Source organism: Pagrus major, chromosome 5 (assembly GCF_040436345.1).
Source record: "Pagrus major chromosome 5, Pma_NU_1.0".
In the NCBI taxonomy this organism is placed as follows: domain Eukaryota; kingdom Metazoa; phylum Chordata; class Actinopteri; order Spariformes; family Sparidae; genus Pagrus; species Pagrus major.
Window position 1 is genome coordinate 4,352,887 of NC_133219.1, and position 121,896 is coordinate 4,474,782.

At 40.6% G+C, this 121,896-nt stretch overlaps 3 protein-coding genes across 5 annotated transcripts; all 3 read left to right on the forward strand.

Moving 5' to 3' along the window:
* Positions 1 to 15,679: 15,679 nt before the first annotated feature.
* tncb (tenascin Cb) lies at positions 15,680 to 54,466 on the forward strand. Of its 2 annotated transcripts, XM_073466593.1 has the most exons (22): positions 15,680 to 16,166; positions 17,609 to 18,829; positions 20,014 to 20,277; positions 20,365 to 20,480; positions 21,008 to 21,161; positions 26,534 to 26,803; positions 27,202 to 27,387; positions 29,854 to 29,943; positions 32,255 to 32,518; positions 38,025 to 38,300; positions 42,419 to 42,691; positions 44,258 to 44,380; positions 46,576 to 46,719; positions 47,153 to 47,272; positions 47,847 to 47,990; positions 48,727 to 48,857; positions 48,965 to 49,097; positions 49,811 to 49,962; positions 50,164 to 50,260; positions 50,994 to 51,155; positions 52,102 to 52,265; positions 54,356 to 54,466. In XM_073466593.1, the coding sequence occupies exons 1-22, from the start codon at positions 15,680 to 15,682 to the stop codon at positions 54,464 to 54,466; spliced, it is 5,082 nt and encodes a 1,693-aa protein (XP_073322694.1). The 2 variants fall into 2 exon arrangements, with proteins under 2 accessions (XP_073322694.1, XP_073322695.1); XM_073466594.1 differs by lacking the exon at positions 42,419 to 42,691.
* A 3,703-nt stretch (positions 54,467 to 58,169) lies between these two features.
* On the forward strand, positions 58,170 to 61,701 carry b3galt8 (beta-1,3-galactosyltransferase 8). Its single transcript, XM_073466605.1, has one exon. The coding sequence runs from the start codon at positions 58,261 to 58,263 to the stop codon at positions 59,218 to 59,220; it is 960 nt and encodes a 319-aa protein (XP_073322706.1). The 5' UTR covers positions 58,170 to 58,260; the 3' UTR covers positions 59,221 to 61,701.
* Positions 61,702 to 66,983: 5,282 nt separating this feature from the next.
* On the forward strand, positions 66,984 to 101,445 carry LOC140996248 (dual specificity testis-specific protein kinase 1). 2 transcript variants are annotated; one of them, XM_073466581.1, is made up of 9 exons: positions 66,984 to 67,214; positions 86,676 to 86,869; positions 87,405 to 87,526; positions 89,237 to 89,285; positions 89,628 to 89,777; positions 96,359 to 96,532; positions 96,888 to 96,971; positions 98,162 to 98,248; positions 99,053 to 101,445. In XM_073466581.1, the coding sequence occupies exons 2-9, from the start codon at positions 86,690 to 86,692 to the stop codon at positions 99,155 to 99,157; spliced, it is 951 nt and encodes a 316-aa protein (XP_073322682.1). In that variant the 5' UTR covers positions 66,984 to 67,214; positions 86,676 to 86,689; the 3' UTR covers positions 99,158 to 101,445. The 2 variants fall into 2 exon arrangements, with proteins under 2 accessions (XP_073322682.1, XP_073322681.1); XM_073466580.1 differs by lacking the exon at positions 66,984 to 67,214 and adding an exon at positions 72,280 to 72,346.
* The last annotated feature ends 20,451 nt before the right edge of the window (positions 101,446 to 121,896 follow it).

A 121,896-nucleotide genomic window follows, 5' to 3' on the forward strand; every position in this document is an offset into this window, starting at 1 on the left:
TGGGGATGAAAATGAATTTAGGCCCCCTCAAGTCATTGAATTTGCTTTTTATCACCCGATAGCCGTGCTACATATGTGCCATTGTGCTGTATATAGGATTAGGGAGGATATTTTCTGCCTGACTAGCTACCAGCTCTCAGCAACAAGATGAGGATCATTTCCCCTGCTGAGAAAAGCTTCACTCAGTCTGGACGAAACGCTCAGCACTCACACCCCACTGATGTTCGCTATGGATCTTCACTCACATACCACCAATCTTTATCAACATGAGGGGCAGAGACTGAAAAAAATTTCTTTCACATAAGTTAGAAAGAAATGTCTTGTTTCCCTGGACCTTCCTCATTAGCACTTTCAAAGTTTGCCCCAGAAGTGATACATCATCTAAAAAGAAAACCAGTATTTGTGAAGGTTTTAATCATTCCCCAACATATTCCCATATAGCAAAGCCCTGTATGATCAGTCTAAGGGGTCATATTTGGACTTAATGAGTGTCACACCATCCTCCACACTGACTCTCGTGGAAGATCTTTTGATGTGCATTTCTTTGAAGTCCGTGTTTTTTTCCCTCAGAATGAGGGGTCGATAGAAGCTTTGTGGCACAGGATTCTCCTGAGCTCTTTGTTCCGGTGTTTATTTGAGGTGGTCCTGCCTGTTTACACCTCATTCTTGAGTGCAGAATGGCTGGTAATTGCAGGCAGTGTAGGTTTGGTACCCCGAGCAAACTCTAATCAAGACATTGTTACTGACACGACTGTTTGAGCGTGTCAGGTTTCTACTTGTTGGTCGCTGCCTGAGCGGTTAAATGGACGAGTCAGTGGCTAAGCCAGCCACCGTTCACCAACTCCTTCAGCATAATCATCACAATCAAACAAGGTAATGTTATTTGTCATTATACAAACTGGGTTACAAATCAAAGTTTGTAATTCCTTCATGCTACACAAACACAGAACATGTTTACAGTTATTATATACATATATACATAAACACGCAGTGCATTTTTTTAATCTGCATTGGGGTGAATGTAAACAGCAGCAACAAGACAGTGATGATAATATGGTTGGTATCTTCACATTTTAAGTTCAACATCTGGGAAACCATCGACTGTGACTGTGTGCGAGCAGCAAGCATCAATGTTGTAAACACAAAGTCCACCTCTCATCCCGCCGTAGTCCTGCACCGTCCTCCCTGGGGTGCTTCAGCTGGTCAGGTTAAACTGTTGAAAGATGCCGTCTGCAGTGATCGCCTCAACGTCTGCTGCTCTTAACCCAAAACATGTGCTTCCTTCTCCAGTGCTGATGAATGTATTTAGGCAATATGTGTAAAAAAACAAAAATGTAGCAAGATTTGAAGGAGCTACTGGCGGCTGCATCAGCATGTGTTGTCATAGTAGAAGAGGTGTAAGTGACAGCTTACCTGCCGCATAGGAGGGTTTGTTTCACAAAACCATCTGAGATGGTGCCGCTAAAAACTGGCAGGTGATCAGACGAACCTACTGTCTATCACCTTCAAGGGCTAACTTCAACCAATCACATCAACAGTAGAGGAGCGCTGCCACCAGCAGAGACAGTTGGTAAATTCAACTCTTACCAAAGCCAGTCGAGAAGAGTGAAAACATCTTTTCCATCAAGAAAAGCCTTCAGTGCTGTGCGTTGGTCTTCTTTCAATGAAACTCTTATGTTCTATAACTGATGCTACAGCATCTGTATTAACCTTTTTTGGGAGCTGCCATTGTTGTTTTTAAATGATGTCACGTCTCTCGCTGGTCTTCACATCTCAACCACACTTGTAGCTGGCAGTAGTCGTAGTGGACGCTGATTGGCTATGCACCTGTGTATCAGCCAGAAGATCATATCTTGAAGCCTGGCACGATGGATTTGCGAGCTAACCTGATCATGTTATCTTGAAAATCTAGCTGCCGCACAGGGTAAAGTACAGCCAAACAGGTAATCAATATCTAATATGTAAGTATAAGTTACATAATCCTACATTTAAGATTTTATATTATATCATACCTTATTTTTCATCCTTTTTATGGTCAACATTTTGTCAGCTTTCTTGAACTGCTTTTCCAAATAACAGCTTTCATTGTGACACCCTTCCTCAGCTGCATATTCTCACATTTAAAACAGCACAATTTCCTACCAAATCACTGGCTTTCAATCGACTGGCGTAATCGCCGGATTTGCTCTTACTTTTTACTAATAGTTGTGCCAAATTCAAGTTAGCATTTCTTTACACTGTCAGCTGTGTTGACCATCCACTTTTACCTACATCTTTTGGAATAAACTGAACTTACTGCCCAGTCAGAGAATCATGTTAGCCATTAACTCATCCGCTACACTAGTTCACCAACTAGCCCAGCGAGTATAATAGCTGCAATGACCAACTCTCTCAATTTGTAACATATTTTTGGTTGATGTTGGTCGAGTACATGATTTTATTATATAGTCAGTGTTTGCTGGGATCTGCACTCTCCTCAGTCACACAAATGGGGCAGAGGTGGTTCCTGTTCACTCCCTGCTTTCAAGTTCTTAAATGCTATGTTAATGCAGGCCCTGCATTCACTCATATCTTGCTTTCCATTGGCTTGCTTGCTGTTATTTGCTGCTAATGGTACACCCCTCCACCCCCACCCCGATCCATCAGCCTCCCCACCCCCTCCCACCACTATTTTCCTCTCCTACTCTCTTTCTCTCAGTCTCTCTCTCTCCTTCTAGCCTTGAGGCGTCCCGTTTCTGCTCCTTCGTTTTCATTCACAATGCTGTGGAGAGGGTGAATGGGTGGGGGGCATTTAAGAGAGCAGTAGGTGGGAGTGGAGTCTGACCGCAGAAGGACTACAGTTTAAGAGAAAGGGAATTCTCTCTTTCACTCCCTCTCTCTCTCTTCCTCTCTCTGCTGCTCTTCGTCTCTCTCTCTCTCTCCTCACTGGCTGCACATCAGCTCTCTAGGTAAGGTAGACTTGAGTAAACATTCTCAGAGAACACAGAGAAGGAGGAAGATGACAGAGCTGTCAGCGCTCTGAAAGATACAGACTGGTGAGAACATTTGTCAGGGCTGGCTGATAAGGCTCTCTTCAGCTCTGCTTCTGCTTCAATTTTCTCATCAGTGGAGAGGCTGTGACCATTGTGTGTGAGGTAAGTCACCTTCTTTACCTGCACGGAGTTGGTGTGTTTGAATGAGAGGAGAATGAATGGGATAATTGCTTAGCCTAATTAAGATCATTTAGGAAATTGAGTAGCATAGCTTGACAACTTAATAACTTCAACAACATGCCACTCTATGAGCTGATATCAAAAGTTTCTGGAGGAATTATTTTCTGTTTTAGTAATACTGACGAAATGCACAGGGTGCAACTAAGAATTAGTCCCATTAGCATTTTTTCTGTTGATTATTAATTGTTTCATCAACAAAAAAAAGCGCAAAAAAAGTGAAAAAGATAATCACTAGTGATCTTCACAAAATCATTCTGTTACCTATGAGATGACTGAAAGCAAATACTCCCATTTGAAAAGCTAGGCAATATTTGCCATTTTTGCTTGATGAATGGATTCATATTATTAGCTGATTATTATAATTGCTGTCAATTAATTTTCTGTCAATTAACTAACTGCTTGTGAACAAGCTGAATGCTGTATTCTTATCTCTGGTCACGAATGTGGGAGATGTTAGCAATAAAGAGATTATTTCCATTCATCAAAGCAGCTTCTGTAATTCTTCCTCATGTTTTACAAGTGTAGACTTCAGAGACCGGCTTAATTTGACTCTTTACTGCATGCACCTGGGTGCCAATTATGTTTTACTGTGAAAGTTTTTCCTCTTGCTGGATATTTTTTATTTATTACCAGAGCAGGTAAAAAGAGTAATGTCTTCAGAGATGGAAGTCTGTGATGATCTACTGAATTATTCTGCCTGCATTAGGGCAGATTAGGGCCGAGTTGTGGTCTGATGGGATAGCATAGGAGAGATGGATACTGTGTGTGTGTGTGTGTGTGTGTGTGTGTGTGTGTGTTGCTTGCCGGAGTAGGTCCAGCTGTACACTTTATGGTTGCCAGCAGACAGTAGGCTTGTGTAACCCAGGAGACAGACAGCTGCTCTGTATTAGATGCTGCTGGTTGGTTCCTCTCCCAGATCTCCAGCATACACACTGTCGGCTGTAAACTGGCAGCTTCACCGACACACAAATAAACACACTGACTGACTGACTTGGAGATGAACTGACTGCTCATCTCCATGTGTTTCCCAGTCTCCTATCTCCAGATCAGCTTCATCTCTTTGTCAGTTGTGTCCCACACAGAGACAGCATGATGATGTTTGGTGGATTAGAAAATCCTTTCTAAGTGTTTGACAGTGGATATATAATTCATAGATCACTGTGAATTTCTTGATTTTTTTCTGACCATCAATTTGTTTGATTTTCACATAAAAAAAAGAAGAAAGAAAATCAAATAATTAATGTGAGCCAATGTAAGTTTTTTTCTAAACAGTGCCCTCTGTGGCCAGAAATGTTAATTACAGAGTGATGGTGAAAGCTAAAATATAGTGTAAGTATCAGCAAACTGACACAGGTGTATCAGTTACACAGCTGTGTAAAGTTTGCCATCATTAACGAACATTAGCTAAAATAAGATACTGGTCATAACCAGTACAAGTGAGACTGTAACAACAAAACCCCAGAGTGTATTGACCTTAGAAAGGTTTTGTGATATTGCTTATGATTTCAACTTCTCAGTTGTAAGAGAATGACTTTGTGTTTTTCTGCTTTCAAACTAGTCTTACTTTAAAGTTTGTAGCCTTAAATCTTATTCTTGCCAGTGTGAGCAAGAAGTAAACTGTGCAGTAACTAGACCACAGTGGGATTCTCCACTGAAAGCTAATGAAGCTGTTTTAGGTAAGCTAGCAGCTTTTAAAGGCAGGGTAAGGCTGAAATTGTTGCAGGTTTCACAGATATACATCCATGAAATGATTCAAGGGAAATTATATCCTCATGGTGCCTGGCAACAGAACCCCAATGTATATTTTAGCAAGGAATGGTTGGATGAAGCGAGGGAGGGAAATGGGTTAGTTAGTGGGCTGGTGATGGAGACCCACAGGATACCAAGGCATTGTCTGCTGGATGGTAATTGTGTATGAGGACATGTGAACACGATGAAGGAGTGTAGCTGTGTTTCAGTAGCTGCAACTTCAAGTTTACTGCAGGCTTGTCAATTCATCTAAAATGCGATTTTTAAAATTTTTAAAATTTTTATTTATTTTTCCAGTTTAATCCAAGCATATCGAGTTTCTGTTCACACAATGATTACCTCTGCACTACATCGGTGCTGTCCGATCGTAGGTGGCAGCAGGGCTTGGTGCATTAATATTTCATAATGCTTTGGCTACACATATGAGTAGCCACTAACAGTGACACTGAGCTTAACGATGAGTGGGAAATTTCCTTTATTTGGACAGCTGCTAGCTCCCAACACTCCTTGTCCCCCAAAGCTCTCTGAGAGGGTTACTGTCTTTAACCCCACTTAGCTCCTCCACTGGTGATTGAGAGCAAATAGTAATCATGGGTTTCAGGATGACCCATGCTGGCAAAACTAAGGAGAAATGCAGTTGTGTTTTGGTTTGACTAAATGGAAGTCATCTTTAATTCCGGCTGATCCAGACTCCCTTAACTGTGTCCTCTCCTTCCCTTCCTGTCCTTTGTCTCTCTTCTTCCACATTGTTGCTGGTTTCTGAGAAATGTATGAGTAGCTTACATCTTATAATTTCACTTTGCTGCCAAGTGCATATGCCAACCTGTGCACCAGACAGTTCTCAATACCTTGAATCTGGCTAACCAAAGGGACATTCACCCAATGAAAGTGAAGATTATGTCAAGGGAAGAGAGTGTGGCATTTGTGGTTTTGGTCTGACAGAAAAACTGAAATCATTGCTTGAAGTATAGATATTGAAATATTTATAATGAGAGTCATGGTTCCCAGAGGACAAAAATCCTACTCACTTTGGTGATATCATGACTTTACCTTTGGCGCCACAGGGTCAAAATCTCATGCCAATGGTATGTATGTATGTATGTATGTATGTATTTATTTATGTATTTAAGTTTGTATGTATGTTTGTATGTATAATGAGGAATCCTGTTTTTTCAAATTCTGCATTTTTTGCCTGAAGTTGGAGGATTGCATGAAAGAGTAGTTTTCTCCACTGGCTTTGCTTTCAAATAAATGCAGGACTTGGAATTTACACCAGTAATGGTACAAATGTCACCACAGTATTTTCCTGTGGCCTACTGAGGCCCAGTCTGATTAGTCATCACCACAGAGACAACAAAGACCTTTCCTCAAAGAAATTCAGTTTTTTAAGCATTCCAGATGGTTTATAATGTTCCTCCAATGTTAATGTGTGATGAGAAAGGAGTGAAAGCCTGAGAGCTGTGGGATCCGGGATGCCTTTGTATTACCCTGCACTCCATTGGAGGCATGAAATAGATGAACACATGTGGTAGACACTTCGTTCTGACACTTTGCCTCCACCAGTGACCTCACACATTAGAATGCATGAGCCATAATGTTCTTGAAGCAAGATGGGGGCCCTTTTGAGAGGGGCAGACAATTTAAATTGGGGGAAATGGTAAAAAACGGGAAAGCCAACGAAGAGCCGACCCCGGGGACTGGGGTCATTAGGCTCATACAAGTGTCTGAATGGAAGGCACTCCCAATTTGGACACGCAACACGCTTCAGGCTTTAATCACAGACAAGGACAAACAGATGTCTGGGTATCACAGCCAACATACTTGCTTCCATCCAGTTTGAATGGAAGTACCAAGAATCCTCCAGTGTAAAGGGCTGAAATATGCAGACTATGAAAGGCCTTTCAAAGTCCTCTTACATGTTTACTCAGCATTTCTTGGACTTCATTAAAAAAATCTAGAATCCAGACAGTTCTGGGTCACTTGGCATGCTCATTGGTTGTATCTTTCAGTCTGTAGGTCAACTGATTCATGCTGTCAGTTTTCTAAACTCCTCGATGTTATGCAGGCTGTGCCACCTGCCACTTCTGACAGACATCTTGGTGACAATCATGCAAAATAAGCCAGCCAAAAGCTCTTTTGAGATTGATTACCTGAGAGGGCAGGTATTAGTTACCTGGTAAGCTTAGACGAGTCCCAGAAGTCGACATCAATACCTCTGTGTAGCATTACAAAACAGGCAGCAGCCAGGTACAAGCCAGATTTTTATAGTTCAAAACATACCAGTAAAGAACAGGCCAGTTGCTTGGCCTCTGGTATTGCTGCTTGCAAATTTCTCGTGAACTGTTCATCCAAACTCCTTCACACTGGTGGATGGACACCTATAGAACTTGAGTTCTAGAGGTACTTACTGTAAATTTGTCTGTTCAACGACTGACTGACTTAAGTCCAACACTGAAGCTCCACCCCCGCTTCTGTGCTGAACGCTTTTCGCTTAGTTATTTAAAATTCATTAATAATAAATGTGTCGCGGGTCCATATTGCACCAAATTCAACAGTGCACGTCCTCCAGTCCTCAGCAATAAACCCACTGAGTGTGAAGTAGATTGTATAAATGGTTCTCGAGATATGTGAAGGACAAACATACAGACATATAGACAGACAGACAGAGATTCCTTCCTCTATAGTTAGATTGCAGTGCAGTGTGACATTTGAAGAGAGGAGGTAGGTAGAATGGAGGGCTACACAATTACAAGTGTGTGGAGAAAACAGCAGGTGGATATGCTGTAAAGGCTGCGCATGAGGCCGTCAAGCCTCCACATCATACAGGGGTTAGGCTTATAAATAGTAGGTCACCAGCACCTAGCATGTTAAAAAGCTCATGAACAATGACTAGCATCCAATGTCTCCATCTGGTCCCAGTGAGAACAGCAGCACAAGATGGAGGCACCGCAGGGGAAGAGCCATAAAGAATATTGATGGGCCTCACGGCGAGCTGCGAGTCAAATCACAATGCAGTAAAAACTAAATGGAGAGTTGACTGTCTGCTGTATGACTGACCCAATGAGCACTCTCCTTCGCTCAATATTCGTTCTCTTCATATCATAGTGTCAAAGTCGGAAATTGGTTTTGGTTGAAGAAATAGAGTTTCTGGCGTGCAGTATCAGTCAGACATGTCAGCTCTGGCTCCAAATCACTCTGGTGGTTCTGTGAGCGCGATAGGGCTCAGCCTTTGCAGAGCGCTCTTTCCGAGTCTTTAGATAAGTGTTTCTGCTTGTATCTCAGATTCAGTCTCCCCGTCTGTCTTATCAGCCATGAACACACGAACCCCCACCACTCCCCTGCTATGTGTGTCATCAGATCCAATGGGGTCACAGCAGAGAGCCAATGAGAGCAGCCTTGGTTTGATGAAACCACTCTTCTTTTCATCCATCAAAAACAGCAAATTACTTATTTCATTTCTGTTTAGCAAGTCAAATTTTATTATTATTATCATCTATTATTATTTATTTTTTACCATGTTGGAAATTTTGAAAGAGAGTTTTGTAGTAAAAATATTCAATATTCAAATGATTTATTGATTTCAGGTCAGTGCCTTCAGTCAGATTTGTTTAAAGTTTGAGGTGAAAGAAATATTTAATTCTTAATTCTTAAAATTCTCTAAACACAGAGAACCGCTGAACAGAAACTTTGTCAAGAGTTAAATATCATCATAGACATTGACAAAGTCATCAGTACGACCACATCAGCCCTGCTATCTCAAAGTGTCACTGCGACCTTGGTGAAAACAATCATCTGGGGCATCCCAAGTAATTACATTCACAGCAAAGTGGAAAATCTAGCAGTGCATCACAAACAACAGTTTCCATTTTTTTTCTTCTTCCTCCTGGTTTCAAGAAAATAAGACTTCAGAGCACTAAGAATTTTTAGTTTAGTTTTGGCCACTTAAGTGTGTCTGTGAACACAATGACATGCTGGATCCTCGGGGTTGCAGATGAACTGTTTAGGGCTTCAACTTATGATTATTTTTATTAATTTAATTTAATTGACTTCAGCTGACAATCAATCAATTATTTGATTAAATATTAAACAATAAGGTATGAGATTTTTTTTGATTGGTTTTAGCTCAGATCATTTATAATGGCCATCCTTGTTGGTCTATAAAGTGTGCTCTGACCTGCAGAGAGGTTTTCTGGAGAAGCAGACTGAGAGGAGGTTTCTCACATTATTGCCATATTAGAACTAAATCCTGCACTCAGTCCTGTCTCAACTGCTCAGCCATTTCCCTCACATGAAATGAGTCGAAACTGATTGCCTCTCAATCTTGTTTTCTAATACTGCATCTCCTCAGCTATTAAGCAAGCCGTTTATAACGCCGTTGGGGTTTTGTGTAGTTCAGCACAACAGCTTTAGCCACATTGGTCATAAAAGGCAGAAAGAGAAAGACCACGTGTGTCCTCCAGAGCGTGAGGTGATAAAATTTGAAAAACCTTTTTCTGTGAAGCAGCAACAACTGCACCATCGATCGCAGTTGACTCAAGCTATAGCTTTTCCTGGAAATTCATTTCTGTGTTTGACGATTATAACTCACAGCCGTAGTGCTGCCCTCAGCAAGTCGCTGTCTCTCTGACTGTGACCTTGGTGGAGATACAGGATCCAAATCAATACTACCTGCTCTCGCTCAGGACATATGTGGCAGGTTTCTCTCACCTTGTAGACAAGCTGAATGTGATAAATATGTTTATCAGCAGATTTCAGCTCTAGAGGATTTGTGGTTCATTGGGATATGAGATTGCACTTTAAAGTGGGATTAGAAAAATAAGTTAATTTATGGTTCTTGCCATGGCAGTAAGTGTCCGTGACTGAGGCCCATTTCTTGGTTATTTTCCCCTTTTACAGTGTGACAGTATATATAGGTGAAAAGAGCCCCAAACAATAACCCTTCATTCAATCCTTGTAACAGCGACCCAGATTTGGATTCTGTACCAAAGAAGGCAAGCTGAGTTTTTGTCATGGGTGACCTATAAAACTAGGCAAGCTTGATAAATTCTTCAGAAATGAAAAGAAAGCATGTGCATCCTATCAGACCTGTTTAACATACAGTTGTGGGACTTGATTTGTAGTTGTAGTCATTGAATATTTACAGCTTTTACACACCAAGTGGGGCACGCTGCTTCATTATTCAGTTTGTTTGTTGTCGACTTATCAGACGGATGCCGCGTTGTCTGTTCAGAGCGCTGCAGTTATCCATTGACAGTTAGCAAATCTTTCTTTTTTTTTTTCGTAAAAGGCACTGACTTCACTTCCATGTTGGTCTGCTTTTAAATAACTTGCCACACAATGCTGTTGTATGGACTGATGACACTGGCCTTCCTTTTGTGCCAAACAAATGACATTTTCTCTACAGAATGATTATATAGATAATGTCTCTGCTCGTCGGTGCTTGCAGAGTAATAGTTTTCTGATTTATCTTGGACCTGCCATATGGTAGTCTCAGCAAAGGTGAGCTACAGTGATGATTGAGTTTGTCTGCATGGGCCCTGGCTGTGTTTGAAAGAACTCTCGAATACTGATATCTGCAATCTTCTCCAGATAGGAAGTCTGCTCATCAATCTCAGAACCAACTGAGAGCAAAACTTGTGTCTAAAAGAAAGCAGACAACAGGAGGAAAGAAACACTGGTGAAGCACTAATCCACTGGGGATTTATTTATTTCCATTGAAACAGCCTAAAGTCTAAATGGAAACAAGATCAATGCTAAGTGATAGACCACTGTAATAAGACGGGCGCTCACGAGGATTTGTGCTGCTGCACTGTCCTGGTTTTACTCTTATCTTGATCCCCTCGGTCCTTCTTTGTGTGAAACAAATGCATTCTCTTGATTTACCGAAGGATTAAGGTTACAGAATTTCACAACATGGAAGCAAAACAAGAAGCAACATCTCAGACCATGCTGGAAAACCTTTGCTCTGGCAAGGAAGTCACTGCTTCGTCAGTTGGTTGGAGGTGCAATGTTTTTTACATTACACTGATGGGAAAACCAGGGATGTACAAGAAGACTTATGTAAGAAGGCACTCTGGATTGTAAATTCTGTTTACGACTCTTTTGATGTTACTGTTTCTTCTGGCCAGAATCCTTTTTGACATATGCTCAATTGAAAACAGGGTCACACTTTATTTTAGAGTACACTAATAAGGTGTTATAAGCCGTACTTTTTGTCAAACTGGGCAAAAACAGAAATAATACGGTCTATTTTAGACAGTTAACACACACTGTTATACACTAAGTAATCTAATAAAGACGTAATAAGCCATCATTTTTATTAAATTAGGCAACACCTAGAAATATGTTCTTAATTAGAAAAAAATAGTGTGATATCCTAACTAACTAACTAACTAACTAACTAAAACACAACAAACTGAATTTTATATCAAATAAGGTAAAAACTATTAGTATTATCTATATTTATATCCTCATTATAAACCATACACCTAAATACCTAAATCCCACTGTAATTAGAAACTGCATACAATAAGCTAAAATGTACTATACTTTGACACTACTGTACTGAATTATAATCTAATTCGAAACCAAATAGGAGATCCTCATTCACTATTACAAACTACTTCACAAGATTATGCAACAAGAAATCAAATGCAAGACCATATCAGACCCAAAGTATATTAAGTAGACATTATTTTAGCCTTTCTACCAAATAATACTGTAGACAGCACACCTAATGCTACCAACATGGCTTAATTAGACAACACAGGCTGATCTGACAAATGCAGTGCCATATTAATAATGACATTGGGCTTTATATTTGGGCTTTATTTAACATAGTTTCACTTTATTACAGGGTCATTTGTTGCACACAACACATCAGACCACCTGTTGGTGGTTGTACAATTCTATTTATTCTGACAAACATTTGCAGTAACATGTAAGTTTAAACAACAGGATAAATCATCAGCTATCCTCTCCTCAGTGCGTGACTGCATCTCTCCAGCCTGGTGGGCCGACATCTCATCTGCTTGCAGCGGGCAGTCACTGCAACTGTGGGCCCAGGCTAATATCTGGGTCGGGGTCAGTCTCCATCATCTCATGTGCAGGTTGATTTGCAATGACATAAAATGTTATTGTAGCTAAATCCACGAGGAGAGCAGCAAATAATTATGTCCACTGTGCCAGTCACTCTCACATACTCACACAGGCCTATGTCATCCTTTGTTGTTATCTTGATGATGAAGTCTGTTGTATTCCACCACGACACCTACCGAGTCATTAGCTTAGAGTTAGCTTGTAGCAGGAGCAGCCCACAGCAAAGAGAGAATTAAAACAGGTGCGTTTGTGGCACATACAGTTAGCTTGTTAAGCCACAGCAAAGCTCACGCTTTGCCCAAGTTGAATCTTTAATTAATTAAAATGAATTTGATACAAATTATGGCTTATTACATCTTCATTAGATTACTTAGTGTATAACGGCGTATGTTTAATGTCTAATATAGACCATATTTTTCTAGTTTTTGCCTAATTTCATACAAATTATGGCTTATTAGTGTACTCTAAAATAAAGTGCGACCAAAAACAGTACAAAGACAATATATTTTATGTTTTACCTCATCACCATTGATTTTTGTAAATATATGCTTTTTCTGAATTTGATGGCAGCAACATGTTTCTAACAAGTTGGGACAGGAGCAACAAAAGACAAAAGTTGTGGAATGACACAATATGGTACTTAGCCAATGACACATACAGATTTGTATCAGTGGTTTGCAGAAATGTTAACATTTAATCCTGGAGACTGGGCTGGCATTGGTCGTTTGGTCACACACTTAAAATGCTTTGTTAAAGCTTTCCTCTGTTTATGACGAGCAACTGTATTAGGCTGGAATATGTCACACCAGGCTACTTTAATCCTGAAACAATAATTCTGTCAAATTAATTGAACATTCCTGACAGTGGGAGATGTATTCCCCTTGAAACAGACCCTAACTGGATCTTTAGCTCACCACTGTGGGAGGTATACAACTCAAGTATTTCCTTAGCACTCATTCACAACAGGGTAAATTAGATCAGTTGCACCAAATTTGTGTGTGCCAGCAGGTTTCCACTGGTACCTCACTTTCGGCCACAAGGCGGGCAAAAAGCTTTGCTGCTGTTTGAGAAGCAAGCTATAGAGCAAAACCAAGTGAGGGAATAACAAAGCAGCAGCAGTCAGATTGTATCAAGTCCATGTCTACAGTGCCAGCAGCCAGCTGCATTAGCACAGTGCCAGGGCCACAGGGTGCTCATGAAGGAAGTCCAAATAGAGGGATCAGCACTGTGTTTCTCAGGGTCACACTCAGATTCTCTTATTGTGATTAGTCTGCTTCATATCAAAGAGTAATAGGTGGCAGCTAAGAGGAGAAAAGGCCAAATCAGAAGTTTTCTCTGACTCCGTGGAAGTATCTTCTCTTCATCTATTTCTGAATAAAGCAGAGTTTTGCCAGAGCCACAGATTTTCACACAAAGCCTGCTTTGGACTCTCAGGGTTGCCTCGCTCAGAGATCCATGTGGAGAGCAGCCAGCCTTCAAAGTGAGAAAGCCAACCATCCGCCCAGAACTAAAACCTTAGCAGCAACTCAAAGCAATTTTATGGCTATTTTGTTGATTTAATCCCTAGTTTGTGATGCTTGGGCTCAGCAGTGTGACAGTATTGGTGTGTGTGTGTGTGTGTGTGTGTGTGTGTGTGTGTGTGTGTGTGTGTGTGTGAATGAAGGGGGGTCCAAGTTCCTCAATGCTCCTATCAGCTACATTAGCAGTTTTACACTCTACCTATCATGGAGGCGCTCATCCTTGCCTGTCTAATCAGGGGGCAGGGGGTGGGTGGGTGTCACCAGGGGTGAAGCCGTGGGATCCCTCCAAGCTGAGCTCATCTGTCAGCTTGCCTAATCACATGTGAGGCTGGGATGAGGAGACCAAGCTTCTCTTCCTCTTGGAACATTACCTGCTAACTGTCAGCCTCCTCGTCCCTGCACACATGACAGATGAAAATGGCCAGCAAAGACCTCCTGTGTTTCTGCTGCATCCACGTCAGTGCCATTAAGTCAGGTGTAGCAGAGAAAATGAAACCCCTGCTTACATATTCCACCACTGGGTTGAAATTTGCTGTGTATGCCTGCAGTCACGCATTTTCATGTCTGCTACCCAGACATTTTCATGTTGGCTGCTGAGAGCTGCTATTAACCTTTCGAGCAGCCGAGGCACACACTAGTTTTATTAGAGGCAGGAAATGATTGGTGTCAGTTTCTCTTACAAGGTGTGGTAAAAAAAAAAAAAAAAGTGAAATTGAATAAACTCAGGCTGAGCCAGACACTTTAAAAAGTCTATTGCTGTGCAAAGAATCTATATTCATTATTTTTGCTTCCCCTTTTGGTTCCTGTGCTGGCAGGCCAACAGTTTTACTTTTATCATCATCTTTTAGCAAATAAATACCTAGAAACCTGATTATTAGAGAAACATGCTTTAAGAATGAACCAACCAATAATGCTAAGATCAAAAGGTTCCTTTATGGTTTCCACAACCTCAGCACATTTTTCCAGCAGACCTTTTAAAAGAATCATATCTCAGAAGCGTTTGGTGGAAGCAATAAGATTTGTGTTACAGAAAGAAAAGAAAACCCAGTGGCTGTCAGGAGAGCAGACCAGGAATGCTGACCTGCCAGTTTGCAGGTAGCAGAGAAGTTTGTGCAGACTCTGTGCTTTTCAGGAAGCCCACAGATGGTCTAACCATACACTGGTATTATTCTGTCAGCTTGGATTGTGGTCTGGACTGCAGAGCAAAGAGGAGGCTCTCCACCATGCAGGTGTTGCTGGGCTGTTTGTGGCAACCTGTCTCAACGTGATCAGAAAAAGAAAGCTTCAGGTCTCCAAGGTCACGTGCCACCCTTGCTGTAATTGCTGCTCTTGGTCCTCGGAAGAATTGTGAAAAGAATGCCCCAATGTCATCTACTGAGTGTGTGTCTCCTCCACTGAGAGCAGGGTGGCTTAAATAGGTCAGAGGCAGCAACAGGATTGGAAGTGGTCTTTTGTTAGGGGCAATAGAAGAAGGTTAATTGCTTTTTAGTGGGATACTATAATATTTCAGTCCGGCTATGGTCCCCAGTGTGGATGCTTGTGTCTGTGGTGGGACTATGGTAATGAATATATCCTGTTTGGCAAGGGCAAACCAGAAAAGTGAGTATCCAACAGAATTCTACATGGATCGCTCTGTTGGATGTTTTCCACATTTTTTCTTGATTCTGGCGGCCCCTGTTGACAAAGTGAAATGACGTAAACTTTGTTTTAGTACCGTACCACCAGACTACAGAGCAGCTGTTTTCCTCAGGCTGTGAGACTCAGACTTATTCTCAGCACTACGCCATAAAATTGATAAAATAGTTTTAATTTTATGGCTCTTCCAACTTGGAGAAGTCAGAATCCGATCTTCCTGCTGATGGTCTGATTTGCTCATGAAGGTCAGACATCAGTATTAAACTGAGACTGTTTCATAGCCAGTTAAAAACGCCTTGTAGTACATCTATGAAGAACTATGTGTCAAAGTTGGAAGCCCTGAAAATAAATTCTCAAAATGAACCAATCTTCCTCATTTTCCTTTCTTTTAGGACAAGAACAGCTATTTGATATCTGAATAGACCATATTCTGCACTCAGCAGCTACTTCCACAGAAGCAGCACGATGGGGCTGAAAGGCTTCCTCCTAGGCTGCATGACTGTAGCCCTGCTCCTCGAGCTCTCCACTGCTGGCCTGGTCAAGAAGATAATCCGTCACCGTAGAGAGGCTCTGATGCCCAAGAAAACCCAGGAGAACCTCACTCTACCCCACCCTGACCAGCCAGTAGTGTTCAACCACGTATACAACATCAATGTTCCCACTTCGTCCCTCTGCTCCGTGGACCTCGACTCGCCCGGAGGGACTGAGCTCAAACATAAGAGCCCCCCGATGGACATGCAGAACACCGAGCACATGGAGCACACAGAGGATGGCGACAATCAGATCGTTTTCACACACCGCATCAGTATCCCCAAACAGGCATGCGGCTGTGACAACCAGCTGCCAGACATCAAGGATATCCTCAACAGGCTTGAGATGCTGGAGTCAGAGCTGTCCAGTCTGAGAGAGCAGTGCAACAGTGGGGCAGGCTGCTGTGGAGCTCAGGTTACAGGTAAGTCCATACATTTCACTGTGTATGCTGTTGTACTGTAGTTAATGTGATTCAATGGCAGTGTGTTTATGCTGTAGAATATGTACAGTATATTGGTATATAATATCTTCAGTCAACTCAATTGAAATGTATTTCTGAAGCGCTAATGTTTGATACAAGTTCCTCTCACTGCCAGCGCGTCAGCAGCAGCCTAGTCACAGCAACTCTACAAATGTAATTTTGACGCTGCAGTTACCCCTCCAAAAAAGTAAGTTGGGGGCTGGTTGAATGGTTATACACAGGACTTTCTCCATTAGAATGGGGTACGAGTCCCGTGTGTGATCTAGTGTGAAGACTGATTTGTTTTTTAAGTAAAATATTTATTTTTAACTCAAAGCATGATCTTTTCCCTAAACCTAATCAAGTTCTTTTTCTGCCTGAACCAAACCAAGCCATGAGCATTTGGCAATATTAATAACAGTCCTAAAGTCATAATATGCTTTGTTTGTTTGTTGCTTGGTTGGTTGCTTTGTCAGCAGGATTACACAAAACTACTGAAAATATATCCACGAAACTTTAATGGAGGATGGGTCTCAGCCCAGAATAGATCCCATTAAATTTAGTGCAAAGCTGGATACATTTCTTTAACAAGCACAAACATTTTTTGACATTTTAATTTCTCAGGAAATGAAATGGACGGTGATGAAAAAAAAGATCATGTGTAATTAAGTGGCTGGTATCTATGAGAGTTTTCAAAAGGTGACTGGTGGATTGGGCGGAGGTATGCCCTTTTCTGAGTGTCATTCTAATTTTAAAAGTCTAACCAGATGTTGCATATACTGTATATTATTGCTAACTTGACCGTGGAGCCCTTTACGTGCAAAACTGATGAAAGAGGGGTCGGTAGAGTGTCATAGGTTGAAGCTTAAGACCACTGACCAAGCTGCTGTATTTGGTGAATTGGTCTTTAATATTCAAATAAGGGAACAAATGCAGCATGATGTAAAAGCTGTCACCAACTGTCTGTATTTTACAGTACTGCCATTCTGTTTCCAAAGTATAGATTAAGTTCAAAGATTCTTTCTACTTTTTATGCAGTCATTGTTTTCCATTAATTTTACTACAGTAAGGAGTATCAACATCTATGGACTTGAAAATAGACAGATAGATAATATACTATGAATATTTTGTCATCATCATTTGTTGTCAGTCAAATGTGGATGCAGTTATAGGCATAGACTTTATTGCTGTGTATGCATAAAAAGGACCTTCTCATTATCCTTGTCAAGATGTCTAAATTTCTGAATTTCGACAACATGCAAAGCTTTGAGGCAGCTGTCTGTTAGTAGTGGGTTGTCCGGCCATCTGCCAACTGCAGTGGGCTACCAGATGACGAAAGTGGAACTCTTCTGGTGAGTTGTAAATCTACTACCACTTATATTTTCTTTCTTGCCCTCCTTCAGGTGAAGTATCCACAAAGCCCTACTGTAATGGCCGAGGGAACTGGAGCACTGACACCTGCAGCTGCATATGTGAGTCTGGATGGAAGGGCCCCAACTGCACTGAACCTGAGTGCCCCAATGACTGCCAGGACCAGGGCCGCTGTGTGGATGGCAAATGTGAGTGCTTTGAAGGCTTTGGTGGTGACGACTGCGGTATTGAGCTCTGCCTGCTGGACTGTGGTGACTATGGCCACTGTGTCGAAGGCTCCTGTCTCTGTGAGGAGGGCTTCATCGGTGAGGACTGCGCCCAGACCAACTGCCTCAACAACTGCCTGGGCCGAGGACGCTGTGTGGACGATGAGTGTGTTTGCGACAAGCCATGGACGGGCTTCGACTGCTCTGAACTCATCTGTCCAAACGACTGCTATGACCGCGGACGCTGCATCAACGGCTCCTGCTACTGTGATGCGGGGTTCACTGGAGAAGACTGTGGTGAGCTCACTTGTCCTGGCAACTGTAACAGCCGTGGCATTTGCCTGAATGGCCAGTGTGTGTGTCAGACCGGCTACAGTGGAGAAGATTGCTCAAAGCTCACCTGTCCCAATAACTGCAATGAAAGAGGCCATTGCTTCAATGGGAAGTGCATCTGTGATCCAGGATTTGAGGGTGAAGATTGCTCCATCCTCTCCTGCCCTGACAACTGCAGCGACAGAGGCCAGTGCATTAACGGAGAATGTGTATGCGATGTTGGATACCAAGGTGAAGACTGTAGCGAGCTTTCATGCCCTAACAATTGCCAAGACCGGGGGCGCTGTGTTAACGGACAGTGCATTTGTGACAAAGGCTATGCCGGGGAAGACTGCAGCATCAAGACCTGTCCCAAAAACTGCATGGGACGTGGAGAGTGCGTGGATGGCAAGTGCATGTGCTTTGTCGGCTTTAAGGGAAAAGACTGCGGTGAGCTGACCTGCCCTAATGACTGCCTGGACCGTGGTCACTGTGTAAACGGACAATGTGTTTGTCATAAGGGTTTCTCTGGTGAGGACTGCAGCGAGAAGACGTGTCCCAAGAACTGTCTTGATAGAGGTTACTGCGTCGATGGCAACTGTGTGTGTTATGAAGGTTTCTCTGGGCTGGACTGCTCCATACTGACCTGCCCAGATGACTGCCAGAACCAGGGCCGCTGTGAGAACGGAGTGTGTGTTTGTGACGAAGGCTTCATTGGGGAGGACTGCTCAGAGGGTAAGATAGACCTTGCATACATACTGTGCGGCTTTCCACTGGTTCATTACAGAGTTTTAATAGCATCAGTTCTTAGACGTGTCATTTAGGTCCTACAGGAGACAAGATTTTATTCTATGGGTACCGTGGTGAGTACTGGAAAAGTTAGAGACTCCAGATGGTGGCTTTAGTTTGTGTTCCACAAAAGAATTCGTAAACCAAGTCTCTGAAAGCTCAAAGATCCCAAATTGACTTGAAAAGATGTTATTTACACCCTCAACACGCAGTCGAGCTCGTGCACCCACTTCAGAAGATGCGAAAAACATCTTTTCAAATTAAAAATGATCAAATCCCTGGGGCTTTCAGAGACTTTGATTATGTCACACAAGCTGTTTTAAAACAAGTCCCCATCTACTTCAGTTGTTTAAGAGAATGCTGCAACGCTATTTTTCGGTTAAGCTCCAGAAATGTTTTCTGGACTACAGAATTTCACCAGACTTTCTATTAGCTTGGAGATGAGAAGATGATGACTAAATGTTCACTTTTGGGGGAATTGCTCCTGTAAAACTGACTACAGTAAATTGATGATTTGGTTTGTATTGTAGACTCAGCTTTTTTTGTAAAATCATCATTGTAAAATGATGCAAATCGGAAAGCAGCCCTTAGTAAAGTATGAAGGTTGAATCTACGGCAAAGGAACAGAAAGTTCTGCAGATCTCAGGTTGCATTTCTGCTTAAAACAGTGCAATTTGTGTGCAAAGGCTCCAGAGCAGAGAACAAGCAATGCATGAAAATGTTGATGGTAACAACACGCTTGTCCTGAATTTAATATTAAATCTATTGCATATCACTGAACTTGCTATCCATTGACATGGTTATAGATTCAATTTATGTGGGAAGTTTGTTTGTTAATAAAAACTATAATACTAAAATACTCAATTGCCAATATAATAGCAGCCTTCAGCTGCATTTATTAAATGTTTTTGTACTCAACCTGCAGATTATATTTTCTGCAACATATGTTTAAATAGTCACTTGAAAATCAGTTTCCAAATCTATGATTGATCAACTGTCACTTGCTGTAAAATGTATTTAGTATATACCCATTGGCACATTTCCTACCATACAGTGCTTCGAGAAAACTCCTGTTACTATGTTGCTAACAATTTAAAAATTTGGATACAAATGATTGATATTCTCCACAGTCTCACCACCCAAGGACCTGACTGTGGTAGAGGTCACCCCAGAGACGGTGGACCTGTCCTGGGAGAATGAGATGCGTGTCACCGAGTACCTGATCACATATGTACCCACTGCCCCTGGAGGTCTGGAGCTAGACATGCAGGTTCCTGGGGACGTGAAGATGACCACTATTCGGGAGCTTGAGCCTGGAGTGGAATACCTGATCAGTGTCTACGCCGTGCTCAGCAACAAGAGGAGTGTTCCTGTCAGTGCTCGGGTGGCTACACGTATGTCAGTCCTCTCTGTGGTAGTTTATAAAATGCAGTGCATAATTCTAGACAAAGTGTAGAGTTTTGCTCTCTGCCTGATCCCAGATCTGCCAGAGCCTGAGGGACTCAAGTTCAAGTCAGTGCGGGAGACATCAGTGGAGGTACAGTGGGACCCGCTGGACATTCCCTTCGATGGCTGGAACATCATCTTCAGAAACACAGTGAGTCCTGGCTCCCTTTATGTTAAGAGAACTTCTGTAATCCCGGAGGTGGTTGAACTCTAGAGCTTACCACAGCCTCTAGCATTATACACATTTCCCTCTTAGTCAAAACAACACACAACCCACTACAGACCCCCTACTTCAAATTCAGTATTTGCCTAATGTGCATACATGAGGTTCAGGGTGAGTATCCTGTGGAAAATGGTTATTCAGGCCAGAATGCAAAAATACAGCAGTTAAATCTGTTAGCATGTCCTGACAGCTCCAATGACCATACAGCACAGAGCAAGTGTTTAACGCTTTATTTTCCTTTTTGAGTGCACATAGAAACTTTCCAAACAGTGCTGCTAGGATCTGCACAAAGCCACACACTATTAAACACAGTCCCCTGTCAGCTCTTACTAAGTCCAAACGCCACCCAGACTACCATTATGTATGATTTGGCAGTTTTTTTCCTCCCACTCGACACATTATGCCAGGACTAGTCTTTGTAGTAGTTGATGACTGGTGTTTTTCGGTGCTGGCAGAAAGAGGAGGATGGTGAGATTCTGAACTCGCTCAGCCGTCCAGAGACCACCTTTGAGCAGTCGGGCCTGGGCCCTGGCCAGGAGTACGAGGTCAAACTGGAGGTGGTGAAGAACAACAAGCGTGGTCCGCCTGCCTCCAAGAACGTTGTCACAAGTGAGTGTACACATGCACGCTGCTAACTGGCTTATCATTCTATTATTTTAGACTTACAGGATGGTGTCATTTCAGCAGGGTGTACATAAACTTAATTTGCAATGGTTTCTCTAACTGAACCCTCCACTGCATTAATTAAACCTGGGGACTTTGACATATAAATGCACATCTGTTACATTCAAGCCCTCGCCAAATGAGTTCAGATAATGCTGATTAAGCCCCGCATCACCAAGTAAATCTCTGTATATCAGAGTTTTTCAATCCGATGTCTGTGGCAACATTACTGCACTGGTGCAACAGTAGTGATGCATTTCACATCAACCAGCAAGGACTGGCTTGCCAAAGCTGAAGGGTGGGGGAGCAATGGTGGTGATGGAGTAGGCTACAGTAACCAGGAGTATGGTGGACCCTAGGGTAAAAAACCTACGAAGCACCCAAGTTTCTGATGCTCCTGATAAAAAGGAAAGTCTTTGTTTAGATCAAGATTTGGAGGCAGCTCTCCTGGAGGTGGGGGAGACCTGTAGGCATATGTCATAAGCAGTTTGTGTAATTACTGTAATTACTTTTCTAATGATGGTGCTCCGGGCCTATGCAGTAGAGAGTTTAATTGTGCTATATGAAATAGTTTGCAGTGGAAATCTTCATGCAGAAGAAAAGAGATGGGGGGTGAGATAATGAGACAGATCATAAGCATTGTGAATAAATCGTATGGCCAGGACTGCTGGTCTACCCAAGCTTATCAATCATGACGATTACTTTTCCCACTATGACCCCATTATAAGCACACGATTTTCAGAAACGTATTCATACATTGAAGGAAGGATACACCCCTGATGTATGAATTCTAGAAAAGCAGGACAAGATTAAATACTAATACTAAGCATGAAAGATATATATCAAACTAGAATGGCAAACAGTAGAGTGCATACCTCTGCCAAAGCCCAACTGTCCACTTTTGTACTCACTCAAAGATAACAGCCACCTAATGTAAATAGACCAGATTTTTTTTCATTAGGATTCATGCTTCATTCTCTGAGAAAAAAACCCAAAAATGTCAAAAATGCCCCATCTCACAATGTTAAAGAAAGTGAGAAATAAAATCCTGGATCCGTCCCTTTATCTGGATCTGCACCAAAAGGTAATGGGGTGTATTCTGGCCAGGGACTCATCCATCCAAGTTTCATGGAAATCCGTTCAGTAGTTTTTGTGTAATCCTGCTGACCAGTCCAACCAAACGGACACGGGTTAAAACATGATTTCCTTGGCAGAGGCAATGATTGTAATTTCAACCTCTTAGTATCAATCCTAACCATTGTATTCAAACACAAACACATTTGCGGTAGAAAAAGCCTTCTTCACCATTCTGAGACATTGCTGCTTATTGAGTTTTTGAGAAATAGAGATCATTGTGGAATAAATTGTCACTTAAGCTGTCAGCATTAATGCAAAAACTGTTTGTCACCTTCAAACCTTATAGGTTCATTGGTTTCTAAATCTGGGTTGTTCATGTTGCAGCACCAAACAGAGTATTGAAAACAGCCTGACGTGTCATGTCAGCCTGACTGATTAGCTCATTAGATTTCATTGCTTTGTTGAGATTTAGCACTGGTAGTAAAAAGAGATATGGATTTCCAACCCAATTGGCAAGTTATGAGATATCTCCATAGCTCCGTCAGGCCATAAAACCCAATGGTTCATAATACTCTGATGAATTCAAGGCTGGGGATCAATATAAAAAGAGAAAACACGGTTGAATTCGTGACTTCACCTGCTTGATCAACCACCAGGCTATTTTTAGGTGTCTTTTAGGGTTAAAATATTGCTCCAACTCTTGTTGAGGTTGTTAAATGTGTATTTTCTTTAAAAGTAAGCCTCAGTGGCTGGCTTCCCAGGCTGAAACCTAAATCTGGACTCAAACTGGTCTAGCTGTTACCCCTGGGAGACTTCCGTTTCAGCAAAGGTGCAGCAATGTTCACCACATTCAGCACTAAATTTAATAAATGGCAGCTCTGTCTAGCAGTGAGTCAGGCCAATTCTATGCTTATTTATGGTGTGAAAATGGTCAGCACTTTGCCAGGACAAACAGAAGTATGCATGGAAATGCCATTTGAGGCCTATCATCACCTTTCTTATGCACCCAGCAGAAAGTGCAGGGCTGGTAAATTACAACATGAACTAAGTGTAGAGCACATCAAGGTGCTTTTTGTTGAATTTCTGCAGTGTCATCTGTATACATAACATAATAATAATAAACTTTATTTATAAAGTATAGTATTGTATTTTAGGAAAACTCATTTTTTTAGTCTTTAGTCTGCAGCGCAACAGGTAAATTAGGTTTTCTACCTATTGTTATTCAAAGTGTAGTGATAGGGATGAAATAGAGATGATAATGATTAATGATTAATCAATGAATGGCCGTTAAGAGTTAAACAGATTAAAAATGTGTTAAACGATAATCAGTGATGTGCACAAATACATAAAAACTATCTTGTTACAAATAACAAATACTTGCGTATCAAATATATCAAAATAAAATCCAAAATACTGGTATGAGAAATTGTAATTTTAAAAATAAAAAAAACATTTGATACAAACTGATATTATTACATTTTAACCATTTAGTAGCCTCGGTATGGGTTTGATTTTGTTGGGCCAGTTGTTGAATGGCGACAGACCGGAGCTCTGCAGTTAAAATAAAGTCATTATTTTGTGTTATTTCATTACGTATTGCTCCGCTCCTAATCTAGCCTGCAAACACTTTTGTTATGGTAAAACTTCCAACATATTTCATATATTATTAATGATCGATAATGATGACCATTATTAAGGCAGCCAACTATCAATAAAAGAAATTGCTTAAATTTTGCATCTCTAATATGAAAGCATCAAACATGCATGTAAGATGAAATGTACACTTTTAAAAACATTATTAGAGAAAGTAAATTAAAGTGTACGTATGCTGCGTGGCGCATGGGTTTTCTCCCCGGAAGTTTTGGTAAACAAACATTGTGATTGGTTCCATTCCTTTAGGCACATCATCATTCCTTATGTCCAGCCATCTGGCAGCAGCATGTCTCTATCTCGGATTAAGTGTCTCTCATTAGCTACTGACTGGAAAGTTGAAAAATTGATTCTGTGTAATAACAAGACAGTTTTGTCATATAACAATTTAAAATGAGATGGTGTTATTACAAGAGATGTTTCTTGATTTAATTTCAATTGCGGTAATAACAAAAAAAATTAACTGTGGCTTCTGTTATCAGAAGGTCGCTGGTTCGATTCCCCCTGCCCCTTGGGCAAGATACTGAACCCCAAACTGTTCCTGATGTGCTGGTCGGCACCTTACATGGCAGCCACCGCCATCAGTGTATGAATTACTGTAAGTCGCTTTGGACAAAAGCGGCTGCTAAATGCCTTAAATGTAAATGTATGAATCTCTTGTTATAATTAAATTCTCTTTTGTAACATAAAAAAGAAATCATGAAATCAAAAAGGATTAGCCATTTTACACATTGACATTAAGAAGTGATGGAAAAATTGGGCATCATTAGAAAAAAATGTCTGTACATTTTGACCAAAAATTCATAATGAATGCATTTTGTAAAAAAAACCTTGTAAGATGAGCGTTTTTCATATCCACTGTTAACGCATGCACTCATGCACACATGTATGTATGACCACGTGTCAGCGCTACTTGGATTATGAGGTTCAGAGTTCTCCGTGTCACTCAGACTCTCTTAATGTCTCTCATTACACCGGCTTGCGGGTGCGTACCGTGGGATTTGCATGCTGAGGGGGTTTTGTGTGAAGCGAGCCCTGCCACTCTTCCCCCTCTCCTTCCCTTCCAATCCAACTCACCATGTGTGGGAGGCACCCGTCAGTCAAGCAGCCAGGCTAAGAGGGACGCTGGCCTCCCAGGAGGATGGTATCGTGACACCCGAACGAGACACTCGCAGCCTCCTCAGAAGACAAATCTGTGTTAACCTCAAATGCAGATTATTCATTTTATCAGTGCTGTACAGAGGGTTGACTCTCCTGAAGTTGCTTGCGTGTGACAAATCTGTTTCAGCAGCGGTGGAGAGGAGCCCTTCATGGGGCGGGGAGTTGATCTGTTAATAGTTTCAATAGCCTCGTAAATGCAAGAGGGCTGTCACATTTTTCAGCACCTGCATTGCTGAAATGACTGTATTGTCATGCATATAACAGCCTGACACTCTATGCCTTCACACAAAACCAACCCTCCTGACTCAACCATGTGCTTCCTACCTTCATGGTCTATGGTGAGGGTTCAATTTAATCAACGAGTAGAGCAGGGCACCAACACTGCCAGTCATATAACCAAACCAAACAAATTCTTGCTGGAACGAAATTAAACTTAGACACTAACACAAAGTTTGACAGTAAAACAACTCAGTTTTTTAATCTACTGCCTCCAAGGTTCAAGGTGATTCATTTACCATCATACAACACAGCAGGGCTACCAACTTTTCAGGAAACCTTAGAGTGACAAAGGGGAGAAGTTTTGGGTAGCCGCTGCTATTTTATTACTTCTAACCCAATGATATATATATAACCCAACCATTAAGAAAAATGAACATAGAAATGAAACCGTTTTTGTCGACCAGAGGGATTTGATCATTTCATATGAAGATACAGGAATAGAAAGAGTTACTAATGATTATGTAATTAGTAACTAATGAGTCTATATTGGGTAACTCCTCAGTATGATGTTTCACTTAACTTGACGGTACACAAAAAGAGTGCCTAATGATCAAGTAATTAGTAACTAATGAGCCTATTGATGCCATGGGTAGTGGTTGTCTCGAAGTCCATATAGTCCACTACTACTACTAATCCAAAACTCATGTCTTCTTCTCCAATTAATGTATTGCCAGTCCTCTAAAATAAATCAACGGCAATGTCTGCTATGTGACTGTGTTAACCAGAGCATGACCCTTCTTTTACATTATGTGATGGAACCAGTAGCTATATCCGTTTAAATTTTGGTGGTTATCTTTATACTGCATAAAATCTTTTTTTTTTGAACTGTCTGTCACATGTGTAATGTTAGGTAAAAAATGAGACCTTCCCTGTGTCTCTCTGTTGCCTATACAAGCCTGTGGAAGATTTGTTTAGGCTGAGTGCCTTGTCTCAGTGCCTGTCTCATTTTTGCTAATGGAGAGCAACAGGAGCTAACGTTTGTTAGCACAACACAGAACAGAGCGCCTTTGCTCAAACAAATAAATTTTAACAGCCTTTCATCAAATACCTCCAATCATACGTGTGTGCAAACTGAAAGACATTGGAATTTTGCTAATAAGGTACCTTTAACAGCTTTCACTATGCCCCCCCCCCACTTACTTCTTCTCCAGTGATTGATGCCCCCAGTCAGGTGGATGTACGTGACGTGACGGATACCACAGCGCTGGTGACCTGGCTTCAGTCCGTGGCTGAGGTGGATGGGGTCACCGTCTCCTACGGGCCCAGATCCAACCCTGCTGATCGTACCGTGGTGGAGCTGTCCTCCACTGACACCCAGTACCACCTGGGAGGCCTCACCCCCGACACCCAGTATGAGGTGTCTCTGACAGCTCGGAGGGGAGAATGGACAAGCATTCCTGTCTATGAGTCTTTCCTCACAGGTCAGACAGAATACATTTGATTTGCTGTTCAGTGATTTCTACCTGAATGTTGTACTTCAAATATTACCACCTATTTCCCAGAAGAAAAGCAGGGACAGCCAATAACTGTTTATTACAGCCAAGTTTAATGAGCTGTATGTCAGCTGGGGGCCTGGACCACACATACTTTACTTCTGTCTATATGTTTATGAGGGAGAATGTCCTGCTGATGTGTGTATGTGGACGTGTTTGTTCTTTGAATGACTAAATGTCCTCCTAAGTAAAGACAAATGAGAAAAATCTGCCCATATCAGACGTGGCCTCTACAGTACATAAGATTTGGTCCTAGATTAGAACTGCACTTAAATGTATGTTTAGGATAGGTTTAAATCTATCTAAAGGCCATTTCTGTGTTGTAGACTTGGATGCCCCCAGAGATCTGCAGACAGTGGAGCTGACGGACGAGAGCATCACTCTTGAATGGAAGAACAGTCTAGCTCAGGTGGACAACTACCGCATCAAGTATGGACCTCTGTCTGGAGGCGAGCATGGAGAGCTGCTCTTCCCCCCGGGACCCAAGGACAGCACCCAGGCCAAGATCAGCGGTACTGGATCCCAGTTACACACACAAAAAACATCCAGTCACGTTATGTCACTACTATCAGCGTGAACAGTACAGACACAGACACCGGTGTACAATAACCTAAACTGATGGTGTGCTTTTTAGTTTTCACAATTTTTTTAATATTCGCCCCCTTTCTGTGTTAAAAAATAGAAACCCCTCTAGATTTAATGTACGGATAGTACACCACCTTTAAGGGCTCCCCGAAACAATGTTACACATTAATTGTGTGTACAGGTCTTGTGGAGTATTTCTGCATATGTGAAAAAAATAGTACAAAGCCTTTTGTGGCTCCAGAGGAAGCTGCATGTTATCTGATACTCTGCCTTCAGTGATGTCATTCAGTGGATACGTTGCATTGTGGGTAATGTAGGCGCCAGGCTTTGGAAAGGAAGAGAAGTGTGTGGAATAAAAAATGTCATATCTCTGGTTCTGCTGTATCGATTTTGATCATTTATTTTAAAACTGTCCATAATGAGTCAAGCAGTGTTACAAGAGTGCAACAGACCAGGGGACAGCTTTTCAAAAGCTGACACCTACATTACCCACAATGCAACTTATTGAGATCAGACAATATGCAGCTTCCTCTGGAGTCATAGAAGGCTACTACTTTTTTCACATATGTAGCCGTACTCTTTAAAGAGCTACCCTTTAAATATGACCTCAGTAATTTCTACTAATGCCAACAAAAACTGAACATTATGAGCTTTGTAAAGGAAGATGTAATGGCTGCACTGTTGTATTGGACTACATTAAATTGTACAGGTGTACATACAGTTTACTGTAGCTACTACATAAAATTATTTAGCACTTTCTAATAGGGCATTCTTTATCAAGAGTTTCAAAGTTGTAACCAATTACTTTGTTATTTAAATAAATAAACAAGTAATTTACTTCTAGTCATCTAGTCTAGTCATAGACCATTTATTAGACATGAACAACTTTTGGGTTCACAGGTTCTAAAAAATCTAATATCTACCAATTTTTAATAAGCCACCCAAGGGTTTATGAGTTGTAACTAATGGTAGCATTAAAGTTGTAGTAATGGTTAATAAATCATTTACTAATCCTTTATAGAGTAGTTATAAAGCAACTCCTAATCAGAACAACCTTTGGGTTGCCAGAATCTCAAATCAGACAATGTGATTATCTATCATTAGGACATGACATATGACCAGTGAAGGAGGCAGAAATGTTTGATATCAATGTATCCTAGAGTTTAATAAATGCATTACCCCTCAACCACTCACCATGTCACAGCAATTAAGGCTAAGACTGTAGCGACAGACACAGTAATAAACCTCCTACTCAGCAAACAAAGGAAGTTTGACATCACACATACTCAGTGCTTTTATTCTTTTGTCTGCTTTGAGTTCACATTAAACCATAATCCAAATAACACAGCTGAAAAGCATCTGTGGGGGGAAAAATGATATAGTGTGAAGTGTTTATTTTCCTAATTCTGCAAGTGTTTGTGGTCCCTGCAAAATGGTCAGTGCTATATTCAGCCTGCTCATTTCCAAAATGGGTTGCCTTTGTTTTGTGTCATGAAATGTTTGCCCGCCTACAAAAGGCTCAATTTATTAGAAAACCACCCAAGGGGGTTTGGCATTCAGACTTTAAATGGAATAACACTGCTGTTTGTTTCACTGTGAGATCTTGCTCAAACAAGAAATGCAGTGTGTTTGTCATTTATCTGCACTGCTGACATTATAAAGCCATGCTTTGAGGTGGATGTGTTTGTTTCTTCACTCTGCTGTGGCATGGTAGGATTAGACACCATAAGAAACAAAAACAAAGCTTCCAATAAAACAGGCTAATAGTGTCTTTGTATGGCCCAATTCTTTGTCCTTGGGAGGCCCATCCCTTGGAAATAAAGCACTGAATCCATTCAGCAGACCCCCCCCTCCACTCCACACACACCTCAGCACTTCTTTCACACAGTTATTATCTGTAATTGCCTTCACGCTCATGATTTTATTGATAATGAGTTTCCTGGGCATTAGGTGTAATTTCATGCTGCAAAACTCTGTGTGTGATGACCTCTGTGGGAGTTAATAAAGGAATTAGAGGCGATCAGGCCAAGAGACGGCTTAATTGTAGAGACCAAAGGGCCTCCAGAGCCCGCTGTATCATAGCAAGTAGTGTTTCTGCTCCTCGACAAGGGCCCTATAGATCCATCAATGCAAATACAACACTTATGTTCCACAGTGAGCAAAGGCTTACCATGAAATGCAATTAGGCTGAAATCTATTGTGCGATCAAACCACATGAGAACCTTTTTGTGTTCGCCAAAGGCACTGGAGCCATTAACTGAAACAGCTGGCCACTTGACTACAGAGCCCCCCTATCGTTCATTTGGTGACACCTCAGTGGATTTGTACGAACAAAGCATGACATTGCTTTTTATTTCTGTATCACAGTGTTTTTATTTTGCCCTGTTATGTAGGCCTGAGACCTGGCACAGAGTATGGGATGGGTGTGACTGCGGTGAAAGATGAGCGGGAGAGTCTTCCGACGACCACCAATGCAGTGACAGGTAAGAGGCTTTCACATACACAGTACTGTACCTTTATGATCTCTTCATACTGTGTATAAGCCTTTACTATATCCACACTGTCGTCTTTTCCTCCTCTGACATTAAACAAACATTCTTTATTTAGAAAAGAACAAGTGGGCTGTTAGTTGGAACAGCAGAAGCCAGAGTGACTGCACAGCATAGACTGTAAAAAGAGCTAGCTAGTGAATCTAAAGATGGCGCCTTTCAGTCCGATGAGAATTGCTGACCTGGCACATAGCAAGGTCACTGGTTCGAAATCCTTAGCTCCCCCGGCTGCATGTCGAAGTATCCTTGAGCAAAATACTGAACCCCAAATTGCTCCTGATGAGCAGTTGGCACCTTGTATGGCAGCCCAGTGTATGAATGTGTGTGTGAATGGGTGAATCTGACAAGTGTTGTAAAGCGCTTTGAGTGGTCAGTAGACTGGAAAAGTGCTATAGAAATTCCATTTATAACCTAAAAGGTTTTTCTAGGTTTACTACCTGGTTATGTGGCCCACTGAATATGCACCGTAGTGTTTCTCCTGCTGTTCCTGCCCGTAAGTTCCCACTCAGCCTATAGACTTTACATTGTAATGGCGTCACAGATTTTCAGCTCGGAGAAAGTTTTACAAATATAAAACATCCACAAATCAATAAATGGGAAAGAGGAAAGAATCATAATTGACTTTGTCTGCAGTTGGAGGTGTCCTGTCAACATTTTTACAGACCTCTCTTTTCAAATGGTGCTCTATGGGGAAAATGCTTTTTGGGCTGCAAGGGAATTACTGCGAGTGGTCACTGGGCATAATTAGAAGCAAGGCTTAGCAGTGGCCTAGTATCCTGGGGCCGTACTTACAAACACTCTGAGAATACCCCCAGAGAGCTCGCCTTAAAACCTCAAGCAAGGAGTCCTAGCACTCTGAGCAAGGACAGGACCGACACTTTTATCTTAGTAAGGAGGCGTGGTTGATCACTTGACTTGGCAATGACAGTTCAAGAGGTGAAGTGACAGTTGGTGCTCTCTTATTTATCTTCTTACTGGACTTGCCTTTGCGGCAGATGACTTTAGACCAGGGCCTGGCTGGACTTGGTGCTCTCTGCCTAGCACCCATGCTCTGCCAGTAAGAGGTGTCATTAGGGAAGACTGGTTGCGGACCCTCTGCAGCTGATCCAGTGGTGTTTGGACCGACCCAGGGCAGCGAGTTGGCCAGGTCCTTGATGGGAAGCACTGCATTTGATGTTATCCCAAAGATAAAAGTCTGTCCATTCTTTGCAACATGAATGCTAGCTGCTATAGAGTCGATTAATTGTTAATTCTCACGTATTTTAAGTAGTGTTTCAATCTTGTTTTCAAGTCTTCTTGTTTTCAAGTCTTCCAAGTCCTAGGTCCTCCTCCATTCTTCTAACAGTTTTTCACCTTAGGAGCTCTATTAAGGGCTGAGATGCTTTGTGGACGTTTTCTTTTTTCTTTAGAAGGCTCTAGTCTTAATTTTAAGGAAAGAGTCTCAGAAAATGTCATGATTATAAGAATTCTATCACTAGTGAGCAACTTTTCAGTACTAGGAAGCTTATATAGCCCCAGATCCTCTTCTGCACTCTTAAAGAGAGATTATGTCTCAGAGGTACACTTAGGTAATGTTGTTCAAACTAAAGATTTTGTCCATGTTCACACAAACAGAACTCAAAAACAATATGATTTTATTAACTGTAACACTACTTTTGTTATATACTGTCCTCCTTGTCCACATGGGGATGGCCTTTTTTACATAGGCCATACAAAATATGTTCCATCAGAATAGGGAAACACAACAACCCAATGACTAGACACTTTAGAAGACACTAACGAGGACATAAATCAAATCAAACCTTTGGTCGGGGAAGGGGACCGAATATGGAAACTTAACCAAGGGGAAACTTTGTGGATTCATAGACTGGATGTGTTGAAGTTTGGCTCCGACCTGTTTTCTGTTGTTTTTTCTGTATGGCCCCCCTCTTTTATCGAGGCATTTTGTGGTATTATACAGTTGGGTGTCTATATCCTGTATGTTGTGTGCATTTGAATGTTATGTCATCTCATCTCTTGTTATTTTATTGTTCTGATATTCTGTATTTGTTCCACCTGGTATTTTATTGTCCTATTGGCTGTGGCTACTATAGGGCCACATTGAGCTATTTGTTGTTTGGAGCCCTGATGAAGACGTAATGGTTGAAACATGTTGGCTTTTTCAATGAAAAACCATTTAAAGTTTTAGCCACTATAATAAAGGGAGCAACCGGCCACTTCTTTTTTTCTCTACCTTTCCAATCAGCCCTGGATGCTCCCAAGGACCTGACTGTTGCACAGGTGACAGAAACCACCATGATGCTGGAGTGGAAATGCCCCCTGGCCAAACTGGACTCCTTCAGACTGGTTTATGTATCTGCTGATGGCCACAGGGCCGAGGAGGTGGTCCCAGGCAGCTCTGAGTCTCACACCCTGAGGAGCCTCACGCCTGGCATGCTGTACACCATCAGCATCACTGCCGAGAGGGGCCGCAGGACCAGTGCACCCGCCACCATCTCAGCACCAACAGGTCAGAACTGCAACAAACACACATCCTCAAAAGCAATGTTCCCGACTAAGACACAGTGCCTTGTATAAAATTACAGAGTGCTGGGAGTGAGTTGGAAGACAACAATTATCTGGAGCATTATTGTGTTGATCCCAAACACTGACATTTCAGATACTTTTCTCTATTTTATTATCCAGATAAAATTTCTGGCATTGGCCATTCTTTACCCAATCTCAGCCCATCCCTAATTTTAAATGTTTGAGTCCTCCAAAATACAAAGACCTTATTTTCTCACTTACCTCAAGTGGTAGTCATGCAGATAATTTTGTTTTTCTAGAAATACTTTCCTAGTTATTCTAACCCAAAGACCTTGCCCTGACAGTTTTTATTGGAACTACTTTCTATTACGCACACCTGGGCACACCAAACCGACATCAAAGAATTCGTGGCGACGAAGGCTGACTGTTGCGTCTGTCACCTCATGTCGCCTGTCTCTCAGCTGAAAAGCTGCTCTGGAACACCCTACAAAGACAGCAGCCAACAGCCAACTAGCTTGTACATTCTGGCCTGCATGAGAGAAATACCTCTCCACACAACCAGGTGGCGGTAGTCTGTATTTGTAATTTAAAAGACTTAGGACTGTGGATAAACAAACTGTTGTTATGATAAAGCAGCATTTACCCACCATTTTCACACCACTCTCGCTAATATAGTCACTTCTAGTTAAGAACATGTACAATAAAAAGTGTCAAATGGCACTGGTGAAGAAGCAGAGGATAAAAATAAGGAGAAACCGTACTATATGGGTGAAATCATGCACAGCAACAGACGGGGGCTTTCCCTATCTTTTTCTGTTTCTCTTCTCATGCACTGATACGCTTAGCTGAACAGCCAATCAGAGTGATATCGCTCACTGATGGGCTCCGCTGCCCTTTCAACATGCTCTGTTGGCCAAAAGGCCACTGACAAAGGCCGACTAGTGCCAACAGTGCAGGACACACCACAACTTGGGCCACAGACGCTCACCAATGGCCCCGACATTGGCAGACAACTGTTGACAATGTTCTATGGATTATCCAGAACAACCCCTTCAGAGAGACCTTTGAATGTCATTTAAACATATTTTAAACCCAGAGCCAGAGAGAGATCACTAGATCACTATCTACATATATACCACTAGAAGTAAGTGAGATTTTTTTTTCAACCTTTAGGTGAGCTGACCTCTGAAAACAAAGCAGAGAGGTGGTAAAGTTTTGCCTTTGACTGTGATAGTAGCTAGGCTGAGACTGAGACTGAGAGTTTCAGCATATTCAGTATATTATAAAATGTGTGTGAGACAGAGGCTCCTCTGAATGAAGCCCACTGTTTCCATGAGGTTTGTAGCTGGTGCCGTGGGTTAGACCAGTTCTCATTAACCACAGGTTCATTTTTTTATCCTTCAGTACTGCAGCCAAACCGAGGCAATGAATTGAATTCATTGTTAACTTCTCAATGTAAGTCACTCTGTCTGTACCCCTACCCAACCCCCAGCCCAAGGCTCATATATAGCATGTGGGATTATTATTCTTTTTCCCCGTTTTTTTTTTTAACCACAAAAAGAAAAAGACAAATGGGGTGACTGTGGCATATTTTTTGTGCTGCGGTCAGGGTGCCTCCAAGTCAAACATTTCACAAGTAAATACTCCAGTTATGCAATGAGTGCCCATTAAATGCATGGTTATGGGCAAAAATCGATATGGTGAGCAATAACTGTCTTTTGTTGCATTTTTTTGGGCTGCACGCTGCCAAGAAGAACAGAATACAGACTGCTGTGTGTGTGTGTGTATGTGTGTGTGTGTGTGTGGGTGGGTGGATGGGTGAGTGCGCATGTGTATGTGTCTACTCTTAATGTCTACTTGTCTGTGTGGTCATGTGTGATAGAAAGACTGAGAGGCTAAAAAGAGTGAGATGAAACTGTGTGTGTGTGTGTGTGTGTGTGTGTGTGTGTGTGTGTGTGTGTGTGTGTGTGTGTGTGTGCGTGCGTGTGTGTGTGTTTGGGGTAGGGTGGGGTGGGGGTTCAATGGACATGTGTTCGCCCTGCACAGTGCTCATTCATGTGATAATTGTTGGCGTGAGCCCCACTCCCCTCTGGTTTTGTGCGATTTGACCACGATGAACTGTAGGTCTGTCAGATAAAAGGCCACATGCTGGGACTCCTGTTAAAACATTGTCTCCCAGAATCAGCAGCCCTCTAATCCACAGCCGGGCCGATCTGCAGCCTTTATCATCTCTAGACACATAGTGCAAACACAGATCGCACTCGTTTTACAGGAGGGATCGTGATAAAGAGGAGGGGTTGAGCGAGGTCAGACAAGATTTTGATAGAGGTTGGGGGTTCTACTCGTGCCTGACAATGATCGAAAGGATTACAAGAATTTGTTATCGAGTGTTTCTGAAAAGCTGCTTAGCTGACCAGCTAAGAATCAATACCAAGCAGAAATGTCCTACTAAAAATCCAGCTTCTTTCAAAAGTAGAAAGGACGATGTAGGTACAAACCGATGTAATTAAAACTGGGAAATCAGGAGACAAAAGCCGGGATTATCATAATTTAAACTAATCAGCTGACTGGAAGAGTTAAGCACAGGGAACAATGCCAACAGACGTGGAAATGGTAATGACTCCAGCAGTAGTCCCAAAATTCAATGCCCATATTTGTACAAATAAAAAAATTGAACAAATATGTTTGATTTCCATTGCACATGGCATGACAAACCCAGGGTAGGACTGAACTGATGTCAGCTCTCCACCATGTTGTGTGTTTGATCCAACACATTCTCACTCCCAACTGGTCAAATACAGCAGCTTAATCACTGGCTTCAAACTATGTTGCTCTACCGACCCCTCTAGTATCAGTTTTGCATGTAAAGGGCTAGTAGCCATGAGGGAGCCATGAACTACACATATGATGTTTGTCAATTTAAAAGATAGTTTTCCGAGTCAATAAAGTCGCTTTTTGTCGTAATTTAGGTAAAATATCATCTAGTTTTGTGTTAAACTGCTCAGTGAGCTACATCGTCTCTCCTAACACACGTCACCAAAACGATGGCTCGGCACAGAAAAGGTGCGATAAAAGATGAAAATCACAATAAATCTGCTCATATTGACAACTGCAGTTATGTGAAAGCAGAGTTGGTCAGCTCTGTGAGCTGCTAATATACAGGAGCAGCTGTACAATGTTTAAGTTACTGGTTACTGGTGTTCAGTGAGACAACATCACTAACACCACTGTTGGCTGTGTAGTCTTTGTAATGACTTATTTTCACAGTCTTATATTTAATCAGTTTTATGACAAACTGAGACTATTGACTTGGAATTTTTTTTTTTATTCACAAACATTTTATGTAGTTCATGGCAAAATTCGAACCTGATCAAAAATTAGTTGTCTCTCTTCATTCACTACCATACAAAGTATTTCTGAAATAAGGTCCTGTGGGGTCCACTGGAAGGGGCGTGACTTCGGCTCTCAATTCAATTCAATTCAACAAGCTTTATTGGCATGACTGTGTTTTACAATATTGCCAAAGCGTTAGGACTACAGAAAAAGAATACATAGATAATTAATAGTTAATAATATTTTTTTTTAAAAAGAAAGGAAAGTGTATGTGTGTGTGTGCGCGCGTGCATGCATGCATGAATGCATGTGTGTGTGTGTGTATCATATAAAGGTAATAATTACAGAACAATAGTCAGCTAATTAACAATATATCAATGTGCAGGTAAGAACCCAGTCAGGAACAGCTGGCTGTGTGGAGGAGATCATGTCAGGTGTTGTTGTGCAGCTTTTCTCTTCTCCTGTGGCAGCACTCACATATTTTACTGCATCTACAGCAGTGGTACTTTTTTCTCCCAGTAAATGATGTAGTTTTTTTTGGTCTGAGAGTTTCTCTATATCTATCTATCTATCTATCTATCTATCTATCTATCTATCTATCTATCTATCTATCTATCTATCTATCTATCTATCTATCTATCTATCTATATGCAATGTGTGGTTAGACATTCAAAATAAACTTTGCGTCACACAATGTACGTACGTTAACTTACTTGTGCAACATAACTTAAAAACAAATCACTCTTGATTCTTGGTAATAAACGAGACATGAACTTTGGTCTCCAGAGGGGAAGTCCAGTCTTTGACCCATCCAACCAACCCCCAGCTCAGACTTTTATATTACTGCACTAGAGCACTGTTTCAAGAAGTGACTCTAGAGGGGTAAGTACAGCGTCAAACTTCGAAGCATAGGGCCACTGACCAGGCTGCTCTGTCTGATAAGTTGGGAATGAGATCAGGCTGGTTTGATCACCTGCACCAAAAACCAGGCTTAAAAAGCCATGACAACTCAAAAACAGTCAATTGATGTATCTATTGTCATCATTTTAGGCATTATGTTGGTGTGTCTTACTTCATATGATGATAGTGCATGAGCTTTCTAGAGGAAAACGTAGAACATAACCCATGACAATTCTCCTGCATGCACTAACCTGATCTGTGCAGTGTTGTATCCAAGCACATCCTCAAACATCCTGAAACACAAATACACTCTAGTATGATATAAATGAGTGGGCATCAAATGGCAGATATCAGAATGAGAGGGTAATATTTCAGGAGACGATGAAGTCATTTGATGAAGTCACGACACACCTTCAGCTGCATGTGCCAACCAGAACTGAAGCTGAGTTTAAAGGGTTGGATTCACTCAAAAATATGAAATATCTGCATTTACTTCAATACAATGGAGATGAAGTGAGTTTTGTTTGTGGTGCTCTCAACATTTATCTCAATATCCAATTACAGGCTGCTGTGCATGGCTCTGCAAGGCCTCCCCATAGGTTTGAAGTGGACAGTGTACCACTGCCATTCTGGCTGGGCTACACTGCACCTTCAAATGTTAATGGCATATTCACAGCCATTAATGGTTACTAGCTGCATCAGCATGTCTGCCTGCTGCTTTCTGTCTTTAAGTCTTCCCACTTAAATGGTAATATAGAGGAGATGGCTATAGGCAGCCATTGATAATGAGGCTGTTTTTTTACCCTCTTTGTAGTGGAAATAAGGGAATATTTCCACTCCAGACTCAGTGAAGGCATTCTGTCTTTTTTGTCTTTTGACAGCAAAATTAAATGATTGAAAAACAAATGAGAGATCCTCAATGTCAGGGCTATTTTGTCAAGAAGGACTCATTGTTGAGTAGAAGTCTTAATTGTTTTATATGTTGCATAATGTACAATGTTGTCAACAAGTAAGGTATGAATAGAACCCAAGAATTTTGTGGGTATGTGTGTGCTTGTGTGTTGTAAGGTTGGACCGATATATTAAGCCAATTCTGGATTTTTTAAATCTGCTGTCTACTCCCGGTCAGTTGAGATTCAGTCCAAAAAATTTCAGAATTGGTTTTGAAAAAGCTGTATCGGTCTATCCATTGGTCTTCATGCTGTATGTCTGTCCCAGTCTTGTAACTCTATGTTGATGTGCTTGTCATCACCCAGAGGAGGAGAAGCCTGTGGTGACCAACGTCACTGTCAGCGATGTATCGTGGGACAGCTTCCTCCTGTCCTGGTCTGCTGAGGACGGGGCCTTCCAGGCCTTTTTGATTGAGGTTACCGACGCAGAGACGGGTGCCGAGTGGCAAAACCACACGGTGCCCGCCGATGCTCGCATCCTCACCATCTCTGGCCTCTCCCCCGCCACCTGGTATAGGGCCAATCTGTACGGGCTGTACAGGGGGGCCATCTTAGATCCTGTCTTTGCTGACACCATCACAGGTATCAACGCCGTCAACGTTGGGGCCTCGCTCTTTCCTTTGCTTCCATCTTCTTCTGCTGAACACAGTGAATTAACCAGTGTTTTTTCCCGTGTGGACTCACACATGGTGTTTGTCTTTTCAAAGAGCTCTGGAGCAGCTTTTCAACACTGTCTTACATTGACCCTGCTGCGTGTTACAGAAGCAGTTGTTTGTGTTTTCTTTTACGCTGTAAGACTTGAATTATCACTGTCAATTCCCCATAGCCTTCAACCTGTCAGGCTTATTAAGTAATAAATCTGCCACCATCATTGGCTTCAAGGATATTAAAAAACAAGTGGTCCAGCAAAACTGGAAGCAAAATCCTTGGGAGCAAAATAATTAACTGAGACTGGCTTAATTTGACAAAACATTTGTGACTGGAAGCGTCTTGATACTGTATCTGTAGGGATGGAGACTTGTTTTGTTCATCCCCATGGATATGTTGTAAGGCATCAACTCTGCTCCCATTGTCTGTTTAGTTTCAGCCTTGGAAGTACATTTTAAAAAGATGTTTGAAGACAATACACCTATCAACCAGCGTGGTGGAAGTTATTCCTCATGGAGTAAACAAAATCTCCTTGTCATTCAGACAGCATGCGCAATCCAAATCCCCAAACCTCACCCCTCATCAGGCGTCCATCATGCACATATCCCTTCCTTTGATGCAGGGATTCTGAAATGGGCTAACACTCTGCCGCAGCACCCACACAAAACACATTTGATCTATATGAGCAGTCAAACTGTCACAGTTGCAGATACACATTTAATCCACCTTTAAGATGTCAGCCAACACATGGTCTTTAATGAGGGACAAAGGTCAGTGTGCTGTAACTGGGCCAGAACAGGTGCACTGGTTTCCCACCCATTACACCAATGAGTCATTAGCAGTGATTAACATGCTCTGAATTACATTATGTGCCTAATAAGTGGGCTGTGAACAGCTAAACCAAAATCTGCTATTGATGCCTCTGAGTACCTTCACAAATAAAGTATAACCAAAACAAAAATCTATTTTGAAGACCTATATCCTCACAGTCACCTTTGAGGATAAGTTCATGCATATGAAAATTCAGTCATTATCTACTCACCTTTGACGCACAGTGGCACTCATGCACCCACTTCAGATGCAAACTTTTAGCTTATCAGCTACAGTGACGATTTTGGCTGAAAGAAGGATGTAAATAATGTCTTTTCAAATTAATGGAATGGAATCTCAGGGCTTCTGGAAACTTGGATTACACCAGAGGAGGTGGAGCCATTTTATGTTGTTTTTTTTTACATTTTACATTTAAAACAAGTCCCCAGCTACTTCAGTTGTTGACACTGTTTTGCTGTGAAGCTCCAGAAATGTTTTATGGACTTTGAAACTATGGGCGAGTAGATAATGAGTGAAGTGTTTTGGTGAACTCATCTTTCAAAGTAAAAACCCATCCAAGTAAAAAAATAACCAGTTTCAGGTTGGTTGATCTTTTTTTCTTGTCAGCCACCATTGGTATTATCATTCAGCATTTAACTGATGAGGATCAGTCAAGTGGAAGAAAGATGGGAGGACTGACAGAGGGCAAAAAAAAAAAAACAACAACAAAAAAAAAACCCTGAGGCGCCTTTGTCACTTTGTGTGAGGCCTCTCTTCTGTATGCATCCCCAGTTTCCCAAGCCTGGACTGCTCTTCATTCTCATGCTGCCATTGCCCCTGGGCTCTGGTGCTAGGGTGCCAGGGGCTTCTGGGGCCATGCAGAATATGGCATGCGCTCAACACTGCCCATTGTCTGCATGCTAATAGCTGGTTTAACCATCTTTGCATTTTTCATTAGCATCGCTTTATCCATAAAACATTCCAACTTGTGAATACAAGTGCTGACTAATTTGATTATGTTTTGCACGGTGGTCGACATCGGTCTACTGGAGAGAGACGTCGTAGCTAAAATAAAGTCCTCTTCTGAAAAGGGTGTGAGGAGCCTCTGATTAACAGAGAGGGAGTTTTATACAACAAATGACTGATGGAACCACAAAGAGATGTAGACAGCGCCCGGAACAAGCTCCACTCAGTTGTAATTCATATGACCACAAGCTGCTCTCGTAAAGTTAGACTATCAGGCAAGACTGGAACGAGTTCTGGGCTTCTGCTTGCAGAGAGCTTTTCAGCAGGTTAGCTGGCGCCGGCACGTACCTCCTCCAATAACAGGCTCCCTTTTGTGAGCAGGGATTGTGTTCACTCAGGTCTTGGGGGGGGGTGTGGAGGGATATGGGGTAGAGGGGTAGAAGTGGTGGTGGGGTGAAATCAGTAGCAAGCTACCACATGTTAGCTGATGGATGTGGCCCTCCCTCTCTTCCACTGACCAGCTAAAGCTGCCTGGCGGCTAATGAAGAGTGACAGCTCCCTGGGATTTGTCTGCTCTGCTTCTCATTTCCACCACTTCTTCTCACAACAAATGCCTCAATGTGTTTTCCCTCACAATAAAAAAAAGGGTTTCAGGCTAGTTCAAGGACCCCTGAGACCCTCACATTTGGTGTAGTGTTTTAATGAGCAGTGGCGCTGGGCTTTATTGAGGCTTTCTTGAGCCCACTTATATCTGCCTCTATCCAGGCTGCTTTAAAAGCTCTGTCGAATCCATGTATCCATCTGCTGCTACCGGAAGTTTCTCTGGCTAATTAGCTTCAGTGGACTCATCCTCTGGAGAAAGAGAGCCTTTTCTCCAGCTGTATGGCCCTGCTGTCTCTCAGCCTCTCTTCCTATCACTGCCTTTATTAGCTGCTTCAAATGACTGTTTAACTACCAGCTCTTACAGCACCACATGCACACACTCCCATCTTTATGCACATGGATCTGTCTGCACTGTACTGTATTTGTACAGTTAGAAATAAAAACCGCTGTTGTTTGACAAAGCCTCTTTATTTCAAATCTCTTGGAATTGTGCAAGAGTGAGATGGGTCAGACCAGAGCTGTCACTTTTTCAAAACACAAGCTTTGAATTGAATTTGAAGGATCATGTGATTTTTTTTAATTGTGAATTATTTCCAGAGCAATCCACAGAGCCTATCCTATAGACCTGAACATACCAGCATATTAACCCAGCAAACACTGAGACGTGGTATGACCATTGTTTGCCAATCAAGTCATCCTGTTGTGGTTCAAGTTCCACGATGGAAGCTGTGCCAGTGTCCAGACATTACCAAGTTGTGAAAGAAAAGCTAAAATATGACGTTACCATAAATGGGCTTTTACAGTTACTGTGCTAAATATGTACATAGTGTACATTCAGCAGCTTAATGCTTCCAAAAACAAAAGCAATATCTCAAGTAAGTTTAAATTTAATAAATTAACTTTGACTCCAATGGGACTCAAACCCCAGTCTCCTGCATTGTAACTATTCCTGACACAGTCAGCCACCACAACATGGACCCCTTGTGGACTCTGATGCTCTTTGACTCAGCGATAATTTGCCCTGAATTCAAACTTCTCCCATTTGCGATTAAAGACAGATTAGATAAAGACTTTTGGCTAGTACAAACACCACAGGCTCAAATCGATGAGACAGAAATATAATTTACATATAGATATGAATCACACAAGTCTGTTTCCTATATTTAAAAATGGACATGCAGTTAATTAGACAGACATAGAAATGTCTCCTGCTGCAATGCAAGGCACAGCCTGTGGCCCGTATACACTGGGGTGCTTTAATAAATTATTACTTATTCCCACATTCAGTTTGAATTCAGAGTAAATATTGACAAACTAATGTTTTACTGAGATTTTGTGAGGATGTATTCTGGTCACAGTCACAGTCTTGACATGATCTCTTTTTCATCTTACTAACCGCTGTGGCTTTGATACTTTTAACTCATCTTAAAGAGAATGCAGCTGGATAATTTCCTTTTGTTTCACAACCCACTCCTTATTGCCTGTTACCAGATATACCAGTTAGAAAACTCTTCTCTTTTCACTTTGTAAACTCTTTATTTGTTGACTGATGCTGAACCTCCAATGCTGCCGTTTGCACAAAGACTGATACACTCTCTTTCACTGCCATGTTCCTCAAATGTCAAAGCACTCTTCCCACAGAGGAGGAAAACTGACTTTCCCCTGTCACTCAGAGGCTGAACCAGAGGTGCAGGCTCTCCTAGTCTCCGATGTCACCCCTGAGAGCTTTAAGCTGGCCTGGTTGGCTGAAGACGATGCCTTGGACACGTTTGTCATAATGGTCAGCCAGGCTGAAGGCCCAGGCCAACCAAGAGAGCAGGTGCTGGGTGGCGAGGAGCGAAGCGCAACAATCACAGACCTCACAGAGGACACAGAGTACAAAATTGAAATCTTTGGGCTCATTTTGGGAAGACGGTCCAAGTCTGTACTCGAGGGGGTGAGAACAGGTACACGGTGAAAAGTCAGAGCAGTGAACTGAAACTCTGCACTGGTCATGTCAACGTAGTCAATGTGGAATGACGTCATATCTTGTCAATTTTGCCTTTTTGGTAACAGCATGAAAATATGGTTATTAATACCTGTGTTCTAACATCGTTTGGCTTACTAACCTGATAAAGCGTCTCACGGTGTTCAGAGGCATTTAATGCTGCAATTTGACAAAACTGTCTTTGTCCTTAAACTAATGCATTTTACTGATGGTGATGATTTTTCAGGGTGACTAGCTCTGGGTGCCTTCTGTTAGCGTCTATGTAAAACACTGAACACCCCAAAACCTGTCAGTGCACCTGAGTGGTTCCAGTAGGTAGCAGCAGAGGGTTCATTACGACCCAGGTTTGCAGCAATATCCGAGAACACACACTGGGTTCAGAATGACCACATGCTTACGGACTGCTGATCTCAGGGCTCCAGACAGCCGCTGGATCAGGAGTACACTTATATACATTGATATACAAGTTCACTGATGTCAACCTTTTCTTAAAAATCAGTTGTGTCCAGTCTCATGTGAAGAAATGAAGCAACTATCCTGATGAAGCTCAGCATTACAGCTTCAACACAAAACTATCAGAAAAGGCCTTGAAAACTCACATCAGCTGCCAGGATGAAATGTTGACAGTTAATGTTCCTGCAAACCACTGATACGTTCACATTTGTACGTATCATAGGCTACATATCATACTGACAATTCTATAGTACGTGTCAGAAATATGACAAAAACAAGAACTGGTATTTTAGGCCAAAACATGATCTTTTCCAAACTGTAAACAAGAGGCTTTGTGAAAATTGAACCTAAAGAAAAGTTGCAACTTAAAGAAATGTTCAACATATTGATGGTTTGCAGAAATGACCAATTGGGTTGCAGTCAACCCCCACTCAGGACATTTACTCTGCTCTTTAATCTGCTCCTTTCATTGTGTCGTCCTCGTCCAGTCGTCCTCCCAAATGTTGTCTTAGACTGCCTGGCCCCATGTGTCACAGTCGCTCTTTGTGTGTGTGTGCGTGTGTGTGTGTTGTGGGGGGGGCAGTTATCTGTGTCACATAGACCGGGTGGCTGTGTCCCCTGTCCTCCCTGGGGGTAAGGCTTTACTCTTGGGTTGCGTGGCGCATGTTTCACTTTTGTGTTGCCATGAAATGTGGGCAAGTTAATCTCCTCAGGTCTGTCACGCAAGATACTGTGGCTCGCTGTTAGCTGGGAAGGGTCCCTCCGTGAGCCCAGGCCTCCCCGGGCCCCCTTTGTCCATCTACCTCACTCTCTCTTTCACACTTTTTCTTGCTCTTTCCTAAAACAAGTGCCTTTCAGTGGTGGATCTGCCCTGGCTCCAAGGGTGTCTGCTGCTTAATCCTGAAGCAGAAAGTACTAACTAGTGTACCTCGATGTTGTGTGTTTATTGATGATAAGTGACACACATACTGTCCAGTCCTCACCTGTCTAAGAAGGCAACACACATATTGACTAAACTTTGTATTTTTGTGTGTTTTGCCCCTGTCTGCTGTTTCTGTCCCTCTTGTGCCAGACCTGGGCCCACCTAAGGGTATCCGCTTCTCTGATGTCACTGACACATCTGCCACTGTTCACTGGGTGGTTCCAAGAGCTCGAGTGGACAGCTACAAGGTCACGTATGTGCCTGCTCATGGAGGTCAGTGTCCCGTTAGTGTAACTCATTCACTACTGAGAACAGGGAAGATCTGGCCGCTAATTGTAGGACTGCTATTGATTCAACAAAACACCCCAAGTTGACAGAACTTGAAAAAAAGGAAGATCTTTAGCATTTTTAAAATAAAGATTTATCCACCAAAAAGCTTTGGACTTCTTATAGTTTTACCTTCAAAAGCATCCCTGCTTACATCAAGAACTATAGGTTTTGGTATACATGCTTAGACTTGTACCAATAAGATGATTTTGAAATCACACTTGAGTAAAAGTAAAGATATCGTCATCAGTACAAATAGTACTTAAATAAAAGTCTTAAAGTATCTGCTGTTGAATGGCTTTTAAAAGTACAGGTAAAAGTAAATTGTACATATACTTACATGTATGTATATACTGTATGCTATGGGTTGACTGATTATCAGAACTGATATTCAGCTTTTTTTTGATCATCGGAATGAGTGTTTTTATGTGTTTTTTTTTTGTTTTGCTTTTTTTTTTACCTCAGCCATGTACAGAGGCCCTGTCCTCGCTGCAGTGGCCCAGTGTTTGAGTCCAACCTGCGGCCCTTTGCTGCATATTAAATCCCCCCTATCTCGTTTCCTGTCATCTCTGAGCTGTCCTATCATTGAAGCCATGAAAAGGCCAAAAAAAACCCCAAAACTTGAATCCTCCATCATCTACAGGGACCGACGGACCGATTCTGCCCCCTAGTGACTAGACCCATGCTTCTACTAACTGAGGGACTGAGGGGTCCAGAGCAAACATCGTATATATTCACTTTTTTTTATAGTTGGATAAAAATACCATTATTATGATATGATTACTGCACATTATATGACCGGATATCACCAAATAATGTCATTTAGCCCCTCAGTTGTGACGTAACTGAGCAAGTTATATGACACAATACAACTGTGACATAGATTTTTTCTTCCATCTTTTAAATATCAATTGATTTCCATGCAGACCTCACTTTTCTTTATGTTAGCAATTACCAAGTTAATATTTAATTTATTCTGAAGATAATGCCATGATATTTCAATTTCAGAATTCTTACTCTCAGGAAATTCTGCTTGGATAACTGAACCATGAATGGCCTTAAAATGGCTGTAAAATCAAGTTCAAATATAGAGACATGCTGCTAGAATGACTTATAAAACACTACAACCATAAATGGGACACACTTTATAATATTAATAAATTTTTTTTTTTTTATTTAAAGTTAATTAAACTTCAGTTGATAATCATTTCACTGTTAACAAACAATGGGATGCTTTATAAACCATTGAGCTATTGTTTATTGTAAAGTTGCAGCTGATGTGATGATTAACACTCAGATAACTATTAACTCAAAGTGGATTATACTATAAAAACTATAAATTTCCCATTTATTATTGATGTGATTATAAAGTATTGAATGTATAGAATTGTAATGAAGATGAAATTCTAGATTTAGCTTCCTCTTACCATGAGTGAAGATTCTTCTCGATGGGGGTTAAATCATCAGGTTATAGGTGAAATGTCATTATCTAACACAGTGCTTCTCAAACTTTTTACACTGTGCACCACCCCAGAAAATATAAGGCTCTTCAGCCACCACTATTATGACTGATGTTGAGTCAAATCTCCCTCCCTCTGCTGCTAATGTTAGCAGGTGCTGTGAACACTTCAACAGTGCTGCTTAGGTAGCCACTAGCACTCATGCTCAGTTCACTGTCGTCAACTTCAGTTTCAACAGGGCTGCTCGAAATGTCCATATTCCTCCTCCTGCCATGCACTTAATATCCCTGCTGGCAGCCACATCCGGAGTGTTTTTGATCCTTTCATTTTGCCTCAGTTTACTGTCTTGCTGTCACAGCTTGAGTTTGGCTTGTAATGAATTGTACATGAATGTGACTGTAGCAGGCTGAAACAAAATTACTACAGGACAAAACGTATGTTAAATTACATTTCAGTTCAAGTATTCTCCTTTTAAATTCTGATGTATTTTCATAGTGCTATATGTTTTTAAATTAACTTATTTCATTTTCTAAAAATATTTCTGGGATTACTCCACATAGCACTACAGAGACACGTGTACCATAGTTTGAGAATAGTGGACATAACCAACTACAGCTTCAGCTGAGCCTCTAATATCTTAACTTTATTCCCCCAAATGACATGCATTTTTCTGACTCCCAGGTAATGCTAAGACACTGACAGTGGACGGCTCTGAGTCTCAAACTGTGCTGCCCAACTTGACCCCCGGGGTCACTTATGAGGTCACTGTTGTCGCTGTCAAGGGTCAAAGGGAGAGTGAGCCTGGATCAGACAGCGTCACCACAGGTAAGACTTATGTGGAACTAACACTATAACACACAGGCACATTCATGATCTGAAGGCAGATATAAAAATGAATGTTTTGCCTGGATTTGGCAGTTTTGTGACACTGTATACTACAACAACCACTAAGAACGTTCAATTTCATAGCACTGATCACCTAAAACAGCTAACTTTAGACTTTAATGGAGTGTCTAGAAAGTAACAAGTACAAAAGCAACTAGTTAGCTAAAATTCATCTGTGACCATGTTCGATTCAACATTTTCTATCAAACATGTTTAAGGTCGTGTGTTCAAGCAGCAGCATGCCTGAAAGTGGAAAGGTGTCAGCTCTGTGCATAAGGAGATATTTGAGTATGGTCAATTCACACTGATTCTCTCTCTCTCTCTCTCTGTGTGTGTGTGTGTGTGTGTGTGTGTGTGTGTGTGTGCGTTACAGCTCTGGATAAGCCCCGTGGTCTGACTGCGGTCAACATCACAGACACAGAAGCTCTGCTGCTCTGGCAGCCTGCCATCGCTACTGTAGATGGCTATGTCATCACCTATAGTGCAGACTCAGGTATTTAGTGTATACACATGCATGTACACTAGGGGTGGGGGAAAACTGATCCTCAAGATTTCCTCTGGATAATGATGATGATCGCTGGTAGCAATTATGCTACGCTATAATTGTTTTATAATTGCATCATAGCCTTCTGAATTCAAACAAATCAAATAGAATAGTTTGGGCCGAGAGATCCACACCCCTAATGTACACAACATCTAATACACAACACAGTTCTTCTCCCACCATTCACTGTGGAATCATGACAATGAAGATCATTAGATAATCATCACTGCCTTTTACTGAAGAACTAATGAGAATTGCTTCTTACTGCAAAGTATTAGTTCAGGTGTGCAAAGAAGTTTTCAAAGATGTTTCCAGAAAGTTTTCCAGAGGGGAGGGAGGGATTTCAATCATATCTGAGTGAAACAACGTCAGCAGCGTTCCAATATTCTGTTTTAAATAAAGAGTCGTATTTGTCTGACATGAGTCCAAACCCTGTTTGCCTTCTCTAATATAATCAGCCTCTTGTCCTACATGTCTGTCCTTGCTGTGCTAACTTGCGCCCGGCCTGTTTGTGTTGTTCCAGTGACTCCGGTGATGGAGCGTGTGTCAGGAAACGTTGTGGAGTTTGAGATGAGCTCTCTGACACCGGCCACACACTACACTGTGAAGGTCTATGCTGTGAGGGATTTGGCCAAGAGTGCAGCCACGACAACTGAGTTTACCACTGGTGAGAATTTCTTCCTAGAAATTGATTTGTTTCTATCCTGACACCTGAATTGTTTGATTTATTGAATCAAACTTAATCAAAATGTTAAGTCTTTTCATTGGAACTACAAACTGTGTGTTAATCTGAAACAGAAGTAGATGATGTCTGATTCAGAAATACTGTATTGGGTACCTTACAGTTGCTCCTTCTAGAATAGAAATGCAACAGTATAGAGAGATTAGAAAATATAAATAGAGAAAAGATAATAAGAGACAAGAGTAAATAAAAATAAAAAATATAAAATAAAATATAAAATAACTTAAATATGTGCATTAAACTGTGATATGTGACAACGATATATACAGTACAAGTAGAAATATAAATACACATGGAAATGGAGACATGTACTACACTGTAACTACAGTGTAGATAGTATTGAATTAATATTTTGCAACAGGTAATAATTGACCATAATTTTTAGAAACAGTAGAATATAGCACATGAAACTGCACAGAGAAAAGAAAATGCAAAAGCTGGGTGAGTTGAAATATCCAGCTCAGAGACCAAGAGGAGGAACTGGTTCAAAAAAGAATCCTGTGCTGGAGACATACTGGGATCTGTTTCTTGTACATTACCAGGATTGCTGCATGACTGCAGTGATGTCAAGTAGTAATATGTGAATGAAAGATTAATTAAAACATAAATAATGTCACAACAAGGGGCTGATACAGTTACTGAAAAGGCTGTTGTGTTTTAGATGTGGACGCCCCTCATGACCTGACAGCCAGTAACATCCAAACAGAGAGCGGCATGCTGACCTGGAAGCCGCCTCGTGCTGACATAACCGGATACATCCTCAGCTTCGAGTCTGCAGACGGCACCATCCGAGTGAGTAGCACCACAACGCCACTTATTCTGGTCTGCCTGGTCAGTAGTACATTAAATCTATAAATTGTGTTGGGGAATAAAATGTCTGAACATGTTTCCTCCTGCAGGAGGTGGTCCTGAGTCCCACTGCCGTCTCTTATAACATGGCTCAGCTCAGCGCCTCCACAGAGTATTCAGTCAAGCTGCAGGCCATTGCTGGTCCTAAGAGGAGCAGAGTCATCACTACTATCTTCACCACCAGTGAGTAGACAGATTTTAGTCCTGGTGGGACTTTTAAAAAGCATACCAACTTTTTTGGAATCAGTGTTGTAGATTTCAGTATGTGTATTTTTAATACTGTTGATAATTCAGTGAGAAGGCAAATGTCCTCATTTCAAAATCATAACTCATGAACTTTGTAAAACTTCACTTCACTTCACTTTACTCTACTTTGGTACTAGTAGTGACTGTATAGTCGTATATCAGGTCAGCACAGAGGCTCAGTGGTAGCTCTGTCAGCTCAAACCAAGAAGGTTTTCTTTTGGAGCAGGGGCTGCTTTCCTCCAGCGGGTTCACTTCCCTCCCACAATCCGAAGACAGTAATTTTAGGTTAACTAGAAAATCCAAGTTACTAGCAGGTGTGGATGTAAGTGAGATTTGTGTTTATTTCCCTACAATACCCTGATTGATACGTGACCCCAATGCATGCTGGGATGCCCTCAGTGAGTCACATGCCTGCAGCGATACGTAAGATTAAAAAACAAAGAAACGAGGACTCTGCCTCTTCCTCTGCACATTGAGCATCATGTGCTTTATTCATTTCACCTTGATTCATAAAACCCTAGGCCACACTTCCACATTAGCAATATAAGGATATATGTAGATGAAATCTTATCTCCCATGTTACAGTCCACTTTGTTGATTATTCCATCATATCATCTGTTTTGTGTGTTTGTGTGTGCGTGTGTGTGTAGCTGGTGTGCTATACAGACACCCCAGGGACTGCTCCCAGGCCCTGCTGAATGGCGACACCTCACCAGGCCTGTACACCATCTATCTGGGTGGAGATGAGAGCCAGCCAGTCCAGGTCTACTGCGACATGAACACTGATGGAGGTGGATGGATTGTAAGTCACCGGCTAACAGGGACAGACAGTATATGCTCAATATGTATCAATATGTACAGAAAATCTCCAGGATATTTTTCAGAATTCTTTGGCTTTTTTGAAGATATCAAAATCAATCTGTCCAGTCTATGGGTTTATGGGACTGTCTGGTGATCAGTAAAATCTTACATTATCCATTTCTTATCATCTGTCTCTGTCCAGGTTTTCCTCAGACGCCAGAGTGGTAGACTTGAGTTTTTCCGCAACTGGAAGAATTACACGGCTGGCTTCGGTGACATGAATGATGAATTCTGGCTGGGTAAGTTCTGGCACACACACATATACCAATACAACACAATGTCACACCCAAACAAATGTATACGTCCATTGTCCACATCTCCCTAAACGACATATATCACTGTTCCCAAAATAATATGACTGTTGCACAGTACCAGTGACAGGCAGAGCAGACCTTCACCGTACACTCACAGTTTGGTTAAGTTTAGGCAAGAAAACTACTTTTTGGTTTTGGAGTAACATTTTAAACTTGGCTTAAAATAACTATGTTACTCATGTCCTTTGAGTCATGATTGTATGTACATTATGCACGTAACTGAAGTGATATTATGTATGTGATGCAACTTAACTACATCAGTCAGTTAAAGAACTCACCCTTGACTTCTGGTTCACACTGGACATGAACACAGATCTCTTGGATGAAAGTCCTGTTGATGTTTAACCCATTCATCCACCCCAACCCCCTGCTGATCATTACTGTCTGTCTCTTATACTACTTCACATTATTATTGTTGCTGTTGTTGTTATCATTACTTTTTATTGAGAATTTTACACTGGCATACATATATTGAATGTGAAAATAGATCAGCTTTGAGGCTTGAATAGATTTATCAGCCTTCAAATAATGTTTGTCTTATTAAAGGAATGTTTTTTGGGTTTTTTTAAGTTTTTGGTCATGTTATATAATGTATCATCTGATAATCCTTTCTTACCAAAGCTATCACTGAATTGTTATTATTGCTGTTCATCCTCAGGTCTTTCAAACCTTCATAAGATCACAGCTGGTGGACAGTACGAGCTGCGTGTCGACTTGAGAGATAAGGGAGAAACAGCCTACGCTCAGTACGACAAGTTCTCTGTCTCTGAACCTCGGACCCGCTACAAAGTCCACGTAGGAGGATACAGTGGAACAGCAGGTAATGCTGACTTTATTCTGCATTTGGTCTCTTAATACATTCTGACTTCACAATTCTGGAAGGCCCAAACCCATTATTTCCTTCTGAAGTCATAAATAAATCTTTTAAAAAAGCTCAAAAATATATAGTTTCATATGTATTTGTGTTAAAAAAAAGCTGACCAGCTGTTTCATTTCCCTGAAACAGCTGGTCATGGTTTTTATCAAATGTTTCCACCCAAACAGGAGGAACTGGTGCATGTGTTGAACAGTGTTTGACACCACAAGAGTGGTATCCTCATTATTTTATTGATAAAACATAGGATATTTTTTAAAAAAAAGGATTTTGAGATGAATGCACACCAAGATAAAGATAAAGCATAATAGACAATACAGACAAAAAAAAAGAAAAAAATATGATGAAAATAAAATTATGAAAAACTACACATAAAATTGGGTTATAACAAAAATGATGACAGTAATGATTAACAGTAAAATGTTGATCACACATAAGAGCTAAAATAGTATCAATAAAAACTAAGTATCACACAATCAGTGCAGCCATGAAATGACAAAACGCTACAAAAAAGCCAGACTGAATATAATACTAATAATTGGCTGAAACAAATTCTGTATGCAAACTTCAAATGTTAAACCATTGGGATTAAAATAGTTTTTTATTATTCAAGTGTTTCTATATTAAGACTGTTTGAGGGATCATCATCTGAAGTGTACAGAGAATTTGTTTTATATGCTTCAGAGTGAAGCAGTTTTCTTAGTTAATAAATTGTTCTTGTCCAAATCGGTCCATTTTATTATTTGAATAAAATGCAGTTTTGGTTTCTTGTTGTTTCGATTTTTTTAGTTTATGGGGGAACTTTTAGCTTTTGTTCATTTAATACATAAATGTAAAGGTTCACCTGTCCCTAACATTTCGTCGGCTCTCTCTCTGTTGTGTGACTTTGTAGGTGACTCTATGACTTACCACCACGGTCGTCCATTCTCCACCTATGACCACGACAATGACATTGCTGTCACCAACTGTGCCCTGTCCTATAAGGGAGCGTTCTGGTATAAAAACTGCCACCGTGTCAACCTCATGGGACGATATGGAGATAACAGTCACAGCAAGGTACAGTATGAACAGAGTACAGTTACAGTATGCCTTACATGTTGAGTGATTCTTAAAAATAATCTCCCTGAGGGGTTCCTGGGGTCAATTAGGGTCCTTGTTGGAGTTCCATTAGTCTAGTCCTGAAGAGGGTTCATGTAAATTCGAAAGGGGGTTCCTAGTGGGTTTTCATTGGCATACTAGTAGGATCCATGAGTCATTCAGAGTGTTTAGAGCAGGGGTCTCAAACTCAAATTAGCTTGGGGCCACTGCTGGTATTGTCATCTCGTAGGAGGACCATGATGTGTTCAAGTACGACAGAAAGCGCAATATTTCAGAAAATTTTGTATACATGAAACCTTACACTGAACTAACAGGTGAAATACATTTGTACTTTTTCTTGTCAGAGACCTGGCAGCACTTCTACTTATTTAACAAAAAAAAAATGCAAAAAGACTACAAACAGTAGTACATACAATATATGTATGTATATATACAATATATGTATGTATATATATATATATATATATATATATATATATATATATATATATATATATATATATATATATATATATATACACACAAATATATATATATAAGCCTTTCACTAGGCTTGTGGCGGTAGTCAGTGTCCCAGTGTTTCCTGGTGTTTTGCCGAACACTGCTCACATTACTTGCCCACCGCCCCACCATCATTTAAAAAATCAATAGTTGGATGATGGATGCTACGAGGTATGTGCTCCATGCAGCAGCAGGGCCAGCAACAGAGTCGCAGCACAGACTAAAAGGAGTCTCATTTAACTTTTAGCGTGGAGAGAGATAGGAGAGCTGACTGACAAGACGATGGTGGAGGATTTGTTGACAAAGCGAAAAGCATAAGCGCCTGTTTGGCAACAAGTTGTATTTAAACTCAGTGATAATAGAGAACCTGATAACGTTAATGAGGGAGAAGGAGTTGTTACCTCACTGAGAAGATGGAGGTTTCATCCTGTTGCCTGCAGCTCTTCATGAAACAGCTCATTCTTGTTCACTACTCAGACAGACCGAATAAAGAGGTCATATTATGCTAATTTTCAGGTTCATACTTTTTTTGGGGGGTCCAAGTAGAATAGGTTTACGTACTTTAATTTTCAAAAAGTACATTATTTTTCTCATATGGTGCATTGCTGCAGCAACCCTTTACACATATATTTATTTACACAATAAATATATATATATATATATATATATATATATATATATATATATATATATATATATATATATATATATATTTATATATATATTTATATATATATTTATATATATAAATGTATAAATATATATAAATATATATATTTATATTACGCCTATTAGTGATGCATTTAAGTAACAGAAGTAAAGGCTCGACCCCAAACCAGGTGTTTCAGGCAGTGCAGCAGTGTTTTCTGTGGGAGAGAGTCACTCCCTTTGGCGTGGACTTTGGGCTTTTTCACTTTGCAGACCTTTTACATGCACAAAAATGCTTCATAACACAATAAAGTAAAGGCAAAACCCTGCCAGATCTGCTGTCTACAAATGCAGAAAGTGACCACTGTTTTGCTCCGTAGACGTATTTTTGATGAACTTCAAAATAAAAGTAAAGCTGGATCAGTGATTCTCCTGCTGGCACGTGTCTGAAGAAAAAACACCGCAAAGACGACGCAGCTGGTTTGTTTGGGAAGAGGGTTTACTCAGGACAGAGTTTAGAAACTGAACTTAGTAACATTTTCTATCTTATGTTGTTTATTGTTGAATCACTGACATGTTTTTTGTTGAACTGTGGAATCTTTATAACTAGTGATTTACTTTGATTTAAACTACATACTATTTGTGTTCACTACAACACAGCCACTAACAACAAAGGTCAACTCATTAAGGGTCGTTTGGACTAAATCTTACAGGGAGAGTGTGTGTGTGCCCAGAAACATTGGCTTTGGACATAATTTTGAGTTCCCTGAATAGTCCAATATTGAACAACCAATGTTGACTGCTTTGACCCACTATGAATCTGTGACAGGAACATGGCTAAGTGCCTCCACTTTACTACTTCAAGTTCTACTAACATCATTTGTCCATCTCCTCTCCAGGGTGTAAACTGGTTCCACTGGAAAGGCCACGAGCACTCAATCGAGTTCGCCGAGATGAAGATCAGGCCATCCAACTTTAGAAACCTGGAGGGGAGGAGAAAACGATCATAAATGATCCACCACCAACAAAAACAACAACAACAACAACAACAACAACAACAACAACACTGCTCCTACTCTGTCTGGACTTCCCATAAACCACCTCAACTCCCACACCCACACAACCCGCAGCAACCAAAGCCACTGCCAAGAGCCCCGCTGCCTGCCTCCACGCAAAACCAACACACCTTCCTTCCTCTCATTGGCTCACAGATCAGCCTCGACTCCATAACCCCCTTCCCCTGTGATACGGTGGTGGAAATGCTGCCAGTGTGGAAATCAACGTGCATGTAAAAAAACTGGACTTAAATCAAGCCCACACAGATTCTACTCACGCACCAAAGAGAGCAAAAACAACTCCATCACACCTGATTCTGATCCTTTCTCTTGTGTTGTAGCATTTGTGAGGAGGCTAGTGTTCAGCTTGGGCATTATGTTGTGTACAGTTATTAATACAATCCCCTATTTCACATCCAAGCCACATTTAGAGTTTAACAGAAAGGACAGGTTGTTTATAGTATAATGTGGTCTTGTTTAGGTTCAGGGCCTCTTTGCAAAAACTGATAATACAGTGATCATTCAACTGGATTATCCTAGAAATGTTATTCCTTGTACTGTACATGTAAACATCTGACTGAAATGTATGAAAAGGAAATTCCTCAGATGGCACTGCTCAGATGTCTCATATCTTCATCTAACTTGCCATTTGTTTGTCTTTGTGCGACTAAACTGGTCTCAGTGTCACTTTATCCTCCCCAGATTCCCTCATCTCCCACAACATAAGCCAACATCTGATGTGATAAAAATTGAAATGAAAAGAGAAAAAAAAAAGTTCCATGTCCACGTGGGTGGCAATGTTTCCATTTATTATGTGAGCCCCTGAAGGCATCATGCCACAGCCACAGTATTGTGTTTTAAAAAGCTAAAGAACAGAGAAAAGAAAAGCTGATGTGTTTCGATTTGTTTTGTTTGTCTTATGAATCCGAGGCAGGACCTGTTATTCAGTATATAATGAAATGCGGTGAATACATTTTTTTCCTTTCTTTTTGAAAAATGTGAATACAGTGCATACATGTGGAACAAGAGAATGTCATGTGTTGTTCACACAAAAAATGTTGATGCTCAAAACATACTACTAAACCACTGACCATCTAAAGAATGCCTGTGTAAATTAAGTTTGTTTTTATGGTTTTGTTTGTTTATAACTGGGTGAACATCAGGTGTTCTCTGTCAACTGTATTACAATAAAACAGTTCATTTAAAAGGAACTTGTATGGGCTGGTTATTTGTTGACGTCAGCTCTCAGCATATCTTGACCTGAGGTCCACTGTCCAGCTTTGTTTTGCCTGGATGATCTGACACTTTACTGGTTACACTTTATAATACAGCACACACACACCTGTGAGGAGCTACTTTGAAACAAGTGAGGAACAACACAGGAGCAACCATCATTATTAAATGGTAAATTTGTAGTTATCTAAACTTGTTAACCAATGAAATGCTTTATAAACTTTTTATTATGCAATTGTGAGGATTTATATACATCAGTTGCACCTTCATAATGGCCATCCAAATAATGTTTATAAATTAACTAACAGTATTTATTAACATTTACAAAGTATGATAAACATCAGGTAAAACTAATAAATGGTTTATAAAGCATTTCATTGTTTGTTGACAGTGAAATAACTACTAACTTAAGTTTAACTACAATGGCACTCAGTAGAGCCCATACCTCCACCAAGGCCCAAAAGTTCCCTTGAATTCAATCAAGCCTAATCCAATATAAAACTCAATAGCCCCATATCCCTCTAACTTTAAACCATCCGTAACTGTTAGCCATGTTTTAAGATGAAGATTCAGGATCTGCATCAAATTGTACTCACTCATAGATACCAGCCACCTAAATACACCTGATTTTTTCCTTCTTTTTTTTTTCATTAAGATCCGTGCATTGTACCCTGAGAAATTGAGAAACGAAAACGTATAAACACGCCCTATCTGGCAACCTGGGTCCGTCCCTTTATCTGGATCTGCACCAAAAGTTAATGGGATCTATTCTGGACTGAAACCCATCCTCCATCCAAGTTTCCTGGAAATCTGTCCAAAGCAACCAACAAACCTGTGCACGCAGGTGAAAAAATAACCTCCCTGACAGAGGAATTAGCTATAAATTGGTTATTGTAACGACTCATAAATTACTTCTTACTTAATCATTAGTCCTTTTTGCCACCCAAAAACTTACCTATTGACTTACCATTTTTCTGCCCCCCTAAAGGAAGTACGCCACTGAATATGTGAATATTCTTACTCAGATTTGGGTGTTTTAATGGAAAATCTCTCCTCACTAACCCTGACAGGAGAAACTATTGAAATAGTTTTTCTACCCATTGACGCTAACGTTTTGTATGTTAAGAAACAAATTAAAAATATATTAATAATATAATCATTTGAAAACAGCTTTTAGAGCAGAAATTTTTAAAAATATATTTTTTAAATATTTTTAAATATACGTTAAACATTATCTAATGTAGGCATCTGATGTTCTGCCTCAGCCCCCTAACCACTTCATACCAAATTACTTTCTTAATAACACACCACACGTAGATTGTTAACAGGTCATTTAGGCATCATATTCAAACCACATATAGATTTCTATTCATCATCCATGTCAGATTCTGTTGCATGTAATGCTGATTCCTTCAAAATAAATGTGAACAGAGTACCATCAGAAGTAAGCTGAAGGATTAGACAATGCAGACGAGTGCAATGGAAATGACCCCAAACAGAAAATGCTATCACAAAGTATTTTGGAAACAGAGTATAATACAGACTCTGATTGATAATGTCACTTCAAGACATTCACAGTGTAGTTCCTCTGAGCGTATCTACAGTGTAATTTGGTCGTACAAATGAGTACGTAACCTCCAACACCGGTTCCTGTGGTAGCATACTTAAATGTAGGTACAGCGGAACATGGGAGTAACAACTGGTCATTTACAAGGAATGAAAAAAATGAATTGACTGCAAGTATTTAAGCTGCTTGGTACCTTCGGGACAAACAACAAACACTGTGAGTGTTTTGTAAGCACTGGGTGCTCATGGGATACAGTGCTGGTACATTTAAATAGGCTACCAGTAACAACCAGTGAGTATTATCTATGTACAACAAAACAGGGCGTTAGTTCAGAGGGATTACTGGTAAATGTGAGGATATTACACTTATTTTGCGGGTTGTATTAGTGTATTTATTATTTACATATTCACAAAACGTGTTAATGTCAAATATAGTCTGAAAGTAAAGTGACACTTGTAGAGAAACACAAACATTCAAAACTATATTAAATTAATCTTAGTATTATTATTATTATTATTATTATTATTATTATTAGTAGTAGTAGTAGTAGTAGTAGTAGTAGTAGTAGTAGTATTTCTTGTTGTGTTGTTTAAATTGAATCATGGGAAACATACTAACTGGCCTACATGTAGTGATTTTTCTGGAGAATAACAATAATAACAATAATAATATGACCTCGCTGTGTGAAGTCCCGCCTTCTGTCATAAATGTGTATAAAGTCCACCAATCACATGAGGCTCTGACGGTCTCTTGAAGCAGACCTGTCTCTCTTTGGTCGGGCTCAGTCGGATCTCGTGGCACTCACCGTCTTTGGCAGCGATCCATTTCCTGGTTCGTCCTGCTGGGAGTGGCCGCTGCCCTCCGGACAGAATGCTGCGTGACTTCCCGGTTTGCACTGTTTCATGTCGGATCTGGACCGGGACGACAGAGTGAACAGGACACTGAGGCAATGAGGATAACTTGTTTGTGGAGGTTAGTGAAGTTACTGACGGTGTCAGCTGTGTTCGTCCTGTCTGCTCAGGTCTTAAGAGTAACTCTGAGTAAACATCCGCCAAAGCCAAGTCCCCTGCCCGCCGAGCAGTACAGGCTCATATCCCCTGAGACATACCTGTATATTCTCAACCAGCCTGCAGTATGCAAGGACAGAAACCCCTTCCTGGTTTTTATGGTCCCAGTTGCTCCTCTGGAAGCTGCAGCCAGGGAGGCTGTCAGGAGAACATGGGGAGCTCCAGGTCAGGACAGCCTGACTCTGTTCTATGTGGGGCTGCCTGAGGGGGGGCAGGTGTCCAGCATCCAGGACACGCTGGAGGAAGAGAGTAGGAGACATGCAGACATCATCCAGATGAACTTCCAGGACAGTTACAAGAACCTGACTATCAAGACCATGATGATGATGAACTGGCTGGCAGTCCACTGTCCAAACGCCTCCTACGCAATGAAGGTGGACGCTGACATCTTTGTGAATGTCTTCTACCTCATCAGACGTCTGAGGAGCTCCCCCAGGCAGGACTTCATCACAGGGTCTGTGATAGCTGATGGCAGACCGAGGAGGGACGCTAACAGCAAATGGCACGTGTCAGAGGAGTTGTATCCCGAGGACAGCTTTCCTTGGTATGTGTCCGGAGCTGGCTACGTCTTTTCTGCAGACCTGGCCTCCAGGATCTCCTGGGCATCCAGGTTTGTCCAGATGATCCCCCTGGAGGACGTCTACATAGGGCTGTGTCTGCGTGTGCTGGGGGTGGAGCCAGTGTACTCCCGCAGCCTGCTGACTCTCAGGAACCTGTTTGAAATCAGGAAGTTGGAGTACGACAGGTGCACTTTTGCCAAACTGGTCATTGTTAACGGCTTTAATCCATCAGAGCTGTTGCACATTTGGCAAGACTTCTCTAAAGGCCATAGGAGCTGCTGACAGCAAACTTTACTAAGCATGAGAGCTTGAAACAAAGTTTCAGATAATGAAAGAAGCAGCCTGCTGTAAAGGAAAGAAAGCCATGTGACACACAGCCATGGGGGGTGGGGCTGTTCAGGTGAAAGGGGAGGTGGGTTTTAGTTATATTCATAAACATAAAGAAAGATGGAAAGAAAAAGATATCTGTTAATCATCAGGAAACTATCATTGATCAACTCAATTAATCAGTTTGTCAAACAGCAAAACATTAATTGACAACAGTTTTGATAATCAGTCAATCCTTTAAGCCACTGGCTCCTAACTGGTCCGGACCGCCTAATGAGACAGGAAATAGACATTTTGACATGTAATGATAAGAAAAGCTCAGGTGTGTGTGCCTATAAATGCCTATATAAATATAAACTGTCCGTCACCTGTGGGCAAAAGTCAAAAGCATGTGTCGACAGGAGGCCGACTGCAGATTTAAACAGCTTACAAATCCCAGACATATGCAACATGTCACATGAGGAGGCACAGCCTTATTGTTAGGGTCACAAGCCTAAAGGTTGGGAATGAAGTCAGACCTCAGGCAGAAATGCAGGAAACGTGTCAGTACCAGCTTCTCAAATGTGAGAATTTGCAGGATGAGACATGCAATTTGTAAACAACCATAACCAGGCTCTGGGAAACTGGACATTAATCACTCATTTCTGATTTTTCATAGACTAAATGATGAATGAAAAAACAATTGACACATCAAATGATGCTTAAAAAATAGGGCTGCAATTAATTCTGGATTATTTTCTTGATTAAATAATGAATGTCTGAGAAATGCCCATCACAATTTGACACTTGACTCTTTATAATATCATTTTTTTATTGACATATTTTGAAAATAACATAAACCACACATACATCAGAACCCACAGCCCAACTTAAACACACACTCCACATGCACTAGCACCTGGGTTTAGTGCAAACAGACATGATCCGATCAATACAAAAGGAGTCAGACTGAGTCAAAATGTTGCATTAAGGGACATCAGGGTTCCTCCATTCATGCTGACATTTATTCATGCTGACATTCTCCATGTGTTTCCAGGTTGACATGACATGAAGTGTCTTGTTTTGTCGAACAACACTCCAGAATTTCACATTATTGTCTCCAGAAAGCAAAGGAATCCTCATAATTGAGAAGCTGAAAACTAAATAATTTTTGGTTTAAGTGATTATCAGGGAATTTAACCGATCGGTCACTGTTAGATGGTAAAGAATGTTGCTCTAAAGTAATTAGTGGACTCAATCGATGAAAACTTCAATCAGCTGAATTTTCAATTGTTTACAGGATTAAAAAGAAAATACACTGAAACCTGTTTTCAAATATGAGCATTTGCTGCTTGACTCTCTTTTATAGCATTGTGAATTGAATATCTTTGTGTTTTAGATTTTGGTTGGACAGAAATAGTGATGGGATATTTCATCAGTTTCCAACATTTTCTAGACAAATCAATTGATCAAAAATCGTTAATCATTTTGTCTATAAAATGTTAGAAAATAGTAAACAGTTACCATCACAGTTTACCAGAGGCCAAAGTGACGTCTTCACATTGCTGGCTTTATCTGAGCAACAGTCCAAAACCCAAAGATGTTCAGGTTACAGTCACATCAGTAACATCAGATACGAGTGACCTGTGTTGTCTGCGGCACTATATTTTCTACATCATCACCAAGAAGCTGACAGTGTTTGGCACTTTTTGCTTGAAAATGGACTCAAGCCATTAATGGATAAAACAGTGGTAGATTATTCTTCTGTTGTTAATCGATCAATCAGCTCTAATAGATAATAACTGTTAGCTGCAGCCTTAAAAGATGTATGTATGTTGCGACTTCTGTCACATGCAGTTTGAATGACCAGAGAGGAGGCAACGCTCCCTGAGTCCACGACAGAGACCAGACGTTTACTGCAGGCAGTCACGGTGCTTTGACTTCTTTATCCCGAGTGCTGAAAAAGTCACATCATTTTAACCACTATAGGTCCGTCCTGTAGGTGGCTAGATGACAACATGTATTCTCAGAATTTGCAGTTTACACCAAAGACTCTTTGAAAATACATCAGTTTTACCGCCATTGTACAAGTGCCTGATATGTTTGCAGTGTAGTACATGGAGCCAGATTACCCAGCAAACATAGTGTTTATAATAAAACATAAAAGCAGCTCTCTACATTGCACTACTACAATATAATACAAAGAGCTTTACATAATATAGGCATTACAGAATCACCTGCAGCATATATGTCAGAGTAGTGTGCCTATTTTATTTATAATGTGCCTATTAATGTACAGTATGTATCATATGACAGTGTGCCTATTTATGTGTTGTAGTTGCACATGACAACCAGTTGGTGGCAGTATGTGCCAGCAGATAACGTGGAGGCTACACTTGATTTTGCAGATGGATATTGCCATTCATTCAGTGCCTAATGTGACCTATACTCAGACCTATAGACAACAGTAATTATAAAGAATTTTGCTCTCTGAAAAATATTGAATTGTGTTTTTATTCTTTCACCCATTTCCTTTTACTGTAACAGTTCCTCATGGATTTGCAGTACACCCCACCAATGGATACTAAAGCCTCAACATATTTTATATTCAAACTGTATCAGTCATGTACTGAATCAAACACAGTATGCATTGAAATGCTTAGTGACTTAGTTATTTCTTCTTATAAAAAGCAAACTTCGGCAAAAGCAAATAGAAAAACATCAAACAGAAGCAGTGCAGTAATAGTCCAGGCAGTCTGTGCTTTGACCCAGGCTCATTCTAGGCTTTATGTCCCTCGGGACAACCAAAGAGCTGATTAAAGGCAGGGCTGTTTCTAGCTTTGTTGGGGCCCTATGTGAAATGTTGTTCTGGGGCCTCTATTTTGTGAAACTATGTTGGGGGTATTCCAAACACAATCACTGTTATATGCATCTGTGCATAAATCATTATTTGTTCCATCAAATTCACTTTGTTTTATTAATGTCATTAATGTGGTGCCAATCACATCTGCCAGCACAGCAGCCATCAGATACTCCTCCTCTGTGCCTGCAGTGTCATTGAGACTGCAACTTCAGTTTTATTTCTAAAAATAATACATTCAGAACATGATTCCAAGTAACACATATTTCAAACATAAGTACATCTTTCAAGAGCAGCAATGAAGAACAGTGATGTTTACCTCAAAAAGCCCCTATATAAGCTAATACCTCTCTGGAAACATAACGCGTATCTTTGTTATGTTATTAATTATTCATGAAAATTTGGCAGCTCTCTTTAATACACAATACGTTCTAAGCAGCATTTTTCAATATGACTGTGTCATGAAGTCAGCTGTTCCAAGTTCCTCAGCATTATTGCTTTTCAATCATGTCTCACAACCTACAGACAGCTTTCATTTTAGCTTGTTCTTTTTGTAAATCTATAACTACCACTTTCTGGGACAAACAGGACAGGATATGGGATTTTTAGGACATCTGGTCACCGCTGCAACAAGGTGCTCTCCCCATTGCTATTAGACACACCTGATGTCAGTTGAATCGATCAGTTCCACCACCCATTCATATCACTATTGTGTTTCAGCGTTGTTGGGTTTTTTTTTGTATTACAGGTTTTTGTAAATGTTATGTTTAAATATGCAAATGGATTTCATATAGAAGAGACCTTGGAGTCTCCCACATGCCTTTGGGTGAACTCTAGTCCAGATCTAATGAGCTTTCTTCAACAGTGGCTCTCTCTTGTCCACTCTCCCATAAAGCTTTGACTGGTGAAGAACCCAGGCAACAGTTGTTGTATGCAGAGTCTCTCCCAGCTCAGCTGTTGAAGCATTTAACTCCTTCAGAGTAGTCAAAGGTGTTTTGGTGGCCTCCCTCATTACGGTCACTCAGTTTGTGAGGACGGCCTGCAGGCAGATTTACATATGTGCCACATTCCTTCCATTTCTTAATGATGGATTTAAATGAACTCCAGGGGATGTTCAGTGACTTGGAAATGTTTTTGTATCCATCCCCTGACTTATACTTTTCAATAACCTTTTGACAGAGATGCTTGGAGTGTTTTTTTGTCTTCATGGTGTAATTGTAGCCAGGAGTACTGATCAACCAGTGACTGGACCTTCAGACACAGGTGTCTTTATACTACAGTCACTGGAGACACATTCACTGAACTCAGGTGATCTCCACTTCATTAATTTAGTCACTTTAAAGGGGGTGAATACTTATGCAATCACTTATTTTACATTATATATTTTTAATTAATTGACATTACTTTGTAGAAATTTGTTTTCACTTTGACATTTAAGATTTTTTTTTGTCAAAAAAGCCAAATTATATAAACCATGATTCCATTTATAAAAGCAATAAAAGGGGAAATACGTGAATACTTTTTACAGGCACTGTACATGTTTACCTCAATATACAAGTTTTCAAGACATTTCTTTATTATGATGTAATGACTTGTTTTTAGTTACACCTACATTACAACTGAATGTTTAAGATATGATAAGACCTTGAAAATTGATTGACTGAAAATGCTTTAGATAATCCTCATATCAGTGACAGATCATCTGTAGAGGGTGAGTTAGTACTGATTTCTGCTTTAAAAAATGCCTTGTATATGAAATCAACAGATTGGATAAACAGCAGAAGGTAAGAGCATTACATGCTGTGGAATGGCTGGCCTGCTGGCTGATGCCTGCAGCAGAACCAGTGAGTTGGCTGAAAGTAGATGGCTGCTTGCTTCACGATTCACCATTGTGTCTGATTGTCAGCAGATGGCAGCCTTACAGCCTTTTCTGTTAGAAAACACATGTTGATACTGATCAGCTCTTTTGCAACAAGCCTGTGAACAAGTCGAACAAGTCTGCATGTTTAATATTTCCTTCCTTCTGGTTTAGAATGCTTCCATTGCCTCTGGTTTTTTGAAGTACTCTTCTCCCTGTTTTCTAAGAGCACCTGACACAGTTTGTATTTACATTGTATAACACAGAGCATCATACCTTTTCCTTACCTATTTGATTGTTAATATACACGAGTGCAGCTTAAACGGCTGCAGGCAAATTACAATGTGGTGTTTTACTGCCACCACCTAACAAAGAGAGGAGCTGGATGAATACAGCCTTTAGAAAGTGCTAGATTTAGAGGTAGGCATTGTATCATTTACTAATGTGATTTTGGTTAATATAATATTGTGATGAAGCTGATGTGGTCTCTCTTCCCGCCTTCTTCTGTAGTGACTGTGGCCAAAGTGTACAACTTTACAAAACTGGGCACACTTAGTAACTCAGAGGTGTGGGTATGAGTAATCATTAAAGGTGCACCAATCGTTATCAACTGATATACGATGTAAAAAGTTTAATCGGTGGTCTCTATAGAACCCGATCAGAAGAGCCGATCGATAAACACAGGTGACCGTTTATCTTTGCGCTGCACGCCTCAGGACTCTGCTGCTCACTGGCTGCTAACCGCTAACTAACTTCCCTCCTGCCAAAACCAATACACGTTTTCAGTGGTTGGTTCTTGGTTTAACCAGCGCAACATAGTAGCAAGTTCCTGCCAGCAAGCCGTTAGTGACTGAGGGGAGAGATGGACTGGTACCGTGGAACAATTCTTGTATCGTTAGGTAGTAATTATAACTAGCACTGACACAGTGCTGTGGAAAGAGATAACGACGCTAACAGCAGGAGAAGACGTCCTTTTCAATTTCTCATTTGGGATTGTCTGTTTCTGATAAGTATATTTTCTGTCGTCCTGCGTGGGAGGAGGAAGCAACGCTGTTTGTTTCAAGCCTTACAGCATGAGAGCTAACAGCAACCAGAGCTAACAGCTGACTGAGCTAACAGCGACCAGAGCTAACAGCTGACTAGCTAACAGCAACCAGAGCTAAGAGCTGACTGAGCTAACAGCTTACAGCGGAGGCACACAGCGGGACTGAGAGTTTCTGTTCACAGGAACATGAAGTGTGAAACAGTGAACTGCAGTTTAATGTGACAACACAAGTTTACACTAAATAAGTGGACTGAAGTAGACTACTTCTGCAGAGTACAGTTGACTTTGAGTTTGGAGTTATAGACACTTCACATCAGTGTACACATACACACACACACACACACACATATATATATATATATATATATATATATATATATATATATATATATACACATACATACATATATACATACATATATACATACATATATATGTATTGCATGTGATCAGCTTCTCTCTTCTCTTTTCCCCCGCATCTCCATCCGTCCATCTCCTGTCTCTGAATACACTGTCATCTGTCGGGCTCAAATGCTACAGAAACGTTGAAAAAAGAAAAGAACAAATATGGGCTACCTATGGATTACTGTCATAACAACAAAAATAAAGTCATCTTGCATTAGAAACTAATTTCATCTGTGTTTTGGTTTGGCCACCAACAGCACTTTACATATGACTGTTTTTTACATTAAAGGGCATAGCTTTGTTTCATTTCATTTGTTTCTTTTATGCATCAATTCATGGAACATTTTCAGGAAATCACAAAATTCAGGCCTGAGGTGACAATTTAAAATATGATGTAATGCAGTAAGGCTCGCAGGCCGTCTGCTTGCTTTTTAATATTTATTCTCTGTGTAGGCGTGATATCCCCTCCGTCTTCTTTTGTGTCTTTTGTTCGGGGGAAGTACATGTGGCACTCTATTCACAACAATGACGGATTAAGGTAATTCATTCTGTCAGAAACCTCTGGACTTTAATTGCTCATATGTGTTACAACAAGATGTCTGCTCGGGTTCAGAACATTCTGCACATTCAAAACACATCCCACATATCTACATCTCCACCGTGTCATTCAGGGTGACTGAAAACAGCACATTTAGATCATAACTTTAAAACACTTATCAAACTATATGACACCTTGTTCAAGCCTCCAAATAGTTCTGGAAAATTAAAACTTTAGGTTTCAAAGTCAAAATCTACACACAAGTCGAGACAGTAGGAATCATAGAACAATCACAAGTCAGCTTTACATTTCCTTCATGGGGTCAAGCCAAACAGGCGTAAATATGAATATACATTTGTTGGTGAACTCTAAACTGTCAGCTCCGCCATAGTTCTCACAAGCAGCCTCCATTTTGTGATTTACATGAAGTCAGCTCCGGCTCAGCAGCCTCGATGAGCCTGTATTGTTGTGCTTCTCATTTTACCATGTTGAGCTCTCTTCCATTCTGCACAGTGTCCTGTGTCTGTTATTTGTGTGCCTTCTGTTCCAGTCTATTCATTCCCACACTGAGTGACTGAGTGGGAGTCGATGCTCTGGGCCAGAGCTCTGCATTGTGCAAATCACTCCCACCTCTACACTGTGCCGAATCCAGATACTTCTGATGAGCACAAACAGCTTTCAGAGGAGAGACTGCACGTCTGTTTCCAGTCATCATCATCCAACATTATACACTGATGAAGACTCACTGCTGTTTTTATGAGCTGTTCCTAATGTGTGGCTGCGTGGGGACCTGGAGGGGTCCTGAAGGGGTCCTGGGTTCAAAAGGTTCAATAATAGATATTAATAGAGAGGAATTGATGAATACATAAAACATCTGCTATCAACTAAAACCCAAACATCACTGTGTGAAAATCTACACGAGTTGAACACTCACACCACCCACCCACCTGCTCCTCCGCTCCGGCCTCCTCTGCTCGTGGGTGGAGTTCCATCTCCCGACGCGCTGGTGAGGCAGCGCGTAAAATACGCTTTCACACCAGCGAGGCTCGTTTCAGCAGCGCGTCCACGCTGAAGTGATCTGCAGGAGGTGAAGTGATCTGCAGGAGGTGAAGGGAGCTGCAGGAGGGGAACCAGCAGAGCAGAGGTGTTCAAACCACCGCGACTTCCTGCACAAACAACACCAGAACGGAACTAAGATGTTTAACACCTCAGAGAGAATATAACCTGAACTCCTTCTGACCGACAGCGACGGGACCGAGTGTGTGTGAGTACTGCACTGTGTTGTCTTCTGTCTGTACAAAGTTTCAGAACATATACCCAAAATGTCAGAACCAGAGAGTGGGCTTTATTTAAAATGGTTGGAGTTTATGTAGGTCCATACATGAGAGAACAATCTCAAGTGTGTTGATACTATCATATATAACAATGATTGTATGATAAATAACAACATCCGAATTTTCAATGTAAAAGCGAGCTCATATTACAGGTTCACTGCAGGCAGGAGAAGGATGAGCCTGCTAGAGTAAGCGCACATTTTCTTTTCAATGTAGTATATCGACACGACACAGAAAGACTGTGATCGTGACAGCGTGCAGTGGTTCCGAACCTGAAAGGGGTCCAAAAATAAATCCATGGAAAACCAGAAAAAAACACTACACCCAGATAGAGCTGGGCATGTGGAAACAACTATAATCGTGTTTTTTCCCTCATATTGATCGATATTTATCACGACATATAACTCGATCATGCTGCCAGTCTGCAGACTGTAATGGCTGAAGTCTGAACAAACCACATGTTTATTATTTCAACTTTAGAAAAGTTTATTGACAAAAAATAGTAATGTAAACATTTAACTGTGCAACTAATATTTATTTGGGACTAGATTCACAACTCTCACATGTTTTGGAAATGTGAGTATGAAGTGCAACATTACATAATGTAAACATTTAACTGCGCAAACCTCTGCCTGAAGTTAGTTTGACTTCACTACTGAACACCATCTCATGTTCCTCTGGCGGCAGCAAACATCTCACATGTTTATACAACAAAGTGATCCAGAGTGGATCACAACAGTCCTGCATGTTTAGGCACAACTGTAAAATAAAATAAAGTAATATTCATCATGCAGTGTTTCCCACACAGTGATTTATTTGTGGCAGTCCACCACAATATCTACATTAGCTGCCACTTATTGATTTTCTATTTTTGGAGCTGCACTTCTGTTCTCACTCACTCAAGACAGCTCATCCGTCAGTGAATAGCATGATGTTACATACTATGATACAGTGGATGGCGGTGTGGTTTTTAGTCCGCTGGTAATACCAACGAAGAGGAGGAGCATTTAAAGTGAAACTCTCGCCAAAATGCAACCTAGGCTTTTTTTGTGAATGTGTTTGAGTCAAACCTTCATGTAAAAGCATAATGACGACGAAAAAGCCACTTTTAAGATTTACCTTATTTTCGTTTTTGGGTCAAACTCATTTTCAATGGCGTGCTAGGGGCAACATTATGGTAGCATTAAAATCGCTATTTTTAAAACACTAAGAAGACTCGACACAACATGAAACTTTGCTCGTAGCATCACCAGGGTCTCTACACATGAACACGAGCATTGACAACATTGTTTGTGTACACAGAGTTTACTAAAAAGAAGGTTTTTGAACAACTCATGCTAGCAGTAGCCTGCTCCGCTCGCCGCCATCCTACCAGTCGAGAAGCGTCAATCCCTGAATGCGACGTAACATGGAGGAAAGCTCCATGTTACATTGCACTCGGGGACTCGGGTTCCTTCGCAAAAAAAGCCTAGGTTGCATTTTGGCGAGAGTTTCACTTTAACGCTGTTGGCTTGACCGGAACTTCCTCTCCAAAGGAGACGGCTCGCCTCATCATCAGGATCAAGCCCCCAGGAGGAGCGCCAGGCCTTTGAGCCAGTTTTTGTAGTGGCCAAGCCGTGTTATTACATCGTCACGTGATGCACTGTGTCTGTCTCGTTTCATTCTGTCCAATAAAATTTGGAAAGTCTAGAATAGCCGTACGATTAAATTATTTTATCCCCATTCAAGTTAGCCGGGCGCTAAACCGGAAGTTAGCTGGCTCGGTCCTTGGTTGTGGTCGCGTTTATTTCTGCCAAGTGATAGGCTGTTAGATATGAAGTGTCACAGAAATAGTAATTAAGTATTTAACTAATTGTATGATACAATTTGGCATTAATAAATTAGTATACAAATTAATTTATGAATCTATTAATAAATAGACTAAATTACAAAGTAATTTATTATTTGATATTTTAATGGGCAATAAAAAGAGGAATTATAATAGAATTTACAAATGAAATGTTAATTCATCAATAAATAGTTCAAATTAAAAAGGGATTTACAAAAACAACATAAACAATCAATAAGTCATTTAAAAATACATTATTGAATTCATAAATAAATAATGGAATTTAAAAATCTATTTGAAAATTCAGTTCAAAAGAGAGAAATAAATAGCTGGATTAGCAAATTGAATTAAGAATACAGATTTGAATCAGGCATTTAAAAGGGCAATTTCCTGCATTTCCATTCACTTGCTGGTTTTCTATTAGCTGTTGGATTTGCCTCGTCATGTAGATTCTCCATTCAGCCTCTCCGTGACACTTTGGTGCTTGTTGTAAGTCATGTATCAGGTGTTCTCGCACAGACACGCCCCTCCAGAGCATTCAAGCGCTAGGATTGGCCAGCTGTTCAAGCGCTCAGATTGGCCAGGCACCCACTTGGCGTCACGTGATTCAGGACAAAGCTATAGACTAGTACTTTAGCAATTATGCTACCCAATTTATGATTTGTGGTGGACGAAGTACTCAGCTCTTGTACTTAAGTAAAAGTAGCAATACTGTAGTGTAGAAATACTGTGTTGCAAGTAAAAGTCCTCCGTGTGCATGTTTTTCTTACAAAGTACAAAATTATGAGCATCAAAATGTATTTCAGGTACCGTATGTACACTATACTTATCATGCAGAATGGCACATTTCAGAAATATGCATATTACTAGATTTCAATTATTCATGCATTAATGTATGTGAGGCTGAGATGAAAACGCACTGGAAGAGAATAGTTGGTGATGGATGAAAACCTAATTATTTATTGTTAATTTACTTATTTTTTCTCCTCCAGTTGAATCTATATCGTCAGTGACAGTGTAGAAAGACTCAACCGTGGTGCTCAAACTCTTGCATTGCCTCGCATGACCTTCCCCGGCCAATCTTAGTGTTCCATGGCTGGCCAACCCTGACACTTGAATGCTCCGGAGGGGTGTTTGTGAACGTAGGTGGGTTCCATAATAACGCTGCACCGACCCTTACCTTCTACTGCTTACAACTTCCGGGTCACACCAAAAAAATAATCGCAGAATTGAGACAGAAGATTTCCATGCTCGTTTTTTAGATAAAGAGTTGTTTTTTGTCTAACCCTAACCCTAACATCTGAGCTTCAGTACGTGAGCATGCAGTTTACAGCAGTAAACGTTAGGTCTTCCATGACGATGTGCTGGAGACTGCCAGTTGGCAGTCGGCAGAAGTCTTTATAGCTCAATATTTATGACATTTTACACAAAACATTAAATTGTTGAAATGAGGTCATTTCTCCTACCAGTGCAGTATGACTTTTGAGAAATAACTTCACACTAATCATTATTGTCTCTCTTTCTACGTGCAATTGAACAAATTATTTAAACGATTACACAAATTTGTGTTTTGTGCACGTTGATGATGTTTTTTTTCTGTCAGTGTGGGGCAGGGAAAATATATTAAACACTTCACAAAAAAGTCGCTGTTGCTGTGATCAGCCATTTTCTATTTACAGAGCTTACAGAGCACGACTGCTGGGTATCTGTGTAAAACACTCCCACACTTCAGATGATCGTGGGTGAGGATTTGTAGTTGCAGCTTGCTTTGACTGGGCCGGGCCTTCTTTGAATTCTGAATTCACAGATTTGATTTGCTGAGTAGCATCATAGCATAGTAGCATGATTTACAACACATGCAACATGTCACTAAGTTTCCTGCCCTAAAGCAGTAAAATTGAATAAAAAAATATATATTAGTCATAGATTGCCCAGTATACTTCACACTCAACACTGCACTTCCTGGGGACCTTAGCAATACACCAGCCAAGTGTGAAGTTACTAGGATGAACGGTTGTGAAGGACGGGGGTTCCTTCCTTTGTAATTAGTTGCTCAACTAAACTGTCATCAGAAGATGAAACTGACCTTTTTAGTGTCTTCCTTTATTTTGGTTGTCAGCGCTGTAATCAACATCATTTCCAGCAGACAGTTCTTCTCAGTAAAAAAAGTATTGAAAATCCGACATTCATCAACCATCACGTAGACAAAGTCAGCAACCAGCTGATTAACATAGAACCAGATATTTTTAATGACCTAACAGAAACCAGAAACAGAGCTAAAAGAAGAACAAATATTGCAGAAACAGAACTTGAGATTGACAATAATGCTACTGTGTCTGCTGGATGTGTAAATAGTAGAAACATTTGCCACATCAACAGTGTGACAACATGCCAATGCTGTGTTGCACCCAAGTGGCCCAAAAAGTCAATTATTGCATTATAACCAGGTTTGTGTTTGTTGTTGTTTACATCTTCTAAGATCCTCTGAAAAACAAACTGAGAAGGAAGAATTTAAGGCTGACCCGAACGATTTGAAGCTTTGAAGTTTCTACTACTGCCCCGTGGTCGTCCACATCCAAATCAATATTCCAATACTTTGGTTTTTGTGTTGTTTTTTAAGAGGAAGGAAATGTTGTGTCTACACTGAAAAAGAGGCAAAAGACTATGGCCCTGCCCTGCGCACATAAAAAACTGGTGCGTGCAGGTGATACGAGCGCACAATACATTATTTGTGAGCAGAAAACTATCCTTGTGACCTCCACTCTTGTCCTCGTCCCCCTTTTTCTACTCATATTACTAGGAAAGTATGCAAATAAATTGCAAGTTCCTCATACTTGTGGTCACACCCCAAACCCCATCAAAGCTTTGAATATTCGTGGGTAATTCTAACTAAAGCGTCAAAGTCCTATACATGGAACAACCCTGGAAAGACTCTTGAGTTGAACCCAAAGGTTTGGAGCCACTGCCGTAGGGATACAAAATCAAGTGCAGTCGCTGCAGGGTTAGTTAATTGTTACTTGAAAGAAAAATGATCTGATGTCTTAAGTTCATGTCTGCCAGTCAGTCTTTATGTTAGTTTTTGGTGTTGCTTGCTTGACAGTCCATATGTGTTGTCTGTGCTTTTGCTCATTTGCTGTTGCATGTATGTGGTTCCTCCTCAGCTTCTGCACAGAGACCTCAGGGTTTGTTCCACCGTCCACACGATGCATATGAATAAATTATTAAATCATTGGAGTAAGTATTTAGAGATTTAAATACTTTCAACTCTTCTTCAAAGTGTTAACATTACATTTCTGACAGTAAATGCATACATTTCATTGACTGTGTGTTTAACACGAGGAAGTGATTTTTATGACAACTCATTTAAAAGTGAGAAATCACAACTTCATCACCTGTGCTGAGCTGTGATCTGTGTGTGCAGTGCTGTATTGCTTGATGTCAGTGTCTTGTGTCCATTACAGCAGTTACAGTGTGTGTTAAAACTGTGTCTCCTGTACGTTATTGTGCCTTATACTGGTGCCCCACTAGAGGGTAACTGGGGAGGTTGTGGTTCAGATTCACCCCTCCAGTTGTTGGGCTGTTCCTGATTAGAATGGACATAATCTTAATGTTATAGATTGGATCGCAATCTCCCCAATTTCGAATCATTGAATATAAAAAATGCTTGATATTTACAAATTGAAATCCTGTCAGGTCACAACCCAGTCGCCAGAATAAATGTTGGCAAAGTTTGTTTTGCCAACCCACAGATAAGTTAAAACTTTACATTTCTGTATGTTGCATCTTGCTTTTTGCTTTTTCTCTGATTAGGTTTAGGCACAAAAAACACTTGGTTATGGGTTGGAAAACATCATGTTTCAGCTTAAACTACTTGTTTTGGTGGCCACAAACATGGCTGGGAATTGTCCTGAGGACTCCTTTTGAAAAATATCCAGTGGTGTTATGTTCACAAATGCTGGAACGCCATGGTCCCTCATCAAAACTATCCAGTGGTTTCACACTTACAAATGTTGCTTGAAAATAGGCAAAGTTCCTGTTTACCATCTGAAAGTCCTCGAGTTTGCACCAGGCATCAAATGAACTGTTTTAAGCATTTGAATCCGCTGTACAGTGATTGTGTTTAGCTCTGCATTGTTCTGAAACAGAAAGACCTTTGCTCAGCGTCCTGCCTTTTTAAACATGTTCAAAGATGGTGTGTCAGTAAAGTGTCCTGTTACCTGCCCTCCATGTTGAACACATCCTGTACAGGCTGCAGGTTGTCTTTCTTTCTTTCCTCCTACAAATGGCCTCTCGTTCAGAAAATTTACTTCATTCAGGTAAAGGAATGTTTTCAAGTGGTAGAAGAATATGAGACCCCAAAGTCTTCAATATAAAATGAATTAAAAAGATATAAAATGAATAATAATTTGAATAAACTGTACATTCATATAAATGAACAAACTATTATTAAAAAATCAGCTCATTATTCTTAAAGCTATTTCATTATTCATGTTCATGTAAACAGTTCAGTTGAATATCATTTGAATTTCATAATAGACATTTTCATTATATAGTACCCTGCCTCTCTGTAGCTAGCAAGCTCAACTTCTGCTTCCAGTGGAACACTTTGGATTTTGTTTGATAAATGGTTATGGTTATTTTTCCCCCCCTATATTTCTATTCTGTTCCTATTTTTCTGATATACTAAAAAAACCTGAGCTTCAGGGACTGTTCTTGTTTGATTTTTGATTTAGAAATATAACCATAGCAGTAGTACACCAAGTATCAGATTGTGCTGATCCTAGTGCAAAACAAATACCTGCATCTGACAATTTTCATTTAATATGGAGAATCATATTAACACTTGGCTATTTGGCCAAGAGGTTCATCTTTGCACAGGCTGCATAGGCTGTGGCAGGCCTTTGAAAAGGCAGACTCGTTGTTAAATTACAGCATGTGCAGTAGATAGATGCAGGGAGGGATGGAAAGGGAATCGTAAAGAACTTCTTCTCCTGCTTTTGATACTGATGAGCAGATTTGACTGATTCTCTCTGGCCAGGGATAACACTGATCATTACCAGCATTATGTCCTGTTAGCCCCAAGCCCTCACCTCACAGATGCTAAATGCTAAGAATAATCTCACCATGAAATACAGTATAGACGAACCCTGTGAGCTTCATCTTAGCCTCTTTGTGATGTCTCACTCTGCACTGTGTTCTTTTTTCTGAGAGTAGGATCGGGCCATGTGACCGTACATACAATGTGACAGTAGAAATGTGTCCACTGGTGGAAATTTGTCTTTTTGGATAGCCCTCCTAGTTACACATGTATACAGTCTACCTCACACATGCATTTCATCAGAGAGGTCAGAGTTGAGCGGGTTGCCTGCAGCGCAGTGCCCCTGGAGCAGTTTTAGGGTTCAGTGCCTTTTTCAAGGGTCCCTCGGCACAGAGATGGTGGGAAATCATGTCCATTCTATAGGTCATGCTGACTGTCCTCTCCCCACACCACTGTAGAGATTTGGGAAAGATGACTCCAGGAAAACATGTAATCAGGGTGTTGTGTTTCAGAGAGGTAGGCTGGGATAAGGAATGAAACATAAGGCAGAAGTGCTTAGGCGTTGGTTGGCTTAACACATTAATCGATGGTATCTGATCTGTTGTATCCGTAAATAAACAGAATTGTTAAATCAATTTGTGGTTTTAGAGGTTGCAGCCTGAATCTATTTCTTGTGGAACTGCTCGGTAATTTTGAGAAATCCTCCAGTAGCTGATAACTCACACTGATCGACACATGGCTAAAACCCATTTTTTCCCCATCATTTGAATGTGGTCAGGGTATAATTTAGGCCCTTGTAGAAACTGAAACTACAGTGGCGCCCAGGATGATGACATGTGGCTTCAGCTAATACCACCACTACATCAACTGTACTACATGTCACTGGATGTTGACTTTGCCAAAAATGCTGCATTAATGTTGGTTCTCTATGGATGCATGTTCATATTTTCCCCACAAACAGTAGCATGACGCGACTAACAATGAGTTTAGTGTTGTGGCAGTGGTGGGAGACAGCGGAAAGGAACAGAGATGAGCTGTTTCCACATTTTAATTACCTCCAACAGTTTCCAGCCCTCTCATCCATCTTAACAAGTGAAATGTTGTTCTCAAATGGGACTTGGAAGGAAGAATCTTTTTCTGCCCACATTTCCACAAGTAATCAGGGTGTCACTCTGCTGTGGGATAGAATCTGCACTGTTTGTTTGTTTGCTAATATGGCCAGACTCAAATTTCTCACATGGCCTGAATGCATTTGGAACCAGTCATTTTTTGTCTTGAACATTACTTTAAGTTCAATCTGATTAGTGTGATGCTGTGAGTTGGCAAAAAAAGGATAACAATAATGTGAATTTGGGTGACTGTTTTTTTTTTCTCACTTAATTGTTTTGGGATTACTTCTTTAGTTTAAAAAAAACCTTCACTATGATTACACAGGGATGTGTGAGTTGTTAACCTTTTTATTTAGTTTTCCACATCATCTATTCAGGCTACTGTCATAACCAATGTCTTTTATGTTAAATCCAATTAATGATAGGATGGCCATCCATAGAAAATAACTTCATCGGTAACTGGGGGCCAATGTCTTACAAATTGACTCCAAAAACCCATGCAGCTGTCGGCCAGCAGCAGACACTGAGTTGCCATCGCAGTAATGGCGGCAACACTAGATGGCGGAACACAAAAATTGGTCGCTGGATTTGTTTATATGCTGTTTAGCTCAAAAATCTTTGCAATATTACACTGACACAACAGTTCATGCACAATAGAATACCCAATTTCCAGAAGCTTTATTTCAAAATGCAGCTGATCCGAAGGTTACTCAGCATCAGCATTCTTCTCATCTTGTCTCAGGGCTACATCAGGCCATACTGTCGTTTCACACTTTGCTTACATAAATTTTATGTCACGCAATGTAATTAGGTAGTCAGGTAAAGATAGCATTTGGTTGCCATGGAGACAACTGAAACCTTTCACCGAAGCGTTGCCCAAATCGAAAATGTTGCCCAGCTCTTCAATTTCTGTCCAATGATGTCATCAAGAGTGTTGAGCGCCCTATCATAAATCAGGCTCTGTTCACTGCCATGCTGAGAAAAATGTACATCCCCTGTGTCCTCTTCCTCTACCTATATATCTATATATCAGAGGTTCTGTTTGGTGTGCTAACAATTTTGACAGTTTTTGACTTCTCACCTGGTGAATTGTATGTTCTTTGGGTTCTGGCTGCGATCATTTAAGTTAATGATATTGAATGATGTGAATTTCTAAATGTGCTCATGGTGCAGCCAGTGACACATGAAGTGATTTGTGTGAGTTTTTTGCCTCAATAACCTGGCCCCCCTCAAAACCAAATCAGTCTCTTTCACCCACTCAGCTCCCTGGTACACTCCCCAACTCCGTCAAATGAAAATCCGTAAACGCCAGCTTGAAAGACTCTACAAGAAAACCGGTCTCACAGTCCATCTCAACATTTACACAGACCACCTCTCAGACTACAAAAACGCCCTCACTGCTGCACGGTCCACCTACTACTCTCAGCTTATTCACTCTGGCTCCAACAACCCCAAGACTCTCTTCTCCACCATCAACAAACTCCTCAAACCCTGCGACAACACCCTCACCTCCTTCACAGTCAACAAATGCAACTCCTTCCTGGCATCCTTTCAGTCTAAGATTGACACTATCTACAACCAACTAAGCACTCCCCCCCCCATGTCAGCCTCTCCACCTCTCACCCCCCCCACCACCACCACCACTACTCAACCTCTGTCACAGTTTACCCCTGTCTCTCCCCTGGAACTCCTCCCCATTATCACCAAGATAAAAAACTCGACTTCTGTTCTGGACCCTATCCCATCCTCCATCGTGAAATCCTGCCTCCCTACAATCTCCCCATTAATCGCCATCATTATTAACTCCTCCCTCTCCTCTGGCTCTGTCCCCGAATCCCTCAAACTGGCCGCTGTCACCCCCATCCTCAAAAAACCCGGCCTGGATCCTGACATCATCTCAAACTTCCGTCCCATCTCAAACCTCCCTTTCCTGTCAAAGATTCTGGAACGTGTTGTCGCCTCACAAATCCGAACCCACCTCCACTCTCATGAACTATACGAACCTTTTCAATCTGGATTTCGCCCCAAACACAGCACCGAAACCGCTCTCCTGAAAATTACCAATGACCTCCTCCTCTCTTCAGACTCCGGCCACCTCAGTATACTCATCCTCCTTGACCTCACTGCAGCCTTCGACACCATCAACCACTCCATCCTCCTGTCCCGCCTACAAACATTTCTCAACATCACTGGCTCCGCTCTCTCCTGGCTCAAATCCTACCTCTCAGACAGACAACAGTTCATCCATGTCAACAACTGCTCCTCCTCCACTGCCCCCCTGCTTCAAGGCGTCCCCCAGGGCTCAGTGCTCGGTCCACTCCTCTTCATCATCTATCTACTACCCCTTGGCTCCATCATCCGTCGGCATGGTCTCCGTTTTCACTGCTATGCCGACGACATCCAACTCCACATCTCCACAAAATCCATCACCCCTGCCACCCACTCTACCCTCACAAACTGCCTGTCAGAACTACAATCTTGGCTGCAAAAAAACTTTCTCAAACTCAACAGTGACAAATCTGAAATCATACTCATTGGCCCAAAACATCTCACCACATCGACCCAGAACTTCACCCTCAGCTTTGACAACATCAACCTGTCTCCCTCTCCCTCCATCCGTAACCTTGGCATCATCATGGACAGTACTCTTTCATTCGAACAGCACATCAGCCGCCTCACCCAAACTGCTTTCTTCCATCTAAAAAACATTGCCCGCCTCCGCCCACTACTCTCCTTCTCTGCAGCTGAGACTCTCATCCACGCATTTATCACTTCAAGACTGGACTACTGCAACAGCATCCTCTATGGCTCATCTTCCAAAGTCCTCAATAAACTTCAATACATCCAAAACTCTGCTGCCCGCCTCCTCACCCACACCCGCTCCCGTGAACATATCACCCCCGTACTCCAAAACCTTCACTGGCTCCCTGTCCCTCACCGAATCAACTTCAAGCTCCTCCTACTCACCCATAAAGCCCTCCACAACCAGGCCCCTCCCTACCTCATGGACATGCTCCACCACCACACTCCTTCTCGAAACCTCAGATCCTCAGACGCTAACCTTCTCTCACCCCCCCTCAGGACCAAGCACCGTACCTGGGGGGATAGAGCCTTCTCCATTGCTGCCCCCTCCCTCTGGAACTCCCTCCCCAAACACATCCGTGACTGCCCAGACTCATCCACCTTCAAGTCATTACTCAAAACCCACCTCTTCAAACTCGCTTTTCATCTGCACCTGTAGCAGTTTGCTGTACTCAACCTGTTCTCCCAAAAACCTACACAGATCCATATCCTCATACACTGTTCTTTTTACTACATATTTCTCCTCTATCGCACTATGCACTTGAGTTTATGCACCATGCACTTGATTTTATGTATTCTTGTATGTATTCCATTCTTGTAAAGTGTCTTTGAGAGTTTTTAAAAGCGCTGTACAAATAAAATGTATTATTATTATTATTATTAAAAGCTTAAACAGAATAATTTGTGCAAACAGGGGAATAGTGTGTATTGTTTTGGAATATGGATCTGTTTTTTGGTGGCGCCATGGGTTGGGATCATAAGTCAAAAGGCCCAGTTTTAGTGTATAACTGACTGGAACATTCATTACATATTGTTCACAAGAGCAAGTCAATATTGCATTAGTTGGGAATGGATTTATAGTGATTGATCTGCAGTAGTAGCTCCCTTACATCCATACATACAGCTGGACACTGCCAGAGGCTTAGAGCACAGAGCACAAGGATTGTTGTCACCCACATGAGTAATGCAATATGATGTTTGGATGACATCAGCACGAAGGTCTAGCCTACCAAATGGCTTCACCTACGTAACATTTTGTGTCATTGATATGTAGCCTGTTGAAACCACCTCCAAGCTTGTGTCAATGCCTTTCAGAAGGACACTCTGATGGACACACTCCACCATGAATTGTTTATTTTTGTTACTTGATTTATTCGTTAGTTTGGACTGGAACATTTCAAATGTCAGTTTGTAGGAGCATCATTCAAAGAGTTGCTGTTGTCAGTATCATGACATTGTCCTGAAACTTCAACTTAGTTTAAGGTATGTTAAAGGTGTGTTATCTGTACTGGACACTTTGAAAGATTTTAATAAAAGCTCATAGTCAGTATTGTGAGAACTTCCATTTCACTATGTATGACTATGTATGATTTTAGTGAATAATTTCCATGAGAAACATGATGTCTTTAGACCATTTTTACAGAGGACTCATAGACAGCTTCGTCACCTGACACCTAAAGCTCAGTATCACCAAAAACAATGAGCCTGTGGTTCACTACTGCTGTATGGATATAGACCCAGTCACTGTGGCGTTGCACATACAACAGCAGCTACTTCCAGGTAGAAAACTGACTGTTGATTTGCATTGTGGAGATACAGGAAATCAGCAAAGTTGTTTATTTCTGATGTCATTTTCCCCAGCAACTGTAAAGTTTTAAGGAATGTAGTAAAACACAACCATCCAACCTGTCTGATGTTTCTGCTGTGCTAACTTCGTGTACTGTGTGGTTTTGCTAGTGTCTTTGATATCCACACAACAGCCCATCTAGGACTATCTGCTAGTTTTGAGTAAGATCAAGCTGTCACTTTTATTTAGTCTGCGGCCCGAGCTAACATGAGTGAAAGTGTTTTTATGAATGACATATGAAAGCATCAAGCATGCATTCCAGATAGATTAGATGTGTACATTTTGAAATAACATCATGAAAATAGACGCTGCGTTGTGCATGGTGCAGTGGCTTTCTATGAGGGAGTTATTGTAAACAAACAATGTGATTCAGTCTGTTAGTGTGTAAGTTCATAATGACAAACAAAAAACATTCAAATTCCTCGGATGTGTTGACATGCATGACAAATAAAGCTGAATCTGAAAGAACACGAAGAAGCTATACATTAGATTAGAAATGTAGTTGTTCTTTGACCTTTTGTCATCACTTAAGCATTTAGTGAGATTTTTACAGCCAAAAGCGTTTTCTTGTGACCTTCACCTTTGACCAATCTAATCATTTCATCTTTGAGTTCTTGTTTGTGCATGTGTGTGTATTTGGGGCCTATGGGTGTGTATAAATAAAAGATAAATGACAATGGAGTGAAAAACTTTATGAAGCAATACCTAGGCACTTTTCCCAAGAAGTGTTGATACCTGTGTTTCTGCATTAAGGCCTCGAGTGTACTCTTTGTCATTCTTTGAGGGTCAAAAGTCTGATTTAAAAATGAAAATTATTGGCAGTTTGACAATCACATTCAAATGCAGTGTAACTGCCTCACATCGTCAGTTTAATTTTAGCTGTTTTTTCTGGCATTTTTGGTTCCTACATGTAATAATAGTAGTCTGGGAGGCGGAACTAATTACCACTGCGCTGGTGCGTCGCCAGAAATTAATTAAACAAACACCTGGCGAGCTAAGCACCAAAGGGCAGCAGGAAAGGAGACGAGCTCCAGCTAAGCTAAATTATAAACACGTAAACAGATAAAAGTGAGAAGACAGAAGACAGGGAGAAAAGAAAAACTAAGGAAGATCTAGCTGATGTATTTTGAGTGAGTAATGCTATGTGTGTATGTAATCTTTAAGTGCAGAAGACTTTTAATTAATAACTTAAAGGCCAGCTTCAACTTATGCTGTGAAATATGTATGCTAGCTTATATTGTGTGCAATAGTGGCAGGCTTCACATACCTAATAAAACTGTTGTTGAACTATTATAGTTCAGTGTGGTCCAGTATGAATAGCTTAACCTACATTTTCTTGGTCTTTATCCAGTCACACATGTTGTGCATTTGTGAGTTGAATTGCTTTCAGAAGGCCAGTGTCATAACTTATAAAATGTATGAGTATTAAAACAAGCACTGTATTCTTTTTCATTGTTAATGTTCTGCATCACTAGCGTAACTCACTGCCCACCACCAAGTGGGGTTGAGGCCACAGCTACAGTATGTGTGGCATGGCTAGAGCTTATTGATCTGATCCATGTCTGCTTGCCATCTCTGCCTTCAAAATCTTGCAGTCAAAAGGTGGAGCTCTGTGACTGTTGTAGTTCTGAGATGAGCACTTTGGAAAATCTATTAAGCAATTAACAGCCACTGTGGCTTGGCTCACACAAGTTTAAGACGTGAGGCTGCAGCCAAAAATGTTATGGCTAGAGGGCTGTTACAGGCAGATTAATGCTCTGCTGTGCTGCAGTTGCCCTTGCTGTCTACATACTTTACGCCTGAAGTCACCAGGGCTGTGAAGTCAGAGGATGCTGTTATCAACACCCAGAATCTGAATAGAATCTAAATTCTAGGCATTCATTTTCCATTTTGATATGGAGTGCACCTGGAAATTACCCATCTATGTGTGTGTGTGTCTGTGTGTGTGTATGTATGCTTGCAGATTTTATGGGGTCTCAGACAGTGTATGTCCTCATTAACACCTATTTGGTGTAAAAAATAAAATTAAAAAAAAGAGCCATCTTTTTCACATTTTGTGACTTTTGGCTTCAAGTGAGTGACCGCCTTGGCATTCAGCCCAGTCGCCAGGATAATCAGAATCAGAATCAGAATCAGAATCAGGATCAGAATCAGGATCAGAATCAGAATCAGGATCAGAATCAGAATCAGAATCAGGATCAGAATCAGAATTCCTGTATTTGTTCCGCAAATTGGGAAATTTCTTTGTTACAGCAGCCAACGGTCAGGAATATTACAATAGACAATAATAAAAATTAAAAAAAACAATGTAATAAAATAAAAAGATAAGAAATAGAATAGACTCGTATATACATAATATTTACAATATGTCGGTAAATGTTGGTAGTTAATGTTTCTCTAAACCACTTTATACATTGACATTTGTATGTGTCATTGGCTACGTACCATTTTGGCCTTTCTGCAAAATGTTTATGTTGTTGGGTTAGGGGATGGTGGGGCAGTTAGAGGTCGGAGAGAAGGCTGTCAAGCCAGTGACCACAGTTTGAAACTACGTTTCAGCATAATAAGCCTGACACCAGGGGCAGTAGGTAATGTAGGCTTGCGAAGGCTAAGCAAACACCTAACGCCTATCACATCCAAGTCTGATCCTTTGGACATTCCTCATAAAAAGTCCTTGTTTTGAGAGACGAAGAGAGAGACGAAGCTCTTGGAAAAATCGTGCTTTGGTGTGAAATGACTTCTACTATAAACCTTTCATAAGTGGCATTCCTTATCAGGTGGGAGGACGTCAGCGTGGCAGTGGCCAGCCCTGTTATTCCTGTTGATGGTGTGTGCGGTCAGACGCAGGTCAGACTCACAGCCGGTTGTGATAATGGCCCTTAACCGCAGACATGCCCTGCTTCCTGCATGATTTGCCATCTTAAACACAAAAGCTTCAGTTGTGAAATATTAATTTCTTGGATCAAATGCAAAATCTCTGAGGCAGAACTGAGAACACAGCAGCCAACTGAAGTGTCATTGACGGTACATTCTGTTTGTAAATCTTTTTATAATGTCTTTGAGTTTTTTTGCTTGTGAAAGATCACAACAAGCAGTCTACCCAAACTGCAACTGATGATATGTTTTCCGACAGATTATGGTGATTATGGGACCTGCGTGCTGGTTTAGATGGAGCTAGACGGGGAAAAAAAAGACAAAGTGAGAAATTGAATGTGGAATAGAGAAATGGGGACTGAACAGGAAAGGAGACACAAGTCATCCACTAAACTGGGCACTGGAGTTTTTACCAGTGAATACTGAAAACATATTAAGTCCTTTTGTTGGGAATTATAATTAGGTTTTCAGAGTTCAGTAGCTCCACAAGTGCCTGTGGGGTAGCTAGCTTGCCAGCCAGCTAACTGCTTCGCTGGTTGGCTTACAGACCCCTTTTACGCCACAGTCACACAGACTACTGCAGCCAACACAGCAGACATTTATGTCTACCGTATCACATTTATTCTGTTTATTTTCCATTATTAAAGTTAAGAGCTGCTTTAGTTAACTTTTATACATAGAGTCAAAGACAAATCCTCCTCCTCCTCCTCCTCCTGGCTTGTTTCACTCTCACTCGCCTCAGCTCAGCAGCCTGCTCTGCTTCTCAGGAAAATATACAGACAGTAGCTGCTAACATTGTTCTGTCCATCTGTGATCTTAATATTTTTTTTCTTGAAATCAAACGTGAACCACAAATAATTTTCTTTCTCTTTTTTATTTACTCTTCCTTAAAATGTTACTGACTACAAAATGTCGATTTATATTTGTGAGAATCAAAATTCATTCAACAGTAACTGGCACATGGATGTATGGAGGAGACCTTAATGTGATCGATAGTGATACAGAGAAGATGTTTAGCTTGATAATACTTCAGTGTGAACATCTGTTGGTAATAACTAACTTAAATGTTCATTTTAATAAATCCATTGTTCATGTTCCTACGACGACAAGGATTAAGGTTGCATGTCTGCCGTGATGAAGAAACAGGAATCCTCTGATGTTGACAAGTAAAATTCAAGATTTATTCAGACAAGATAACGCAGTATTGACAGGTTTTTGACAGGAAAGAAACTAAAAACAGGTGACAATCTTTGAGCAAACACACCAGCCAAATCCAAAATGTGATGAAGCCTGTCTTACACCTGGGTTAACTGCCAGTAAAGGGAGACACCTTTTATTGTTTTGTCCAATATTGTTAGCTGTTGATGGAAATGTTCATGTACAGTATGTGGGCAGGACATGTTTTCAGCTTCTGAAGTGGTGTGTGACAATAACATATTTGGGAACCACAGCTTTAATAAAAGTATAGGCCTACTGAGAAAGAAAAAGGAAGGACAGATGAAGGACTGAGAGAGTAGACAGTGTAGAGAGCAGGAGAGTGACAGCTACATGAAAGAGCTGCACTGTAAGCATTTCTCTCTGACAGTGTTGGAGCTGAAAGTGTAGTGATTGTTTAGTCTGGAGCCAAATGAACAAAAGCAGCATGAATAGCTGGGCTGATTCCCATGGTTTGATTGACAAAACCCTGCCAATTGTGTTAGCGTGTCAGCATGTGCTTTCCACCGGCGTCATCGTAAAGGCAAGTGAGGCTGTTGTTGTGGGAAAAAACAAACTCTGACCTTCAGTGTTGTCACCCCAGCCCTCCGTGGCTGAAATTAGGTCAGGACTACCCCTTTTGGGAGGAAAGGGGCGCGATGAAACGGCTTCACTGTGTGAACTGAAGTTCATTTGGCATCACTTTTTAAACCCAGCCACATTTCAGTCCGCCTCTGAACAAGTTTGACCTGTTTGTGTGTGCCAAGTGGACTGGCATGTCAGAAATGCTCACAAGTCATTTTTTGGCAAGTCCAAGTCAAGTCTCAAGTCTCTTATAGTTGTAATAAGCGATCTATTATCCACCGCATACCATGGAAAATAATAGAAGGTTGGGCACACCAGATATTGATTGGATTTGAGTTTTACCACACTTTGTGTAGTGTTAATTGATAAATTAAAAAATATTCATAGCATTATTTTTGAAAATATTCTTACTTTACAGCATTTTTTCACAAGTGCCTTAAGCTTTTGCACAGTCCTTGATGCAGTGCCCTTAAATGTGAGAGGTAATGTGCTGTAGATTATATGAAGAAGAATGAATAAAGAAGCTAACCGATAATAATGATAGATATTTGGAAAAGAAGATAATGAAATCCAACTCTTGTCACCCTTGAAGATACACACCATCAGTGCACATTTACTTTAATACTCACTCTTTTATGCTGTATACACTCTGTTTATCAGCTCTTATTAGAAATTATATGATGAGGAGAAACTTTGACACACTCACTTGACCATTCTGGAGAGTGTCTGTGTTATCCATCAGTCCTGCATCTATTTTAAGCCTCACATTATTCACTGTCTTTGTTTCCCGCTGCAAAGTGGAAGCACTTTACATCATCTATGCAGCTAAGAAGTGGGAGAGTGAAATTAGACCTTTTGTAAACCTCTCTTTCATCCAAGGTCTCTTTCATACTGTGATATGCATAAATTACCCTTTTAGTTGTCACACAGTCTTTTTTCTTGGTGTGACCAGTTTTGCAGCAGAGTGCAAATCAATTATTTTGGACATTGTTGGGTGGATGTATTACAGCATACTGTATATATTAATGTAGCTATAGATATAGGATATAAATACATTGGGTTGCAAGTTGTTGCTTTTCAGTGACTTTTCCATCTTGACAAAAGGATAATCCCTGTCATTTTAGTGGGATTATGAGCTGCAGGAGCTTAAACTCTGTGGGAATAAAAGTCAGTCTCATTAATACACTATGTTCTGGTACAGTTATCCCTTTATCAGGTTAAATTTGAAACATTTTTCACTCAGTGTTGCACCTCATTATCCCCTCAATTTACAAGGTTGGTTCACTAAATCACACAGACAAAAAAAACATTTAGTATTTTTCACCTCTGGTGGTATTCCACTTTGTGGGGCTGTCATTTAAAAAAAAATCCATTTGTAACAACTTTGAAATGATGTGTAATTTGCTGAAATTTATTTGAATAAAATTCAAGTGGTCTTTAAACTCTTTGGAGAATTAAAGCTGTCACGGTGCTTCCGCTGCCTCATTTGAGTGACAAGCTGACATTATCACTGTGTAAGTAATGCAGTAAGTTAGCATTTCAAGTCATCAAACAGTCTTACCTGCATTCATGATTTTCCATGTATAGTGTTGAATTCAAAATGCTTCCATACATTATGTATCGTCCAATGATGATTTAGCTTCTGCGGGCAACCGCCAATGTTTCAGCGCCTCTGTGCAGCCACCATGAACAGTTTTAGTAGAGCTACTTTCTTCCAATGAAACTGTTCATGCCTGTTCTGTGGATCAGAGGTAATGACCAATCCAAAAATTCTAAATAAAACGGAAGATAATGAGACCTGATCCAAAATGCTGTCAATTACAACAGACCCAAACACAGAACAGCAACATCAGCAGGAATATGCACCACACTCCATCTCGCCTGAAAAACATATTCTTTGACTCTCATTATTGTGAGTCGCAATATAATCAGAGTCATCTAGGTCCCCTACATGAAACATCTCCACTCAGCACTGCAAAGGAGTGACTATAATAGCCTGACCTCAGACCATACAGGTGAATGCTCGGGTGGATGTGGATCAAACACTATATGAGCAATGGCGTTAGCAGCAGGTGACAGCTCAGCCCTCAGGTATGGTAGCAGGCATGGGAACAAGGCAGCATATGTACAGTGCCATTATGAAAGGGGTGCATTTGATATATGTTTCATTGTAAAGAATATGTTATGATGCTCTTGTGTGAACTGACTATTTTAGACTGATTCTTTTCACAGCGTATATATTTTTGACTAAATGAATAAGTTCAGCACATAACCTAAATATAACCTTTTAGCAGCTTCAGCCTAACCTGTGTCTATGTGTGGTTACTTTCCCAGCGGAAATCTCCAGGATGTGTGATGTTGACGTGTCCTCTGAGCCCTCTAGTCCCACCCTGTACGGTGAGTCTTCAGACAAGTACTACCATGTGGACCGCTGGCAGAAGCTCCGCACCGCCGTCCGCAAACTGGAGTTCTGGGAAAACTTTACTGCTGAGCTAATTGGGAGTGGCTTCTTCTCCAAAGTCTATAAGGTATTCCCTCTGTCCCACCCCTACTTTGCCTTGTTGTCGGCCTACGTGTGAGCTGCCATCAAAGCTTGCATTGTTTCAGCCACTAATTGGGACATTCTTGCCATTCCGTGATTGGCCTACCAGCTTTGGCGACAATGGGGTTGAAATACTCATCCCCAGCTGAGACCTTACATAACTCCTAATGTGACACCAGTGCTGGAGTGGAGCACGAAGAGATGATTTTCATACATTTAGGCTTTGTCTCTGATGAAATGAGCCAGAAAGAAGCCACAGGATGGCTTAGGGGATTGTGAAAGTCAGAGCTTTGATGTGTCCAGATTGAGTGAGATTTAGAAAGCATGTTTGTGCTCTCTAATTTTGGACTGATGTTCAAATTGAATCAACATAGAAAACACGTATCAGGTCTTGTTTTCCTATCTACACCTCCAGAATCCTTTAAAACTGCTGCCATACTGTGAATCTTCTATCATCCCCATCATTACTGCTACAACCACCACTGCTGTTACTGCTACTAACAGACACCACTGTCCTTCAGGTGATTCACAACAGCAGTCGGAAGGTGATGGTGGTGAAGATCTACAAAAACGATGTGGACCAAGACAGCATAGTCAGGGAGATCAGCCTGCTGCAGAAGCTCTCCCACCCCAACATTGTCAGGTAACAGTCCACCTGTGTCCCACTTCTTACTGAAGCCTTTGGTTTGTCCAATGGGTTAAATTCAACTACAGCAAACTGCTTGAGGTTTCCCCTCACATATTCAGGCTCTCTTCCCTGACTCTACAGGATCTACACCCACTCTCTCATCACAATTTCACCACCACTCCTTTGTCCCCTATATCCAGTTTGGTAGCAGTAATTATGCCTCCTGTAGTTATAGACCAGTGTGATAGCAATACCTTCTAAACGTAATACTTCATTCTTACTTACTACAATGCTAAAAAGTATTCAATGGTCCATACTATTGAGTTGATAAAACTGAAAACTGACTTTACAACACAATGAAAATCTTTATGCCAAATCCACACGATCCTCTTATTGATTTTAAATGAGAGTAAATGTTGAACAGACTTCAATCTGCTTCATGGCCATTTATAAATCTCTGTAATGGACAATACTATAAAAAAAAAACCTATTGAAAGTGGTACCAGAATCTTTTTAAATGTCAACATAAGATCTTGCTTACTCTGTTTAGTTTGGTAGTTGTTAATGACAGACACAGAGCCTTGCTGGGGCTGCAGTCAATGCAAATGAAATGAGACATAGAGCTATTTAACACTGGCCCTGTCATCTACGGTTGTTACATAAGGAGCGAGGCCAGGCAGGCATAATGTTTGCCTAAGCAATCTTATTTTAGCCATTTAGCAAGGTCACAGTGGTAAGGTTATCAGGGCGCAGCTTATCTGCCCAGGTCACTTCTTACAGTACAGCAGGCTGTGATGAAAGCAGTGCCCATACTGTTATTGCCACATACACACAAACCTCCTCACACTGTGTAGGCTGAAACCTAACACACAGTGTGTGTATATTGTTTGTTGAAGCCATTGTTCCCAGGAATCAATGCAGCAATGTTGCTCAATACTTAGTTTAGTAATATAAAAGCAAATATTGTTTTTGGATGAAGCCCAGAGATTGATTGATTACATTGAGATTAGCTACTTAATTGGAAAAAGCCTGAGAGATGACTAAAAGCTCTTTATCCAGATAAACTGTAGACTCGTAGCAGTTCTTCTTAGTATGTAGTTCAGCACCAGCTGCAACTGCGTCAGCTGGTACTGATTTCCCTCTGTGAGTCTGTGTCTGTGTGCGTCATCATGGCAAAATGTTGTTCTGGAGACACCTTCTGAAGTGGGAACTAACACCGAAGCGATTTTGAGTACCTTGCCAGGTGTTTAATTGTCTGTCTGCTTGTCTCTGGCAGATTTTTGTGAGCGCATCTTATCAGTTCAACTTCAAGGACTACTGTGAGAAAAAAGATATTCCCTGAAGGCAGTCTGGTCCACACAGATGTTACTGCGTGATTATAAACATGATTGACCCACCCTATTGTCTTTATAGAAACTGACCCAATTGGCCACTGCCCCTGCTCTATGGGCTGGTCATAAGAAATATATTTTTAAGTTTATATCAGCCCCCAGGTGTGTCAGTCCACCCAGTATGCCAGATGACCAGTCTAGTACTGCTATCAGCTGTAGCTTCTTTGGCTAATTAAATGGTCTGGGATCCCTGTTTAACATGATTTTATGTACAAATATAGACAGACCCGCGGAACCAAAGTGAAAATAAAAATCTGAAATCACAAAAAATAACACATAAGGGAGGAAGAAGAAGAAGATGAAGAAGTAACAAACATATTTCCTCTCTTTCTAGATATCTAGGAATCTGTGTTAAGGAAGACAAACTCTATCCAATCTTAGAGGTGAGTGTGTTCACAGGCTGGCTTTGTTCTGAGTGTGGAAAACACAACAGATTACACTGATATGACCTGATAGTGATAATGAAATGGTGAGCAGGTTGAGTCAGGCACTTATTGTGTAACCAGGCCTGGGTTGCTTCAGCGTAATGTCAGACTGTATAAGAGATGACATTATGTTTTCACATAATCAGATATTATCCACCTGTATCAATTTCATATCAGTATCATAAAGCAAATGCATTAGTACTATTTCAATGCTGAATTTGAATGAATGAATTTCTGCTTATTTCTCTGAGTCCTTTATTTTGAAACTGTGTATATGCTAGTATTTGTTGGATGTTTCAGTATGTGAATGGTGGCTGTCTAGAGGAGCTTCTGGCCAGGAAAGATATTCCCCTGTGCTGGAGAGAGAAGGTGGACCTGGCCTGTGACATTACCAGAGGAATGATCTACCTGCACTACAAGAACATTTACCACAGAGACCTCAACTCCAAGGTTAGATCCTCAGCTCTGTCCTGTTATTTAGCTCCTGCAACAGTCCAGTGTCCCCACAGGGATCACTCAAGTTTCATCTCATCTCTCATCAGCTGCTATCACAACGACCACCACAGAGCCCTCACAGGGGATGCACTGGAGTTGTTTATACATCTAACCCTAACCCCTAACCCTTTTCTTGTTAATTGTCTTGAGGCTACTCAGAGGAAGGTCGATGTGTATATCAGTCAGAGGAGATGAGTGATGCCATAAAGGTAATTTATTACGCAGATATTACACAGCGCTTAGATAGGCTAATGAGATGAAGCTGGTGTAGCAGGTCTCTATGAAGCCAGGGTGGTGATGAGAGGTGGAGAGGGCACACAAAACAGCAGCATGATAGAAGTAAAGGCAGAGAGACAATCATATTTAAAAATTCATCAGCAACATGATAGGCATAGACGGATTACCGCATGGGCAAAGTGGGCACATGTCCCAGGGCCTTGGAGCCAATGAGGGCCCTGGGCCTTAAGATTTAGCATTATCTTTGTGTGTGTGTGTGTGTGTGTGTGTGTGTGTGTGTGTGTGTGTGTGTGTGTGTGTGTGTGTAAAGTATTTTTGTTGTTTTCTGGAGTAAATGTGATTTTGAAAATGTATGATCATGATTATGATTATGATTAAATCACATAATGTCGTAATGACGGTGGCCAAAGGTCAAATGTCAGTTGTGCAGTCAACATGAAGAACCGAGCACAAAGTGTAAACTGAAAACAGAAAAAGAAGGTAAAGAGACCAATTTAGTACAACAAATACCCTCTGTTTTGACATTTTTCACCAGAAAGCAGGTGCAGGGTGATGGGTGATGGTGTCACAGTTAGCAGCGATGCAGGTGCTATAGCGCTGCCTCCGGGGAACGACCTAGATGCTAATGCCTGCACTGCTAACGTTAGCCCAAGTTCACAGAAGGACTGCACTCCCACTGATGACACAGTGGATGCTAGCACATCCAGCTCAGGCAATGAGGGAAGTTGGCTGCAGGCTCTCACACTCCACTCTGTGGAGGAAAAAGGTGGAATGCTGACGCTTCCTGTCAGCAGCTGTGAGGGAGAACGGTCCTTTTCCAAATGTCCAGGATTAAATATGAACTAAGGACGAGGATGACACAATCGAAACTCGTCCGGGAGTTGGACTTTGATGATTTGATCAATGACTTTTCTTCACACATATTATGTGTTTTGTCCATGGGCAGGACAAAAAGGCCCACTAGCATATGGAGCCAGATCAAGGCAAAAGGTTTGTTAATTTAAAAAAAAAAACGTAATTTAAAGTTTTGATCTTGAATTATAAAAAAAATTGAAAAACATTTTCAAAATAAAAATAAAGTGTAGGAAAAGGTTTATTTCAATTTAAATATTATTTTGATTGAATTCTGATATTCTTTTGAATAAAATAGTTATTTTTAATTTTCACTAATATATAATTTCATATTTGAGGTCTTATTTTTTCAGTTGTGGATTTCATGTTTTCACATTCAAATCTTTCTTTTTTGTTTCACTTTTTTTTTCACTTTCAGATCCTTTTTTTCAAGTTTCAGAGTTTTGGCCGTGATCTGGCGTGGGGGTGTGACATCAACTGCGAGGGGCGTGGTATTAAATGAGAAGGGCGTGATATCAACTGAAAGGGGCATGGGGTTTGACAAACTCTCCACATAAAGACATCTTTCTGTATCCATGATACTGTGCTGCGTTCACATTCTTATGTGCAAATGGGAAACATCATTCTTTAAAGCATGGCAGTTGATTTAAGACCAAGAGTGGTCTAAAACAGCTTTTTAAATGTAACTTTATCCTGAGCATCACTTAATTCACTGTTAATCAGGTGAATACAGTTTATAGAAAACGTTGAGTCAAGTACCCACATTTCCTGAAGGCAACATAACTGGGGAAGGCCCTGAGCCTTCTTTATTATGCTGTCACTCACAACCCCATGCCCCTCGCAGTCGATACCACGCCCCCATCAGTCGACACCACGCCCCTCTCAGTTGATACCAGGCCCATCGCAGTCCATACCATGCCCCCATCAGTTGACACCACGCCCCTCTCAGTTGATACCACGCCCCTCGCAGTCGATACCAAGCCCCCATCAGTTGACGCCATGCCCCTCTCAGTTGATACGATCAAATATGGAATTATATATTAGTGACAATTAAAAATAAATAAAAGAATATTTAAGAATATTCAAAAGAAAATCAGAATTAAATCAAAATTATATTTAAATTGAAATTAACATTTTCCTACACTTATTTTTATTTTGAAAATGTTTTAGATTTTTTTTATAATTCAGGATCAAAACTTTCAGTTTCAAATTTTATTTTTTCAGTCAATTTTTTTTAAATATTTTTAACAAACCTTTTGGCCTTGATCTGGCTCTATACTAGCACCCCCTAAAGAGCAGCCATTGCAGCGAGTTCCACTTACATGTATGAAATTTGGTACATCTGTGTATGTGCATGTGCACATTGACCAACAAATAAGTCTCTTGTTGCCATGACCTAAACCCACAGGGGTGTCCACCATTTTGAATTAAGTGCTTATTTTTGGTGATTTTAACAAACTCCTCCTAGAGCTATAACCAGATCGACAACCTTTGTAATGAAAATATATCAAAAACTTGACTTTTCATTGAAGGGCATGGCTGTGGCAGCACTGTGAATATTGATGGTTCACCAAGAAACAGGGAATTTGCTTTAACTCCGCTGTACATGGTTGACATGATTGGTAAGCACCGTAGCCTGAACATGTTTACATGCCAATATTCTGTTACACTCATAGCGCCCCCTACTGACAGCAGGAAACTGTATATAAGGAAACTGTAAACTGTAAATATTGCAAGGATTGACGTACTCCTCCTGGCCTAATGACCAAATTTGCCTAAAACATAGTGAGAAAACATTTAAGACCTTGATGATGCTGTATTGTGAACATTGTGAGTTTCTTAGTGAAGGGCGTGGCCGTGGCGGCATGGTGAAGCCTCTTGTGGCACCATGAAACAGGAAATTGCTGTAACTCTACTGAATGTGGTCAAAGCTGCCACAAACTTTACATTTTATATGTGTCCTGGCCTGAAGACATTGACGTGCCAATATTCTGTTACAGTCACAGCTACACCTAGTGGCAACAGTAAATTAAATTTTTTCCACACTTCTTACAACAGCCCCCGCGGCTACTTTGATGTACATGCATGAAATTCAGTGTACATATCTATTGCGCCTCTACAAAAAACTCTCATGGTGCCACTGACTCAACCTGACTGGAAGTCAGCCATTTTTAGTTCTTCTGCTAATTTTTGGCGATTTGCACGTGTTTTATTTTGACGAACTCCAAATTCTCAGTGGTCAATCTTAATGCCTTTGTGATGAAAAGTTATTATAAGCTTGAGTTGTCATTGAACAGCGTGGCTCTTGCAGTTTGGCGAATATCAATGCTTCGCCATTGAACAGGATGTTGTTGTATTTCAACTGTACATGCTTGAATTTGCACCAACTTCACACGTTTGATAAAAGTCCCATTCTGAACACATTTATGTGCCAATAATTGCCTACAGTCACAGCGTCCCCTAGTGACAGCAGTAAATTACATTTTTTAAACAATGACCTCCTCCTCCTAGCTGGGCAACCACAGCTATCTCTGGAATCTGCCCCAAAGTTTACACTTTTGATGAGAGTCTCAGCCTGAACACATTAACGTGCCAAATTTAGCTTACAGTCGTAGCGCCACCTAGTGGCAACAGGAAATAACATGTTATCTTAATTCCTTGTACTCCTCGTCATTAGAACTTCTGTGTAAATGGTCCAATCTTTCCACAATTTCACGTTTGATCAGAGTTCTGCACAAAACACTTCTACATGCCAATTAGGAGGTATACTCATTACACCGCCAAATGGCAACAGGATGTAAGTCTTGTCTGATAATCATTATTTAATTTACATGAAATTTTCATTGTGCAGTCTGTACTGAGTTTTCTCCAGTGCTGGACAATGGGCACAGGAAGTTACATTGACCCCTTAGCGTAGTGTCCAAAACACATGGAAATTCAGAGCCGCGTGAAACGGTCAAAAATCTTTCTATATAAACAGTGTATAAACTCACTGCAGTCCCTCAAAAGAAATTTAAAGCAGAAGAAGAATTATTTTGAATGATTATATTATTGATATAATATAGTAAACTTTTTGAGACAATTTTTTGTTGATTTGGATTCAAATCTTAGAATGACTTACTCTTTAACTATATTCAGTTTTTTTTAAATGTTCTAGAGACTGTGACTTTGTGATTTGCTTTTGCTCCCAATATTTTTGTTTTTGTTTTCTATGTATAGTGTCTCAACTAATCTCCATCTTGTTTGTGACTGCGACTCATCACACATTGCAGTTAAAAAATATTTTACTAACTAAAACCTGTCTATTTTCTTCTTTATGAACTGTAACGTTCAGGCAGTATGAGCCATTGCAGATCTTCATCAACATACCGTGTGTGTGTGTGTGTGTGTGTGTGTGTGTGTGTGTGTGTGTGTGTGTGTGTGTGTGTGTGTGTGTGTAGGTGCTGTCTGGTTGCCATGCTTCCCAGAAGAAACAGTCAGTAATGCAAAGGGGCGAGGCACCATGACAGTTGCTCTATTGTCATGTTAACAGATCGCTGCTAACTGTTGTTGCTACGCACATAACTTGTTGACACTGACGTGCACACTGGATTGTGTGGGAATGGCAGCCTCGAATGCACTATGAGGGGCCGTACAAGCCATAATTAATTCTGGCTCTCTCACATACATACATATACTCTTCTTTCACATGCATATATTTCTATTTAAATATAAATATACTATACATAATATACGTGGAAGATAAATAAACAGAATGTGATCATTTGCTCATCAAACAACCTCATGCTTGCCCTTTCATCCTTTTTTAGTAGGCTATTTAGCCCATTCATTAGTTGTGTCTGTTGCTACTGACAAAAATACTCGTATCTCATTAAAACATTTGAAAGGCTGTTATATCAGAGGGAATTTATGAGAATCAAAACCGACAACCTACTTCTAAGATCAAAAAGGTGCATTGTGTTTCTCCTGTACTTTTGCAAATATAAAGTTTATTTTTCAATTGTGAAAACAAATAAATGACGAGGAGAGAAAACTCAAAAGCACATTGTTTTAGCTGTTTTAGCTCTCTTACAGGTCAGATACAGGGAATGCATGAATCCATCCCCTTGGCACTTGGCACCCTAACACAAAGTTACCATTCAAAAAGTGGGCAAATGCCCACCTGAATTAAAATAATTCTGATTAGGAAATTGTGAATTGTTTCTTTCAAAGACCATGTGAGTTTAAGTGGGATTAACTCATTCACTACAAATCCAGTTTGCTTGACTTGTGAAGCTTCTGATGCCAACGTTTTAAAACATCCAAACAGCAAATTACATTCCAAAGCCCCCTGAACAAATGCAGTCATTGTGAATGTGCCTCAGTAACATTCAGAGTTCCTCAGAGTTCAAGCTCTCTGAAAAGTTCAGGCCCCTTTTTTAATTAGTGCTTACAAGCTCCTTTTTTCCTCTCTGCATCGACGAACAAGTTCCATTTTTGTTCCTCAAAGACATTTGCTTTCCTTGGCAGAGAGGCCGGGGCTAAATTTAGAGTTGAAGCCTGGGACACAAGTTTTTCTTAGGAAAGCCTCGCAATGACAGGCTACTGGATTGAAAAGGCTTCTGGTGCAATGGGAGCCAGATGCTGAGATGTCATTTCAACACACACACACACACGCACACACACAAAGAGAAAGGGATTGATGTGCATGCAAACACACAAATTGCATTTTTATGTTTACATTGTCTTTCAGAAATTAATGTTGTGCAGTTATCAACACACTTCTCTCTATACATACAATATATACATACAGACACAAACAAAATGTAAATGTACTTTAATACACACACTTCAGCCACTGTTATTATAATACTCTCTATAAGACTCCAGCTCTCTAAAATGAATGAACCATGATTTTTCTTTTTGGACAGATTTTATTAAAAATCATGTAACAGCCAGCCAGTTAGTGTGATGGAGGCTAACCTGTACAGTACCACACAGGCAGCCTCATTGAGTCTCTGTTGTGCACTGAGCCTCTTCACATGGGGTCCGGGTGAATTATTTAGTGTACTGGAAAGGTGCTGACAACAGATCCTATTGAATGTACTGATAAGTGGAGAAAGTACAGAGAGACTGTTGGTCTGGCAGCTGGATGTTCAGTTTCCATTGAACACATGTTTACTCAATGGAGCCACATTCAAAGATCAAGACTTTTTAATGAAGTGATGATGCTGCCTGCGTCTTCAGATGGCATCATTACACTGCCCTCTGCTGGCAAAATATTTCACTGCAGTTGGATTGACCTGTGGTGCAATCAATCGATCAGTGAATCAATTTTTATTTGTATATTGCCAATTCACAAAGTTCATCTCATGACACTCCCCAATAGAAGCAGTTTCATTAATTTATTTCCAGACAACATGTCCTTACTATTAGTCTTTCCTTGCATCCTTGTTTGTTTTTCCCAGAACTGTCTGATCCGGGTGACGTCTCGTGGTCGTGAGGCCCTGGTTACTGACTTTGGCCTGGCCAGGGAAGTGGTGGAGCCGCCAGTCAAAGACCCTGGCAGGAAGCTCTCACTGGTGGGCTCAGCATTTTGGATGGCCCCTGAGATGCTCCGAGGAGAACCTTATGACCGCAAGGTGACAGACAGAGTCCTGTTTGTAGTACATACACTCCTGTTCCTAGTATACTATCCACAGAATGTGTTGCAACATTACATGGTTGCTGTAATGTTTCTTTATATGTCCAACAAGTAATAGATGGAAAGTTAGTTAAATGTACTTCACCATGAATTTATAACATTGCTCTTGATAGTCACTCTATTAATAACTCTTAATAGCCATGTAAGCAGGTATCACTTGTTAAATAGTAGAAACAGTGTGTGCGTGTTCGTCTCAGGTATCTTTTTCTTGTTCTCCGTATATGTTTGTATATTCTGTTCGGGATTTGTTTGGTATTAACCTGAATTATTGCGTCGTATCTAACTCGTTCCAGGTGGATGTTTTCTCTTTTGGCATTGTGCTCTGTGAAATCCTTGCCAGGATACCTGCTGACCCTGAGATACTACCCAGAACACAGGTAGAGCTTAATAAAAAATCCTTATCACTGTCACAGCAGGTCAACAATGTACTGACCTGATATTAGTTAATTAATCAATTAATTATATATGGCTGGCTGTATGTAATTGATTTATTGTATATAAATGTTTTGAAGTGGTACTGGTAAATGGTAAATAATTGATAAATGGTATTCAAGATGACACCGCGTGAGTGGCAGCCTGTTGCAGCAGCTCCTGCTCACTTTTGAGCTTTTTTCATTGCTGTAAGGATATTGAGCTGTTAGCCGTTAGCATAAGGCTTTACTATCTACCGAGGATAGTCACAAGTAACCTGACTCCCAGGCTGCGGGGGACCAGAAGTGGGTGAATGTCCTGAACTTATTCTTCAGTAGATTTGATCATTCACCTGCCCCTCCCACCCTATGCAGGACACTCTGAGAGCACTGGAGAGCTCCTTCAACAACAGACTGCTACACCCTAAGTGTGTGAAGAAGCGATATTGCAGGTCCTTCATGCTGCTGTTACAACCAGCACTGCTCCCAGTAGACCACATGCACACACCAAAACGCACTGCTAACTGCGAGCCCAGTATGCCGATGCTTATTTCAGGATAGTTTGGAGTTTTATGGGGAGTTTACTTTTTTAGTTCACCTAAAAAAATAACTCGGCCTACAGCACACAACTTTACCACATAAATACAAATCATCATTTTTACATTTGTTTGTGTGCAGCTTAAACAAACAAGAGCCAACATTAGCTTTAGAGATGTTAGTAGATATTGTATTGTTGAACTTGAGAAGGCCAGGCTAGCTGTTTCCAGTCTTTGTGTTATGCTAGGCTAACGGCTTCCTTTCAGCTCCACACAATACTTAACAGTGTGTACTGATCTTCATCTCATCAATGTTTCTCAAAACATTTTTATATTCAATTTTGGCATTAAATATTTATCATTACATTCATTATTCATTATCCGTTTATAATTAATTAGTTTAATTATTTTTGACATTGTATTTGCCAATACAAATTGTGTTCCTCTTCCAATGCTTGTGAATTGCAGCAAGTTATGTTAGTATCCAAAACTGTGAAAAAGACACAAATGTTCATAGTCCCAGTTACAGCAAACAGATGTGTTGAACTTGAAACATATTTGGTAAGTCTAAGTCTAAGTGATATGTGTACAGTAGTGACTGTTGATGTTAATGTATTTCAGAACTATGGGCTGGATGTGAAGGCATTCAGAGAGCTGGTGACTGACTGTCCTCAGCGTCTCCTGGAGTTATCAGCCAGCTGCTGTATGGTAGGTAAACACAGGAGCTCACATATATAAGAAATACAGTAGCAGTACAAAAACAAGGTTACAGCATCATTCTTGCTTTGCAGAACGATATTCTGAACAAAAATTACACTACTGATCAAAAGGTATAAGGTCGCAGTCACACATATGTGAAATGTAGGCCAATTAAAATGGCCTGTCGGTGCTGAATGTGGACAGTGCAGATGTGAGGAACATGGAACTCGGTGTGCTGGGTTTGTAGTCCATTTGTGGGGTCAAGCACACACACATCTTCGTTATTGCTATGACTCCACTGGTCAAAGTTCACCAAAGTTGAACTCCATGCAAAGTCAAGATGTGGATTTGCTTCACCACCAGATGTTTTTTTTGCCCCTTGGCACGCATATAATGGGATGCAAATGTTAATTTCACTTTTCTGTGCAACGTAAGACTGTTACATTTAATATGTGAAATCCCGCCCTGATTGGCCATGAGGGGAATGGCCCAAGCTGTTCTCAATCATTAATTATTAGCCTTGTTAGTCTCCACACCTGCACAACAAGTGATCTGAATCTACTCCAATCAATCCAGAGAGATTTTTGACAGGGGCAGTGTAGGGCCTGTATTGGGACGGGACAGGGTCAGGATGCACGTCAGAAGCAGCATTGACAACAATGGGTCAACAAGCTAAAGTGTGCCACGTAGTGGTATCCTCCAGTAACATGCCTGGTTTATAGGCAAGTACGTGAACAACTATGTTGTCTACGTGGACGCGTGGTTAGAAAGCCTGTATATCTCCAGCCTAACTCTCCTCTCTTTCGATCCAAGGTGGAGTCCTTCAGACGGCCAGCGTTCACAGAGTTGCTGGATGAGTTGGGAGAAGTGGCTGAGAATCTGGAACCGCCAGCGAAATCTGATGTGACCATGAGTTGAGTCATCAGTCTGAAAACAGCACGTATCGAGCAAGTGGTTCGGAGTGTCTGGGATTATTCGTCACAGTCTTGACAGGGAGCTGGACATACCTGAGCAAAAAAAAAAAAACCTGCATATATTTCAGCGCTCTGTGGTATCACTCTCCACCACTGCACATCACATCACCATGGCTGAACTTGTCTTAATGTGGTGCAGATATACTAGATATCTTTTAGGAGGGCAGTGGAAATATGCCTATGCTTTCGCACATATGTGTACAGATGAATAGTAATTTGAATTTACAGTGAGGTCTGTGTTTTTGCCGCACGTCTTACGTGACTAAAAGGTCTTTTCCTCTCTTCCTTCCTCACTTCCTTCTGTCCTTTGTGAGTGGTTTGTTTGTAACCAACAACACAGATGATTTATTTTCTGCCTTGTCTATCTGCTCACCCCATCCTTTTGATTCTGGAGGCCTGGATTTGTTGACTGAGCGAGAATGGTCCCAGAAGAGAATAGCTCTGTACTGGGAGTTTAACAGCCTGATCATTGGGCATCACCTTAAATACAATGGAAGATAAAACTGTTCAAAAAGCAGAGTGGCTTTGAATACATATGACCAATAATAAATCAGGAAGAGTTGAAGAGAAACAGAAGTTGACAGAAACCCTCAACATGCTAAGGTCAAACCTGTATTTGCTCTGTGTAGATTCACAATTCCTACTCATGATTACATTTAATATTGATCTGATTTAAACAATGTATTATCTCCTACATATTGTCTTTAAATAGCACTGAAAAACCTCCAATATATCAGCTTTTCAGGAACAGACATATTCTAGGCCTTTCGCCGTTATTCAGTGGAATGACTTTGACCTTGGAGATGTCTGGCAGATTTTACCCAAAAGAACTAAACATTTTCAAGAATGAAATCACCGAGAAATGGTTGTTTTCAGAAGCGATATGCACAACTTATTACTTTGTGAGGCAGCTAGTGATGCAATATCACGTGACCAGGTGATCTTGCAAATCCATCTTGCCAGGCTGCAAGCTGTGTGCTTGTGGCTGACCCAGAGTGGTTTAACCAATCAAAATCCATTAAGGAACTACTGGTAGCTGCAGGCGTGGTTCAGGTGTGACAACCTGTGAGAGAAGCAACTGTTTGTTTGGAAACAACAATGGCAGTTGCTGCTATAGTTATATCTGAACTGGAGCGTATATTGCATGAAGGCTTTTCTTATGGAAAAGATGTTTTCACTCGTCTGTTGGCTGACTTCAGTAAAAGTTTGATCAACCAATGGGTAATGGGCTCTGCTGATGATGGTGCTCTCCTGCTGTTCATCTGATTCGTCGAACTTAGCCCATGATAGAAAGTGGTAGACAGATGGTCCATCCAATCACCTGCCAAGTGTTTTTTGAAAGTGCCTGCTTGTTTCTAATGAAGCCTTTTCAGATGGTCCTCATCTCTTTTAGCTTTGTCGTATTATGTTTTTTGAGAGTTTATTAAGTTACTTTGAACCGTACATGTGCATGTAAATATTCAAGCTTCTATCTTTTGTTGACAACTTAAAAAAAGAAATTTCTGCTACCTTTTTTGGGATTGAAAGGGTCCACATTCCTTTTAGTTTGCCTTTATTTACTACTTTCGGGTTTGTGTGTCATCTCATTGACTTGTAGGCAGTGCCATTATAAAATGAACTCTCAATGACCACATTTGGTTTCTGTCCTGTTAAATTTCAGTTCCAACATCAGCTGGGATCAGCTCCAGCCTTCTCCAACCCTCTTAAAGATTAGTAGGTGTAGCTAAAGAATGGATAGATAATGATATTATTTTCTGATGAAAACAAGTAAGGCTATGCTCATATGAGTCTGGACAGCAAAAAACCACATGATATGTGATTTTGCAAATTGGATCCAACCACTTATAGGTTTAGTTTTTTTTCTTGCACATACAAACCAAATGACAAAACAGTGGAACAATATCAAAAACTGTAGTAAAATACGGGTGAAACACAGAAACCCTGGCATGCTTTTACATACAGAAATAAAACTTAATGGGGTAAAAGGCTCAAGGAGAAGACTTTCTGCAAAAGCAATATTAAAAATAATCTTGAACTGAATTTCCTATTCAGGCTGGCAGCTTTCTCCATTCAGGGTAGATCATCTGCTCACAGTGAATGTATAAATATGAATCTGCATTCAGAGTGCTTTATTGTTTCAGTTTTCACATTCCATCATGAAAAACTAATGGAATCATTTTCCTTTAATCTCCTTGAATAGAACTTTAAAAATAAAGTTTCAATCCCATTTCATATGAACCTGTGTGTAATTTATTGTGAAACATTCCTCATTCATGTCAAGATAAAACTGTTTAATTCCTCATTAAAAGTGTTAATTACTGTGGTTAATCCATGTTAGCATTCAGTCTTTATATAATTAGATTTGTCAAACAATTTATGTACTGCCTTTTTATTTGTATATTCTGAACAGCCCACATAACATAACAAATAACATAACACATCAATAGGATAAGGACAACACCCTGTAGGTAGAAACCCAGGTGCTCCCATATGGAGTTAAAATCATGCCAAAACCTCACAAACACACAAAACATGTTTTACTCACGCCCAACGATTCACAGACAAACTCAGTGTGGTTTGCAATTACAAAACATCATTCACAAACTAATGCATTTTGTTTTGCAAATAAGAAACTTACCTGTCAAACAAATACATTGTGCTTTAGAAACAAATACAGCATGTTTTACACATACAAAGAAACATATTTATTCAATTACAAAAAAATATCCTTCAAGTACAAAAACAGAACAACCTTCAAGTACAAAAAAATCCTTCAAGTACAAAAACAGAACAACCTTCAAGTACAAAAAAATCCTTCAAGTACAAAAACAGAACAACCTTCAAGTACAAAAAAATCCTTCAAGTACAAAAAAAATTTATACAAGTACGAAAAACTGTCACATGACTTTTGGCACTAATTTTCCGCCTTGCAGATTCACACACAAATGCCAGGAAACTTTCTAACAAATGTCCTGTAACTCACACTCCACAATAGCAGGTGGCACTGTTGAGTCAATTGAAGGCAACCAGGATGATTTTTTTCACCCAAAATCTTTATTCAAGGCCGCCAACAGGAGCTATCATGTGTGGATTCGACTTGCCGCCTCTGACTCGGACTCGCACGGGCGGATACCTGCTCGGAATGAGAAACGCTAGTTTTGGGGATTAAATTTAACACAATGTGCGGCCAACAGGTGAGTTTGTGGTCGTTGCTGGTGAAAAATCAAATGTTAACTAAACTCCAGAAATGTCTTTTGTGGGTACGATGATAAATATGTAGCTTGGTACCGCAGGAGCTAACCTAGCTTACACCGATTAGGCTAACTTAACTTTTCATTCTGTTTCTAACTTAACTAAATTAAACTATGGCCACATATAACGTTACACTTGATACGTCTTGGTCTTAAGACTGAATTTTGAAGTGAAGACGACCTCAGTCCACACATATTTGTTTTAGCACCACCTGAGGAGTCGTGTTAAGTTACTGCAGATAAAACACACGCCCTGCTTTCGCTGCTTCACATTGTAGGTAGAAATAACAAAGTAACGGGAGGCTTTTATTGTGAAGAGTTTATAGGAAGTGAAATGCGGTCATTAGCGCAAACTTTTTTAGCGGCGCTGCTCGCGCTAATTTACATGAAATCAGGTATGTGGTTTGAGTTTAAGATGTATATGGCTGAATACTGAAAACATCCACAAGAATACACAAATGATGCATTAAACTGTGAGGAGAGCTGATGAACTTATTTTTCAACAGGGCACATACACATTGTCACCAATCAACTAAAAGGCTTTTGCATAGAATTAGGATAAGGCGAACTTTATTCATCCCAAAGGGAAATTCAATTAGTCATTGAGCTCATCTATTTATCAAAGAGTTATACATTCTGATGGCTGTGGGTAAGAAAGATCTTCTATATCTTTCTGTCCTGCAACGAAGAGAGAGGAGCCGTCCACCACCGTTGTTTCTTTGGTCCACCAGGGTGTTATGAAGCAGACTGCAGCATAAAATAAATCACTTGCCACCACAGACTGATAAAACATCTGCAGCATCTTACTACAGATGTTTAGAGATCTGAGCTTGTAGAATAGGACCTCCAAATCAACACTGATCTTCTGCCAGTGTCTCATAGAATATAGAGGGGTCACTCCATGTCAAATCAGTCAGCATTGATATACGATAGTTCACCTGTTGGAGGTAAAGTGCAGATCGAGGTGCACAAAGCCGGTTTGTTTGCAGCATATAACACCCCACTGTGGCTGTTTCTGCTTACACTTTAACCTCCTGTAGTATTTATAAGTGATCCATGAACAAATTAGCTCTAAATATCTCCACATCTTTACCTGATTTCATGTCAGCGCGAGCAGCGCCGCTAAAAAAGTTTGCGCTAATGACCGGATTTTTACTTCCTATAAACTCTTCACAATAAAAGCCTCCCGTTACTTTGTTATTTCAAACCTGTCAATGTGAAGCAGCGAAAGCAGGGCGTGTGTTTTATCTGCAGTAACTTAACACGACTCCTCAGGTGGTGCTAAAACAAATGTGTGTGGACTGAGGTCGTCTTTACTTCAAAATTCAGTCTTAAGACCAAGACGTATCAAGTGTAACGTTATATGTGGCCATAGTTTAATTTAGTTAAGTTAGAAACAGAATGAAAAGTTAAGTTAGCCTAATCGGTGTAAGCTAGGTTAGCTCCTGCGGTACCAAGCTACATATTTATCATCGTACCCACAAAAGACATTTCTGGAGTTTAGTTAACATTTGATTTTTCACCAGCAACGACCACAAACTCACCTGTTGGCCGCTCATTGTGTTAAATTTAATCCCCAAAACTAGCGTTTCTCATTCCGAGCAGGTATCCGCCCGTGCGAGTCCGAGTCAGAGGCGGCAAGTCGAATCCACACATGATAGCTCCTGTTGGCGGCCTTGAATAAAGATTTTGGGCGAAAAAAATCATCCTGGTTGCCTTCAATTGACTCAACAGTGCCACCTGCTATTGTGGAGTGTGAGTTACAGGACATTTGTTAGAAAGTTTCCTGGCATTTGTGTGTGAATCTGCAAGGCGGAAAATTAGTGCCAAAAGTCACGTGACAGTTTTTCGTACTTGTATAATTGTTTTTTGTACTTGAAGGATTTTTTTGTACTTGAAGGTTGTTCTGTTTTTGTACTTGAAGGATTTTTTTGTACTTGAAGGTTGTTCTGTTTTTGTACTTGAAGGATTTTTTTGTAATTGAATAAATATGTTTCTTTGTATGTGTAAAACATGCTGTATTTGTTTCTGAAGCATGATGTATTTGTTTGACAGGTAAGTTTCTTATTTGCAAAACAAAATGCATTAGTTTGTGAATGATGTTTTGTAATTGCAAACCACACTGAGTTTGTCTGTGAATCATTGGGCGTGAGTAAAACATGTTTTGTGTGTTTGTGAGGTTTTGGCATGATTTTAACTCCATACTCCCACCGGTCCCTCCATGGCCCCTGTGCACCACAAGATACTACAACCAATCTGACTCAGGAGTTCCAGGAACTGCACCTCGAAGATCAACAATAGAACTTTTTCAATGCAGAAATGTGTCTCATCTTTGACAGAGTCAAGTGAAATCAAATTGCATTTATATAGCCAAAAATCACAAAACATAATTTGCCTCAGGAATTGTCGCAGTCTATACTCAACCAAAAAAAGGATCCTGTTGGACAGCTTTGGGTGTCATCAGATAGGTTGAACAAGAGCCACACGACCTCCCCTCGACCACACAAACACAGAGCAGGCCGCACAGCATTCACACAGATGGAGACAAACACACGGGGGGAGAGAGAGGCGTGATAACATGCGAAACTAGAGAGAGAGGAAAGAAGAGGAGAGGCTGAATCTCCTGTAGGAAGATGATCGAGATCCAAATGTCTGGATGAGCACTGGCAGCCAGGAGACAGAGAGGTTCCCAGACGGCACTGTGAAAAGAAAGGATTAGAGGTGAGAGACTAGAGAGAAATAGACAGACGCACACAGCTTGGCAGCTTGTGGGAAACATACACAAAAACAACAGAAGTTAGAGAAATGCTATGGTTATTAGAAAGTTTACAGTTGTGTTCTTGTTAGCAAAAAAATATTATAGACACTAAGAGATTCATTGACACTGACATATCTGTGGGTCGGTCCATCAGAGCCATCAGCATGTTCTTTCAGCAGCCCAAGCACCACAATAAAATGTTGACTTTGTATGCTTTTGCAAACCAGAGTTTTGTTGAATTTGTAAGTTTCAAACGTTATCATATCAACATTTCTATTTATTATGTGTCATTTCATGTTCAGATTACATGGAAATTAGCTGACTTGCATCTCTGAAGCGAGGCGAGATGGCTACCAAGTGAAGGACCCCTGCTCCAAGCAGTGTTTCAAAATTTCTTCAAACAAGATGTCGGGACATTTTCCAGCTGCATTAGTGGCAACAAAACTAGATATTTCAGATAAGATGTTAGGACGAATTGCAACTGAAATATGGCTATTAGGTATCAGGACAATTTCTAGCACTGTTTGTGGCAACAGAACCAGGTAAGTCTGGTAAACATGTTCTCTTCCTAACCCTATCCACATGGATTTTGTGCCTAAACCTAATCAGACCATAAGCCAACATTGTCACAACATAAAATTGAACAGTGAACATCAAAAAATGTGTAACAAAAGAACCATATAGGTTCAACATATCAAATGTTAAGTTGCAACATATCCGTGGTTTGCAGAAACAAACATTTCAAACACTTATTCTGGTGATTGCGTTGGCTTTTGGACAGTCAACAATTTAAACAATAGTATCCGAACAACATTGCTCAGACCATATAGTCATTCATATAACAAATCCTCTCTGAGTTATATATTACTACTACATTTGTTCTTTATTTTTGTAAGTAAGGATCAAACAAACATCTGGTGCTTTCATGTCTGGTTACTGGAACACTTCGTACCTTCATGGGAGCTGTTGACCATATTAAATACATATCTTTAAAGGTTTTTTTTATTATGCTCAGTATGGATACATAATGGAAACATTTTTAGTCAATGTACTAAAGCAAGGTGTCCCTTTGAGGTCTTATATAACATATAACCCAGCCTCCCTCATTCAGTCCCCCCAAAACACAGTCATTGATGAGCCACTTGCTTGTTCTTAGTGTGACATAAAGACACAGCATAAACACATCATACGATCATGAAAGATTCAGTGGCTCCTTTCAGGTTTTAACAACACACTCAGTCTGCCCTCCACCACTCCTCTCCCACAACATCAGAATATAAAGAATAGGTTTGATGAGGATGAATTATTCAGACGCTGATCAGTTGTTTTGTGAGTGAGTTTCATCTGATGAAGAGGATGATCTCTCAGCTCTCTGGCTGTGTAAGGTCAGACAGGACAAGTAGAAGGGAAGATTTAAATGGGGGCTGTTGCACAATTCTAATGATGTTTTTGGCCAATTTGCAGCTACAAAACCAATTAATCACAAGCTTTGTAATGTCTGTCTGCTTTGGCATTCTTTTTTCTTGAGAAATAAGATGAAATTTATGCAAGATAATCAATTTATTTCAACAGAACCTTGTAGTAAAAATTGACATTGGTTTTCAATTTGTGGGCCAGCTTTAATCTCCACTCAGAATAGAATTTACAAATGGAAACTTCCCCTTTGCTGTAGCAGCTTCAAAAACCAGGAAATAAATAAAAATACACAAATACAAATAATGAAGTCCAAAAGCAGTAACGTATTGCTAGAACAGGGAGGTATATGAAATGAAGTGTACTTGGTTCTGAACTGAGCTTTGTAGATGTTTAAAAATGTTCATAAATCAATTCTTTTTACCTTATGAGAATCTGTGAGGTGTGAAGACACCTTACAGGAGCAGCGGAAGGGTGAGATGGACCTTTCAACACAGCTGCTGACATTCAGACTGGTGTGAGTTGGTAGCCTACAGCTTGTTGTTGTTGTCCAGAAATGTCCCGATTTCCAGATTAAAATCTGGGAAATAGCATTTTGAGGTTCATTAATGAAAATGATGTGCTGACTGTGGTCTACAGAGCTTAAAAACAAGTTAAAGCATGAGAAATCTTTTATACTCATGTAATGATCTAAATGGTGTGAGGGATTGCATTTGTAAAAGTAGAAAATGACAATGCTTCTGTTTGACATTACATCAGAGGAGATTTTACAAAATAGAAAATGTACTCTTTGTTGATACATAACTTTATTAGAGAAAGTTACCATTATTACAAAACACATAACATTACAAGTTACTTTTCAAAATACTGATCACGAAATAAAATATTTCATCTCAACCCATAAAAGTCTTTTTTGTGTGTGTGCGCTTGTATTGCCATATTTATGGGGACATCATCTGTTTACACAGTCACACCATGGGGACCTCCGACATCATGGGGAACAAACTTAAAGTCTTTTAAATTAATGCAGGAGTCATTCTAAAGGTACCTGTCATTTTTTAGGTTTGACCCATAATTCATGTTTTTTCGTCATGACACACTCACACTGATTCGCCCCCTAAAGGTTTCCAGATGCTATTGCACTCAGTTGTCCTCTCACACACATCTTCCATATTTGGTTAGTACCACCTCTTCCTGGTCCCCATTAAGAAGGTTATCAGTGAGAAGAACATTTTAAGTGTTAAGGTGATAATCTATATCTATCTATATATCTCCAGAAAGCTGTGTTGAGCCATTGTTATGGATTACTATGCATGTGAAGAGATTTATTCTAACTACAAAAATATACAAAGGGAATATTATATAGACTGTAGCTCCTTAAACATAATTGTTATTGATTACTCTTTGAGAGAATGTCTGAGAAAATATTCGTAAATTTGTATTTTGTTTGTATATATATATATATATATATATATATATATATATATATATATATATATATATATATATATATATATTACCTTCCCTTCATTGCCCTGATACTGTGACTTCCGCCAGTAGGCTTTTAATGTGAAATCAAACAGGAAGTTAACTATCATTCAGCCTCAGCCAGCGTAACAGCTCCATGCCACGGTCATGATCCTCTAAGTCTTGATTAATTTCTTGAAATATAGCGTAATGCCATGACAGTTTAATGCGTTATGTACCAATTTATTTATTTACTCAAACTGTTGGCTGTCTTGTTTATAGGATGCTAGCCAAACACAGTTGTAGAATTAATTAGTATGTGCCAAAGTTATAAGTCAGGTAATTAAAACAGTTATCAAAGTTGTCTGCACCAGGATGAATTACTTTGGTGTATGAGTACAAACTTTGTGTGAATATAACTGTATAACTGTATCTGATAACTTGGAGACAACTGGTCCCCGTAAATGATGACAAGATGGTGTGTGAAATGTCCCAACTAAGCTTCTTGCTTTCAAGATTTGTGAAAGCAGATTAAAGTTGAAAGATTTGTAGGAAAAAGTACAGTAGAATTTGGTGTTTCTTGTCCTCTGAAGTCTGGTGTGTTGGCATGTATTTAAGTTTAGAGCTATGTCCTTAAGGAAATGTATTAGTGTAACTAAATATTATGCAGTGTTTACATAAAATTGACCAATTGGTTTTCATATTTCATGATATAAAGGTATTTGTATAAACCCAAACAAAACACTGGTTACTTGATGATATGTTAAGTGACTAGTTCAGAGAGTCACACCGCATGTAACACCACAACACTGGGCTTGGACATCAACTGCGATGCATCTGTCATCACTGTAGAAGAAGAACCCTGCTCAAGTCAGGACCCCAATGACAATTGTTCTCTCCTTATCCTTCCTGACTGATTCTTCTCTAGTTTTGTGTTCTGCTAGTGTCCTTGTCACTACTGGTAGCATGAGGTGGTACCTGCAGACCAGTCAGGTTGCACAGGTAGTCCAACTCCTCCAGCACGCTACTGGTGTGCATGTGTCTGACCAAACTGTCAGAAACAGATTCCATGAGGGTGGCATGAGGGCCTGACGTCCTCTAGTGGGACCTGTGCTCACAGCCCAGCACCGTGCAGCTCGATTGGCATTTGTGAGAGAACACCAGACCTGGCAGGTCCGCCACTGGTGCCCCGTTTTCTTCACAGATGAGAGTAGATTCACACTGAGCACATGTGACAGGTGTGAAAGCGTCTGGAGACGCCGTGGTGAACGTACGGAGCCCCCCTGGTGTTAGTCAAGAAAAAAAAAAAAGCCCTGTACTAAACTGAGGGAACAGATTACTAAACTGTGCGCACAGTTTACTAAACTGAAGGAACAGATTACTAAACTGAGGGAACAGATTGCTAAACCGTGCGCACAGTTTACTAAACTGAGGGAACAGATTACTAAACTGTGCGCACAGTTTACTAAATTGGGGGAACAGATTGCTAAACTTGGCATTTTAGCATTTTTTCAATATGTCGTCAGCTACTTCTTTTCAACATTGCGACCACACCACACCTCACAGGTAAGTCAATGTATCAATATTAACGAGTAGCCTTACAGTTAATGCTATATTGTGTTTAGCATTGTACATTGACTGCTTTCGTAACGTTGCATTTATTGTGTTTGTCACGTCAAACGCATCTTTCAGTTGGAGTCTAACTGACGACATATCCGTAGGCGCGGGTTGCCAAGTTTAGCAATCTGTTCCCTCAATTTAGTAAACTGTGCGCACAGTTTAGTAATCTGTTCCCTCAGTTTAGTAAACTGTGTACACAGTTTAGCAATCTGTTCCCTCAGTTTAGTAATCTGTTCCCTCAGTTTAGTAAACTGTGCGCACAGTTTAGTAAACTGTGCGCACAGTTTAGTAATCTGTTCCCTCAGTTTAGTAAACTGTGTACACAGTTTAGCAATCTGTTCCCTCAGTTTAGTAAACTGTGTACACAGTTTAGCAATCTGTTCCCTCAGTTTAGTAATCTGTTCCCTCAGTTTAGTAAACTGTGCGCAGTTTAGCAATCTGTTCCCTCAGTTTAGTAAACTGTGCGCACAGTTTAGCAATCTGTTCCCTCAGTTTAGTAATCTGTTCCCTCAGTTTAGTAAACTGTGCGCACAGTTTAGTAATCTGTTCCCTCAGTTTAGTACAGGGCTTTTTTTTTTTCTCGACTGACACCAGGGGGGCTCCGTATGAACGTTATGCTGCCTGTTACATCATCCAGAATAACAGGTTTGGGGAGGCATATCCTTGGCGGGTCACACAGACCTCCATGTCATAGCCAAGGGTACCCTGACTGCTGTTAGGTACCGGGGTGAAATCTGCAGAGCAATTGTCAGACCTTACACTCGTGCAGTGAGCACTGGGAGCTCACTGATGCCCTGATCCAGGTCTGGGAGGACATCCCACAGGACACCATCCGCTGATTCATCAGGAGCAGACATTGTTGGGAGTGCATACAGGCACGCGTGGGCTGTACACACTACTGAGTCACATGATGAGTTGCCATGATAAAATTTACGCAAGTTGGATCAGCCTGTTTTTTGCAATTTTTTACTTTGATTTTCAGTGTGATTTTGAATCCAGCCCATTTTCTCATATTTCCATTAGCCGTTGTTACGTCATTTTGTTCTCAACAAATTAAACGATATACATCAGTAAAGGTTTTCATCTTGAATAATTCGTTCATCAAGATCTGATGCGTGATTAAAATGTTCCCTTAATTTTCTTGAGCAGTGTATATAGTGGTTCCTTGACTATGGTTGACTGTAGCAATGTTAGATTTTTTCCTTCTCAATACCGAGTCCAATACCTGAACTTGTGCATCTACAGAGTACTTATCACATATCAGTGCATTAAAATAAACATGTATTATTATCTAACAGCTGTGTACTACTAGCCCTGTATGGATGTAATGTGAAGTGAACTGGGATATGATGTATATTGAAGATCCTCCTGAGTTTCTCAGATGTTCCTGCAACATTAAGGAATGATGATGTTGTTACGTTTTTCCTCTCAGTCTGCTCTGGATGTTTATAGGTTTTGACAAAGGTCCAGGACTGTGCAGTACACATTGAAGAAGACAGAAGCCTCAACATTGAGGTGTACAGAAAACCTACACACACAGATCAATATTTGCTGTTCGACTCACATCACCCACTGGAGCACAAGCTGGGGGTCATCAGAACCATAAACCATCGGGCTGAAACTGTGCCCACAAAGACAGAGAGGAGAGAGAAGGAACAGAAGCACATCAGGGGAATACTTAAAACCTGTGGCTACTCAAACTGGACCTTTGTTGAAATGATCCTACACATTTAAGGCCACGGATGTCAGAGGGTAAGGTAAAGGCAATTTTATTCCAGCAGCAACGACAACAGAGCGTCTCTTGGTGTAAGCGTAACGTACTCAGCAGGATGATGTATCCCCTACCCACTGCAGGTGCTGGTGCACACCTGCATGAATATATTGAAAATCGCTGATTGATGGGCCAACGGTGGTCGGTTGTAAAATTTTAATATATCGCCCAATCCTTTCAGGATACTTCATGAGGTAAAATACATTTCCCCAGCTCCAGCAGCTGTCTGCCACTTAATGCTACCAGGGTCGCTCGTTACACCAAAACACTGGTGTTCCTCTGCTGTGTTCAGTTAGAACAATTAAACGCACAGCAAGTCATATTATTTGTCCAATATTTGCAATAAAAATTCACCATAAGGCATGAAGAAAAGGTGAAGATCAGTGACTTGAATAAGCTAAGGTGAAGCTAAGGTCATTTTTCAGCCCTGGAGGTTGCCTCTTGCATAGCCACCCGAGGACGGAGGCCATCAAAAATGTGATGGGAGGACTAGAGATCTGGAGGAGTGCTACTCCTATACAGACCAGTAGATGGCTCTGCCAGTGCTAGAACTAGGGTTACCAATTCAGAGCTTTTGGAGTCATTTGTGTCTGTAAAGGCACTGAAAAGAGGTCGAGTGATAATTGTATTTTTAACTTATTTTTTTAATTTGTAGTTTCATTTTCATTTTTAGTAATGTAAGCTTTCTATTTAGTTTACCATGATGCATTGTAGATGTGTAGTTTGTGTTTGTTAGGGTTATTTGCACAAGCTTGGTTTTCTAAACGGGGGTGAGTTTGAATTACCTTGCCATTTATGAGTGGTTATTGTCAAATTACATCTGTCTGTCAGATCATGTCAAAGGAGTAACGTTTGCCCGACGCAGTCATCAAGGCAATTTGAAGTGCCTCATAATGCTTTAGCTGTGTGTTTGGCCATCTAAAGCAATATGTGTACTTCCAAATAAATGCATCAGAGGTGTTAATTGCGTTTGGGCTTTTAGAGCCAGAGCCTGAACCACTGATGAGCAGCACTGTAGTTGACCATTGCCAATAACTGGGCAGCCAACATATTGTGATATGTCACCTGTAAACAAAGAGGATAAATGAGAGAGATTATATCATGAATGTAATTGTTATGTGACTGAAGATTTCATAACAGTTCAGTCATTTTATTATCCCAGGTGGGAAACTTGATTTGCAGTCAGGGGAACAAGATAGAAAACATGCAAATACAAAAAACAAAAGTACAAAAATGTTTCCTGTACATTTAATATACACACAATAGGACAACAAAACAATCTCTAAAATACTACATTACATGTGCAGATTTAGCAAGGTTATTGCACAAAGAACAAAGGCATTTTTACTCCTATTGCACTTGAATCGGGGAACTCTAAATCTACGGCCTGAGGGAAGAGTTTCAAACTCAAAGTAAAGGGGGTGGTTTGTTAAGTGTATTTTATATTTGTGTTACTGTGTTTTCGTCATTATATAGTTATTGTTTTACATTATCACTTGTATAGTTACAACCAAGTTCAGTCATCAAGGCTGTCATCACCTGTACCAGTAAAGCCACTAGAGTCACAATTGTGTTTCTCATGTCACCCCCTGAGTCAGCTTGCACTATATAGTTTTATACAAACAGAAAAGTAAAAATTTAATTTGTTCTAGCTGTTAAACAATTAAGAATAAAGTAGTGCAACTGATGATACTATCCTCTATGTTATTTCAGATGTGCACTTAAAGAATCTTTGAATTGGAATTAAATGTGGGAGTAAAGTGATTTAAAATAAGAGCAGGAATGTGATTTGGCTTCATATCATAAACTTTAAAGCATTTGGGTCTGAGATTTGGTGAAAAATTCAACTTGCTTTGAAGAAATAGGAGCATAAGAGTTTGTGATGCACCCAACAGTGGCAAGATTTAAAGCCTCTGATACTGTAAAGGCCTTTTATTGAATCCATAAAATCTGCTCTGTGGCCATATTCCAGGAATGAGAGTTGTCAGTGAAGAGAAAGGAGCTGACAGGGAGGTAGAAGGTCAGGGCTGCAGTAAAGCGTGTTGTACTTTACAACAGCCCTTACAACCTATCTGCAGCACAGTGTCTGCTCCACCAATCATGAAGATACAGGGTTAGCAGTTTCAATCAGATCTGGAGACATTTTATCAATTGTGGGAGAACACCTTGCCGTGGAAAGGAAGCACCGGGTGGATCCAAGGAATCTTCCATAAACCTCAGTGGTACTAGTTATACTGTGATGTACTGGAGCCCTTTTTTTTCCTGTTAAACAGACTATTCTGTACTTGTGTCCTCTCATCACTGGTTACATAAGTGTATGTGTTGTGATAGTTCAGGGTTTATTTTAAAGTGTGCCTGACAAAATATGAAATTGAGAACCGCTGTTCTAGTTGCTAATTTGGCTGATACTACTTTGGCCCAACCGGCCTTCATGTGGGTTGCTTGTGCTAGGTGAGCCCAGGTGTGAATGGTTGTTAAGCTGTCTGGGGAGGGAACTCAGTACAGCATTGTAGGTGGGTGATAAGTAATGTCTTAGTCCACCTCCTCTGTTCAAAGACGGTCGTTCCTGTTTGACATAGCTGGATTCTTTTACTCCTCTTTCAAACCATCTGTCTTCTCTGGCCAAGATGTTTACATTGTTGTCCTCAAAGGAATGATTTGTCTCCTTCAGATGTAAGTGGACAGCAGAGTCTTGACCTGAGGAGTTGGCCCTCCTGTGTTGTGCCATTCGTTTATGGAGAGGTTGTTTTGTTTCCCCAATGTACAAATCAGAGTTTCTCAGATGTTCCCGCGACATAGGGAATGACAATGCAGCCAGGAATGCACAGATTTGTACATTGGACTGAAACAAGTCCAGTTGCCAATGATACAGCACTTAGATTCACCATGACCTGGATGACTGAGAACCATCATCAACATGACACTTTGGCCAATGCATTATGTTTTAATCCTTCTATTTCAATACCCTCACTTTCAATAGCCCCCATTGAAGATGAATAACCATGTGTTTTCTCTTTATTGCCAGTGTTGAGAAGGACCCAAAACAGGTCCCTGTAGTCCCTGACAGTCCTACAACCTCTGCCACCTCAGTCTCAACCCCAACTGAGGGCTTCCTGGTGGCACAGGTTTTTTTGGCCGTAAGACGAAGACCACACAGCACACTGCTGTAAAAGAAGACGTGGCAGAAGACACAAACCTGCCATCTTCTGCTAAAGAAAAGAGATATGACCGTCTGCTACTACCTCTTCAAATTTATTATATTCCAGATATCCTCAACTGAAGTTTTTCCAATGTATTTCAGTCTTTTAATAATAAGCTGTTTGATGAAAACCTCTAAACTGATTTCTATTGTATGACAACTTAGGAACTTTGTAATGCAGTAAGAACATTTCAAATGCAGATCTTTTAATATTAAATTGACGTATTGATGCTTTGACTTAAGTTAATGATTTGAGTAATCTTCCACCTAAACAAGGCCAGCGGTGGAAAGTAACAACGTACATCTACTCAAGATGCGTACAAATTTCATTTAGTTTTGTATTCAAAACTTGTATTCAGTATTTTCATTTTAAGCTATTTTGTTATTTTTTACTCCACGGCAGGGACATTTATTTTTACAATAGTATCTCCGTACTTTAACTTAATTAAATGATCTGAATACTTTTTCCACCACTGACTAAAGCTTTGCCTTGAGGTTAAGTTGAATCTTGAATATCATATCGTTTTTCATTTTACTGAGTATTGTTCACCTCCTTGGTTTCATTACTGTGACTGGACCAGACAGTGGAGTAACATTTGTGATTTCCTTTATTACCAGTGTTGACACTATCAAAGAGTTTGGGGGTGGAGAAGCTGGTGTCCCCCTACCCCTGATTATACAGTCTTATCTGCAACCAAGACTGAGAAGAACAAAAAGAAACTCGGGTTCCGGTCTTGCAGCAAGTTGTGTACCACTGAGCTGAATGTTACTAGTGTTACCAGTTGACCAAACTGTTACAGTAACATGTGGTTTCTGCATGTTGTGTGATCTCTTGCGTCACACAGGTAGTTTATTTAGCTGTATTAGTATAAGTTTCTCAGCCTTAGCTAGCTTGGTAACTTCCAGCTAAGTTGGTCTGTTTCAGTAGCCAGTCTTCATTCGGCTGCACCTCTTTGCCCATTTTTGATTAGCCAGGAGTCAGGTTAGTGTGCATGGCCATGATAGATGGTCAAAATGTCCTTCCAGCTTCCCTCCTTGCTGCTTCTCTCCTGCACTCTTTCACACAGGTTCTCTTCTAACCCTCCTCTCTCACACGTAAGATGTCCTCACTTGCCTAGCTCGTCCCAGGGGTGCTGAGCACTAACTTTGTTCTTGTTCTGGTGTGGCCCGGCTCGCTTCATCCTCTCTTCAATTATTCATCACAGGCTGGTTACTGTTAGGCTGCCAACTCCTATGGGCTAGTGTCCCTGCATGTCTGTGTGTTGGTGGTGTAGTACTGTATAAAAGCATGCAGTGAATTCATTATAGGTTTACGGGTGGGAAACATATCCTGGGTGAGCGGCGTGTGTGCATGGTGGAATGTCTTACATTTCCTTTTGGCGCCCATGTCAACAGGTTAGTGCAGCCACACACCTGGTATGAGCAGCTCACATATGTCATCTAGAGATTCGGAGCCTCACCTTATTGTTCCGCAACGCACGTTTCTTTGCTAAAATGCAACTGAAAAGGATCAGTGGACAACATCGTAGCAACAGGTGTAGGGCAGTATTTTCCCAGTTCGCTCTCTTTTTCTTTCTTTCAGCAAAGGTAAAGGAAAATCAAGTCATTGTCTTCATTGATCATTATGGCAAGCTCCATGTGAGAAGATAAGGCTGGTAGTAGCAGCACTGCAGCAACAACACTGCCTGTGTAGACAAGCACACACATGTGAACAGCAGCAGCTCAGCAATGCAGTGGTCACACACTGCACACACAGGATATGTGTCTCAGCCCTGATACAGTCTAGTGTTTCTGTTTGGTCTGTACTGTTAACATTTTGAACCCACTGATGAATTTCAGCATGAATTTACTTTATGCCTTCCTTTCAGATTTGTATAGATGATCCTCACTGGCATTTAATGCCCAAGAGATAAGATAATACTTAAATAGCAGTCAAATTCAAATGTTTATAAAGCAATGATATAACACAACAAACCCTTAAAAGAACCAGGGTAAAGCCAGGAAAAATGATCATTTTAGTGACTCAAAATTAGTTAAGTTAACATTAATTCAGTATTGAGCATATTAGTTAATAATAAAATAAAAGTTATTGTAAACTACTCATTTTCATGTGATCCTACACACAGCAACTACAAATGAAGATGTCCACAATATGTGCAAATGCGGATCTGTTTGTATCCATCAACAAAGCTGCGGCCTCAGGCACAGATACGGCATCAGAAACAGAAAATTAAGTCCTTTAGCCCCTGACAGCTATATATGACCCATCTGCTAGGGACCTGTCATCAGCATAACATGAAGAGAAATGCAAAACAGGCTATGGTGAAATAAGAATGCAATGCACAGCTGACAGACTGGAACATCTACAGGATGTGATTAAAGGACAGGCAAAGTGCACAGCACTGAACATAAACAGTGATATATAACAGGTAGTAGATTTAACAGGGTTGTTAAATACAAGGGCACCTCAGCTGAAAGTGTTGTTAATCAACTAATGCAGTATAAATCCAAAGATTGTACTGTTCAGACTGTCATACTGTCATTGGGGTAAACAAATGGAAGGTACTGCATGCCAATGTTACCAAACAGATTAATAAAATGAATACATTTGAACTTTAAAAGCAATGGTTCTAACAGAAAAAGCAGGTTAGCAATACCTGCCAGTTTGTCCTTGAAGTCCATATATGTACAAAGAGGGACTAGAGCGGTCAGAGAGCCATGCCTCCTTTTTCCTTGATGAAAACCATTATCTGCAATTTACCCACACATTTTACAGACAGATTCAACTACAGATGCATGTTTGTCAAAAAGACAGCTGTGATCTCATGGTGTGAACCAGGACAAGCATCATCATTTTGGCTGGGGAGATGAGCCTTTTTTGTTTTTATTAGAAACTGTTCCCAAGCCTAAAGTCTTCTTAAAAGGACTACCTCCCCCCAGAACTTACCTGCCGCTGCAAAGAACCCCACCTGGCTGGAGAGATCAAATGTCTGTACAGCATGACTACTCAGCAGTTAATACATTACTACATGATAGCATGCCCATCTCCAAACTCAGCCTTTGTTATTTCAACTTAACATGCCAATATTCTTAGTCATAGCGCCACCTAGTGGCTGCAGGAAATTCGATTTTTCTATACTTCTTACAACAGCGCATGTTAGACGTACATGCATGAAATTCAGTGCAGTATTTTGGTGATATGCATGTGTTGTATTTTAAAAAACTCCTACAGCTTTAACCTGATCAAATTCAAAATTTTAATCTGCCAATCTTAGCACCTTTATGATGGAAAGTTATTAAAAGCTTGAGATTTTGTTGAACGGTGTGGCTGTGGTGGCATGGTGAAGGTCGATGATTTGCCACAAAGCATGACATTGCTGTAACTTGACAGTAAATGGTAGGAACCAAACTTAACACATTTGACAGAGTACCAGCCTGAAAACATTTAGATTACATACCAATATTCAGTTATAGTCAATAATGGAACAACATTAATTCAATTAATTTCATAGAACACCACAAAAAGGGCATTATCAGATAGACCCTGGGGAGGACCACGCAGAGCTGGTCAGAGCAGGCCGACTCTGGAGAAAAGAGTCCGGTGCAGAGCATATGCAAGGACTACTACACCCGGATTACCGGATCACGTGCGATTCTGCTCTGATCTTGAGCTGTTTAATGATGGGAGGAAATCTTAGAGATCACTTTTTAATTTAGGGGATTAAAAAGTGGATTTATCTTCACTCCTGTTTATCAACCTGACTGCAGCAGAGATCCGCAGAGCTGACCTCCGTCAAGTGTTTATGCACCGTAATGTTGGCTGCTGACTGGAACCGGAGGGGAAATCTTTAACTCATGAATGTAATGTTACAGAGAGGAGAGGGGAAAAGTGTAAACACAAATGATCCTGTGGTCAACCTCACTAGAGTAATGTCTTGCTAGTGGTGGACACCAGGCACGGCGTTGTGGGTGGGCCTAACGGGCCTAAGTGGCCTGTACCCACTTGTATAATTGGCCGAACCCTAAATGACCATACATACATATTGAAATAAAAGGAATAGCTGATGTGACTATCCTGTCTGGAATGTTGCCGGTAAGGGGAAGCGAACCCACCATAGGTGATCGTTCAGAATCATGAGGCTGTAGTTCAGGTTTCATTCAATACTTTATTGTTGCTTGGAATGGAAAGCATAGTAGGTGTGGTTTCCTATAAAAAGGAAATAAAGGAAATAATGATTAACAAATTCAGGCTGGTGACTGTGCAACGTAAACTTCATAATTGTAAAAATATACTTGTCACTATATATCAAAGTGCTCTTGAAAACCACCATAAGTGTATTATCAGTGACAGTCAACCATAAATCATTAAACCCGTAGAGCACCCAGTGAACCAGCATCCCAACATATGTAAACAAACAAACCCACCACCAGCTCCCATAATCTGTACAAACCTATAGCAAATATCCCATCAAGAACACCAATTCATGATATTACTCACATAGATAAGTACGCACACCGTGCTGGAGGACAAAGGGCTGGCTGTGTGGGTGAGGATCAACTATATAGGGGACAGCAAGGTGGACTAATTGGGTGCAGTACAGGTAACAATGGCCCATCCCCCAGACTGTACCATTGTTGTGGGGGAGTTTGATTGTCTTTTGTACACATATATCCATACCTGCCAGCGCTCCTGATTTGCAGGAGTCTCCCTATTTTTAACCCATACTCCCACTGTGCTCCTGATTGGTAATTTCTCCCACTTATATCCCGATTTCATAGTAATACAAATAAATTGGGGTTTCTTTGTTTTTGTGTGGGACAAGTCGTTCTGGTATCTGGCAACCCAACCCGGAAGCAGAGACGAATGTGCGCAAACGACCCTATCTGTGCCTGACTTGTGTCACTCGCCCCTGCGCTCACTCAAGCCCTCTGCTCCAAACAGTTTGCCGCTGAAAATGGATGAAACATGTCCCAAGAAGAAGTAGAAGCAATATTCTTGTGTGTATAAATATAAATATAAACTGACACGGTTAAATATAAAGTTATCTTGGCTTTGAGCTTGTTTTAGAAAAAGTGTCATCCAGAGGTGCTAGCTGCCTCCACAGTGTGATATAATCTGTTTTAGCCAGACTGTCAAAAAAAGGCAAACATTATTAATATAGACTGTATAAATGATGCCCAGCCAAAATGACTGTGGCTCACCCAAAACTGAAAACATGGCACCATATCTGGCGGACACACAATTAAACAACTACCACTGCTCATCTATCTACATCTATCTGACATGACTCAGGCACAAATGTTCGCAGACAAGGTAATGTTTGTAAAGTTTTATTCAGGTTATGTTTAATTTCATTCGCCAACTTCTTTCCTCACTCTTTGACCCTCTCCCAGAAGTCAAAGTCACCTTGCGTAAACTTGTGGATTTCTCTGGGTTTACAACATTGTTTGAAACATTTGGTATAATGTAACTACACAACTCCACAAATATATAACAGAGGTCTGGTAGTTAGTAGACATTTTAATGCAGAAATATCATATAGGGAGGGGGGATATAATTACTTGTACTAGTTGACAGGATAAATTCAGCATAATGTATATTTCCAAGGAGGTGTTAGCTGTTTCAGCTGTTTGTAGCTTAACCACAATCTAAAAAATGGCAAAGTGGAAGCCACTGGAAATATTGAGTAAATGAAAAACATTTTTATGTTAATAAGAGGAACTCAGAGCAGCAGAAAAATATATCCTGAATTTATCAAGACAACAGTTAAAGATGAAAAAAGTTTTGAAAGCATCAACAACAAACTAGAATGGCGTCTTACCAAAGTATGATAAATATGGAAATTAGAAATAAAGGCCCAGTCTTTATATGTTGGTTTGCTTTATTGCTCAAAGCAGGAGAATGGCACTAAAGCACTAAAACCTGTGTTGCCATTGGGATCTGCTAGTAAACTGTTAACAAGCTGAGCCCATGGCAGCAGTATCAACAGATTTCTTTGTCTTGTCTGACATAATGTATACCAGTTTCTTTCAGTAATTATACTAAATCCTCAGTGATCTAGTGATACGTGCTACTTCATGGCATCACAATAAATTGACAGCAGTATGGGTAGTATAAGCATTCTTATGTAACACTAGCACAGACATAAATCATAATTTACAGTAATACATGAATGATTTACATAAAGAAACACATATCAACCCACTCTTAGAAGAAGAAATGTATAATGCAAAAGACATTATCAGTGTTACTGAGGAAAATCAACATAGCTCTCATCCACTTAAAGGTGTAGGAATTGTGGGGATTTGGGAGGATCTATTGGCAGAAATGGATTTTTATATTCATATCATGTTTTTTACTAGTGTATAAGGAAGAAGCAGCAGGTCCTCTCCCACAGACTCTGGAGATGGCCTTTCACATTTTTAGCAGCCACCATAGGGGAGAGTGAGGCGAGGGGTATTTTGCTGGCTGCATTTTGCAACCTCACCACTAGATGGCACTAAATCCCACACACAGGTCCTATAAAGGGCTTCAGTCCAAAAACCTATTCAGCCATTTTAACACATTTGACACACTTCCAAAGTAGGGATTATTGCAAAGGTACAAAACACTGTTCTTAAGAAAGTTACTAGCTTTAGTCACATTAATAGCATATAGCATTTTACAACCTCACTGGCAATAAAAAGACATAGCGGGTTGGGGGACGTATATCATATTCAAATCCCATTTTGGACCAATGCTCTCCTGTCAGAGAGCATTAAAAGGGATAGTGTTGCCATCTGAATCCCCCTGGAAGCGCTCCAATGTTTGAATGTATGTACACATAAATAATCACCCATGGTCATGACACATATTAGACATGGATATAAAGTTAGGAATGGATGAATGACACATATCATGGTACCATACCTAACTTGAATCTAAATCCTAATTCTGACACTGATCATACAACCAAGTTAATGAAGAGATGACTTTTATTATCTTTGTCCTCATTCTATCATATCCTTGTGAGGACATTTGGTCTGCAGAGAGTTTTAATTTCAAGAACACACACATAAAATGAGTTTTGTCAAATGATGAAGCTGCATCTTTGCAAGTGGACATACTATAATAGTGGACATAGCCACCTCAGCAGAAGCTTAAGATGGAGCAATGTTACTGCTTCCAAATAGGGTGATTTAAAACAGCACTCTCCCCCAAACC

What these genes read in the sequence shown, in the direction of transcription:
- LOC140996248 (XM_073466580.1), top strand. Translation starts at nt 72,316, where the DNA reads ATGCATATGAATAAATTATTAAATCATTGGA. An exon ending in TAAATTATTAAATCATTGGA is followed by an intron (nt 72,347 to 86,675) that starts GTAAGTATTTAG and finishes TTACTTTCCCAG; the next exon opens with CGGAAATCTCCAGGATGTGT. An exon ending in TCTTCTCCAAAGTCTATAAG is followed by an intron (nt 86,870 to 87,404) that starts GTATTCCCTCTG and finishes ACTGTCCTTCAG; the next exon opens with GTGATTCACAACAGCAGTCG.
- b3galt8 (XM_073466605.1), top strand. Translation starts at nt 58,261, where the DNA reads ATGAGGATAACTTGTTTGTGGAGGTTAGTGAAGTTACTGACGGTGTCA.
- tncb (XM_073466593.1), top strand. Translation starts at nt 15,680, where the DNA reads ATGGGGCTGAAAGGCTTCCTCCTAGGCTGCATGACTGTAGCCCTGCTC. An exon ending in CACCATCTCAGCACCAACAG is followed by an intron (nt 32,519 to 38,024) that starts GTCAGAACTGCA and finishes GTCATCACCCAG; the next exon opens with AGGAGGAGAAGCCTGTGGTG. An exon ending in CACTACTATCTTCACCACCA is followed by an intron (nt 49,098 to 49,810) that starts GTGAGTAGACAG and finishes GTGTGTGTGTAG; the next exon opens with CTGGTGTGCTATACAGACAC.